Genomic DNA, 127,093 nt, shown 5'->3' with positions numbered 1-127,093 from the left:
TTCGAGAGGCTGGTCATGGCCCACATCAATGCTAGTTGCCCAGCCTGCCTCAATTCCCTACAATTTGCCTATCGACACAACAATTCCATGAATGGATGCCATTTCCCCAGCTCTTCACTCATCACTGGAACATGTGGACAACAAGGACACCTGCGTTAAACTCCTACTTATCGACACAGCTCAGCCTTCGACACCATTATCCATTCCAGACTGATCTCACAACTCTGTGACCTTGGTCTCAGCTCCACCCTCAGCAACTGGATCCTCAGCTTCCTGACCCAGAGACCGCAATCAGTGAAGATAGACAACTGCACTTCCTGCACGATAACACTCAACACTGGAGCCACCCCCCTCCCAAAGGCAGCATCCTTAGCCCCCTACTGTACTCCCTGTACACCCACGACTGTATTACCAAAAGGGTGGAGAGCGTCAAGTTCCAAGGGGTGATGATAACTGACAATCTGTCCTAGACTTCCCACGTAGATGTGTCGGTCAAGAAGGCACAACAACACTTCTTCTTCCTTAGGTGGCTCAGGAAATTTGGCATGTCCATAAAAATCCTCACCAATTTACAGATGTACCATTGAAAGCTTACTGTCCGGGTACATAACAGCCTAGTACAGCAACTGCCCTGCCCGGGAACGTAAAAAACTACAGAAGGTTGTGTGCACAGCCTCACATCATGGAAGCCAACCTTCCATTCACAGACTCCATTTACATGGCATTGCCACAGAAAGGCTGCCAACATCATCAAAGACCCATCGTACCCCAGTAATGCTCTCTTACAACCTCTTGCGGCAGGCAGAAGATATAGAAGCTTGAACAGAAGCACAAGCAGGTTCAGGAAAAGATTCTTCCTGGCCGTTATTAGACTGATGAATGGACTCTCTAACTTCAAATAACACTGAATTTGCCTAGCACATGCCCTGTGCAATGTTACCTGTATGCCTCTGTCTAATTTTATTTTCACCCTATGATCTGTATAACCTTGCTGACTATGATCTGCCTGTACTGCTTGCAAATAAAGTTTTTCACTGTACTTAGGTACACATGACAATAAGTAAATCAAATATAGCCAGAACATTGTCAGGGTCCTAACCTTTGCAGGGCCAGTGCATCAACACACTTCTTAATCTCATGTGGAGTGAATTGAATTGTTTGAAGATTGACATCTGAGAGTCTGGGCCACCTGGATGGCCCCAGATAAATCATCCAGTTGACTCTTCTGGCTGAAGATTGTTGAAAGTGAAGGGTCATGCGACTCGAAACATTAACTCTACTTTCACTCCACAGATATTGCTAGACCTGCTGAGCTTCTCCAGTAATTTGTTTTTGTCTTTTTTCTGTTGGTTCCCTCACTATCTGCTGCAGGCCCAGTCTAGCAGCTACCTCCTTTAGGACCTGACCAGCCCAATGGGCAGTGCTGCTTCAGGGCCATGCTTGGTGGTGGACATTGAAATTCCTCATCCAGACTACATTCTGTGCCCTTGGCACAGTCGCAGCAATGCTGACTGTTGGAGATGCCATCTTCCAATGAATTGTTAACCAAGCCTGTTAACCAAAAACAAAAGCCTCATCTGTTCTTTTAGGTGTCTGTACAATATCTCCTAGAACTATTCAAAGAGGAGTTTTCCTAGTGTCTTGTCTAGTATTTGTCATTGACCAAAGTCACAAATAGATTGGTTATTCCTCTTTCTGCTGGTTGTGGAAACTTGCTGTGTTCAATTGGCTACCATATATTTTCTATTACAAATGTGACCGCACTTCAATAGTACTTAGTTAGCTGTAAAATGTTTTTGGGAAGGTTGAGGTCATGAAAGATACCAATATAAATTAAAAGGCTTTATCTTATGAGACCTATTATTTATATTAATAAACCTTGAAAATCAAATTGTCAATAATATGGAGTTCAAAACACATTAGTGACAGGTTTTGCAGATCCTATTTATCTCAGAAATTAAAAAATTAGATCATAATTCAAGTATTGGAAAAAAAATTACTTTAGTTGACCCTCCAAGAATTGTTAGAAAAAAACAGTCCTATTTAAAAAGCTGACCAGTGTGGAAACTAAGGTTGAGGTCATGAAAGATACCAATATAAATTAAAAGGCTTTATCTTATGAGACCTATTATTTATATTAATAAACCTTGAAAATCAAATTGTCAATAATATGGAGTTCAAAACACATTAGTGACAGGTTTTGCAGATCCTATTTATCTCAGAAATTAAAAAATTAGATCATAATTCAAGTATTGGAAAAAAAATTACTTTAGTTGACCCTCCAAGAATTGTTAGAAAAAAACAGTCCTATTTAAAAAGCTGACCAGCTGATCACACATTTCCACTGCAAAATGCCACTCCACTGAATGCTGGTGAAAACCTTTGATCCTAACTTGTGATATACCATCTATTTAAATTGATGGACAGAAAACCAAGGGTTGGTAATCCAATGCTTGACATGAATGTTACCACTTATTTCCATAACCAATTCAGTGCTTCAACACTTAATGTTACCGAGGAATGAGCCAGTTAGACTACTACTTAGTCCCACAGCACTACTAATGTACTGATTCTCAAATATAGAAACTTGTGATTAGTGGAATGTCACAGGGATTGGTCCTCATCTATTTACAGTGTATATCAATGATTTAGATGAGTGGATCAAATGTATGGTGGCCAAGTTTGCTGATCAAACCAAGCTAGGTTGCAAAGTATGTTATCCAGAGGAGGATAGACTGCAAAGGTTATATAGACAGATGAAATGAGCAGTCCAAAACTTGGCTGGTGGAGTGCTAGTATGAATAAATATCAACGTATTAGTTTTAACGGTAAGAATAGAAAAACTATATTATTTGAATTGAGCGTGGTTACGTGGTCAGTAGTACAGAGAGATCTGGATATCCTGGTACATGAATCACAGCATGTTGGTGCAGCAAGCAATGAAGAAAGCAAATCAAATGTTGTATGTTGCAGTGGAAATGGAATACAAAAGTAAGGAAGTTTTACTGCAGCTTACTAGGCATTTGGTTTTGAAAAGGAAATCCAAATGTTGAAAGTATTTGTTATTCTTGCACTGTATCCGTTCAAGCTGCCTTGCTTCTCCATCAACTGCTTTTGATGCTCTACTTTCCCATTTCTTCACAGGGAGCAGTAATTTTCCTTGCTATCTCAACAAAATTGATTTTACCCAATTTTGCCCACTTCATTGTCAACCTTTTAATCAATTACTTCCTCTTGAAGAACCATCACTTTAACTGTCATCAATTCCACATCTTTTATGAGTAAACACCTATCAAAGCCTGGAATTCTGATGATTCAGAGTTGCCGGTGTTGGACTGGGGTGTACAAAGTTAAAATTCTCACAACACCAGGTTATAGTCCAACAGGTTAATTGGAAGCACACTAGCTTTCGGAGTGACGCTCCTTCATCAGGTGATTGTGGAGGGCTCGATCGCAACACAGAATTTATAGCAAAAATTTGCAGTGTGATGTAACTGAAATTATACATTGAAGAATTGATTGTCTGTTAAGCCTTTCATCTGTTAGAATACAGTGATAGTTTCACTTCTTTCATGTGTAAATCACAAAACCCTTTTTTTAAAGTTGCATTCTCGGGTTAGCTGTTTACAATGGTGATAGCTAGACAATATGTTGAAGGTGGAAGTGAGGTCTGCAGATGCTGGAAATCAGAGCTGAAAATGTGTTGCTGGAACAGCGCAGCAGGTCAGGCAGCATCCAGGGAACAGGAGAGGGGTTTATGCCCGAAACGTCGATTCTCCTGTTCCCTGGATGCTGCCTGACCTGCTGCGCTGTTCCAGCAACAAATTTTCAGCAATATGTTGAAGGTGCCCGGCTCTGAGGACAACTCCATACAACCCTGTCACGGTGGACGCTGCAAGACGTGTCAGATTGTGGACATAGATACCACTATTATGCATGGAAACACCTCCCACCTTGTACATGGCAGGTACTCATGTGACTCAGCCAACGTTGTCTATCTTATACGTTGCAGGCAAGGATGCCCGGAGGCATGGTACATTGGGGAAACCGAGCAAAGGCTACGACAACGGATGAATGGGCACCGCACAACAATCAACAGACAGGAGGGTTCCCTCCCAGTTGGGGAACACTTCAGTGGTCCAGGACATTCAGCCTCAGACCTTCGGGTGACCATCCTCCAAGGTGGACTTTGGGACAGGCAGCAGAGGAAAGTGGCCGAGCACAGGCTGATAGCTAAGTTCGGTACCCATAGGGAGGGCCTCAACCGGGACCTTGGGTTCATGTCACATTACAGGTGATCACCATTGCACTACACACACACACACAGATATTCCTACACACACACTCACATACACACACACACAGGTACACACAGACGCGCACACAGACACCCACACACACCCTTATAGACACACACACTCCCACACATGCACCCCCTCACAGACTTAAGACACTCTGCACTCACCACACACACACACACACACACACTTTCTCACACTCACAACCCCCACCACAGACAGACACACACACATATATTTTGTGTGGTGAATTTTTTTTGTACTTGCAGAGTTACATTGCACTTTGCTCAAAAACTGCATATATTCATGTAGAACTCTGAGCTCAAAAACTGCATGAATTTATGTAAAACTCTGTTATCTCACTTTTTAGATTAGAATCAATCTAAACATCAGGTCATAGACAGAGAACACAGGGGGCTAACACCTTCAACATATTGTCTAGCTATCACCATTGTTAACAGCTAACCCGAGAATGCAACTTTAAAAAAAAGGGTTTTGTGATTTACACATGAAAGAAGTGAAACTATCACGTATTCTAACAGATGAAAGGCTTAACAGACAATCAATTCTTCAATGTATAATTTCAGTTACATCACACTGCAAATTTTTGCTATAAATTCTGTGTTGCGATCGAGCCCTCCACAATCACCTGATGAAGGAATGTCGCTCCGAAAGCTAATGTGCTTCCAATTAAACCTGTTGGACTATAACCTGGTGTTGTGTGATTTTTAACTTTGGAATTCTGATGATTGCCATGTATGTAATTATATTACTACTGCACCCAAGAGCAGGGTTTGTAAGACACAACAAGAATTGAACAGTTCATCTGATGGCTGTCCAAACACCAAGACTCACTTTCCTCAGAGTTCTTTATTTCATTCAACATTTCTTTACATGTTAAAATGATAAATTAGCAGAATTAATTCAAAAATATTAGTACAACTGTTAATTTGCACCAAAAGTTTTCAAAAGCTTATGAATCTTTAAACCACTGAGAACTTTAGAATATTATACTACCAGATTTGAATAAATCAAATTAAAAAGCTTCCTCCTCACAAGGGTAATAAAAATGCCTTTCAGTTTCTACTGAAATGCATTCATTAATAGGTGCTTGCAGCTTTCCAACATCTTTTTCATGCAGAGGGCGGTAGGTATATGGAATGAGCTGCTAGAGGAAATGGTGGAGGCTGGTACAATTGCAACATTTAAGAAGCATTTGGATGGGTATATGAATAGGAAGGGTCTGGAGGGATATGGGCTGGGTGCTGCCAGGTGGGACTAGATTGGGTTGGGATATGTGGTCGGCATGGACGGGTTGAACCGAAGGGTCTGTTTCCATGCTGTACATCTCTATGACTCTATCTTCCTAAAGCAACATTTCTTTATTGCTGATACCAGACACTGTTAACAGGCTGCTCAAACATAGCACATTATAGTCAAGAACATTTGTGTACTCCTCAAATATTCACAGAGAAAAGAACTATGGCTGGATTATATTCTTCCTCATGTTATGTTATATTAGTGAGATTTATTATTATCAATTGATTATCAAGCATTAAGAAGCCAATAATTTCAGTTGATAGAGGTTTAAAAAATCTTACTATGGACTTCTGTGGATTCTCAAGCTTCTTATAGTAGCCATTCACTTGTATTCAAAACTTTCTCCTGCTTCATATTTTTGTACAGAGTCAAGTTTTAACCTGAAGCAGAAGGTGGGTTTGGAAATGAGTAAAGAGGTTAAATACAAAAAAAATACCAGTGTGCCTGGAAGTCAGTTCCAGTTAGCAATCTTCTGTGTTTATGTTAGGCTGTTTGTGCACTTTGAGAGGCTCATTGTCTGTTAACATACGGGGCTGTGGTTTGGTTAGCACAGTTGGCTAGTTTGTGATACAGTGAGAGTTTGATTTCCATACTAGCTGAAGACCCTATCTTTCTACCTCACTCCTCGTCTGAGGAGTGGTGAGCCTCTTGCTAAACTCCCCAACAATCATCAGTCTTGAATGAGAGAGCAGCCTATGGTCTTCTTCTATTACAGCTTCCACTTTCATGCTAAATGGTCAATGCAGCAATATTTGAACTGATATTTAATTTGAAATTGAAATTTAATGCTTTATCTGTTGGTTTCCTGAAACTCACTAGTGAAAGCACGGTAAAAAGAATCAACCTTGTGGAAATAAACCACAATAATGCTCAATACAGGTAGTGATTGGTTAACATACGTTCCAACAGCGCATTTTGTTTATAATGTTGCTAAGGAATCAAGGAATGGTATTTTTGAGAATGCTTACCTCTGTTTGCAATAGTACGATTCTAGCAGTGATCGTTTTGCGCTCTTCGTTCAGAGTACGTGCTGATGTCAGTGCTGGGCTTCATGCCATTCTGCGCATGTGCTGATCTCAGCTGCCGACAGAGCAGCGTTCTGTGAGAGGTACTGTACAGAGAGCAGCTTTTAGAAGAGAGATACATTGTGCAACTTCTTGAGAAAGATACACTATTCCAAGATTATCCCTTTTTTTGAAAAAAAATGGTGGGGCATAGTGACAAGAATGTTAGCAAGAAGTGTCCTGGTGATAAAATTGCGGGTGGCATACACAAATGAAAGGCCATAATTGGAAGAGAAGCTCAATATTATAAAGCATTTTCAGCATTAGGAGAGAATATGTGATATAGCTCGTTTAACAGGAATGAGGGAGTCTACCTTAGGCACCCTCTGTCCCTGCATTAACAATATTTTTAAAATATACTGTGCTAAATTTACTTCTGTTTCATTGATAGACATGATTTATACCTTGTGTTAGACTTTTGGATGATTTTTGAATAATCAAGTGTGGTATGTTTTGCCGGTTTGCCCCAACCCTACTTTTCCCATAGACCCCATTATTTATATTAAGCAATTTTCTGTTAAGTGAGGTCTTGCTGGAACACAACTACAGTGTTATAGGAGAACTACCTGTACTGTCTAATGACTGGATAATGGGAAACGATTTGTTCATAATACATCTGGTGGCTTTCCAGCTTGGAGGAGGCGCTCTCTCAAGTGTAGAGACAGAATTTATTTTAGCACATCTGATCAGCAGTTTCTCAGGATGTTCAGGCTGTTATACCAGAAAGTGGCAATGTCTGGCAGCCCATTGTTCATAGTGGCCATGTGTTACCAGTGACACAAATTGCCCTGCTATCCTTAATTTCATTGTCACTGCATCTGTTCAGGATGCTGTCAGAGCCATATCTAGAATTGCTGATTTAGCAGCTCACAAATGTTGGAGTGATAATTGGCAATTTGGCAATCCAGAGATTAATTAGGAGCATTTGTCAACTTCAATGGCTTCTGTTCCATCAATGTGCAGCTGGCATTTTATCACAAAATATATTTCTGTATGTCAGCATAAGGTTCCAAAGACTTTCCATTCTTTTTTCCCCTTCAGGAGTCTGAGAGCCCTGATGCCTTCGGAACTTAGTTGCTGTCTGTTGGAGATGAGGGATACCTATCTCGAACATGACTGATGAGAAATTAAAAATCCACACAGTGAAACTCAATAGTGTTAGTTATTTTCAAATAAACCTTGTTCAGACCATGTCATTATGCAATTGGGACTTTAGAGTCATAGAGTCATAGAGATGTACAGCATAGAAACAGACCCTTCGGTCCAACCTGTCCATGCCGACCACATATCCCAACCCAATCTAGTCCCACCTGCCAGCACCCGGCCCATAACCCTTCCTATTCATATACCCATCCAAATGCCTCTTAAATGTTGCAATTGTACCAGCCTCCACCACATCCTCTGGTAGCTCATTCCATACATGTACCACCCCTCTGCATGAAAAAGTTGCCCCTTAGGTCTCTTTTATATCTTTCCCCTCTCACCCTAAACTTATGCCCTCTAGTTCTGGACTCCCCGACCCCAGGGAAAAGACATTGTCTATTTATCCTATCCACGCCCCTCATAATTTTGTAAACCTCTATAAGGTCACCACTCAGCATCCGACGCTCCAGGGAAAACTGCCCCAGCCTATTCAGTCTCTCCCTATAACTCAAATCCTTCAACCCTGGCAACATCCCTGTAAATCTTTTCTGAACCCTTTTAAGTTTCACAACGTTGTTCTGATAGGAAGGAGACCAGATTTTCATGCAATATTCCAACAGTAGCCTAACCAACCATGTACAGCCGCAACATGACCTCCCAACTCCTGTACTCAATACTCTGACTAATAAAGGAAAGTATACCAAACGCCTTCTTCACTATCCTATTTACCTGCGACTCCACTTTCAAGGAGCTATGAACCTGCATCCAAGGTTTCTTTGTTCAGCAACACTCCCTAGGACCTTACCATTAAATGTATAAATCCTGCTAAAATTTGTTTTTCCAAAATGAAGCACCTCGCATTTATCTGAATTAAACTCCATCTGCCATCTCTCAGCCCATTGGCCCATCTGATCAAGATCCTGTTGTAATCTGAGGTAACCCACTTAGCTGTCCACTTACACCTCCAGTTTTGGTGTCATCTGCAAACTTACTAACTGTACCTATTATGCTCGCATCCAAATCATTTATGTAAATGAGAAAAAGTAGAGGACCCGGCACTGATCCTTGTGGCACTCCACTGGTCACAGGTCTCCAGTCTGAAAAACAACTCTCCACCACCACCCTCCGTCTTCTACCTTTGAGCCAGTTCTGTACCCAAATGGCTAGTTCTCCCTTTATTCCATGAGATCTACACTTGCTAATCAGTCTCCCATGGGGAACCTTACTGAAGTCCATATAGATCACATCTACTACTCTGCCCTCATCAATTCCCTTCGTTACTTCTTCAAAAAACTCAATTAAGTTTGTGAGACGTGATTTCCCACACACAAAGCCATTGAACCTGGGCTTCCTGACTCAGAGGTAGGGACAATACCTATGCATCATAAGAGTTCTCATCCAACAGTGTTACAAAAATTCCATATGAGCAACAAATATGTAGTTATTGCCCAGTCATCCCAGCTGAACAGAACTTGGTTACAGCGGCACCCTCCAACATGATCTGCTCACTGCTTTCATTATCCAATGTGCTATTGTGTACTTAGAAGATCAGAGTTGAGTTGTGAGATTAACTAAATTATCTTAACTGAAATGTGGCTATCTTTGCTGGTGTATGAATCCTGAGATACCATGTCACCCTCAAGAATTCTAAAGAATCATTATCTGTAACATCCACCAGCTTCTGTTACTTCATGAAAGCCCTATCAGAAATGAAAGACAAGGATTTGTACTGGTCAGATATGAAATTTGAAGTTATTATTGAAATGATTACATTTCATTCACTGTCAAAATCATAACATGGCCAAATGCTGTATGAAACACAGCTCACGGATATTTAAAGTAGTAGGATGCTGAAAATAAAATTTATCTTCAAAATCGTCTCCTCTGCATTTATGAGCTGAGATGGTGTGGAGGACCACCTTCTGTTTTCTCCTTCTTCCAAGTGTTTGGTGCTCTTTTTTTCTGCAAGGATAGGAAGAACATTCTTACAAATGAGTGCAATTAACAGGAATTCACCCAATGGATGGCGTGTATTTGGTTAGTGTGGCTATTAAAGAATTTTCACCAGGTAGAGGGGTAATTAATGGATGAACAGATGTGATTTTGAAAAAATATATAAGTGGCTATGACAGATGCAATAGGTTTGACAAAGTAGATGAGATACACGACAGGTTTATGAGTAACTGCACTCACCTTTCCTATTGGGTTATTAAAGCACTGCCTGTATTGAATCCATGAGTATGGCTGGTTGGACAGCAGAGTATAGGAAGAACTATGTTCCTGTTCACCAACATCTAGGCCACATCTCACCAGGTTCTTCATCCTATTGCTTGAACAGATTATCTCTTTGTCATCAAGCCCCAGCATTACACTATGGGAAATATCACTTAAAAACAAACACTCATCATATTCCCAAATGTTCTACGATGCATCTTGCGTTTCGTCCTTTAAATACTTGCATCGAGATAATTTTCATTCAGATCCTCATCACAGCTGCTACTATTCATTATCCACTGAACTTGGAAGTAAAATCCTAATGATCTGGCTGAATTAAAATGCCACAGATATGTTGAACATTCTGAAATCATACAAGACACCCACTCTCACCCCTGCTTCAGTAACTATCAGGGCTATTATTTCCAAACTCCATCATGTTTACTTAAAATGAATAGCACAAATGCTCATTTGTTTGGGAGATGTTTCTTTAATTGCATTCAAATTAAAACAAAATAAAATATCTTTTTGTAGTGATCATCGAACATTAACGAACAGTTTCAAAACTTGTATCACATTAAACAACTCAAAAACAGCAATTCTGCTAAGTATCCGTCAAATCTTCAGAAAAAACTGCACCGCCACTCTATAAAAGACCCTTTTGCCCCAAATCATAATCTGTTACAATTTATGTGGTAAGCAGGTATATGCCATAAAATGTGCAATCTAATTAATTTCATGACAAAGATTAACAACTACTCATTACAAATAAGATAAAATTTAATATAAGCTAATGTTAACCCCAAAACTACTTATTAATAAGCTATAAAAATGAGGTAGCAATATGGTGGTGATTGACTGGATTCCAGCAAGTTGTGTAATGTAAGCTTGTGCCTACTACAGCTGTCTAATCTTTAGGAGCCACTAATCTACAGATATTTCAAAGCAGTCTTCTGGAGAAAAGTCATTGGTAAAAACCCAAGGGCATCTTTTATCTGCTCTTCCAATTGGATGGAAGAAGGAAATCAAGGAAAATCCTTCTCCCTTACCACAGAATAATTCATGAAGTCAGTTTGAATTTTAAGCAAGTTTCTAGAAATGATGTAGTGCGATGTCATGCAAATTTTAACCCTCAAGTCTCGTTTAAGTGCCATGTGAACTCTCAGAGAACCAGTGTGAAGATTACATTAGATGAGTGACAGCAAACTTGAGTACAATTGTGCCACCATCCAAGTTAGTGGCAAGGAAAAGAAAGGAATGAGGGCAAGAGCAAATGTACCCTTCCTCATGGAGCATTTTGCTCCTGTCCTCCACAAATACCTTCAGACTCAAATAGCTTTTTCTGTATTCGGATTAGCAGTGAACCAACTTCTGCTTCCCAGCCCAGACACTAGTTAAAACTTCACTGTGGCCTTACTTACGCTTGGTGTTACTCGTAAAGCTATCCTTTATTGATTTTTAATTGCCCTAGGAAAAGTAATGGTTGATTATCTTCTTGAACTATTGCAGTCTACGTGGCAAAGATGTTTCTACAATAATGAGATAGGGACATCCAGGATTTAGCCAAAAAAACAGCGAAGGAATGGTCTTAGTTGTACAGGTCATGGCTTGGTTTGTTTAGAATTGTCTGTGATGTTTGCATTCACCTGTTATCTTTGTCCTTCAATGTGGTGGCCATGAATTTGGGAGGTCTTGCTGAAGCACACCTTGTTAAGTGATACAACTGCAACCGAAGTGTACAAATCATGAATGTTTAGTGGTACCAATCAAGCACTCTTTTGTACTGGATGTTGTGATACTTTGCCTTTGAAGGTTGTTCTGGCTGTGCCCATTTGTCCAAGTGAAGAGCATTTTAGACTATTGCCTTTGAAGTGCTGGAATACCTTTGGTAAATTACATATTGAGCTTCAGTATATTTAGCCACTGTTTAGCATTTAGGTAGCAAATCTAGTAGAATTTCTGGTCAATTGTGGCCTCAGAATGATGATGGCAAGGGATGGTAAGTTGACAGTGATTATGGAGTTCTCTTGTTGCAGTCATTTCCAACTCTTGTTTTGCATGAATGCTACTTACCACTTATCAATTGAAGTATGCCATTTAGGTCTTCCTGCATGTGGGTATGGGTTGTTTGATTATATGCAAAGTTTAAAATGCAACTGGAGACTGTAACCAGAACAGCTCTGCATTTGAACTGAAGCAACTAGGAGTTCGTCCTTAAAAATTCGTCGTGATGTTCTGGGGCTGACATGATTGGCATCCAAAACCCACACCATCTTCCTTTGTTCCAGAGATAACTAGTCATTAAAGATACATCCTTTGATCTTTGCTAATTTCAATTCTACTAAGGATTCTTGGTGTCATACACAAATGTTGTCTTAATGTCAAGAACAAGTACACTCACTTCAGCTATACTACTTATCTGATAGAAACAGAATTTGCATACATTTTGAAATGCCTGTGTATTTAAGCAAACATCTTGTGCACCTACCAAATATTGCAGGTTAAATTGAAAAGTCAGAAATGGTACATTTTCAAAACTTCTTGTGCCATTCCAGCATCACAGACATCAAAGCCAGAATTAAGATATCCTGTTACTTTCAGCATACACCACCATTAAATATGTTGTCTTGCTTTGGATGCAGGAATTAGGGACATATTTTGAAAAATTATTACTGCATTCCACTGACAGTTTTTAAAAAAAAAAATCTGTTAAGTATACTTGTACAGAACGTTATGGGTATTTTCTTCTAAAATGAATATAATTAAGACATTTCATTCAGCATTAAAACAGCACCAGAAACAAATTGTTGCTGAAAAATATTTCTTATTTGAAACACAAAAATAGCACCAATTAGGTAATATTTGCAGGAGTGATCAGTTAAGCCTACACTTCATGAAGGACAAAGTAAAATAAGCCTTAAGTTTGCTATTTCAACTACAGCTCAACAGAAATCCTATAGGTGTCCCTGCTCTATATTGGAAATATGCAGGATTTAAAATTGGCAAAATGTACAGATCATATGTTCCAGTGTCAATATCGTCATTATGTCCTGATTTAATGCACAAATAGCAAAGATTGAGTTGTATTGGGATTACTCATGTATAAAAACTATGCTGACTCCAAAAAAAGATGCATAATTAACATTGCTAGCTAAAAATATATATATTCTTCTTCATTATTTTTATAACTTCTCCCATGACAACAGTCCATACTAAACCAAAATAACTTTATAATCTCCAAAATTAATCTTGTAATTTTATTAAATACCAGCTATTACTAAAGCCTGCAGTACAGTTATTTTATATCTGTGCAAAATTTAATTTTATTCATCACAGGTATCACAAAGTAGAATGGAAAGAATGTGTAACTGGAAATTACAAAGTTGAACAGATTTTCTTTTTAGATACAGCAGTAAAATGTGCTTGAGCTTCCATGACAAACATGGAGTCTCAAATATACTATCATTTATGACTGATACCAGCCAGTTTCTTTGTGAAGAAGGGAAAGTAGCTCTAAACTGACAATGATAGCCCATTTACAAAGGTTGATCTGTGACTTGAATTAATAAAACGAGAGTTTAGTCCTGATTTTATAATATTATGCAGAATACAATGGCTCAACCATGTTTTGCAATCTCACAATCACTGCTGTTCGTACAGCACATTATGTTTAGTTTACCACTATCTATTTTTCTGTTCAGGTAACTAAATAGACTGCTTCCTAACTTTGACTGAAGGGACTGCACACTGGTATCAATGCAAATGCTTAAGCATCTGATTCATGGCTACTTGAAGATTCACATACATACAAAGAGCTAGAACCCCGACAAAACAAACATGCATTGTTGAATCACCAACCTACTCTTACATTATTTTTAAAATAAACAACACTAGACACATGTAGAAAAAAAATCTATAATTCAGAGGCAGCTGTTCTAATTCAACTGGATGAATAGAACGAGATGCTTTTAGCAGCCATAACCAGAAGAACAGGTCAGTGATAGACCAATGCATCTGAAATTTTAAATTGCAGATTCTCAATTCAGAAACTTACAGAATTTTTTAGCCAATACAAGAGAAGGAAAACTACTTTAAAAGAGGAGAGATTAGGAGCACGACAAGCTCCTAATGTTTATTCTTACTATTAACATTATTGCCTTTACGCAGTCAAACTTTAGGGTGTCTTCCAATATTTTATTCTTAACACAGATGATTCTGTGACAGGATTACCCTGCACAGTACAACACCCTGTATTCATTCATTCATTCCTATTATGCAACAAAGATTCTGGTACAATCCTGTCTGCATACACACATTTTTGAACTTCACATACAATTGTAGAAACAAATCCTTTTGGCGGATTTATAACATAACAAATTACATTGTATTGTGTAAATAAATCACAAACCAGATTTCCAGTTCTCTCATCTGAAGTATGTCCACAAAATACTGATTGTTCTCCCTTTTATTTTCAAAGGCGACACTGGATTATTCAATAACCAGCTCATGAGATAGTGGTAATGTTATGACTTGACATGTAATGTCTTGACTGGTATTGAAATAGTTAAGAGACTAGAATTTAACTAATGATTTATTTAAACAAGGGCTGTGCAACCCAAAAATGTTTATTGCACATTTAAAATTAAGGGAAAAATCCACCAAATTGCTTTTATTCCTTGAACATCTCTCTGCTTGATGTTACTGCTCAACATCATCTAAAATTGGGAGTGAGTGATTATTCATGTGGCCATCGAGTACAGGGATCTGGAAAACAAAACATGCAGTAAAACATTTGCCAAAAGAGAATATTATTTCCATTAAAATTAAATATATTTATACAAATATACAAAATTAGTTTGACAGGAAATTTATTAGCTACATTTTAAAACTGCGTCCTTGAATTATTTTCCACCTATATTAAATAATTTTACAATAATAAGCATGAATCATTTAAATAGATTTCATAAATATGACAAATACCATGGTGGGATTTTCCTTTAGAGTATTTGTGTGTTTAAATCAACAGAAACAAAGGAAACATTGTGTACAACTCTAATCATATTCAAATAAGAGACAAGTGAATTTAGGTGAAATTTACCAATTGCAGTGTGACATAAATTTTTTTAACTGCAATACGTGTATATGCATAATGCACGTTTTCGATATTTAATTGTATATCAAATGCTGCAAACTGCAATGGAAATACTGCAGTAAATAAAATGTTCCAAACTGTAGCACTATTTGCACTGAATTGTTTAAACATCATAATTAAAAAAAGATGATTAAACCTCTAAACTAAAGAAAACTTAGAGCAAAGTTTTGTTAGATAACAGAGCTCAATGTTTTTTGTTTGTTTGTGAAACCAATTTTTATTTGAACTAGCAACATTAATATTTGAACAGGTCATAAAATTGCAAATGGATGAAGATGACAAATTTATGAACACAAACACAAAGCGACAATGCAGAGGGTCAGAAAGCGGGGGGGGAACAAATAAAAACTAAACTCCATTCAAACTAGTAAAGTGCCTCTTTCTAATTGCAATTGTTTTATAGAAGCATATGTTCCACATTTTGTTTTTGCTAAGGGTTAGTCACATTTCTAACCAACGTAATGCTCAATATCGACATTTAGGAACATTCATAAATACTTTACCAATAAGAGTTCCAATTCAGATTAATAAATTGATTTTTGTTATGTAGGAGTACTAAGGAATGTATGTCCCAAGATGAGTCGAGATATAGTTGAGCTATGTTGAATGACAGATTGGTTCAAGGAGCTTAATAACCTACTTCTGCTTTATTGTTGTGTGATGGGATCCAAATATTGTTGACTACTGATTCCAGTAATTTCACTGTTGATAATTCAGCAATTCTCTATAATGGTTTGGTAAGAGAACCATTAGTTCTCTTAAAATGTGTCTTAAAGTTTTACAAAAAGAAAGGCTGGCTATGTTATTACTTTCTGCTTAGATCCTTCTCTGCCAACATCTTGGGGTAGGTGAATTATCAATATTTCGCCTACTAAAGAGTTCTCCTAAGAGTCACAGATTCAACAGGTGGTAGTGACTTTAGAAGCTAGGTAGACACTAACTCAATTCCAGTCAAACTTGTACAAAAACAGAAATCGGGGAAAAACTCAGTAGGTCTGGCAGCACCTGTGGAGAATCTTTTATTTTTGTTTTATGATCCTTGGACTTGCGGCCAGAGGGCGGCAAATTTTTAATCCCCCATTTCTACTATTCTTCCTCTAATTTTCAGACTAGATAATCACTTTCCACGAAAAGCAATTTTTGGCCATCTGAATAACTATGATTTAAGAGCTTAGAGTTATTTCTATTGACCTTAGAATAATTTCTAAAACCCTAGAATTGTCAACATCCCTTTTAAAAGGGCACAATAGATCTATTCATACTTTAATGTTGTATTTGGCTTGACAAAACATATTCTTATCTTATTGGTCTCTTATATGATGTACTTTCTTTACCTAGCTGTTTGGCTTAGAAATGATCCACTTTGAACTTTGACTTAGTAAACGGGCATTCACCATTTGTATGCCTGGAATTCTTCAAATCATAGCCATAGCATCAGAATTCCCCAGTTTTAAAACAGTTCGATATTGTTTACATTCCAACTACTGGCCCAATTAGTTCGAGCACATCTTTTATATTCAGTTGAACATAATTGATAACATCGAGAGAATTCTGAAAGTGGTATGAAATTTTCTGTAGTGCTGCTTTGTTTGGTCTGCGCTTTGCCTTTGCCAGGCTTGAGAGATAAAAGTGTCCTCTCTTCGGCAGCTATGATGATTCTGAACAAAATAGGATCAAACCAGCTCTTAAATGATAAATCGGGTGCGCAAAAGCACCAAAACTCAGCAATGCTCGATGTCTTAACTCAAAACTCCCAAGGACAGAATGGCCTTGGAAGTGTTTTCATGGGACAGGAATTAAGACGCACAATCCTAGATTTTCCAAATAAATATCCATTTTGCGACTATGATATGGTAGCAGGAATTGTAAAACATCTGGTCCTTTAAAACTCTGCAAACATTAGTACGCCCCTAGTTTTCCTGCTTCATTTGAGTGGTTAAGGAAGTACCTTTCCATTTTAAGGTCAACGAGCATATGAAAATAAGGTGGAAACCCCATCAAATGTTTCACTTGCTGTCATTTCTGCTTTTTCATTCTTTAAGTTTGATAGTTAAGACAAGCATTTGGATTGCTGGACAGAGTAGAAAACAGGAATGAATTTTTTTTTAAAAAAGCGCAACTGTTATGATTGCAGGATTTGAAGAGTTATTTTATTTATTTGATAATTGGCTTTTTTTTAAAAAAGAAGTTATGATACAAATGGCAACCAAACTTAAATTCTACCACAGGTACCTCACTATTGTGATGAAAGATGTGTGATTTATATGCATAAAAATCATGTTTTTAAGACTGGATTTTAAACTAGTAGTATGTGGGTGTTGGTCTATTTTTGTGAATGTGTTTAAGAAATTAACTAGGTTAGTCTTTCTGGAACCATGATTTTAAATCAGTTTTTGCCTCCTGATGTGTTAATGTAAGTTTATTTAACTGGAGGTTAACAACCAGAGAAAGGAGACATCAAGCCATTGGCTTTGCTGAGTCTAGGATGAGCATGTTTATTTCAAAATTTAGTGCAGATCCGACTGGGATCAGACAAAAGGATACTGTGCAGAGCAGTAAAGGAAATAAATTGCATCAGTGAAAGAGTGCAGCTTGAGAAACTTCCAGGCTAGGTGTGTTTTGTTAGAACTATCCTCGGACTTTTCTCTCTGAAGAGAAGAAGGAAGACAGGAGACCTGATCGAGATATACAAGATGTTGAGTGGAATAGATAGAGTCAATAACCAGAGACTTTTCCCCAAGGTAGGACTGACTGGTACAAGGAGTCATAGTTTGAAGATATTAGGAGGAAGATATAAAGGAGACGTCAGAGGTAGGTTCTTTACGCTGAGAGTTGTGAATGCATGGAATGCGTTGCCAGCGGTGGTGGTGGAAGCAAAGTCATTAGGGACATTTAAGCAACTGCTGGACATGCACATGGATAGCAGTGAGTTGAGGGGTGCGTAGGTTAAGTTATTATATTTTACATTACGATTAAACCTCGGTACAACATCGTGGGCGAAAGGGCCTGTACTGTGCTGTACTTTTCTATGTTCTATGCGGACTATTAAAAGATTAATAAAGTCTAAGCTCTCAGATAAGACAGTAGTCAAGAATTAAAAATGTCAGAGCTCATGGGACAAACTATGATGCAGTTTAGTCAAACCTACTGATTTAACAGGGAAGGAATTTCTCTGGAATTGGTTTCAAACAACTGCAAAATGTAATTGGCGTGTTTGGGGTGGGGAGGAGGAGGAGTATCTGGGAACTCGTAATGCTGTGTGTTGAAATCTTTCAAACTATGTTATATTTAGATAGTTTGTTCCATTTTACTTTATTCTTTTGTGCAATAAATGTGTCTTCTAGTTAAGCACAGAAGGCTGTGCATTTGATTTCAGTGAAAGACGAGCATGTCAAACTGGGTAAAAAAAAAAATCAAACATGAGCCATCAGGCCAGATCTCATTCTGGTATCTGACTTGTCCAGTAATAATATCAGCTGGGATCAGAACACTACTTCTAATTTTACACATCGGGATTAATTTGATGATCTTAAGTTGATGGCTTGTTGAATAAACCCAGAGGTTATCAGACTGTGGAGAATGAAGTGAGATTAACTGAGCAGCTAATTATGCTGGGGTGTACTCCTGTCTCCATGTTTGAAATATAAAATAAATTTGACTGTTTGCATAAATTCTCGTCATTTAATATAGAATACTAAAAACGTCAGAAGAATGCTGTTAAAGGATATTACTTGCATCATAATAGTGCAAATAAAATTGAAAATGCACTCAGCAGCGAAACCTTTTCTCATGTCCGTTTAGCATTTTTTGTGACTAGATTTTCATTACAATCCTTATGATTTAGAATTTCATTCCAACTGGTTAGAAAATTTTTAATTCATTTTTAAAAATACATAAAATCTAATTCTGATGATATAAAGATAAACCAATTTTACAATTCATGAAATGGGATACACATCGTAAAAAGGCATTAGTTTCTTTACAAAGCAAAGAACTCATTTCTGATGGTGTAGCACAAAGGTGCCACAAGTGACAGGCATTCTTTGGTCTCAATCCAAACATCTCTAATTCGGTAGCGAGGAGTTTGCTACTAATGCACTCAGCACCAAGTTTAGAGTCAGAGAGATGTACAGTATGGAAACAGACTCTTCGGTCCTACCTGTCCATGCCGACCAGATATTTGTCCCTGTTGCGTAAAAAACAGCTGTTACCACTTGCAAATTTCCAATCCTCTGGGGATTGAAATCTAGGAATCCCTGGAATCTTACTACAAGGACATCCATCATCTCTGTAGCTGTCTTTTAATGCTACCATTAAGCCTGGGGCCTTATTGGTCTTTAGCCAGATTACTCCCTTGCATTTTTTTCCTCCAGTGATACCTTTCGTATTTATTTCCTTCTTGCCTTTTGCCCTTGAATATTTAGTAATTTTGAGATACTAATGCTTTCTACTGTGAAGACTGATCCAAAGTTTTTATACAACTCCTCTGCCAGTTGTTGGTTCACCAATTATTGTTTTGTCCACTACCTCCCCCACCCCCAAACAACGAAAGAAGCTTGTTGTACATCTTGATTTCACTTACAAATTTACCCTCACTTTATTTTCTCACTCTTGTTTTTTTTTAAAAGTCATCTTTTGTTGGATGTTTGCAACTTTTGTAATCCTCTAGCTTACTAATTTTTTGACATATTGTATTTCTTCCAATTTGATCTTATGTTTAAGTTCTCTGGTTAACCACAGTTGGCTTATTCCCTTCCTGGAATCCTACTTTACAGGGATAAATCTTTACTTTCTTAAATGTCTACCATTATTCCTCAAAAGTCTTTACTGCTGAACTGCAATCCCCGGTCCATTTCAGCCAGTTCTACCCTCATTCCTCTGTAATCAGTCTTATTTAAGCTTAGCACCATTGTTTTTTTTAATGTGGGCATGCCTAGCTAAGTTAGCATTTACCCTCCATCCCTAATTGCCTAGAGGGCAGTTAAGAGTCAACCACATTGCTGTCCAGCTGGAGTCACATGGAGATCAGACCAGGTAAAGACAGTACGTCTCCCTCCTTAAAGGGCTGGTAAACCAGATGGGTTTTCTCACAAACAGCAGCAGCTGTTTTAAAAAAACTAAAAAGATTTGTGATGAAATGACAAAACAAATAATGTAAACTTACAGATTTAGGTTTATAAGCTCCAAGTCTGAAACGACAACAGATAATATCAACAAAAAATCCCACAAATCCATGTAGCATGCCTAAGGAAAGAATAGACCAAGGATGTGAGCTGATGTCAAAAATGCTAAGTTGACATATTAAGCAAAATACTGCACATCAACATGTCTAAAGCTTGTCATTAATCTAAAAGAAATATGGAATTATTTCCCAAACAAATAAATACCGTTGCACTTTTTTTGAAACCCACGGCCAATAGTGAATAACAGAAATACAGATTAAAAAAAAATACATGACAATTTTACAGCAGATGGATATATTTGACACATTCAATTCATAGGTGTTGCTGCTAAAAGGAAAGTTGCTTAATAAGTTTGTTAACAGAAATTTGTAAGCAATTATGATCTAAATAATCCATTAAAAAAACACTGGAATCTTAAATTCTATGAAAATAACAAATAACAATTCATCTACAGAAAACATAATAATGCTCTTCACATTGTGATAAATTACAAGATTTGTATTTTTCCAACAAAAAGAAAATTCTGTAGTTGAATGAAGTTTTGAGAATTTTGTAGCTCGGGTTGAGGTTCTGGATATAGGTTTGCTCAGAGCTGGAAGGTACATTTTCAAGGTTACCCAAGGAAACTCAAACATATAAATAGAAAGCAGGAAACACCAGCAGTGCTTTGTTCGGAGGCTCACTGAAGATGTCACCTAGTATGGTTACGAAATATCTGAAAACTAGCAAACCTACATCCAGTTGAATGAAGTCTATAGCAAAAAAAACTACTGCCAACATTTTTAGGGTCCAAGGTTTGGTTATTTTGTTTCATTGCGACATATTGCTACCATGTTGTACACAGTTGACAGCACTCTAGTCAACAAGGTATGCACAATGGCTTGATCTGCATACAAAAGGGTTACAGCCTGTACTGGCTTGAGTTTTTGCCAATTCCACTTCAGGTTTCTGGAGTCATTTCACTTTATACCAAGTTATTTTGAGGTGCCTGGGTAAGTGACCACGATGCATCTTCTAGCCTGTAGTTACAGTACGTTTTGGTGCAGTGTGTGGATGAGCTGCCATCTTATCCATTGCACGGTGCTGAGGAATGAAGATGTTCACAAAATTTATTATCTAATTTGCATTAACTGAAATGAGCTGATTTTATGTCTCCATGTGCCTATACTGCCTCTAGTCTTGACTATTTAAAATGTTTGTTCTACAATTTCATGAGAATATTAAAAGCAACAGACTCCAACTTCAGTCAATATTCCTGGTGTGCATATGTCAAAAGCTACAATACTTGCCTGTTGTTGAGAATATTCCTCCAATAATTCCACACAACCTCACTAAGAATTGTCCTAAAGGCATGTGCTCCTCAGTCACAGTAACCATCAAGGAGCTGATGTCGTATTTTATAAAAATACCTGAAACGCCATGGCTGCCTGCTGCATGGTTTATTACACGTTCCTAGGAAACAGAAAAGCTCACAATGAATTCAGATAATGCAGTGATATACAAAAATACATTTAACCTATCTTTCCTGGTCTGATTCTTTCAGATTGTGGCCCCAAAAACCTTCTACTTAAGTATTCAACCAAGCTATCTTCAGCTTCCTCACAGAATGACGGCTGAATTTATTAGATTAGATTAGATTACTTACAGTGTGGAAACAGGCCCTTCGGCCCAACAAGTCCACACCCACCTGCCGAAGCGCAACCCACCCATACCCCTACACTTACCCCTTACCTAACACTACGGGCAATTTAGCATGGCCAATTCACCTGACCGGCACATCTTTGGACTGTGGGAGGAAACCGGAGCACCCGGAGGAAACCCACGCAGACACGGGGAGAACGTGCAAACTCCACACAGTCAGTCGCCTGAGGTGGGAACTGAACCCGGGTCTCTGGCGCTGTGAGGCAGCAGTGCTAACCACTGTGCACTTATGGTAGAAACAATTAGTTTCCAACTCAATCATAAGGATGAGTAGTTCCCAGGTTTAATCTCTGGTAAACACTGATCTTAACTGATAATTATGTTAGGACACCACAACTAATTGCAAGCAATCAGAGGAAAATCAGCCAGAACTGCCATTCCTAACTTTTATCCAATAATCGGGTCTCAACTGTCATTATGATCATAACAGCAACAGTCACAGTCAAGGCTCTCGAATAAATGCTCACAAAGTGAATGAAGTACCACAGCATTACTGATAACTGGAAATGTACCAGAGGAGAGCCAATATGAATGGGAGGAAAAAGGCAGAGGTGGACAACAACTGATTCTCAGATGAATTCTCGAATTCCAGGCTTTTAGAAACTCATCACTATTTGAAAAACTATGAAGAGGCTAATCTAAATTTTATTTCCACCTTGAGACAAAAAAAAATAACAAATGACTTTTACTTGGTGGGTTATGTCCTAAGATTTTACAAGGATTAGCTATAGTTAGTGAATGCATTGGTCTTATCTCCCAGTACTTTCCTTATGGACTAGAAAGTAGAAAATATAACTCCTCTATTACAGGGAGGAGAAAACAAAGAGCAAAAAGCTAGTTGGCTTGATAGCAATTGTCACAAAATTGCTAGAATGTTAGGAATACAATGATAGGACACTTAGAAAATCATCACATAACTAGGCAGTGTCACAGATTTATGACAGAGAAACAATGTTTGACATCTTAAGATTTATTTTGAGAATGCAGAAAGCAGGTGGATAAGTGTAACCAATTAGTACATTTGAATTTTCAAAAGGTATTAACAAAAGGTATTGCACAAGAGATTATTACACAAAATTAGGGCCCATAAAATTGGGAGAAATATATTAATCGGCTGGTTTTGGATTAAAATAGATGCAAAGAGGTATTTCTGAAATGGTAGGCAATATCTAATGGAGCATTGCAAGGATGTGTTATGCAGCCTCAGCTATTTAAAAATCTATGCCAATGCCTTTGTTGAAGGGATCAAGTATAATAGCACTGATCTTCAGAATGAGCTGACTGATCCACTGTGGGATCTCTCAGAAAACCCAATTCTCTGCCAATGCAGTAATAGTCTAGAAGGTGGTAACTAATGGTTAATGACACACCTGGAATCCTCTTAGAAAAAAAGAGAGTCCCCAAATGTGTTAAGAGACTTCTGGGTTCTGAAAGTCCCCCAGCCCTGGCACAGAACCCAACCCAGACCTGTCCTCTCACCTGCCACTCTCCACCCTCGACCATTTACATTGTACATTGACACTTTTCTCTGTAGCTTGTAGAAGTAATTTGGGACCTTTGAACCAGGGAATATGTCAGTTACTGCTGTAAATAAGGACGCATGATTTGACCTCCGGATCTTGATGTGCTGGAAGACTCCACACTCCTCAAGAGGCCCAAATCAAATGTTCAGGGTAGAAAGCTGAAGCTTTGGAACGGGAATCTTAGGAATGAGATGAGCAAATGGCAATTTGACTAAGGTCACCATTCCTCAGAAAATTTAGCACTATGCATCCAGGTCTGCTGATCATATAAAGTTAGGTGGGAAAATAAGCTGTAAGGAGTGTGCATAGAGAATGCAAAAAGTTTTCGTACAGTTAAGTCACTGGACAAGATGAGATACAAAATATAACAAAGTATAAGGTTATCATTTTGGTAGAAGAAAATAGCAACATCATGGGAATATTGGTATTCAGAGAGTCCAGGGTGTTTTTGTACATGTATCATAGAAAGTCCACACTCATGAACAGCAAACACTTAGGAAAACAAATGGTATGTTAGTTTCTATTACCAAGAGATTATGGTTACAAGTACAAAGAAATCTTACTGTAATTTTATAGAGGTTTGTTGAGACTACGCCTAGAATACTGCCTACAGGTTTGGTCTCTTTACCCAATGTAAAATATATTCGAAACACTGAAGTTAGAAAAGCTGATAACTGGAATAAGTGTTATACGCCAAAAGATAACTAATTCAAGACAAAGCATGTATGTCATACTTTATTTCAATTAGCCACACTTCATAAAACTCACTATTGATTACTAGCTTCCCATAGTTATACAACTGACTCCTACCCCAATTTACTCTTTATCCATCGCTTATTCCCTCATTCAATTAGGTCTCAGTTATTCTTTCAGATCATATAAAATGACAACAACATGGATTATTCTGTGACAAGAGAAAAAGAGATTAGGCCTATAGTCTCTGGAGTTTAGAAGAAGGCGACCACTGAAACATTGAATATTTTTAGGTGGCTTGTGACAGCAGATGCTGGGAGTGGTTTCCCCTTGTTGAGGAGTCTAGAGCTAAGGGTCACAATCTCAAAGGTAAGGGATCAGTCAACTAACAGTGAAAAGAGAATAAACCTCTTTACTCAACAGGTTGTAACTCTTTAGGTTTGCTACCTCAGAGCACTGACAGTGCTCAGTCACTGAGCATTTTCAAGGCGCAGACGGATTGATTTTTGGCTATTAAGGGAAGCACAGCATACAAGTTAGGGTGAAAAGACAGTGTTGAGATAGAAGAATTTCTTTATTCCTTCACGGAATAAAGGCATTGTTGATGCATTTAAGCATTTATTGCCCCAGAGGAGGTGGCAGTGAGCCACCTTCTTGAACTGCTACAGTCCTTTAGCAATATTTCTGAAGAGAGTTTCAGGTTATTACTTCAGTGAAGAAGCAGCCTTAAGGTTCCAAGTTGGGATTGAAGTGTGGCATACAGGGTGCTGCTACCGTCTTTCCATGTGGTAGAGGTCGCAGGTTTTGAAGATGCTGTTGGAGGATCCTTCTGAGGAAGGGTCACTGGACCTGAAGCAACTCTGCTTTCTATCCCTGCGTCTGTCGATGCTGCCAGACTTGCTGAGTTTCTCCAGCAATTTCTGTTTTTGTTTCAGATTTCCAGCATCCACAGTTTAATTTTTAAAAGAGTTTTTTTTTGTTTTACAAAGGAAAGGCATGCTGTTAAAAACATAATGACGAAAAGCAGTGAGAGTCTTAGTTCAGCTAGAAATACACTGTAGAATTCAGTCACTGAGGAGATAGAGAAGAAAACTGAAATATGTGGCAACTGCAGAGAGGGAGCAAACCCTCTCCAGGCTGAAATAAAACAAATGTCCACTTAAAAAGAGAGCCTCAGTAATTCTGCGAGGAGGTGGAGGAGCTTTACAATGCCACCTGTGAGATGACAGGGTACCATAATAAATCAGTGGAGCCACTGACATTAGAATTGTCAAAAAAAAAACCAAGGTTGTAACCAAATGTAACAGGTGATTATTGATTGTCTCAATATTGAAATTTCAATTAAACAATTAACTAGCAGTATGTCTCTTAAAAGGAGCTGTCAAAATCGTATTCCTATTATCTTAAGCTCCATTAAAACACTGCTCTCACATTTGTTCTGTGTAATAATGTTAAGTGCACAATAATATTGAGTATATACCTCAACAAAATGAACTCATTATAAAAACAGGAAAAATAGTGAAAATCCCCACTACAGTGATTGCAAAGTGGTTGAAACATGTATGGTCCAGCTTAAGTGGCATATCTGAATACTGAGACAATCAAACAACTTTATAATCTGACTTACCCTTTCTGTGACTGAATACTGATGAGTGTCTGCTGAGAACTTGTAGGTATTAAGTTTTGTTGGCACAATTGTGATGAAGTATTGAAACATCTGATTATCTAAAATACAAACAATACATCTGAAATAAGTGCGTAAGCAAAAAAAAAATCACATGCCAACAGATAACTATCAGAAAATTGAAGTAAAAATTTACGTAAACAATACGAGAACAAAAGGTGACATATTCATCGTAGCGTACCAATATCAATTCTCACTTTCTTTCAATATCAATCTACATCTGATCAGATAGAGATGCATGATAATGAGTTTGGTTAATTTTTCTTAGAGCTTTTGCTTTCCTTGTGAACAAAGATAGCAGCATCTCAACTACTGTAACGAGTCAAGTTCAGCATACAGCAAATTTTCTCACTACTTTCTGGCATGGTGTGCTGAAACATTCATACTGTTACCAATTTGACATAACTGCAACACGCCTTAATCTGAGTCTTTCATCCTCAAGATTTACAGGATGTGATTTATGCATGAAATTGTGCACTTTGAGCAGTAACATGCTGGGCTTCAGTTGACCACAATAATTTGCATCATACAACCTATATTTCGGGTCATAAATGTATTAAAATAGGTAAAGGCACTTCACTGAAGCATTATAAATCAACATGACACAGTTTCACAACAAGCTCTTCATGCAGAAACCAAAATTTTGATATATAATATGTATATAATCAAACAGGTAGATTTATGTTAAAGGTAGAAACAGGTGTGAAGAGATGAAGACGTTTAAGGAGGGAATCCAGAGTATGGGGCCAAGAAGGCACATCTAACAGTAATAGGCAATTAAAATTAGAGATGCTCAAGAGGCCAGAATTCGAGGAGTTCAAATATTTTAGAAAAGCTCCGAGGCTGAAGAGATTACACAGGTAGGGAGGCCAGACAGATTTCAGAACAAGGATTAGAATTCTAAAACTGAGGCACTGTTGAGTAGGAAGTCAGAATAAGTTCGCAAACGAAGGGGTGATGGGTAAATGGACACAAGTCAGGTCAGAGATAGCAGATATTGGATGACCTCAAGTGTACAGAAGGTAAAATGAGGGAAACTGGCTAGGAATGCAATGCAAGAGTCAAGTGTGGAAGTATGAAAGAGGGTTTCAGGATAAAGGTCAATCCAGGGGCAGAATAAAGCACTGTTATATATGTAGAAACATATTCTTATAGTAATGCACAGACGTATGGTTGAAAGTTCATATCAATATCAAATTAGTTACTGAGGTCACGAGTAGTCTGGTCCAGCCATGACAAAAAGAGTTGGTGGCTAGGGAACAAGGATTATAGTGGAGGACAGAGACTACTGTGTTAGTCATCCCAATGTAGCTGCAGGGTAGGTTTTTCACATCTAAAACTGAATGCCGGTTAAGCAAATAGAAGTGTCAAATGATGATATTGAAGTAGAAGCAAATGTCACGAGGAAGTTGACTTGTGTTTTCAAGCCATGTAACCAAGGAACAATATGTGGGCGATAGATCGGTGGCATTCAAGGAAAGATACGCAGAGTGGGAAAGGAAATATTAATAGTGCTTCTCTGGCAACTATAAGTTAGCAAAATTATGGATCCAGCTAAATGCAGTCCCATCCATTTGGATGACAAAACAGAGGTGTTGAGAGGATGGTGTGATTAACTGTGAGAAAAGCTTCAGAGAGGTGAAGGAGGGCGAGAAAGTTTATCTTTGTCAGTACATGGATTGCCATTTGTGACTTGGTTAAGAATAGTTTTTGTACTGTGGGAAGGGTGGCGTTTTGAAGACAATGGGCATGGATTTAGGAGATGATAAAACATTTGAGGATTTTGCAGGGCAATTGAGTTTGAAGATGGTGTGGTAGTTTGTCAGGGCGGAAGTGTCAAAGGTTGACTTTTTGGAAGGGCTAATGACAGCAGATTTGAGGAAGAGAGATTTGCTAACAATATTAGCTAATATGGGATCCAGGAGAGGAAGTTGGATGTTCAGTAGTTCAATGGGTATGCAGTAGAAGGAACAGGAAATGAGTTTTATTAATAAACAGAACAAAAAGGTCACAAGGGGAAATAGGAGAGAAACTAGAGAAAGATACAAGTATAATGATGGGTCAAAGGGGTCCTTAAAGGACGTATGGCCCAGTGGAAACATTGATGGGAAAGTGACAGAGACAACTGATCAGGTGGTCTTAATTTTGACAACAAAGAAGTTCATGAGCTTCTCACACATCTTGGAGGTAAAGATGAAGGAAACCAGGGAATTGGGATTTAAGGACGACTTGTAATACAACATGCAAACCATAGTTACTCTTCCATTTCAGGATTATCCAGGGACAAAAAATTGTTTTCATGACAGCAGGAACAAATGTCGCTCTGCATGTTCAGCCAGATCCGGTGGTAAAAGGCCAAATTAATTGTCCACCACATCCATTTAAGTCTGCACCATTAGACTTAGGGAAGCATAAATGAGGGTTGTATAAAGGCAAAGACTAAAGTAAAGTGGGGCACTGGTGGTGGTGACAGTGTGGTTGATCAGATTAGTAGCTGCAAAAATAATATGGTGAATGGAAGGCCAAAGACTAGTTGGTTGGGATTTTCAGAGTGTAGTTGAAAGTGAAACAGAGAATTGTTTTCACCATGGTCAGAGGCAGAAGGAAACAGGATTTAAGAGAGTAGGATTTAAGAGAGTAGCAGGAGGTGACTGGAGAGCTCTGCATGGGAAATGTTATTAGAGTCATAGAGCTGTACAGCATGGAAACAGACCCTTTGGTCCAACTCGTCCATGTGACCAGATATCCTACATTCATTTAAATCCATTTGGCCCATATCCCTCTAAACACTTCCTATTCGTATGTCCATCTAGACACCCCTTAAATATTGCAATTGTACATACCTTCACCACTACCTCTGCAGCTCATTCCACACACGCTGGTACCACTCTGTGAAAACGTTGCTCCTTAGGATCTTTTTAAATCTTTCCCTTCTCATCTTAAACCTATGCCCTCTAGTTTTGGAATTGCCCAACCCAGGGAAAAGACCTTGGCTATTCACACTATCCATGCCCCTTGTGGTTTTATAAACCTCTAAGGTCACCCGACAGCTTTCGATGCTCCAGGGGAAATAGCCCCAGCCTATTCAGCCTCTCCATATGGCTTAAACTCTCCAACCCTGGCAACATACTTGTAAATCTTTTCTGAACACTTTCAAGTTTCACAACATCCCTCCTACAGCAGGGAGACCAGAAGTGCATGCAGTGTTCCAAAAGTGGCCTCACCAATATCTGTACAGCTGCAACATAACCTCCCAACTCCTATACTCAATGCACTAACCAATAAAGGCAATATACCAAAAACCTTCTTCACTATCCTGTCTACCGGAGACTCCACTTTCAAGGAACTATGAACCTGCACCCTAAGGTCTCTTTGTTCAGCAACACTCCCCAGGACCTTACCATTAAGTGTATGAGTTATTGCTGAAAACAAAAATCACATTTTATTCAAGATTTGCATCCTGTATTCATCAAGCGGAACAACCTTTTAAACTGAATGAGGAGAAAATGTTGATTGGCTCACAAGTGGACTTTGATTGGTACAAATGTTGCCATACAGAATACACCAATTAGATAAGTAATCCTTTGTGTGCTGAGAGTTATGCTGATAATCAGTTTAAGATAATCAGTTGGGCTCAGTATTGCAGATTTTCATGTACTGGAAGCTACATATAACAATACACATGGCCATCTTTTTGCAGACAGAATAATAGTGATAATGTTAGTGGACTAGTAAACCAGAGGCTCCAAGGCCTAAACTGAAATTCCACAATGGCAGGTGACGGAATTTAAATTGAGTTATTAAATCTGGAATTGAAAGCTGGTTACAATAATGACTATAACAACCATAATTGATTGTCCTAATAAAGCCCATCCGGTTTACTAATGCCCTTTACGAAGGAAATCTGTCATCCTTACTAGTATGGCTCCAGACCCACAACAATATGGTTGATTCTTAACTGGCACCTGAAATGGTCCAGCAAGCCACTCAGTTCAAGGACAACTGAGATTGGGCAACAAATACTGGCCTTGTCAGCAATGCCCACATCCTATGAAAGAATAAACTTAAAAATTGTACACACATTGAAACAGGCACAATGTAACCAAATAATGATAGCAATGTTCTGGAGATCTCCTTGGGGCAGTTCCTTGACCAGTCATCTGCCCAATTTAAATTCAAAAATAGCTTGGCAGGTAGTCGTCAGTCTTTAACTAATGGGTGAGTTCTCCATGGCACCTCTACCAGAGTCCACTTGCAAACCAGCACTCTCTTTTCATATAGTATTCTCATATACTTTATTTTAGTATTCTTGCAGATGCCAAGGAATGCAAGCTAAAAAGTTTTGACAAAGTGGATCTTTTCTCAAGGAAAGATTAATAGAATAGAAGTTCCAGGAAACAGACACACCACAACAGAGGAGCCAGGATCAAGAGCTTTGGGTGATAATGCATCTAACATAGGAATAAAAGCAAAATAGCTATAGAAAATCTCTATGTATTTGAAACTGCCAGATTCTGTTCTGTGCTGAATGCTCGTAAGGAGTACATGATTGGAAATAAGAGAGACAGCAATAAGCATTATCATAGAACTCTGAAGGAAGGAGTTACCCAGGAAACAAAATCAAAGAGGAGACAAGGCATCGTGCAAGAGATTCAATTACTAGATCGATAGACAGCCTTCATCGTTGCTATGAGGTCCATGGCCAAATATTGACATTATGGGGCAACTGGACAAACTTTTGTAAAGGAAAAGACTTAGAGGCCTTTCGTAGGTAATATGAAGAGTTTGGGTCAAGGCTAACATAAAATAGTTAAAGCCAAACAACAACATCTCAAGGACAGTAAACAGAAAATAATTTGTTGTGGCACACCTTGAGCAGCTTAGGCAAAGTCCTATTAAATTTGAGAAATGATGCAGGGAGGGGGGTTTGGAATCTGATTCTGACAACACTGGGACCCATTCTGGGATAAAGGGAAGTTGCACAACAATGACAGATTTCACACAGACCAGTCAAGAAACTATTTAAGTGAAAAATGACCAATAAGGCAGGTGAGCGAATGAAAAATAGTCTAACAAAGTGAGATGGAAATGGTAATCAGAAAAAACATGGTTAACAAAATGAAGAAACTGGGATCCAGAATATTAAACAATAAGATTAATTGTGCTTCTATAAATACAAATATAGGGAATAGTGTTTTTTTCTCATTATGAATAGATCTTGTTGGAATGGCTGAAATTAAATGCTGACTGGAGTTAGCTTAGATTCTAGAAAGATGTGTGGCACTAACTGTTAGTGAATTACAAGTAAGTTGGATAATGGAATTATAAACTAAGTAGAATTAAAGATAAAAAAAAAGGGAAAATGTTTATAGTGCAATACAATTGGATACCAAATATGTTTTAGTTTTGTGGGAAGCTATAAAACAAATGATTGACAAATTATCTGATAATGCCTAGGATTTGAATCATCTTCATACTGACAGAAGTGTACAAGGGATGCAAATAAGATTTGCATGCAAATAAAAAGTTAGCAAAATCGGTAATGAACTCATAATGGGTATTAAAGTATTGATGCTTGATTTAGCAAATGAGATGGAAACAGGAAGCAGCAGTGCAGGTGCATGCATTGCCTAGTGACAATAGCATTCGGACATTCTTGGTAGACATGATGGTAGAAAATAGAACGCCAAATAAAAAGCATAACTTTAAACAAGTTGACTTTATTGATGATATAGGAATGGTAACATTGGAAGAAATGCTACTGGAAATAAAAGATATCAAAAGAAACTTTGGTGCAGATGATAGGTCATAGTCCTTCTCTCTCCACAACGTCTGTCAGAACTGCTAAGCACTCCCAGCATTTTAAACTTGTGTCCAGATTTTAAAAACTTGCAATAATTCTCTTTCTTCTAACATTAATAAATTAAGTCATTTTTAAAGAGTGCAATAAAGATTGCGACACTCAAATGGAGTGAAGGTAGAACTGAAATATCAAAACCTTCAGATTTGAAAATATAACAACAAATTTAAAAAAAAAACTTAAGAAATCTAGCTTGGCATCTTTGAAATAGTTTATAACAATATTTCAAATTTCTTCAGGGTCAAATCAGTTTCACAGCTGGTTATTACTTAGATACCATCAGAAACAGCTCCACCACACTGAACAAAGGGTGACTTTTATGGGCTTTCCAATAAGAAAGCTAAAATATTAAATAAGAGAGCTGAAAAGGAATTTCCAGCCACAGCAATGGAGATAGCTTTTTGCCACCTCTGGGGGGGCTGTGGTAATGTGTTGCAGCCTTATGCAGACCATCATTTCAGAATTTTCACTTTTCTTTCAGGCTTTCACTTAATCCTCAAGTTGTGGGCAGATTCAGACGGACATTGAGAGTGAACGTTGGCCATAAATCTAAATTCTAGGTGCAAATCTTCAGCTAAATAACAGGACGGGAGATTTAAAAGGATATATGAACAAATTAATTAAGTGAAGTAGACCACTTGGCTCAAGTCTGCTTTGTAATTAAGTATGATTATGGCTGATCTGTTTGTTCTTCGAATTCCACATTTCCATTTATGCAAATAAGTTTCTTTTCCTGGTCTAACAAGAATCTAACTCAACCATAAAAATGTTTAACGATCACTCCTTCTGGGGCAAAGTTTCTTAAAGATGCACAACCCCTAAAGAAAATTAAAATTCTTCATTTCGGTCCTAAAGAGTGATGCCTAATGTTAACACATCGCACCTAGTTCTCAACTCACCCAGAGCAGTTAACAGCTTTTTGACATCTATCATGTCAAGACTGTTAAGATCATATATGTGTCATAATCTCTCATTCTTCCAAACCTCAAAGGAAACAAGCCTGGTTTGTCCAACCTACTTACGGCAGGTATCAATCTGTTATCTCTCCAGTGAAATAGCACTAAACTACTTATACTCTTACTTAAATAAGGAGACCATTATCACAGTATTGAGTATAGGAGTTGGGAAGTCACGTTGCGGCTGTATGGGACATTGAGGTAAAAACAATGACTGCAGATGCTGGAAACCAGATTCTGGATCAGTGGTGCTGGAAGAGCACAGCAATTCAGGCAGCAGCCGACGAGCAGCAAAATCGACGTTTCGGGCAAAAGCCCTTCATCAGGAATAAAGGCAGAGAGCCTGAAGCGTGGAGAGATAAGCTAGAGGAGGGTGGGGGTGGGGAGAGAGTAGCATAGAGTACAATAGGTGAGTGGGGGAGGAGATGAAGGTGATAGGTCAGGGAGGAGAGGGTGGAGTGGATAGGTGGAAAAGGAGCTAGGCAGGTCAGACAAGTCCGGACAGGTCAAGGGGACAGTGTGGAGGTGGAGCACTAGGATGAGGTGGGGGAAGGGGAAATGAAGAAGCTGTTAAAGTCCACATTGATGCCCTGGGGTTGAAGTGTTCCGAGGTGGAAGATGAGGCGTTCTTCCTCCAGGCGTCCGGTGGTGAGGGAGCGGCGGTGAAGGAGGCCCAGGAACTCCGTGTCCTCGGCAGAGTGGGAGGGGGAGTTGAAATGTTGGGCCACGGGGCGGTTTGGTTGATTGGTGCGGGTGTCTCGGAGATGTTCCCTAAAGCGCTCTGCTAGGAGGCGCCCAGTCTCCCCAATGTAGAGGAGACCGCATTGGGAGCAAAGGATACAATCAATGATATTAGTGGATGTGCAGGTAAAACTTTGATGGATGTGGAAGGCTCCTTTAGGGCCTTGGATAGAGGTGAGGGAGGAGGTTTGGGCACAGGTTTTACAGTTCCTGCGGTGGCAGGGGAAAGTGCCAGGATGGGAGGGTGGGTCGTAGAGGGGCGTGGACCTGACCAGGTAGTCACGGAGGGCGGAAAGGGATGGGGAGGGAAATATATCCCTGGTGGTGGAGTGTTTTTGGAGGTGGCGGAAATGTTGGCGGATGATTTGGTTTATGCGGAGGTTTGTAGGGTGGAAGGTGAGCACCAGGGGCGTTCTGTCCTTGTTACGGTTGGAGGGGTGGGGTCTGAGGGCGGAGGTGCGGGATGTGGACGAGATGCGTTGGAGGGCATATTTAACCACGTGGGAAGGGAAATTGCCATCTCTAAAGAAGGAGGCCACCTGGTGTGTTCTGTGGTGGAACTGGTCCTCCTGGGAGCAGATACAGCGGAGGCGGAGGAATTGGGAATACGGGATGGCATTTTTGCAAGAGATAGGGTGGGAAGAGGTGTAATCCAGGTAGCTGTGGGAGTCGGTGGGTTTGTAAAAAATGTCAGTGTCAAGTCGGTCGTCACTAATGGAGATGGAGAGGTCCAGGAAGGGGAGGGAGGTGTCAGAGATGGTCCAGGTAAATTTAAGGTCAGGGTGGAATGTGTTGGTGAAGTTGATGAATTGTTCAACCTCCTCGCGGGAGCACGAGGTGGCGCCAATGCAGTCATCAATGTAGCGGAGGAAGAGGTGGGGAGTGGTGCCGGTGTAATTACGGAAGATCAACTGTTCTACGTAGCTAACAAAGAGACAGGCATAGCTGGGGCCCATATGTGTGCCCATGGCTACCCCTTTGGTCTGGAGGAAGTGGGAGGATTCAAAGGAGAAATTGTTAAGGGTGAGGACCAGTTTGGCCAAACGAATGAGTGTGTCGGTGGAAGGGTACTGTTGGGGACGTCTGGAGAGGAAGAAACAGAGGGCTTGGAGGCCCTGGTCATGGTGGATGGAGGTGTAGAGGGATTGGATTTCCATGGTGAAGATGAGGCGTTGGGGGCTGGGGAAACTGAAGTCTTGGAGGAGGGAGGGTGTGGGTGGTGTCTCGAACGTATGTGGGGGGGGGGTTCCTGGACTAGGGGGGGATAGGACAGTGTCGAGGTAGGTAGAGATGAGTTCAGTGGAGCAGGAGCATGCTGAGACAATGGGTCGGCCAGGGTGGTCAGGCTTGTGGATCTTGGGAAGGAGGTAGAACCGGGCAGTGCGGGGTTCCCGGACTATGAGGTTGGAAGCTGTGGGTGGGAGATCTCCTGAGGTGATGAGGTTCTGTATGGTCTGGGAGATGATGGTTTGGTGATGGGGGGTGGGGTCATGGTCGAGGGGGCAGTAGGAAGAGGTGTCCTCGAGTTGGCGTTTGGCTTCAGCGGTGTAGAGGTCAGTGCGCCAGACTACCACTGCGCCCCCTTTATCCGCTGGCTTAATGGTGAGAGCAGAGCGATTGGAGGGCTGCGCGTTGCGAGGGTGAGAGGTTGGAGTGGGGGAGGGGGGTCGACAGGTTGAGGCAGTTAATGTCCCGGCGGCAGTTGGAAATGAAGAGGTCGAGGGCAGGTAATAGGCCAGCGCGGGGTGTCCAGGTGGATGCAGTGTGTTGGAGGTGGGCGAAGGGGTCCTCGGAAGGTGGGCGGGAATCCTGATTGTGAAAGTAAACTCGGAGGCGGAGGCGACGGAAGAATTGTTCGATGTCATGGCGTGTATTAAATTCATTGATGCTTGGACGGAGGGGGACGAAGGTGAGTCCTTTGCTGAGGACTGATCGTTCGTCCTCAGTGAGTGGGAGATCTGGAGGGATGGTGAAAACTCGGCAGGGCTGGGAGCTGGGATCTGGTGTGGGTGTGGAGCTGAGAGTGGGGTCGGAGCCAGTACCTGGAGTGGGTGTGATGGTGGGGGGAATGGGGGTGGAGGCATGAGCAGGGGTAGTGTTCCCCTCGGGGTTCTGGGGGGTGGGGATAGTGACAGTGGGGTCTGTGTGTGGGGTGGGTGTCAGCAGAATGCAGGTGAGTGGCGCTGGTGGGGGCCGAAGTGGTGGTGACCACGGCAGTAGGGGTGGCGGAAGTCACTGAGCGTGTGGCATCAGCGATGATGAGAGGGGCGGAAGTGATGTCACGTGATATGCATGAGGAATTGTGAGGGGCGGAAGTGGTTGTGGGAGGGGCCATGATGGGGGCTGAAGTGACATCATCAATCAGCGTGGGGGTGGCAGCTGCATCAGCCGCATGGCTAATGGCGTTTGAGTAGTTTCTGAGGCCAGGGGAATCTTCTGGAATTTTTGAGGAGCGCTGGTTATGGAGTACTGCAATTCCAGTCTCTCTTTTATCAGAGGAATGTTGTGAAACTTGAAAGGGTTCAGAAAAGATTTAAAAGGGTGTTGCCAGGGCTAGACGTTTGAGCTATAGGGAGAGGCTGAATAAGCTGGAGCTGTTCACTCTGGAGCGTCAGAGGCTGAAAGGTAACCTTATAGAGGTTTATAAAATCATAAGGGGCATGAATAGGGTAAATAGACAAGGAATTTTCCCTGGGGTGGGGGAGTCTCGAGGTTTAGGGTGAGAGGGGAATGAGGGGGACCTAAGGGGCAACTTTTTCACACACATGGTGGTGCTTGTATGGAATGCACTGCCAGAGTAAGTGGTGGTGGCTGGTACAATTACAACATTTAAAAGACATCTGGATGGGTATGTGAATAGGAAGGGTTTAGAAGGATATGAGCCAAATGTTGACAAATCGGACTAGATTAGTTTAGGATATGTGGTTGGCGTGGATGAGTTGGACTGAAGGGTCTATTTCCTGCTGTTCATCTCTATGACTCTATGTGGTCTCACCAATGCCCTATATAACTGAAGCATAACATCCTTATTTTTATGTTCAACTTCTTTCCTGAAGTAAATATAATAATAAAGAATACAGACCATTAGACTTCTAGCTACTCGCTGTAACAGCATAGCAACATTGTGACTCATGAAATAGAACACCCAAATCTCTCTGCATCTGGGAATTGTGTAGTTGTTTTCTTTTTAAGTTATATTTTTGTTTTAAATTATGTGATGAAGAATGTGTGATTTATAGAATTATTTTTAGAGTTTGGTTTTTAAACAAGTGGCATATGGTTGATTTACTTTTGGGAAGGGCTTTAAAAATTAATTAGATCAGTATTTCAGATGCACAATTTTAAACAGTATGTGCCTTCTGAAGTGTTAATGGAAGTTTCTGTAATGAAATTTACAATTAGAGAAAGTGAGAAACCATTAACTTAACAGAAGTTGGAATAGCAAGTTTTTAAAACTTTAATTTCAAACGTTTTGGGGAGTTCAAAGGAGATATGCCTGAAATCAAAAGCAAGTATAGTGTCTCCTTAAAAAAAAAACAGATTGTTCAGAACAGTTAAGGAAATAAGTTGCCTCAATGGAAGTTTATGATTTGCGAAATTTCTGAGACCAGGAGTGTTTGTTTGGAAGTCTGCTGATCATTAAAATATCTAGGAAGTCTCAGCTGTGCGCATTAATATTCAAGGAAAGGTTTCAGAGATCAGAGGCCCAGAGGTGAGAAGAAGCAGTTAAGTCAAACTTACTGATTTGCAATGGAAGGGAAAATTGTCTTTTTTTAAATAAGTGTAAAACGATGGCATTGGGGAATAGATGGGATTCTGTGTGGCTGCGTTTTTTTGAAATCTTTCAAACTGTATTATATTTAGATAAGCTGGTTTGTTTTAATTTAATTTTCTTGTGTAATTGTGTTCAATTGTTAAAACCAAATCTGCAACCTGTGTGCTTATATTTCAGTGAAAACCCAACATTTTAAACTCTAACAAAAATAAAATTTGATCCATCAGACCAGATTTCATTCTGGAATCTGAATTGAGTAGTAATATCAGCTAGGATCATAACAATGCTTCCTGCCAAACTGAATAACTTCACATTTTCCATCTACCAGTTTTCTGCCAACTTACACAACCTATCCACATCCATCTGCATTCTTCTTCACAACATTCTTTCCTGACTATCTATGTGCTCTCTGAAAATTTAGAGACCATTCCTTCACACTCTATATTCGAAGTTGTTGATATAAGTTGTAAAAAAAAAAAAGACCCTAGCGCAGACTCTACTTGTCATATCCTACCAATGCCACAAAGACCCGTATACATATACTGTTTCCTGCTAGTCAGCAAAACTTCTATCCCTGCTAATTTGTTACCTCTACAACAATATCTTCTACCTTTGCACAATAACACTTCATGTGGCATCTAGTCAAATGCCTTCTGAAAATCCAAGTTCAGCAAATTTAACCACAAAACATGTTACTCCTTCAAAGAACTCCAATAAATTGGTTTAATAAGATTTGCTTTTCACAAAACCACATGACTGATTACTTTGGGTGCTTCTAAGTGCACTGTTATAACCTTCTTAATGGTCAATTCTAACATCTTTAGCAAAACAGATGTCAAGCAAACTGGCCTACAAGTTTCCGGTTTTATGCTTACCTCATTTTTTGAATAGGGAAGTTATATTTGTTACTTTCCAGTCTGATTGAACATTTCCAGGAACTAGCCAGCTTTGAAAACTTAACACCAATGCACTTACAACCTTATAACTCATCTCTTTTAAAGAGCCTTGGTTGAAATTCTTCTGGTCCCTCGACACGTCAGCCCGCAGTTCCATTAGTTTGTTCAGTACCATTTCACTAATGATTGTAATTTCAAACAATTTCTCTCTCTCTTCCATTTCCTGATATACAGCTCTAACTGGAATGTTTTTTGTATTCTCTATAGTGAAATCAGCAGCAAAGTCTGCTTGTTTGCTTTTCTATATCATTGACAATGAACTCTCTATACTCTCTAGAAGATCAGAACTCACTTTGCCAGTGCCTGTCAGAACTCTCTGTATCCACTTCTTTTTTTTTAGTATGGCAGAAAGCTAAATAAATGTAACTGAAGAATACACAAAGAAACTAAAAACGCCTACATTGAGGGATCATGAAAGAAAATATTTGGAAACATTAAGCAGAATAACAAAGCATTCTTCAAGCATGTTCACAGTTAACAACGGGTACAAACAGACATTATCCTACTAAAAGGGACAAGTGGATGTGGCATCTGAAGACTGAAGTTGCTGAATTATTTTTGAACGGTGTTCACAAACAGAAGAATGGAGTAAGAAATGCCAGAATGGAGGTCATTTATGGACGAATGGAAAACCACAAGAGGACACACTGTAAAGCAATGCTCAAAACACAGTGGGCAGGTGTCAACTTTGCCACGAAAAATCAATCTTGAGGTAACCAAAGAAAGGTTGCCCTCATACATAGCAGACACTATTTTTGAATGTGTGCTCCTCAAATCATGTCCTACATCGCCGATGCTCATCACTCCAAAATTAAATATGATGTAATTTTCAACTTCAACCTAATTTGTTTTCTTCAAACCCACCTATTGTTAATCAGGTCACACTTGCATTTACTTCATGCAATCCTCATTTCTCTCAATACTGCTGCCAGCAGTGGGGTTCTGAAAAGTCTCATCTTTCTCTTTCCACAGATATTGTCAGATTTGCTGAGTTACCTAGCACTCTGTTTTTATTTCAGATTTCCAGCATTCGCAGTATTTTGCTTTCAAAAGGTCATTTAGCACATGTCAGATTCCATGCTCCTAAATAGCACTGGTGATAACAAATCAACATTGCACACTGATCGACATCCTGATCTGCTGGTGCTACATTCTTCAAGAAGTTCATTACTTTTACAGTTGTACCAAAATGACATTAATGTTTGGTATCAAGTGCAGGAACTTTCTGGGAGTTGGACATTTATATAATGGCAGGTTTTCTGCTGACAGTGATACAAGACAATCTCTTGAAAGAAGGCAAAGTCTTTTCTAACAGAAAATGCCGCTTACTATATAGCTTCAATAATTTTGTGCTGCTTTGTTTTAATGAATTAATTATGTTAAATACCTCATTTGTCTTCAGCTTAGTCAAGCAGCGAACTTAACATTTAAAACAGAATCATAGAACTATGAGATATGTGCCTGTGCTGACTCTCTGCAAAACCAACTCACTCATTCGAGGAGAAAGTGAGGGCTGCAGATGCTGGAGATCAGAGCTGAAAATGTGTTGCTGGAAAAGCGCAGCAGGTCAGGCAGCATCCAAGGAACAGGAGAATCGACGTTTTGGGCATAAGCCCTTCTTCAGGAATGAAGAAGGGCTTATGCCCGAAACGTCGATTCTCCTGTTGCTTGGATGCTGCCTGACCTGCTGCGCTTTTCCAGCAACACATTTTCAGCAACTCACTCATTCCCACCCTATCTTTTTCCCCAAAGCTGTGCAAAATGTTTTATCTTCAAATAATCATATAATTCTCTATTGAATCATTTACTTCAATGTGCCTCCAAATCATGAAGTGCATTCCTAACTGCGTACTGAGATAAAGGTTTTCTAAACCCCAGTTTTGTCAATGCCCTTAAATCATTGCCTCTGGTCTCTCAATTTTCATCAATGGGAACAGTTTCTACTTACCTACTCATCCTCTCATACGTTTGAAATGGCTATCAAATCTTCTCTTCCCCAAGGAGAACAGCCCTACCTCCACAATCGACCACGTAAATGAAGTTCTTCACGCTTGGGAACATTCTCTTAAATTTTATTGTCAGCCTCTCTAATGCTCTCAGATCCATCATAGTGTGATGCCCAGAACAGGACAAAACACTTCAGATGAGGGCAAGAGTTTTATACAAGTTTATGATAATTTCCCGGCTTTTGCATTTTATGCCTTTCATTATGATCCTTCATGCTCGACTTACCACTTTCTCCACCTGCTTATCTATCTTCAAAGACTTACGCCCATTATGTTACATATCTCATATACCAACTTGACCAGTCCCACTTTACTATTGTTTTCAAAACACTTCAGCCCTACTTTCACCTTCAGAATTATACTCTTTAATTTATGTTGCCTGTCGTCAGTTTTCCTATGAGAAGGAATCTCAGTTACTTTGTGGAAAAAAAAGACTCCATGTTTTGTTTTCCACTTTCATTTTCACTTAGTACTGATCAGTTATGATTTAAATGCTGTTGTATAAAATTTGAGCCAATCAAGTGCATGCTGACAAATCTGATAGGCCAAAAGTATGCAGAAGAAACTCCACATACAAGATGAGGTCTGGTGGCATTGCTCATGACACGTTTTGGAAACCTATTCATTCCTCTTCTTTTCATCTTACCATCTTATCAGCCAATACATTCCGAATTTCTCTCTCTTAAACCACCCCCAACTCCCAATCATTTCTGCTTCTCCACTTCTGAAGTCGTGAGAACGCAAGCCAGAGGGCAGCTGGGAAGGTAAATTTCAATATAAAATACTTACCTCATGACTCGGTGGAATGAAGGCTGTGGCCATTCCCCTCAATAGTAAGTATACCACTTTGGATACTGTTTGGGGAGGGGGTGGATGACCTACTAGGGGAAAGTCACAGTGGCCAGGTCTCTGGCACTCAGCCTGGCTCTGTGGCCCAGAAGGGAAGGAGGGAGGAAAGAAGAGAGATAATGATAGAAAATTCAATAGTTAGAGGAATAGACAGGAGATTCTGTGGTTGCAAATAAGACTACCGGATGGTGTCAAGGTCAGGGATGTCTCAGATCGAGTCTACAGGATTCTTAAGAGGGACTGTGAGCAGCCAGAAGTTGTGGTACACATCCGTACCAATGACATAGCTAGGAAAAGGTAAGAGGACCTGAAAAGTGAATTTAGGGAGTTAGGTTGGAAGCTAAAGGGCAGGACGAATAGAGTAGTAATCTCACGATTGCTGCTGGTGCCATGGGCTAGTGAGGCTAGGAACAGAGAGTGAGTGCAGCTGAACACGTGGCTGCAGAGCTGGTATAGGAGGGACGGCTTCAGATATGTGGATCATTGGGATACCTTCTGGGGAAAGTGGGACCTGTACAAGCAGGATGGGTTGCACCTGAACTGGAGGGGCACCAATATCCTGGGCAGGAGGTTTGCTAGAGCTCTTCGGGAGGGTTTAAACTAGTTTGGCAGGGAGATGGGAACTGGAGCAATGGATCAGAGGAGGTGGTAGCTGGGGAACTGGCAGATACAGGACGCAGACAGTTTGTGGGGAAGGATAGACAGTTGATAGGGCAAAGTTTCAGTCAGCGTGATAGGTTGAAATGTGTCTATTTTAATGCATGTTGTGTCAGGAATAAGGGTGAAGAACTTCAAGCATGGATCAGTACTTGGGGCTACGGTGTTCTGGCCATTACGGAAACTTGGATATCACAGGGGCAGGAGGTTTAGATATTTCAAAAGGAATAGCAAAGGAGGTAAAAGAGGTTGGGGAGTGGCATTGTTAATCAGGAATAACAAGGGGGTGGATGACAGCTGCAGAAAGGGAGGTCGTCGAGGAGAGTTTGTCTGAGTCAGTATGGGTGGAAGTCAGAAACAGCAAAGCAGTCGCTTTATTGGGATTTACTAAAGATCCCCCAATAGCAACAGAGATCTATTTTGGGATTTCTGCTCTTTGTGATTTTTACAAATGACTTGGATGAGGAAGTGGAAGGGTGGGTTATTAAGATTGCCGATGACATGAAGGTTGGTGGAATTGTGCATAGTGTGGTGGGCTATTGTAGGTTGCAATGGAACAGGATGCAGAGCTGGGCTGAGAAGTGGCAGATGGAGTTCAACCTGGAAACGTGTGAAATGATTCATTTTGGAAGGTCACGTCCATAGGTCCTTCAAAGTTGTCATCCAAATTTAATTAGATTAGATTACAGTGTAGAAACAGGCCCTTCGGCCCAACAAGTCCACACCGACCCGCCGAAGCGAAACCCACCCATACCCCTACATTTACCCTTTACCTAACACTACGGGCAATTTAGTATGGCCAATTCACCTGACCCTGCACATCTTTGTGATGTGGGAGGAAACCGGAGCACCCGGAGGAAACCCACGCAGACACGGGGAAGACGTGCAGTTGATTGGGTTGTTCAGATGGTATATGGTGCATTGGCCTTCATTAGCAGGAGGACTGAATTTAAGAGCCATAAGGTTATGCTGTAGTTCTATAAAGCCCTGGTTAAACCACATTTGCAATATTGTAAGTAGCACCTCGACATACAAATGACCCCGTTCATTAACAAATCGGTTTATGAACAGGATTGTATGTAAAATTTTGCTTCAACGTACATACGAAATTCAAGGTACGAACGAAGGTATGAACGCAAAAGCTCTCGGGCCCCGCGTGATCTCATTCAGTTCGTCTTTGGCACGTGCGCTGTGAACAGCGTTCATTGCTACGTCCAAGCATTCTTACGCTATCCGAATAATGGGAAAAAAATTATTCAGTTTGCGAACTTTTCGGTTTGCGAACCGGGTCCCGGAACGGATTAAGTTCGTAAGACGAGGCGCTACTGTATTCAGTTCTGGTTGCCTCATTATGGGAAGGATGTGGAAGCTTTAGAGAGAGTGCAGAGGAGATTTACCAGGATGCTACCTGGACTGGAGGGCACGTCTTATGAAGGAAGGTTGAGGGAGCTAGGGCTTTTCTCATTGGAGTGAGGAAGGATGAGAGGTGACCTTATAAAGGTGTGCAAGATGATGAGAGGCACAGATAGAGTGGATAGCCAGAGACTTTTTCCCAGGGTGGAAATGGCTATCACGAGGGGCATAATTTGAAGGTGATTGGAAGAAGGTTTAGGGGAAATGTCAGAGGTAGGTACTTTACACAGGGAATGGTGGGTACATGGAATTCAGTAGAGTCAGATACATTAGGGACATTTCAGAGACTCTTGGATAGGCACACGGATGATAGTAAAGTGAAGGGCATGTAGATTAGTTTGACCTTAGAATCGGATAAAAGGTCAAAGGTTGTCACAACATTGACGGCTGAAGGGCCTGTACTGTTCTATGCTCTATACTCTACATACTACGTTCACACTCTATTTCCCATTTCTCTTACTAAGCTTTCTGGGGGGTGATTCTAGGGAAACGCAATTTTTGTTTTCATTCTTTAGCTTTTGCTTTCATGCCACCCATGTATTTTCATCGCCTTTGCTATTGATTTTCTTTCTATAGTCCCCAGCCACTTCCTTCCCTTCACTGTAGCATGCTAACATTTTCCCTTATGTTGCAACCACCATTTCAGCATCTGCCAATCACCTTTTGTCAGCCACCAGCCATATTGCTTTCCCTATTTCCAACTTTACTTCTCATTAACTTACATTTCCCCCCCACTCCTGCCATATCTCCTCCCAGCCATGGTTTTCTCACCTTATCTCCTTCATTTCTTAGTTGTCCAATTTCCTGCCAGCCTCTTATACACTCAGTCTCCCCACCAGCCAGATGTCAAAATCAACTTTCCAGGAATAAACTGGATCATCATGTTGATGTTTCATCATTAATTTATAGCAATACAATTAGAAGGTAATGCTGGGTTTTATTAAAAGTGCTTAACATGAGAAAATGGACATAAGGTTAAAAAATAGACAAAAAAGCCAGATGATTAAGCAAAGATGTTATATATGGACTGGCTCACAAAAGCTAGTGTCAGGCACTGAGGCCTGAATTAAATAATAAAATAAGAATGGCTTGCAACAGTCTCCAGACACAATTAAATTAAATTACTTATTAGAGGCATAGACTTGCAGGTTATTTATTGAATAAATAACAGGGTCCTAAAAGATAGCAAGGGAACAGTTCAGAGATCCACTTTTAACAATAGAAAATAGTTTGAAGGAAAGAAACAAGAACAGTTAATTCTAGAATATTGAACTTGAGGCGCTGCAGTGACATCTAATCAAATGGTCTGTAAAGCAAGTGTAATGGCAAGAGTATGTACCAGACAATTAAAACCTACCCAATGTATCAAGCTACAACCGATTTGTGACATAGCAAGTAGCAGTATAAAAGTATTAGATAAAGACAGATATATGAACAGAAACAATGCTTCAAAGTCAGGTGTCAGAACTATATTATTTATGATTATATTTGAAATTTAGTTTTAAATTATTGAATTGGGTATTTCAGATTGTTTAAAAGGTAACTGAAGCACCTCGGCGCTCAGACAATTCAACTAACATTTGAATTCTACAAGTTCTACACAATCTTCAATCATCTTTCTATAGTGGAATCTAAATATTTTTCTTGAGGGTTCTGGGGTCTTCTTGAGGGCTACCTTTTTATTTTCAGGGTCTACTCATTTATTGTCAACTCCTTTATTAGATGATGCAGTCACATAATGGCATTATCTTCTATATTCACGTTTTAGTTAAAGATTAGCTTTTTTAGGCAGAAAAGGCAGCACAAATGCAAAAGGCGGTAAGACGGATGACTAGTTAATTATTCCTGATGAAGGGCTTTTGCCTGAAACGTCGATTTCAAAGCTCCTTGGATGCTGCCTGAACTGCTGTGCTCTTCCAGCACCACTAATCCAGAATCTGGAATCCAGCATCTGCAGTCATTGTTTTTACCTAGTTAATTTAATTGTTTTGACTGAAGGATAGATATTGTCCAGGACAGAGAGAGAAATACTTTATTCTTCCTTGAAAACTGTCATTGGGCCAGTTAGATCCACTTGAACATGCTGATCGTGTTCAATGAAAAACTGTTCTTTGAATGCTGAACTCCCTCAGTATTGCAATAAGTTATAAGTCTAGATTGCACATTGAAGACTATGAAATGAAATTTGAACATACACTCCTTCTCACTCAGAAGCACAAATGCACCAAGGAGAAAGTGAGGACTGCAGATGCTGGAGTTCAGAGTCCAGAGTATGGGGCTGGAAAAGCACAGCCGGTCAGGCAGTATCTGAGCAGCAGGAGGGCTTCTGCCCGAAATGTCGACTCCCCTGTTTCTCGGAGGCTGCCTGACCGGCTGTACTTTTCCAGCACCACACTCTCAATACAAGTGTACCACTTGAGTGTTTTCTCTGGAAACATTGTTCAGAATTAAAATTATAATTATAATGCATATGTGTGTAAGCACAAGAAATTTATTGACAGCAGGAAAATGGGAAGAAATGTCAGGCAGAAAAAGATTTAGAGAAGCACTCTGGTGTATTTTGAAAATCAGTCAAGTTTAAATTCAAATAATACTTGAGAAACCCAACAAAGTTCAAAAGCAATATTCATACCTTTCTGCTAGATACCCTTCAACCCTTTGGTCTCGTCACTTTAGACTTTATCAATATTGCCATTCTCAAATCCATTTCAACTCAGATCTGACCCCAGATGTTTTATTGCCTTAACATTGTTATTAATTATTTAATTGAGATTGTCTATTATGTCATTCCATTCCTAACTCAATTCCATCCTTTTTATAAACTATTTGGTTGTATGCTTTAATTACTGCCTTCAACATCCATTCTCTTCTGTTTCTGTTAATGTTTGCTGCTTAATTCTCATCTGCCATGAAAATCTTATTTGTTTTCTCTATATATCCTGACCAGCTTTTCAAAAAAAAAAATTTGTTTCAGCTCTCCCAGAACAATGTTCATGCTGAGTTAAAACATAGCTGCCATACAGAAATAAGGCTATTCAAGAAGACACATTGCATATTTGTTCTCAGACATAATGGGAGTGGTTCAAACTCAAGATTTCAAGCCAGACCTCACTTGCTCTCTGTCTCCCATTATGAAAGTGACCTTTTTTCTCAGTTGGCAACCCCTTCATGGATACTTTTTGTGCAGAAGTTTTGGGACTTAAGGCCAATTCGTCTATCATTTGTGCTTCTATGGTGCAGCAGTAATATCCAGCGTACCCAGAGGTGCAGATTACATATTTTTTCTGTTCCACCAATTACTTCGATGGCCTTTTCTGATTACTTTTGAGCAGTAACAGATCAATATAATTCTGGCAACTTCCTTTTTAATTTTAAAATTAAAAATATCTATCCTCAAATAAGGCATCTTATTAACACAATGAAGAGTCAGATACATTGTATTGAACTTGCTGATTCATGTGTTGCCAAATTATAATTCGAATGAGGATGTATGCATCTATTAGCTTGGCTTTACAAGTGCTGTATTATCTCAGCCTTAAAGTCTGCACACATTAGTAAAAGTCTTCATGCATGATATCAAGACTACCTTCTCTCTCTCTCTCTCTATCTTAACTACTTTTAGGCTACCAGCTTCCCCGATTTTCTTTATCTCTATAAGTAGGTCTCTTTTCCTTCAAAATACAGGAATTCATGAGATATGAAATGTTACATTTAACATTTTCTTGTAGGTTTTATATACAATAACTTGCACTAAATGGACTAAAAGCATAAATGGAGAAAAAGTAGTTTCTTGCATAATAATCAGATTTCACAGCCATCTGATCTGCATGTCAATGAAAACCTCACAGCAGCGATTTTGTTTTACTTCTAATTTAATTTAATCTCAATCTAGTCCTGGTATTTTACTCCATAGACACTGCAATATCAATGTTGAATTAATTCTTGTGCACACGTAACAGAAAACAGATTATATCCTATAGCACTAGAACTGCTGGTGGGGAGGGGGGCATGGGAAGAAGAATTTCAAGAAACCAAGGTAACATGGAGGTCTGATGTGAAAAATCTTTTTCCTTGCACATAAATGAACTGTAAACAACTTTCACTTAGTGATAAGAATTCTTTCTCGGTAAGTTTCAAATGTATACCTTGGGAAAACACTCCATCATAATGATAGAAAAATGCATCTCTGCAAGTAGGTTTTAAGGAATATTTTAGCCTTTCTTTCCAAAATAACAAAAATATTCCGATAAAGAAAACATGAAATCCAGATTACCTGTGCACAAAGTAGCAAATAGAGATATTAAAATGTAACAAGTAATTTATCTTTCTCAACCAACTTGTACAAGCCTGTTCTCCTTTCCAGCAACTAATCCATAAATGGAGTACTAATAAACTTCTCTTTTAATGTAAAAATAATGCTACACAAGTACAGTATTCTCACCAAATCAATACAACTGATGTCACAGAAAGGTATGTTTTACATTCAAACTGAGCTTTCAGTTATTAACATGAACTCCTCAGTTGACATCATGGTAAGGTGAACAGTGAAACAACAACTGAGAAAGAGTCAGGATAGAATAGTGGAGAGTGAACAAACTAACAAATGAATGGTATTTTCTTCCTACATGGAAGATAAAAACAAAAACTGAAAAAAAGCTTACGATCTATGGCAATTTTTTCTGTTCCATCCAGTGGATTGATAAGTCCTGGAATTGGCTCTCCAAATGAGTAATGATCTATTCGATGTGAAAAATTGTACACTAAAAACAAACACAGAAATTTGGCTGTCAGGCTGTACTTTACATCAATAGTAAACTTTTTAGGCATCAATTACTCTTACTTTCCAAACATAGATTGATTTTCAAAAAGACTGAGCAATAACACAGATCAAGAAAGCAAATATTTAATGCATCAAGAGGACAATTAAAGCTTATTATACTTCAAAGTAAGTACAGCATTTGCTATTTTTCTTCCACAGCCCAACATGTCAGCTCAGGATTTTGTATTTTCAAATCTAGTCAAAATTAACAAAAATAATTTTGGTATGGAGCAAGTTTAATTGCAACTATAAACTCTAAAAAAATGTTGGTGGGCCAGGGTATTTGTAAAGCACATGCAGGACTTAGGCTAAAGAGCACCTCCATGTGGTTAAAAACAGTATATTAGTAACACTTTCCTTTCTTTTATATATTTACAGTTACCAACAAAGAAATTTTAAATCCTGTATATCATTAAAATAAAGAAAAGCTAAATAATGATTCAGATCAATGAAATTATAATACTGTAGTATATAAAAAGAAGCCTTCAACATACAAAATGAGTATCCCAACACATGCTCAGAGCTCACATTCCTAAGACTAAACCTTCAGTTAAAAAAAGGTCCACTTTTACAGAAATAACATTTCAGAGTGCCTGCCGTCCACTCTCTCCCATTGACTTGCTAACAGAGCTGCCAGGTCTAGTCCAGTTCTCCCAACCATTCACCCTCAAATGTAGTGTAAAAAGCAGCAACATCTTTATCAATAAGTTTTTTGTTTTACATAAATAATCTCAATGGAGACAAATTCTGTACACTGATTTTATCAAAATTATAAGAATAAAAGCCTTTACATAAGGCTTTGACAGCGTGTGTTAATATGCAGATAGATACCAAAAGCTAAACAGCTGCCTTCAATTCTGAGCTGTCAAGCAGATTTGCACCAGAGTGAATCTGACTTCATTGGCAAGCAATTTGTAAGTATAGAGTCTTTGGATTTCATATGGAAGTTTTACATTGGATTGACCATTACTTGAGTATATACAGTGGCTCTCATTTTCATTCAAACATTTGCTACAAAATGAACCAGACAGAGCAGCAAAGACTGTCCCCAGGCTTGATTATGGAATTAGCTAGTCTCAGTGGGTAAATGATAGAGTGGACAATGGTCTTGGTGCTTTTCTACTGTGCAAAGGGAAGAGAAAAGGAAATCAAAAGTTCCCATTTGAGATAGTTATTCAATAATTGCATGGATTCCACTGGTTTAGCTGTGTTGTACTCCGTGATGAATAAAGCAGCAATGCATAATTTCTAGGCACATACAGCCTAGCTTTGAGGGACAGTCTGTTGCAGTTCAACCACACGCAGACGGATCGTGCTTTTGAGAAGGTAGATTTTAATTTAAAGTGTCTTTCATGATCTCATGTAATCCCAAAGCACTTTACAACCAAGAACAACTATTTTAAGTGCAGTGGCATTATCAGAAGTACAGCAGCTAATTTATGCACAGAAAAGTCCCAGAACCAGTAGTAGTATAAGGACTAGGTTTTAGTGATGTTATTGAAGTGATTCGATCCTGTTCAAAGGTTAATCTAAGGCAGCAGGGGAAGCCTCAGTTAATAATCCATTTTAAAAGTGGTGACCCAAGTGATGCAACACTCATTGTCTTGCAACTAGACCGGAGCTTAGATCTTATATTCAAGTCTCTCAAAGAACATAGAACATTGATTATGAAATGTCAGAGTTAATAACTCAACCAAAGTTGAAAGGGACAAAAAAAAATCCCAGTATCTAGCAGGCCAATATTTCCTTAATAAACAGTAAGCATTTTGTCAAATTTATCTGAACTGCATAAATTTATCCACGACTTTATTAATAATAATGTTAACACTTACCATCATGACTAATGAGAGCAGCCATATGTGCATGACCCCGAGGGTGAGGAATCGCCCTAATAGCATCAAGAAAATATCTAAAATAAGTTATGAAACTTTTAAGATAACCTGCACATAAAGTAACATTGGTGAAGATCCAGTTCCTTTACTATTATAAAACATCTATCAAGATATCAACAATAATTGGTAGAACCAGAAGCCAAGTCAATATGAAAAAGGGCTCACGTTACATTTCCCATTCACACTAATGAATTTACGTAGATTGTCAGGGCAAACCTGATACTGGATTGCAAGGGTTTGTGGGATACTGGATTGCAAAGGAGTGTGGCATGTAGAGGTAACAACTGATCACTGTTTAGGACATGGGAGGGAACAAAAATACGAAGACTGGATTGAGAGTGGGTGCTGGTGGGTGAGAGGATTTGGTCAGTAATACAATAAGTCAAGCCCTCGCTTCAAATGAAGTGAATCACATTCTCCCATTAAAACCAGGGTAAAAAATGTAGGACCCTTCTCAACAGACAAAACTAAGACATTACATTCCATAATTTTAAATACTTTATATTATTAACTTTGTTGCTATTTACTCAGCCTCTCCCCAACTCCCATGCTTACTGTTTCCCTTTACTAAAACTTTGCTGAAAGCAACTGAAAAACTGGCTCACTTTTCTCTTCAGTGCTCCCACAGCAAGGATTTGGGGAGAGTGAAGTGGTGAATGGGGAAACAAAAAGATTAGAACAATGTTATATCAATACCTCTGCATTGTCAGGACCCACACGCCCACAACTCTGGAACTCTGGTTGTGGATCAGATCTGGATCTTAAAACTGGAACACAGGTTCAGATGAAGGAAGTGGCACGTGGACAAGTTGGGAAGTGGAACGTTTGGCAAAACTAAGGATCAGTGACAGGGTAAGTCAGGAAACAACAGAAACCACCAGTCATTAACTCCATCAACTTACCAACCAGATGTGAAGGAGGAGGAGGAGGAGGAGCGCCTCATCTTCCGCCTAGGAACCCTCCAACCACAAGGGATGAACTCGGATTTCACCAGTTTCCTCATTTCCCCTCCCCCCACCTTGTCTCAGTCAAATCTATCGAACTCAGCATCGCATTCCTAACCTGCAATCTTCTTCCTGACCTCTCCGCCCCCACCCCAGTCTGACCTATCACCCTCACCTTGACCTCTTTCCACCTATCGCATTTCCAACGCCCCTCCCCCAAGTCCCTCTTCCCTACCTTTTATCTTAGCCTGCTGGACACACTTTCTTCATTCCTGAAGAAGGGCTTATGCCCGAAACGTCGATTCTCCTGTTCCCTGGATGCTGCCTGACCTGCTGCGCTGTTCCAGCAACACATTTTCAACCAGATGTGAAGACAAACCACGTAAATTAAACTGTTAACCACATTGCCCTTAACTCAAAACCATTCCAACCTCAACCCTAGAATCATACAACACAGGAGAGGCCCTATATTACAGAAGAACCTCGATTATGCGAAGGCCACAGTGGGGAGTATTTCGCTCGGTTAATCGAATGCTGGATAACAGTTTATCCAAGCATTGGGACCTTGCGATCTTGCCAGATAATCTGATATTTGGATAATTGAATGCAGGATAATCGAGGTTCCTCTGTAACCCCATTTTCCAGCCCTCGGCCCATAACCCTGAATATTATGACGTTTCAGAGTGAGTGTGCAGGAGACGCTTGAGCACTTTCACTTCAACTCAGCATCAGGATATTGCAAACTCCTTCTCTGAAGCATGAAAGTAAATGGGCCTTCCACTAACCATCTGGAAAACTAAGGTCCTCTTCCAACCAGCTCCCACTGCATGACAATTCCTTATCAATTAAGATCAATATCAATATCATGGGAAAAAAAATGGATCATTTCTCATATCTTCTGGAAGATGCAAGATAAAGTGGCACAATTCATCTTCTCTTTCAATATGTCAACTCAGCCTTCAGACTGTGGGGCAAAGGATTTCTGAGGACCAGGATATCAAACCCAAGACCGAGACAACAGAAATGCATTTGTCCTCAAAACAACCCTAAAGAAATCAAGCATATCTGCCAACTAATGGGAGACCTCGTCAGTGACCAACCAAAATTTTGATACTTCACTGGGAACAATCAGAGAGATAATGTCACAGTGGCAAAAGGATCGCTCAAACTCCCAAACAACTCCTTTTATTGCAAAGGGATTGGCATCCAAAAATAAAGAGGTCTTGCTACAACTACATACAGATTTGTGAGAATCTACAGAGTACTTTGTGCAATTCTAGTCTCAATAATTCAGAAAGGAAATATTTGCAACAAAGGTGGTTCACTTGGATAGTTTCCTGAATGAGAGGATAGTCTTGCAATGAGAAAGAGTTAACTGGTTTATACTTGGTGGTGTTTAGAAGAATGAGAAGTGATCTAATTGAAAGATACACAATCCTAAATAGGGCAAAGAGTGAGAAGTTATTTCACCAGCTAAGAAATCTGGAAATTGGGGGACAGTCAGGATGACGAATCAAACACTTAGGACTGATTTAAGAAAATATCTTCACACAAACAGGTGCAAATCTTCAGAATTCTCCATCCAAGGGGTTATGACTACTCAAATATTGAAACCATTTAACATTTCCCCTGTGTCTGCGTGGGTTTCTGCCGGGTGCTCCAGTTTCCTCCCACAGTCCAAAGATGCGCAGGTTAAGTGGATTGGCCATGCTAAACTGTCCATCGTGTCTAAGGATTGCAGGCCAGGTGGATTAACTATGGTAAATGTGGGGTTACGAAGATAGGGATGGGGTCTGGGGGGTATGCGTTTCAGACGGTTGGTGCAGACTTGATTGCCGAATGGCCTCTTTCTGCATGTAGGAATTCTATGACTTAAGGTTAAGATAAACCAGATTTTTGGTCTGTTGGGAATAGAGGGAAATAGGGAGTGGTTCGCAAACTGAGACTGAGGCAAAAGATTAGCTATAATTCATACTGAATAACAGAGCAGATGCGAGTCTAATACTCCTTTGAGTTTCAATGAGTGCGTGTGTTACCAACCAAGTCAAAACTCAACCATTATTTTTCATTAATAGGGCTGGTAATATGATGAATGCACATACTTGCCCACAGTTATGTGAAAATTTCCTGCTACTTTGTTGACATACAAGTGTCCATGTATCCTGCAGGCATCAAGTGGATAAGATGATTTGTCTTCCCTGAAAAAAAGCAAGAATTAATCAATTTGTCTTGAACCTGCTTAATAATTGGGGTACAGGATTTCAAAGATTCACTATTCTGTGTAAAGAAATTCCTCTTCTCAGTCTTAAATGGTGTGCTCCAAATCCTGCAATTATGGCCTTTGCCTCCAGGATCTCCAGCCAAGGAAAGCATCCTACCTGTATTCATCCTGTCATACCTTCTAAGTTTCAATGAGTTTCTTTCTTTGAAACTCCAGAGCTAGCTAGATAGCTGATGTTTGATTTTAATTTTCCAAAACTTAAGTTTGTGGAAGGTTCCTTTAGATGAAAAATAGCTAATCTTAACTCATTTATTCAAAAATGGAGGGAAGCAGAAAGCAGGAAACTACAGGCTAGTTCATTTAACATCTGTCATAGGGAAAATATTTGAAGTTATCATTAAAAACATTTTAGCAGGGCACTTGGATAAGTTCAAGGTAATTAGGCAGAGCCAAAATGATTTTGTCAAAGCGAAATTACGTGGAACTAAATATTGGAGTTCTTCGAAGAAATAACTAAAGGGGGAGCAGTGGATGTATCCTTAGTTTTCCAAAAGGCACTTGATAAGGTGTCACATCAAAGGTTATAGTGTAAATTAAAAACTCTTACGAAAGGAGGTCAAGTATCGGCATGAATAAAGATTGGCTGGCTGGAGCTAACAGGGATTTGGATGTGACGTCAACTCTTTATAATTTATATACATGACTTAGATGAAGGGATTGAAAGTACAGTCGCTAATTTTTCTGATGACAAAAATGGGGAGCAAAGGCAGTTGTGAAGACAGCATTACAATACCAAGTAATCAGGAAAGCGAATAAAATATTATGTTTTATTGTGATGGGAATTAAAAGTAAGTGTAGAGAGGTTATGCTTCAATATACAGTGCATTGGTGAGACTGCACCTGGAGTGCTGTGTAAAAATGGTCACCATACTTACAGAAAGATGAAAGTCCTGAGGGGACTTGACCAGGTGATGTTGAAAGGATATTTCTTCTTGTGGGAGAATCTAGAACTAGGGGCCATGGTTTAAAAATAAAGTGTCAACCATTTAAGACAGGCAAGAGGAAACAATTTTTTTTCTCTCAGACGACTGAGTATTTTTGGAACTCCCTTTTCAAAAGGCAATGGATGCAGAACCATTAAACATTTTTACCATAGAGGGGATACATTCTTGATTACCAAGGAAATGATATTTATCAGAATAGAGTTGGGGCTAAAATTAAGTCAGCTATGATTGTATTGAATGGCAGTGCAGGCTCAAAGGGCTGAGTGGCCGCCTAATCTTGTCTGTTCTTCATAGGTTCGCATGTTAAAAAGTTGGGATTTGCTCTTTGAAATATGATTCTACAGGCTAATGTATATTGTTATGGACTGAATACTCAACAGAAAGATGTTCAATATTTTGAGCAGGGTTTTTGAATGTTTAGTTGTATGGTCTACAATGGAGTTAGGGGCTCAAGTTATCCTTGACATCTACAAATTGGGTCAGGACTGATCCAAGCAGCAGCAGTATTATTTCAGGTGGATTTGAGACATTCCCTAACCCACTTCCTGGTCTCAGAAGAGGTTACCAGAAGTTACCAAAGAGATCAATCTCCTATAGATATCTGTTTATGTAAACAGCCAAATTAAAGGGAGTCAATAAAGTTATAATTTGGCAGATTACATTCTCATTGCTACATTGACATCTCATATTTCAACAGGTTAGAATCGATAAAAGACTCATTCAATAGGAGATGCTACAGAGTTCATGACACAATTATTTTAGATTTTGTCAGATTAGATACCTGGGTGGCAATACAGTAGGGGAACCTTTAAAAGCACTTTTGAATAAAAGATCTTGAAGAGAATGTTCCTCTTGCACCTTTTTGCGAATCTTTTGAAGTGTTCTAAAGAAACAACAGGGAAAACAATGCATTCAAATTATTTCCAGACCTATTGATGACAAGGCACTTTTTATTTTAATCAAGACATCAATGAAGAACCAACTAAATTGATGATAATAGTTTCACAGTTTACTAATTAATTAAATTAGATTAGCTTCTAATTCTGAAAATAGAGGGAATACCCCAGAATAAAATTCACTGATATAAATGACATCAGTTATGAACTAACACAATAATGCAACCCTTCCCACTTGATGAACTATCAATCTGAAGACCTTTTGAAAACACTTCCACGAAGGCAGAAAACAAAATGACAAAGCAATGGAAGTTGCTTTGTGCAACCTCATACCTACTCAGTTATAAACATTTCAAAGAGCTTGACTTCTTACAAAGTGGAGCAAAAACTTCTGGAGAGATTTAAGTTAGAATCACACCTCACCAATTTACGGCAAGACAAAAGCGGGCAGCTTTGATTACGTTTACAACAAGCTTGAAGGTACATCTTGGGCTGGGGTTGGAGGGGTTGGATGGAGTAATGAAAGGGAGTCTAGCACATATTCTAATGTTATTCTTGTGGCGAACAGAATTTTAATGACCATCTTAACGGCAAGCAGCTCCATATCATACATACGAATATAAATGGGGGTAAAAATGATTTTAATTTTAAAATTTAATTGGAAATTTCCAGACATTTCACTCAAAAACTGCCAAGTACCAAAATCAGGTTATGACTCCCAACAGAAATCTAGTTTACATTTTACGTTTTAAAGTTATAAGTAGTTTTAGGAATTAATATTTCAACTATAGAAAATTAAGAACATTTGATAAATTTAAAAAAAACTAAGAAATTGATAAGAAACCCTGAAGCAAATAAAATTCAAAACAAGCATGGAAAAAGTAGTGATCAGTTATATTCAATTATTATTCCTTTGGGTAACAGAATCAAAGAGTTGTGTTGAAGGGAAAATAATTAATTTAAATTTCTGCTTGCAACATGCCACATTACCACTGAGATACCGATTCAAAGTGAAGCCTGTGCTAGAATATTCTTTTATCCAAGTTATCGCTGTGTTTGTTGACGGAAGCAACCAGCAGGCAAATAAAGTTGAAGATTTAGCTATTCGTAGGCGGTGTCTGAATTCGGAATGGGAGAGCCAACTTAAATAATTGTCAAGTTAGTTAGGTCTGAACTTCACACAAAGAAAATATAACTTGATGATTTAGAATCCGAAATGCCAGTGCAGATTTGTCTCAATTTGGGTTTCATGAGAAAAAAAAAAGCAGCTGAAGAATCTTTTTCGAGCTTAAAGCCAGTGGAAGATATATACAGTGGTCCTCACAGAGTCTTGTTGAAGAAAGCAGAGTTAGTTTGGAAAGTTATGGGAAGACAGTTGAGTATCTGTCAGCAATGAGGACAAGTTGAGGGATCTAGTCATGAGATCTGTAAATAGAATTTGGAGGGTTGTGTAGCCAAAAGTCTAATTAGATTAGATTCCCTACAGCATGGAAACAGGCCTTTTGGCCCAACAAGTCCACACCGACTCTTCGAAGAGTAACCCGCCCAGACACATTCCTCTACCTTATATTTACCCCTGACTAATGCACCTAACACTATGGGCAATTTAGCATAACCAATTCACCTGACCTACACATCTTTGGATTGTGGGAGGAAACCAGAGCACCAAGAGGAAACGTACGCAGACACAGGGAGATTGTCTGTGGAGTTTGCACAGTCATTCGAGGCGGGAACTGAACCCGGGTCCCTGGTGCTGTGAGGCAGCAGTGCTAATCACCGTGCTGCCGTTAACTGAGTAACCAGAGAGGAGAAATCAAAGTGACTTCTGACACACCTTTGGATTGGACGCAAAAAAAATGAATGAATTCTCAGGTTTTGTTTGACAAGGGAATTACTTGCAGGGCTGTGGATATGTGTGGGGGCAGTTGGTGATGGGAGATGTCAAATATAATATATATGCAGCAGTTCCTTTACTACAAACTGAACATGATGAATGGATACAGTGAAAGCCTGTTATAATGCAGATGTTGAGATGGAAGTGTGTTGCTGGAAAAGCGTAGCAGGTCAGGCAGCATCTAGGGAACAGGAGAATCGACGTTTCGGGCATTAGCCCTTCTTCATGATGCAGATGTTGTTGTCTAAAAAAAATGTGAGCGCATATTAGCTGGAACAATTGAATAAGAAAACTCCTGTTTTCAAATATTTTTAATTAGTAAAATAAAGGTATTTAAATAGATTCAATTATTTTGGGAGCCAAGCCACAGTGCATGGAGAAGCAGAACTAAGGTCGTAGCACAAGTCTTCATAAAATAGTTGTGCTTGCTGTTTGATTTCTTTCTTTATAAAATAAAGTTTGTGTGTTTAAAAAAATGTGAAATCTTGAGGTACAGTTTGTCAGTTAATATCGTCTTAGGGTGTTCAGACTTCTTTAAATGTTAACAATCTCTCACAAGTTTGTTAAAAAGTGCGCAACTTGGAACAGCAACAATAGAGCAAGGGCTCCCAATCATATATTGGGATCACTAGCTCTGATGAAAAGGAGATTTTAAGATATCATTTGCTATTTATTGAAAAGTAACAATAAATACAACCTAGGTAGGTCTACTGGGCTCAATATTCAATAAAAACGTACAAAAACCCTAATTATAGCATCAAACTGCCTGTTAAATATCTTCAGCGGTTTTGCCTCCACTAGCCTCATTGCAAATATTACCAGTTGTTGTGGTTCTGTTCGCCGAGCTGGGAATTTGTCTTGCAAATGTTTCGTCCCCTGTCTAGGTGACATCCACAGTGCTTGGGAGCCTCCTGTGAAGCGCTTCTGTGATGTTTCCTCCAGCATTTATAGTGGCCTGTCTCTGCCGCTTCCGGTTGTCAGTTCCAGCTGTCCGCTGTAGTGGCCGGTATATTGGGTCCAGGTCGATGTGTTTGTTGATAGAATCTGTGGATGAGTGCCATGCCTCTAGGAATTCCCTGGCTGTTCTCTGTTTCGCTTGCCCTATAATGGTAGTGTTGTCCCAGTCGAATTCATGTTGCTTGTCATCTGCGTGCGTGGCTATTAAGGATAGCTGGTCGTGTCATTTCGTGGCTGGTTGGTGTTCATGGATACGGATCATTAGCTGTCTTCCTGTTTGTCCTATATAGTGTTTTGTGCAGTCCCTGCATGGGATTTTGTACACTACATTGGTTTTGCTCATGTTGGGTATCGGGTCCTTCGTTTTGGTGAGTTATTGTCTGAGAGTGGCTGTTGGTTTGTGTGCTGTTATGAGTCCTAGTGGTCGCAGTAGTCTGGCTGTCAGTTTGGAAATGCTCCTGATGTATGGTAGTGTGGTTAGTCCTTTGGTTGCGGCATTTGTGGTGAATGGTACAGAGAACACCGAACGGAGAATTCACCACAAAGGTTTACAGGAAAGCCACTCACAGACCAAGTCCTAAACTATGAAAGCAACCACCCCAACACACACAAACGAAGTTGCATCAAGACACTATTCAAAAGGGCCACAACACACTGCAGCACACCAGAACTGCAAAAAGAGGAAGAGGAACACCTATACAAGGTATTCGCCAAAAACGGATACCCCCGCAATTTCATCAATAGATGCCTAAGGGAAAGACAACGGAACGAGGACATGCCGCAACCCAAAGGACTAGCCGCACTACCATACATCAGGAGCATTTCCGAACTGACAGCCAGACTACTGCGACCACTAGGACTCATAACAGCACACAAACCAACAGCCACTCTCAGACAATAACTCACCAGAACGAAGGACCCGATACCCAACATGAGCAAAACCAATGTAGTGTACAAAATCCCATGCAAGGACTGCACAGAATACTACATAGGACAAACAGGAAGACAGCTAACGATCCGTATCCATGAACACCAACCAGCCACGAAATGACACGACCAGCTATCCTTAATAGCCACGCACGCAGATGACAAGCAACATGAATTCGACTGGGACAACACTACCATTATAGGGCAAGCAAAACAGAGAACAGCCAGGGAATTCCTAGAGGCATGGCACTCATCCACAGATTCTATCAACAAACACATCGACCTGGACCCAATATACCGGCCACTACAGCGGACAGCTGGAACTGACAACCGGAAGCGGCAGAGACAGGCCACTATAAATGCTGGAGGAAACATCACAGAAGCGCTTCACAGGAGGCTCCCAAGCACTGAGGATGTCACCTAGACAGGGGACGAAATGTTTGCAAGACAAATTCCCAGCTCGGCGAACAGAACCACAACGACGAGCACCCGAGCTACAAATCTTCTCCCAAACTTTAAAATATTACCAGTCTCTACCAATGTCTGCTTTTGATCTGTAGTTGTGATTTAATCCTAGCTATTTCAACTTTTATAATGCTCTAAGATGGTTTTTTTAATTGTCTTTCAAAGACAAAAGGATTAAGATTTTCTTGCTTTTCCTTATAATTAAGTCTCAACATTCCCAGTAAGCTGTACGTGGCCACCCACTGGGAAAGCAAAACCCATGCACGTCTCAAAATCATTCGCATGCTGGATGGTCACAAGCAAATGGCCAATAAAGGATTGCTTCTCAGACCCCCATGCAGGATATTCCCAACAGTTATGTACAGATGGCCCACGAATCCCAGGGTTCTCTTTGTGCCAAAACAAAGTCCATGCCTTTGGAATTCAATATTCAGCCATGCAACCATTTCCAGTTCCAGACCACTTGTAAAACTTGCGGCTGTTGAAGCAGGCTCTCTAAAGGTTAAGACGACAGGTCACATCACTTTCAGTTGGGGAGTCAATTGAAAGCTTTAAGTATAGGATTGGAGTCCTGGGGAATTTAGTCTTTTCAGCAGTGAGCACGATAATCAGTCATCAGGTTCAGGAAGCAGTTTGCTAGTCCAGACAGAATCAACACATCAGCAGCAAAATTACATTGTGCTTTCACATTTTGAAGTTTTATTTTCTTGATAAGTTTAAAACATGTTCTAAAGAAAAACAAATAAAAGAAATTCTTTGCACACTGCAGAAGGGAATTGTTTTCTGAGGTCATTGAAATATATCGTGAAATGGATGATCCTAATATAGTCAAAGTTCTCACTGATAATGTCATATGCAGTAAAGATGAATGCATCTATGAATTATGTGCAAAACATTAATGATCATGTGATGATGTACACACAAATTACTGAGGAGGCGCTGCAAGAATTATGCTTTCAAATGTGTAAAGTGCATTGGCTTTGTCACAAAGAAGATAGTTTCTGGATGAACTGTGCACACTGAGTTTTCATAAGTTAATAGTGAATTAAAGTACAAACGTTCAGTGAAAACAATGTTGATTTTGTATATCAAATTTTAACCAGAATCTGAACTTGCTGACAAGACTGGCTTTGCAGGAATCTTGAAGCTAACTGCATGCAACAGTGCCTCAATTGTGACGGCAATCAAGCAATTTCAAGCCAAGTGACTTTGATTTCCAGAAGGTGGTAACGTTTACATCAGATGGAGCTTCTGTAGGCTGAGAAAGAAAACTGGAGTAGCCATAATTTTGTGACGTGAAATCAAAATTTGTCAGAACAGCACTGTGTTGCTCAAAGATATCTGGGAACAGATGGATGATTGGATGCAGGTGTCCATTGTGTAAGATATTGAAATGCCTCTAAGTATAGTGTATACAATATCCAGCAGATCAATTCTAAAGGAAGGCTTTCCAAAGTCAGTTTGAGATACAGTGGTATTTCGACTTTTGAATGAAGTGAGATGGCTGTCAAGATACTTCAAGTATTGCACACAGCAAGTGAATAAATGCAATAATCCAATAAACAAATACTGCCTGAAAATACACACAAATATCGCGGGACATTGAGAGCTCTGCATGATGTTCTCGAACTGCATCACTGCACAAATTCTTCCAGAGATGTTTATCAACAATTAAAGCTATGCAATTTGCAATGACCAAGATCAATAAACTGAAGTCTCAGCATTTAGGGGAGTATGTTTCTGGAGTGAAGAATGTTCTCCACAGTGACAGAGCTGCAATTCTTCAATTTATTCGACTGCTACGTGACCAGTTGGAAAGCAGATTTCCAGGGAAGAAATTAGGAGAGTGGCATGTGTTTGATCAAGATGCAATAGTCAAGACAACAGATTGTGAATTTGGAAAAACCACTATTGTGCGACTGATATTGAAATATTCCACTTTTATACAAAACAACGAACTGAGTTTGGCCGTAAAGTTAGAAATACTCTAGTTTCAAATTTACAGTTGTGGAAAAAGTCAATTTACGTTCCATTCGGACAGTCAATGATTTGGAGAAATATGCTCTAAAAAGATGACTAGTTTCAAGCAACATTCAATCTTCTGGATATTTGTGCAACATTTCAGACATCAACTGCTGTCAGAGTATGGATTTAGCCTCATGAACTTGATTAGGTGTAAATCCAAAAACAGATCAGAAATAAATAGTCATCAAGCATGGATCTCCTTTGGTCCAACTCATTCGTGCTGATCAAACATCCAAAAGTGACCTACATGTCACCCATATTCCTCTAAACCCTTTGTATTCATAATCAATATCTGGATGGGTAATTGTACCCATCGCTTCTTCTGGCAGCTTATTCCATCCACGCACCACTCTCTTCATGAGAACGTTACTCCTCAGGTCCTTTGAAAATTTTTTCCCCCTCACCTTCAAACTACGTGCTGTAGTTTTGCACTCACCCACCTTAGCAAAAGGACCTTGGCTATTCACCCTATCTAATGCCCCTCATAATTTTATAAGCCTCTATAAAGGTCATCGTCTGCCTCTGACACTCGAGAGAACTGCCCCAGCCTATTCAGCCTCCCCAATAACTCAAACCCTCCAGTCCTGGCAACATCTTTGTAAATCTTTTCTACACCCCTCAAGTTTAACAACAGCTTTCCTATACAAGGGTGACCAGAATTGAACATATTATTCCAAAAGTGGCCTCACCAATGTCCTGTACAGCCACAACATAACATCCCAATGTCTACAATATTCTGACCAATGGAGGAAAGTGTGCCCACTGTCTTCGCCACATTTCCACATGTGACTCTACTTTCAAGGAACCAAGCAGCTGCACCCCTAGATCAAATCGGACAACTTGATGTGAATTAAGTTGTACATTTCAACTGAACGCAGTATCCAATCATTGGACACCAGGCAAAGATAGGAGTGAAAAGCTGCCAAAGAAGTGAATAAGTTACTAATGCTCTCTTTTGGTCATACAGTATTGGTGTACGTAATGCGCTTATCAAATACGACCCCAGAAATCTGAACTGAGGTACACTATTTTGTTTATTTCAGCTGGTAAAATACCCTGCAGTTGTATGATGATATCAATTCACACCTTTAATTGTGAACACTCTGAAAAAATGGCTGTGTGGAGGTAGAATGCCTGTAACTGTGAAATAATGTTTGGGAGAAGATTTGTAGCTCGGGTGCTCGTTGTTGTGATTCTGTTCGCCGAGCTGGGAATTTTTGTTGCAGACGTTTCGTCCCCTGTCTAGGTGACATCCTCAGTGCTTGGGAGCCTCCTGTGAAACACTTCTGTGATGTTTTCTCCGGCATTTATAGTGATTTGTATCTGCCGCTTCCAGTTGTCCGCTGCAGTGGACGGTATATTGGGTCCAGGTCGATGTGCTTGTTGATTGAATCTGTGGCTGAGTGCCATGCCTCTAGGAATTCCCTGACTGTTCTCTGTTTGGCTTGTCCTATAATAGTAGTGTTGTCCCAGTCAAGCTCATGTTGCTTGTCATCGGAGTGTGTGGCTACTAAGGATAGCTGGTCATGTCGTTTCGTGGCTAGTTGGTGTTCATGGATTTGGATCATTAGCGGTCTTCCTGTTTGTCCTATGTAGTGTTTTGTGCAGTCTTTGCATGGGATTTTGTACACTACATTGGTTTTGCTCATGCTGGGTACCGATACTGATTCAAATCAACAAGCACATTGACCTGGACCCAATATACCGACCACTGCAGCGGACAGCCGAAACTGACAACCGGAAGCGGCAGATACAAATCACTATAAATGCCGGAGGAAACATCACAGAAGCGCTCCACAGGAGGCTCCCAAGCACTGAGGATGTCACCTAGACAGGGGATGAAACGTCTGCAACAAAAATTCCCAGCTCAGCTAACAGAACCACAACAACTGTGAAATAATATAAATGTGTACTTTCAATACATGAAACTGTGAAAAAAAATGCATTATTTCTGTTCAATGGATGTTGAATGCCACTCAAACTACTCTGGGTTCTGCATCAGCCTGAGGAAAATTAGAGGAGCACTGATGGGGACAGGATTAAAGATGGTAAAATAATCTACTGACATTCATTAGCCAGATCTTTGCACTTGAGGAACTATACTTGAGCATTTCTCCAATTATTTTGATGCAAATAAAAAAAGGAAATATTGATTTTCATGGTAAAGCTTTTCTTACACTAACTTAAATTTAGCCTTTATTAAAAGTGCAGAGAATCCCAAATTATATGAAGTACAAGACTTTGGTTTGCTTGTTACTGACTATTACTATTTACTGAATTGGAGCTATTTAAAATGAATAGAAAATCTTTTAAAGAATCTGAACCATTTGCTGGTGTTATAACTATGAAAAAAGCTGCTCTAAATCGCATCTCTTATATTGCTAATGCTACTAGAAATATTACTTTCAAGTACAACAATGTCAAAGAAGGAGATGTTTAAAATCTGTACATCTTACCTTTGCCACATTCTTTGACGTGAAGATAATTCAAAAACAGTCTGCAAGTTTTTGTTAAAAGGAAAACACAAAACTGTCAATTATTTAGGATTTCATAGAAGACTATAAAGTCTGAAATTCATAGCCATAAAGAATTTTTTGAAAGGCATTCCTTTAAGATTGCACAAAATTATTTTGATAATTGAGCTAGGATGAAATGAAAATGATGCCACAAGGAGTGAAAGCCCCTGTACTTGGATATACATGACAACAGACATTCTCCCAACAAAAAGAGTTGAAGACTGTAAGGTATGTAGCCTTCTGTCAAACAGCTTGACTGCAGTTTTGCCAAAACCTTAGGTGAAAGTCAAATCTTCAAATTCTCAACTAAGGAACAGTGTGCATCATTGTTTCCTCAGGCTGCCTCCAAAGAGCTTACAGGAGTATATGGACACCAGGCTAGATTAGATTCCCTACAGTGTGGAAACAGGCCCTTTGGCCCAACAAGCCCACCCGGACCCTCCAAAGAGTAACCCACCCAGACCCATTTCCCTCTGACTAATGCACCTGACACTATGGACAATTTAGTATGGTCAATTCACCTGACCTATACCTCTTTGGACTGTGGGAGGAAACCGCAGCACCCGGAGGAAACCCACGCAGACACAGAGAACATGCAGACTCCACACAGACAGTCACCCGAGGCTGGAATTGAACCTGAGTCCCTAGCACTGTGAGGCAGCAGTGCTAACCACTGAGCCACCATGCCACCCTTAATAGCTACGGTGCTATTCTTGCACAGCTAGGATAGTTAAGCTGTTGTGTAGTACGGACACACAACTGAATGAAAAAAACGTACATTGTCTACAAGAATATTATTACAACTATATCCACGAGAAAATCTAAGGCAAAAGCCTTAACAGCAAAGTGGCCATTACACCTCAATTCCATAACTATCAGAAGAGCAACTTTAAACAACTATACATACTGGTTCATATTTTAGCCCTTCTGAAGCTGCCACCATAGTTTCAGCTAAGTCTAGGACATCTGCACCAATATCTGTTTAAAAATAAAAGGATTATTTCAGTTATTGTTAATATAAGGCCATATTCAATCAAATATAATTAACAAGCTTCATAGTTACAGCTAGAGCAGGACGTTTCAATGTATCTGATGTTCTGAATACTGCAGCTTTGTCTGTACATTGTTAAAATGCTCTAGTACTCACTTTAGGAAAATTAAAGTTTAGAACTAGGAGTTGGCTTTTACATTTTTGTTTAGGACCCCAATATTGGGGTCAAATATTGTTCTTGTCCCCAGTGTTGGGAGGAAACATTGACATAGATTTTGCTTGCAGTGGCCAATGTGGCATGCTAAAACCCCCCCCAATTAAAGATAGTGGGTGGACTCTAGAAACTGGCCAGCCCCACAGAAGCTGCTGCAACCTGCCATTACAGGTGACAGGGAGAGAGGACAGGGTATTTCCATCTTAAGGCACCCTTTCAGTATTTACAAATCATGAAAAATTGACACACCCTCCATAAAGGAGGCCTGACAGTTACAGCTCTGGCTAGAAAAATGGGAAAGGATGTGGAGGAAGGGGGAGAGTAATCGTGAAGGCTTTCTGGAACACTAACTTCCTCCAGTCAACTACTACGCTATTCTTGCTGCAGAGGCTTGCAAATTATAGTTTGCCTCTGATCACTGAACTTAATTTACTTGTCGACCTGTTAAGTTACCACAAATGGTTATTCATTACTTGCAGGTGGATTGCCAAACCAGACTTCCCTAAAGCAGCTTTAGCACAGGAAGACATTAGCAAACCAGCCTCCAGTCAATCACTGATGTACACTAACAAGAGCAGTGACCTTCTTTCTGAGTCCTGGGGAAAATCAATGTAAATATTCTTCCAGTCTGAAAAAGAACCATTTCCCAAAATTCTTTTCTAACTCAGAATCAATTCTGTTTCAATTGTTCCACAGGCCCAATATGTTGTACTTCATTAAATGACTTTTGAAAGTCTATATGCACATCATCAACTGCACTGCCCCAATTGCAACCTTACCTCATGAAGAAACTTAAAGCATGATTTGCCTTCAACAAATTTGTGCTAGATTTTTCTTATTAGGTTAATCCAAGTCGAAATTTATGTCAATTTTCTTCAGGATACTCGGTTCCAAATGCATCCCCATCACCGACATTACACCGACTGCCCCATAATTGGAAATTTCAGCTTCATACCCTTTTTTGCAGCAAGGCTGCAACATTTCTAATTCTTCAGCTCTCTGGACACCACCTTTGTAACCTACGGAGAACTGGAACTTTGTGGTCAGCACCCCTGCAAACTCTACTCATTTTAATTAGTCCTTGCTGAGGAAATTAACTTTTTTTTACATTGCATTACTTATTTACATGAAGTGCTGCCAGTTTTCTACATTATTTCTATTACACACAATATACTGACAACTTCCTCATGTATTGGAATTTTCTGAAGTCCTCTTTCTTAGTTAACACTGCTAAGTACTCTTTTACTCCTGCAACTATGGTCTTTTGCCGACACCAATTTATCTCCATTTGATCCATAACTGGTAAATGAAGTAGCAGTTTGATTACACTATTCAGCCACTTGGAGCCTACGCCACCATGTGATAAAATCATAGCTAATCTGAATGTGGCTTCAACTCCACTTTTCTAGCTGTCCCTTATTACTTGACTCCCTTGTCAATCAAGCAACATTCTACTCTGCTTCAATTTATTCAATGATCTAGCATTCTCTGCTGTTTGAGGTAGTGAATTTCACAGACTAACAACACTTAAAGACACTCTCAACTTCATCTTAAGTGGGAAAGTTCTTATTTGCAAACTGTGTCCTATTTCTAGCCTTGCCTATAAGTGAACGCTCCCATGCATTATCTTGACATGTCGCTTTAGGAACCTCCAAGTTTCAAAGTTTTGCCAAAGTCCAATAGATACTGATACAAACTGTTCAATACTTCCTCATAATGTTTAATTCCAGAAATCAGTCGAGTGACTATTATCCCCCTCCTCATTACTATTAATACTTCTACAGAAGGCCTTTTTAACATTAACTAGATACGTGTTAGGTGGGTTTTCAATCATGTGGGCTGCTTTATCCTGGATGGTGTCAAGTTTCTTGAATATTGTTGCAGTTGCACTCATCCAGGCCCTTGACAACCTCTGTGCTTCCCCAAATAGTGTTCAACATGGTGAGAACTGATTCATTAGCTGAATGAGAGGCAATAGGCTGTAATCAAGTAGAACATGGGCAATAGGCCCATGTTTGACCTGATGCCATAAGACTTCATGAAATCCAGAGTCAATGTTAAGGATTCCCAGCACAACTCCCATCTTAGGGGGCTTAACAGACTCAGGGATGGTAATGGTAGTATATGCAAGGAATGTTTCTGAGAGAATGGCTGTGTCACTCTGTTGCTTGATTAGTCAGTGGGACAATACAGCAATACAATACAATACAATAGATCCTAGTGAGGAGGACTTTGCAGGGTCCACAGAGCTGCGTGCTATTGAAAAATGCCAGGTGGCCCGTCCAGTTTCATTCCTTTAATCATTCCTTTAGCAGTTAAATACAGCTGACTGGTTTGTTAGGCTACTTCAGAGGGCACTTAAAAGACAACCACATTGCTGTGGATCTCAAGTGTAGGCTAGATGAGGGTAGTTAATCTTCTTTCCCTAAAACAAATTAGTCCACCATTTTTAAATAAATGTCAACAACATTTTCATGGACATCCTTAGATCTGCTTTTTCTTTCAATTCCAGTTTGTTTTATCAATTTAATTCAAATTCCATCATTTCTCATGCCCCAGGTCTCTGGATAACTAGTAATAAAATACCATTGCTCCATTGCCTCTCCCCATTTTCTTTTACTTCATACCATCCAGGAGGCTCTGGCTTTGAGGGCCCCTACTTTCCCATGTTTAGATTGCACACAAACTGTCTCCTCTTTAAGGATCAACCAATTCTCTATTACATTTCTGCATCACAGCTTTTCATTGCAAATTACCAGATCTGTCAATTTGCTAATATTGGGCCCTCTCTACAAATAAATACTTTTATTCTTCTTTGCTTCTTGGCTTTTCTGCATTACTAATCTATATCCTCATATTAAGATCACAATTTTGGAGATGCTGTTCCAATTGATCCAAGGCAGGGAGAGTTGATGCATGAAAAAGAGATGGCAGTTTCTTAAACTTTTTGTCTTTTCATTCTTCCTCAGATCAGTGCATACTATATGTAAGATACACTGCAAGACCTGCCATGTGTTCTTCAACAGCAGCATAATACACTTACATTTTGCTACCGAGAAGGAAAATAACACCAAGCACATGGGAACATCATATAATAAGGATGAAACCAAGGGATGTAAGCCAAGAAAATATTGACAATGGTAAATACTTACAATGACATTTCATTGAAACTGTTATATCTAAATTGATTCGCAGTTTGCTGCAAGATAAAAGAAGAATTTAGAATTATTGCTTCAATAAAATTGAAGTAATTTCCAAAAATCATCAACTTTTGGGGACATTTTCTCTTAAAGCTTGAGCAATGCAACAGAAGTATAAATTAATAATTTTGCAATTCTAAGAGTGTAACGATTGCAATTTCCAAAAATACTTATTAATATAACAACCACAACATATTGGATTGGCCATATAGTCAGCAGAGATCATACTTCAGAAAGGAAAAACAGAATCCAGCATTGTAAACATTCAATTCACATCTGGTCTCTTAGTCTGCCCCAGACGCTTGTTTTAGAAAAGACTGATTCCAAATATCAGTTCTGTCCATATTTTCCATAGTCCCAGCCACTCAACTCCAATGCCACCATCCTCTTGTCTCCTTACTCATTTTGGACTTGGTCTGCCTCTCACACAAATTCTCAAACCCACCTCCTCTCTTTCAAGACCTGCAGAATATTCAACACGTTCAGCTTGATGTTACTCTACTGGAGGATTGAAAACCTAAAATGCATGCATAAGGTCATCATTAGTAGCAACTGATTTTCCAAAAGCAGATTTTTTCTAAAAACCAAATGTCACAATTATTTTTTGTAGGTTTTGTAGTTTTACAGATCTTTTGATTTGTTAATCGATCTCCACCCTCAGTCATCAGTGTGGTCATTTAAAACTTGCAAATGCCCAATATTGGGGCTGCAAAAGACACCATAGAAAATCCCAGATATGTATCCGGTGGAGTCACTGAACTGTGAAACTGAACACACAAAAGCTCTCAAAAATAAACAAATCAAATAATCACCTGGCAAAATCTTTGTCTACTTCATAATCATACTTCATCCATGTGTCACAATACACAAAAAACTCCATAATAGACAATAGAGCAATGGTGGTAAAGGCAATTAAAGAAACTGTAAAGAAATAATTATCACAGTTAATATGTTAAGAAATAAAATGCAACTATGTCCAATTAAAAATTAAATATGCTAGTTAGTCAGGACGCTAAACTGAAAGCACCTGTTCCACCGCTTGCGGAAGTTTCAATATAACTTTCAGGAATCTTGGGGAAGGCATCAAGCTCCTTCACTAAATTCAATGCTCTCTTCTTATTTAATCGCCTCATCTTCAGATATACATTGAGGAGCTTTCACTTTCAGCTTCATAAATTCAATCTGCAAACATGTTAAATTCCATTAGCACATGCTGAAAATAAGGAAATAATGTCAAAAATGTTATACAAAGCTGCAAAATAAAAGCTATACTTTAATAGAATAAAAAGTGAGCTTCTCTGCACAAAAACATTGCATGGCATTTTTAAATTTATACAGTGTATGATTTAGTAGTTTGGATATTGCAATAGCTTCCTGGTCACTGCTGTCAGCTTTCACGGTCGTTGCTTTGAAACTGAAAGCAACTTATGATGGCTGCGGATGTTTAGAAATCCAGAAGCTATCTGTTAATTTATGGATCCCATTGAGTGCACTACTGATGAAGGCAGTTAAGTAGAAAACATTACACATTGTTGATTGAAGTGTAACTGGACTTTTATGGCATACTAAGTTCATCATTTTGAACAGCATCACTGCTCTGAAAAACAAATTTTCAATTTGTAAAATAGCAAACTTCTCCAGGATAAAAAAAACCCGAAATAAATTGGAAATTTAAGTAGTTCAACTTTTACTCTATTTTTATGTGCATGTCTCAAACATTTATTTTGCCCTCTTGTAAAATCTATTAAAAAATGAATAATCATCAGTGCATTTTATTGCCTGGTTTGTTGTCTATGTGAATACTTCAATGTGACTGGCTCTGTTACTATCATGTTCAGAGGGATGAATAAATTCCTCTCTTTTCTCTCCAGAACTTCGAATAATAGTTCGAATTTTTAAACAGATATGCTTTTCCCCAATTCACTGTGTAGTTAGACAATTATTAGAGTTATTAAGAGACAGGTGAGACAGATCTAATTATGTAACCAAATGCAAATGCAAACTCACTCAGTTATAAATATAAACATTACAATAAGGTAAAACCCGTCCCGAGTTTCACAACATACACATAGTAGCATGCAAGTAATCAGAGAAGTGGTTTGCAGATGATGGAGAATCAGAGTCGAAAAGTGGGGTGTTGGTAAAGCAGGTCAGGCAGCATCCGAGAAGCAGGAGAGTCAATGTTTTGGGCATAAGTCCTTCATCAGGAAATTCCTGAAGGGCGTATACCCAAAACGTCCACTCTCCTGAGCCTTGGATGCTGCCTGACCTGCTGTTCTTTTCTGGCACCACACTTTTCGACTGCAAGTAAATAGAACAAGGTATAAGGTGAGAGGAGGTGGAATTGAAAAACAATTAAAGTTCTCACATAAAGGAATCATATGTTCCACTTGATCTTGAGTTTCTGATCAGATAGTCAAGTGGAAATGTTCAGTTGTTCTTAATGTAGTTGTACAGGAGCAGATTTCTATGTTTTAAAAACTCTCTTTGCAGTCGGTTTTCAGTTGCTTTTGTTGAACCAGGCATACCACTTCCAAAGACTGAGTCTTCCTTCTTGATGTTACACCTTCAGTAGCAAAAAATACAAGCTTATAATCATGACTTCTCACAGGGGGAAGGCTTTGAGATGTGAACTCTGGCTGTTGGCCCACATTTGGCATCAATTAATTTTTAACAGAGTTTTGAGGGTTCATTGTCAGATTTTTCCTGCTACCATTTGATATATATGGGGTGATTTCAATTGTCTTTGCATAATGTGTTTCAGTTTTGAGTCTTTGTTCCAGCATTACCTGTAGTCGAAAAGTTTCATTCGCCCAGAGTCATTTGAAGGTCTCATTCCCGATATTGAATTTTATTAATTACCTTGGGTTGCATTTTCAGGGGATGATAGACAGTTTCAACAATGTTATTCCTTTGTAAACTTTTGTTAAGCTTGACTACATTCAGGAAAGCTATCTTTTGTGTCCCAGCTGATGTTTAATTGTTTCTTTTCAATCCAAAGTACAAAGCTTTTCAGTTAGTCACTAACATTTAAAGATCAATAGTCCATATTTCATATTAGCTTGATAGTTTTTTCAATGCTTGATGGCACCACTGTCTGGAAATCAGAGAATCAAGCCAGCAGAGAGGGGAAATTGCCGTGACAAAGATAACTAGATTTTTGCAAGAAGGTTTCTTTGAGATAAGTGGTGATTACAGCCACTCCGCTGACGGTGAAATCTGGGCCAATGTTTTATACTGAACACTTACTAGCCATATTCCTCCACTAACATAAAAGGACATGTTACCATTATCTCAAAATGGATAATAATACTTACATTTCAAATTCTATGGCTTAAGTGCACAGGTATGATTGAAAAACATTGATCTCAGCTAATAAAGTAAACCAAAACCCGTGTGACCATGAACATGATTCAAACTTAAACAATTTACCTGCAATCCAATTTATAATTATATAATGGACAAAATCTACTTCTAAAACACATCTGAAATGAAAATGGTTGGAATTATACAAGGAGTAATGTGTTCCCTGTAACCTTCAAGAATGAAGGTATATTCTATTGACATAGCCCAGTTTCACACCAATGAAGAAAAATATTAGTCTACCAGCTTACGCAACAAAAACTATTCACAATGATTGCTTGACAAATCAGAGAATCTTACAGGCAAAATTCCTCCATAATGCAGCAAAAATAATTAAACATTCATTCTAAATAAAATCCTGACTCATAACTGTGTCAACTGCATTCTAAAATCCTTCAAATAGGTTACCTCCAGTGTGGTCTATTGTTGATTTTGCAGCAGGATGTTGATCAGCTGGGGAAGTGAGCCGAGAAGTGGCAAATGGAGTTTAATATAGATAAGTAGGAGGTCTTGCACTTTGGAAAGTCAAATTAAGATAGGAGTTTCATTGTGAATGGAAGGGCCTTAAGGAGTGTGATGGAACAGAGGGACCTTGGAGTTCAGGTGCGCGGTTCTCTCAAAGTGGAGTCACTCAATTATCTTTGTCACTTCCTCAAAAAACTCAATCAAGTTTGTGAAACACAAAGCCACACTGCCTATTGTTATTAAGCCCATATTTTTTCCAAATGTGAGTACATCCTATCCTCAAGAATGTCTCCAATAATTTCCTTACCACTGACGTAAGGCACACTGGCCTGCTATTTCGTGCCTTTCGTAAGCAAAGGAACAACTTTAGCTATTCTCCAGTCCTCTGAGACCTTTCCTGTGACTAACGAAGATACAACGATTCATATAAGGCTCCAGCAATTTCCTTACTTGCCTTCCTTCACATCCTGGGATAGATTCCATCAGGTCCTGGGGACTTGTCTACCTTAGTGCTTTTTAAAAACACCCAGCACCTTTTTAACATTGACATGCCCCAGAATATCAACATATGACTCACCACAGCCTTCTCATTTGTGAAAACTGATGCAAAGTATTTATTAAGGATCTCATCCACTTCTTCTGGCTCCACAACGCAAATTCCCTCCATTGTCCTTGAGAGGACCTTACTTTTTCTGAGCTACCCTCTTGTTCTTTATGTATAACATACCTTAGGACTTTCCTTAATCCTGTTTGCAGAGGACATTTCATGGCTCCTTCTTGCTCTCCTAATTCACTGTTTTGAGTTCTTTCTTGGTATCTTGGTATCCTTTGAGGGCTCTGTCTATCTTCAATTTCCTAATATATGCTTTTTCTCGTTTCAACCAAAGTCTCAATTTCTCATCATTCGAGGTTTCTAAATCTTGCCATCCTTATTCTTTATTTTCACAGGAACATGCTGGCCCTGAACTCTAGTCTTTATGGGATTCCTTCATGCCAGATGAGGATTTACTTTCAAACAACCACTTCCAAACTACATTTCCTAGATCCTGTCCAATATTGTGGTAGTTAGCCTTCCCTCAATTTAATATTTTCACCCAAGGACTACTCTTATCCTTATCCGTAAGTAACTTCAAACTTACAGAATTATGGACACATGGTTCCACAAAAAGCTCCCTCACTGAAAAAGTAAACACCTGGCTGGCTCATTCCCCAATACCAGTATGGCCCATTCTCTAGTTCAACAATTTACATATGGTTTCAAAACACCTTCCTGGTTACACCTACCAAATTCTCCCCCAGCCAAATCCCTGACAGTAAGTGAGACCCAGTCAATACAGAGGAAGTTAAAATCATTCATCAAAAAGTGTTCCTCTTACCTGCTGGCTGTTGGGAGGCCTGTAGTACAATCTCAAAGTGATTGCATCCTTCCTATTCCTAAACTCTACCCATATGGCCTCGCTGTTTGTGTGATCCCAGGTGTCCTCCCCCAGAACAGGTGTGACATTCTCCCTGATCAGTAATGCAACTCCTCCACCTCTTTTACATCCCTCTCTATCACACCTGAAACATATAAATCCTGGAATGCTAAGCTGCAAGTCTTGTCTCTTTCTCAACCAAGTCTCTTTAATAGCTATACCATAATTACATGGATTAATCTAAGCTCTAGGATCATCTGTATTATATGCCACAATACTCACGTTAAGACAAATACACCACGGATTGTATTGTATTCAATAACCTCTCCCTGTTTATTCTTCATCTTTGTCTTACTGTCCTCGGTCTGACTGCCCCTTGGTCATTTTACTTGCTGACCTATTGCTCTGTTTCCCGCCCCTGCCGCTACACTAGTTCAAACCCTCCTGAATGGCACTAGGATATTGGTGCCCGTCCAGTTTAAGTGCAACGTTCCTTCTTATACAGGTCCCACCTGCCCTGGAAGACATCGTGATGATCAATGTAAGAGATGCCCTCCCTCCTACACCAGCTCTTCAGCCAGATATTTAAACGTACTACCTTCCTATTCACAGCTTCACTGATATGTGGCACAGGAAGTAATCACGAAAGTACCACCCTAGAGGCCTTCGCCCTGTTGCTGCTGCTTGCACTGAGCGGTCATCGGATTGGGGTGTTAGAACCCTGCACTGGGTGGAAAACTGCCACTCAATGCGATTTTCCTTAGAATGGAAAATTAATGACAGGGAATAGGTTTGTCTCAAAGTTCTCAATGCCTTCCAATTTGAAAGCAATAGCGGGATGTTATGGCATACAAATGAAGAAAGGGGCTATTTTGCACCTGCTTATCTACCTCAATTTCTGCCTGGGACTGTCAAGTACCAGGTTTTTTTAATAAAAACAGCTCCCAAATTGTTATTCATTGCTTTCCTTATGGTTGTGGTTACTGTCTCTGCTTTCTTCCTGCAGCAGTAGTTCTACTACATTGTCCCATAGTTTTTGTAAAAGTGCATAACCTCCACTGTGGCAAAGAGGACACAAATACATTGATTACAACTACAGATAGACAATTTCTGGTATTTTACAAAAACATAACAGACATTTTTAAAAATGAGTAAAAGCAAAAACCAACATAAGCTACATTTACACTACACTTAAATCATTTGTGTAAGATTTAATTTACAGACATAAATGCTTTTATCTAAATGTGGAATCAGAGTTAACATAACAGACATTCATAAAGAGAATTACATAGTGGGGAAGTGAAAAACATCAAACTTATTCTGGTTCAGTGAGCACTGTCACAGGAAATCAACTAATTATAACAAAATGTACAGTAAATACCAGCTGACATTAGTAGCCAAATCACTCTGATCAAAGTCAAGTTCTCCCTTTTCAGCTGAGATCTGGTTAGTTTAACTTACAATGTTCCCTCACCATCTTTTTGCTCTGTCCTGGTTCACAGTTGAAGCAGGATTTCAGGTAAATCTCAACAGTTAACTGGCAAGTTAGCTGAAAAGATATGCATCTGGAGAAATTTCATAAATATTGATGCCACCAATAATACGAACAACCACCATGCTAAACATTTTTTTAAAATGGTACAAGGAATTAGTGGGAATTATTTCCTACATTTCCTATCAGGTTTGCCAATCGATAACAGCTTTAAGAAGTCTGATGAAACTATGATAAATATAGTTTGGAGTAGCACCAAAAAGAAATTGGCAAATCTATTGAGCTGAGGTAGACGATGTTAACAAATTTGACGTATAAAATAACAAAGCTACATGAGCACCATCCATATGCAGAAAATAGAGTTATCAACATAAAAGTTCAAACGCAAAAGATGAAACAAATCAGAACTGTCAACATGGTTCAGTAAAAAGAATTTGTACTTTGCACAATCCTGACTTATGCCAACTTCAGAACAGCAATACTTGCTTGAATGACAACTCTTTTTTTTATACCAAACATCAATATTAATTCTTTAAAGCTAGTTTAAATTTCTTAGTCATGTGATTTAAGAAAAAGAGAAGTCTGTCACAAAGGGACAGAGTGTATAGGATAACTTTGAATAGAATAAAGTTCGGTCCAACAATGAGACTTATACATGAAATCTCCATCGTACATTTTTGGACTTGTAGGTACACAATCAATCCTTTAATTGTCCCAGTGTTTCAATACTTTAACCAATATTATTAGCACGATTTTTGATTGGTTTAGTGTTTTGCTATTTCTCAATTAGTGCCAAAGGTCTGTAAACACGTTTTCACATTTGAGGGGTACAAAAAGCCCTTTTTACAATAATAGCAGTTGCATATTCGACAGGGTCAAGTGAGATTAACTCATCTAACAATCCACTTCCTTTAACGAAACTTGCTTTATCACCTCCAGCTTCCATTCTAGGTTCTTCAAATGTTACAGATAAAGAATTATAGGTGCAGTGAGGAAACCATTGGAATAATCAAATTTAAAAGGTGACAAAAGTATGGTGGTTCAAACAGTTGCAGTTTGGTTGAAGCAGAGGTCGATGCAGAGAGTATTACAAGGCTGGAAACTTAGTAAGGTTTTAATAAAATCTGGGCAGAAACTGGAAACCACCAATCTGGTTCAGCCTGCAACTGAATCAGAAAGAGGGATGAAATTGGTGCTAAGAGTAACTAAATTGTGCAGGAATCAAAGGCAATGATAAACTGGAGAAAATAACATCTTATTCAAACAAATTAGTGCCAAGCAATGCATAGGAATGCAGCACTGGCCAGCAACAAGTAGCTAAATATTCCACAGACCAGTGACCAGATATCGACGAAAAAGGCCTTCTTTGCCTCCAAATAACTTGTGATTGGCTCCCGGGTGGATGAACAGCGTGTAGATGTGAATGTTTGGATCAGAAGTCACTGCATTTCTGCAAGAGCAGAACTGTCTCTCTTCTCTGCAGTAAAAACCTTAAACCTGAAGAAAGCCAGTTTACTTTTTTCCCCTCAGCAGTTGCTGCAAGCTGTGGCTCTTAACCAATAAGTCAGAGACTGTGTGAGAACCAGCCAATCTGTACCTTCTGGAAGCAAATGAGAGTATCTGGACTAAGAACGAAAGAGTAAGGTGTATTAATGAGCCAAAAGGTCCATCTCAATGATTCCTGTGAACAGGGACCACTGAATATCCTTCCCAGCCTTCTCTCCGCCTATATTTGTATCTTCCTATCTGCAATGTTTGTGGATGCCTGTGTGTTGGATGGAGGGATGTAATTTAGAAGTAAGTTAGAGTTCTAGAGTTTTGATTAGTTGAGTTATACAATGGTTAATAATTGTTAGCTGTAGCTGGAATTTATTTATTTGTAACAAACAGCCATTCCTCTGCCTTCAAGCTTGGGCTGATAAATGGCAAGTGATATCCATGATACACAAGTGCCAGGCAATGGTCATTTCTAACAAGAGAATCTAAGCATCATCACTAGACATTTAATGGCTTTATCATCACTGAATCCTCCACTATCGTAGAGGTGACAATTGACAAGAAACTGAATGAACTAGTCACATTATTTCTGAGGCTAAATGAGCAGGTTAGAACTAGGAATCCTGCAAGTAACTTATCTCCTGATTTCCCAAAGCTTGCCCACCAGCCACAAGGCATAAGTCAGAAATGTAATCGAATACCTTCCACAGGCTTGGATGAAAGCAGCTCCAACAACACTCAAGAAACTTGACATAATCCAGGACAAAGCAGTCCAGTTAATTGTTTATGAATATTTTGCCATTCATTCTTTTCACCAATGACACACAGTAATAGCAGTGTTTACCATCTATAAAATGCACTCCAGTGGTTCACCAAGGCTCCTCAGACAGCGCTTTCTAAAACCATGAACACTACCATCGAGGCAGCAGGTACATGAGAACACTATCACCAGCAAGTTCCTTTCCACACCACTCACCATCCTGACTTCAAAATATATTGTCGTTCTTTCACTGTTGCTGGATCAAGATCCTAGAATTCCCTTGTTAACAGTATTTCAAATCTACCTGATCTGCAGCGGTTGCAGAAGACAGCTTTCCACTGTTTTCTCAAAAGGTAATTAGAGATGGGCAATCAGTGCTAGCTCAGGCAGGCAAGCCCATATCCCCTGAATTAAGAAAACAAAATTACCTTGGTCAGAGAAATTACTTGCAAAGGTCTACCACACATTATGTGCATTGGTCTGAGAGTGCACAAAGACTGACTGGGGAACTCTAAAGCATTTTCATTTTTAACCTATGCTTAGACAACAGAATGGATTGAAGGGGAAAGCAGAACTGGGATTCGGCAAAGCCTTGTTGAGTTTCAAGCTGAAATGGGTGAAGCCTGAAGCTGCTGGTTTCCTGCCTCATATAGCCAGACATTTGTTGATCTGAACTACCTGTACTTGTTATTTTCATATTTTGTGTCCCAGGATAGCTCCAGCTGGTCAACTTCTGAAGAGCCTTTTACTTTGAAACTTTATTAATGGCCCTCAACAGATATCCTAATCTGTTGCTCCTTTGTTGCACTGTTTAAGTTCCCTTGGCTCTAGCAGTGTCTATCATTTTAGTCTAGTGTAATAGCAAGTGAAGCAATTAAATGCTGAATCTGTCAATCAGTTACTGGTTCTACAAGTTTAGTTACAATTTGATTCCTACTTACAGTTTCACATTCCAAGGCTAAAGTACATCTCCCTACATCTTATGGTGATCAAGAGGTTTGTCATTGCTTTTGTTCATTGCTCTGTCACTGGTGTACACACCTATTGGATCCTCATTCATGTGAAAACATGTTCATTAATAAGTTTCTCAATAATCTATCCTTCAAACTGCTACTGCACTTAATTCACCTTCTATAATGCCTTCCAGCTTGGCACATGATTCAAAGCTCCATGACTCCACAAAACCAATCCAACCAACATGTTACCTATAGAAGCTACTCTATCATCTCTCCTCTATTCCAGGTTTACAACCAGAATATTGTTACAATCCCAGACTAAACTCCTAACTTTATGCTAGAATCTGGTTAGTAAACTTTATTATTAAAGTACAAAAAGGTGAGATCTAGAGGATTAAACAATAGAATAAAGCTGCAAGATACTACAGTTTTGAACAATAAACTCTACTTTCCAAACTAGAACAGTAAGACAATTTACAATACGTGTCCAGTTTACTTTTAATTAATGTGGTAAACATGGTTAATATTCTGTGACTGAACACTGCACAACAAATAGAAAATGTGATCAAGACAGATTCCATAGATTTCCAAGTTAATAATACAATGAGTTATCAAATCTCATTCAACTTCACATGTATTAGATCCTACACTTTGCTGATCTGGCCTTGAAATCCACTTTCACAAGTGGTTCTGTTATGGACTGCCTGAAAGACTGTCTCGAGAAGGGTGGCACTGGAAAAGCATAGCAGGTCAGGTAGCATTCTGTTCCTGTTCCAGTCAATTATTCTTCTGCCCTGTATTCACATTCCTCAACTCATGAACTGTTTTCCAGTACTTAAATCACTGGCACAAATCCAGCTTTTCACCAACAGCTGGCCTCACCAAGTGCCAGGGCTTTTTCCTTCGCTGTAATCTTGCTAAATTGTATGAAGCAAATAATGCTTCTGGACATTTTAAAACCTCAATCTCTCAGCTGCACTGAATTATTGACCACGTAATTTTCCCAAGTGCCTCCTGACTTCCCCCAACATTGTGGCAAAGTCTCTGCCTCTTTCTCATCCTCCAGGACTTCCAAATCCTGACTCCAACTCTCAGCCAGATACTATTTCCTAGAATGTCTTCCAGACAGTTTTGAGTTTGTTGAGTAAGCGTTTAAACAGGTGGTGTTGAAGGTCTCTTGGTCAAATCGAGTTCACAATTTAAGCAGCTTTCATTACATGAGAAAAGTTTATAACTTTATTTGCTAATGCTTGCTGGTGGATTATATAGTGGTAATTGACAAAAGGAGGAAGTCAGGATCATTAGTGCAAAATGCAACAAAGCTTGCATTAATGCTAAGCATGGCTAGTGCATCCTCAGCTGTGACATTCCTGATGAAGGCCTAATGCCTGAAACTTTGATTCTCCTGCTCCTCGGATGCTACTGACCTGCTGTGCTTTTCCAGTGCCACACTTTTTGACTTTGACAGAAATCAGTTTATTGAATGGAATGTTATTCTCAAGGAGGTACCTTTTGACCGTTGTTATTCTCACTTCTTGCTGTCTCATTAAGAGGGCAAACAGGTGACAAGATCCTTTTCAGTTAAGTCTTGAAAAACCATACACACAAGGCACAGTGGTTAGCACTGCTGCCTCACAGCGCCAGAGACCCGGGTTCAATTCCCGACTCAGGCGATTGACTGTGTGGAGTTTGCACATTCTCCCCGTGTCTGCGTGGGTTTCCTCCGGGTGCTCCGGTTTCCTCCCACAGTCACAAAGATGTGCGGGTTAGGTGAATTGGCCATGCTAAATTGCCCGTAGTGTTAGGTTAAAAGGGATAAATGTAGGGGTATGGGTGGGTTGCGCTTCGCCGGGTCGGTGTGGACTTGTTGGGCCGAAGGGCCTGTTTCCACACTGTAAGTAATCTAATCTAAAAAAAAACTATCAGCTGGCTGTGTTGGTCATGTCGATATATTAGCAACCTAAAATAAGAAGCATTCAGCCCTTTAGATCCTGCTTCAGTTGCTGAAAGATGTCTTCAGATAAAGAGTCCACCTTGTCTTGCTGCTGTGGAAACACCAAGTGACATCCTCTGGGTTGCTGTTATTATGTCATCTTTGTTCTTAAAGTCTTTGAATAGTCAGCAGCCGCTGACTATTCCATGTGCAAGCCATTCATTTTTGGATTCTTTTTAGACGGTCCAGGTTTATCGTGCATCATTTACTGTTTCATCTTGTAGTTTATGATGTCACTCCACCAGTGATCATGCTGCACCCTCTATGCATCTAGAACATCCAGAATGTTCCTGGGCTGCTTTCAAGTATCACAATGTGGAGGTCACATCTGTAGTTACTCTGTTTCCGGGCCTCTGGTCAGCTTGCACTGGTCAGGTACGGGATGTGGGGCATGGCAGCGTTTCCTGTAACTTTCCTCCATCTTGGAGTGATTGGCTAGATTAGCAGCTGAAGAAAAAAAAACTGCAGGTCTACAGAAAACAAGCAGAGAAGCAGAGCTACTAAGCTGTTCTTGCAGAGTTCGCACAAACGTCTTGGACAGAATAGTGTCTGTAATATACTGGCTTCACACACCAGTTCCTAGTTTATTTCTTATTTGTTTGCATTTCAACCACAAAAATTATTTTACCCTACAATGGTCATCCATCTGGGCTAAACTGAACCATGATGCAACAAGCTGACAAAGCCTTTTCTCAATCTGTGAGACTTCATGGAATTCATGCGGAAGCATGGCGATCGACGTGTGTGGTGTGGAAATGCGGGCAGGCAGAGAGATCAACTGAGAGATTCTGAGATTAACCAGTCGATTATGATTGACATATTGAAGAGCATGGTTATAAAAGCACACACTGCTTCCACTGAGTCAGTGATGCTTATGATTTGAAGATGCTAGTGTTGGGACTCGGGTGTACAAAGTTAAAAATCACAACACCAGATTATAGTCCAACAGGTTTATTTGGAAGCCCTAGCTTTAGGAGCGCTGGTCCTTCATCAGGTGGTATACTTCATAACCACCTGAAGACGCAGCGCTCCAAACGCTGGTGCTTCCAAATAAACCAGTTGGACTATAACCTGGTGCTGTGAGATTTTTAATTATGCTTATGGTGGTGCATAGAGTGCTTAACAAGCTGGTTGCTTTGTGCTTGACGGCATTGAGCTTCTTGAATACAGACAGAGCTGCAGTCATATAGCCAAATGGTCAGTCTTGCATCACACTCCTGATTTGTATCTTGTGGATAGTGGAGTATCAGGAGATGAGTTACTCAGCACAGGATTTGTTGCCTCTAACTTGCTCTCATAGCCCCAATACTATATGACTGCTACAATTCAGTTTCAGGTCAATGGTAACCCATAGGATGTTAAGAATGGAGAAATATAGCCATTGAATGTCATGGGGGATGGTTAGATTCTGTCTTGTTGGAAATGGTCATTGCTTGGAATTTGTGTGGCATAAATGTCACTTACTATCAGTGAAGTAGCTCAAAACCTTTGGACGTATGATGCTACACTGAGGAACACCCAGAGACTGTGTCAACTGCCCTTGCACAATCATAGCAATCTTTCTTCATGTCAGATATGACTCCAAACTTTGAGAAATTCTCCATTCCTCACCTGTCTGCAGTTATAATCTGCTCATTGTTGTCAAACAAGGTCAAATACTATTTTGATGTCAAGTGCAATCACTGTTGTAGAGTAATAAAGTAGAGGTGTAATACAGTGAAGCAGTTACATGCACAATTAAGTAAAATATTCTGAGAAGGAATAGCCTGCACAAGAGCACAGTGTACTTCCCTAAACATGTAGAATGTGTTACAATGTAATATAAGGGGTTTTGAGAAAACTTAATGGAGTCAGACCTTCACCACTTAATAGTTTGAGGGGAACTGTACCACACATAGGCCACAGATTATTTAAAGTGATTTCCAAATATTATTCAGAATGGAATTAAGCTAAAATTCAATTCTCATCTGACTTCAAGTTCAGCCTTTGCCCACATTTGGACTAATGTAATACTTAGTTCAGGAGCTAAGTGGCTGTGGCAGCAGAGAAACTAATAATTAGTATGCAGGTTATTGTCCAGTAAGTGCCATTTGATACTACCGATGGCACTTTCCTGCTCCTTGAAGACACGCCTTAAAACCTCTGACCAACCATCTGACAAAATATCTCCATAAGATGATAAAATAAAGGAGTAGATGTAGCCATTTGGACCATTAAGTCCATTCAATGAGATCATTCTGATAATCCGCAAATCTCCTTACATGGCTTGTTGTCAAATTTTGTATAAGACTTATGTGAAACATTGAAATTCTATTACAGTAAAGATGCCACATTGTTTTATGCTCTAGATCAATGTAATGAATTATTTAATTTATAAAACAAATTTTCTGTACATTGACATTGCCCGTGATTTGGGCACACCACAAAGCAAATATATACCACAACATTCTATTTTGCTACCAAATCTTACTATACTCTGAACACTCACGTCTGAATAGCTCTAAAACAGTTTTGTCCATTGATTCATCAAGACAGCAAAATGACCACCTTTCCACAATGTTTTCATTTAGTGAAAGATCAGGTGGGCGAAAGGCTTCAAAGAGAGACCATAGCGACATGACTCGTACCCAATATTACTTGTGAGGGCTACGTACGATTTTAACACCAAGTTATTCAACATATTCAAGGAAGCACCAAATGCAATAAAATGATTATATATCTCGGCAATCACTTCTCCGAATTGTTCACATATTGTCATGGGTTGACACTGGAAAGACGAATGGAGGAAAGTATTTGGAATGAATGTGTCCAGTGAAGAAAACCGAGATATTTCATTTTAACACTAAAGTACGAGAGACAACGAATGGCTTGGGGAACTATTTTCATCAGTGTATATTAAGATGGGAAAAAGACTTTTAAAAAGACCCTGGTGGCGGCATGCAACATTTGCTTTTCCCCTTTTACCGTCAACATTTATGAAGGAAATTTAAGAGGAAAGAATTACGTGATCACATTCTGGTTTCAGGGAACGTAAGAAATGGGTGCTCAAACTGCAGAAGCAAAGACCCCCACATGGAAACGAAAGCGCTGTCAAGACTCAGCACCATCGGGGAAATGCCAGAACAAGGATTAAAAACTAGCGATGGCAACTGGAAGTCGACTTAAACGTTATGTCTTGGCTATTAAATGCTCCGACCTCACCACTACCCTGCCCTAGGATAACCTGAGACTAGGCTGGATTTTAACTGAGCATCACAGCTCACTCCGGGTAAGTGGGCATTCGCAAAGTGAGTGTGAGCGGGGGAGTACTCGGTGCTTTCGGTTCACAAAGCCGGCGGTAAGTGCGGATAAAGCGGTGCTTGGTACCTGTGCCGGTTGCTGCCTCCCCTGGACTCTCTCACGAGCGGAGCCTATCAGTCGTCGCCATGTGTGCCGTTCCTCAGCCTCCGGCTCCGAGAGCGCGTTCACATCCTGACCTCTCACCTCTGACCTCCATGACCCATGGAGCGCGGCGGCTGCTTCCGGGAAAGGCAACTTCCGGCTGTGAGCGTTCCTGTTTCCATGGAGTCGGGGCCGTCTCTTGTTCAGACAGGGAGAGGAAATCATCAGCAGTAAAAAAAACACATCCATTCTATACATATATAGAAATTAGATTGGTGCTTTGTCAGAGTAAGTCAGGAGGAAAGAGTGCGTTTCAGCAACTGGTGAGCGGAGACTATTAATGGATTATGGAGCTGGACTCCAGCAAGAGATCAGGAGGTGTTAGTGATGAAGAAACTATGGGCTAAGAAACCTGGGACGGGTAAAGCCTTTGGCACTGTCAAGCTCCTGCGTGTGATGCCCCAGATTTTGTGGTCAGTATCAAAGCAACATTAAAAATACATTTCAATATAAATTATGGTAATACTTAACATACGTTATAAAATTTATATGGCAGCCGTCATCAAAGAATGTCCTAAAACATTTGACACCCATTAAAATGTTTTTAAACTGTAGTAATTTGTTAGGTAATTAAGCAGCCAGTTTGCATCCAGTAAATCACAGTGGAGGTATGATAATGTGGTGATCTGGTGATCTAGAAGCACTTTTGAACGGTCAGGGACATAGATTCCAGTTCCATCGTGGCAAATGGTGAAATTTGAATCAGGGATTCTTGTGGTGAGTGGGAATCTCCCTACGATTCTGGTTCAAGTCTCATCTGCTTCAGAGTTATATCATAATATGCCTGACCAGGTTGTTTAAAAATATCTACAGCAAGCTCTCACACCTTTTGTATTCATTGCCATGACAGTCCAGAAATTTTTTTGTTGACTTTTGAGTAGGGACTTGTCATGGGACATTGACCAGTGGTATGTGTGAGCAGGGAAAGGAACAGCCAATGAGATTGATGACTCCTCATTGACACTGACACAGAATAAACCACCAAGTATAAATAAGATTTAAATAATGCACAGAACTCAAAGTAAAGATTGGGAACGAAATATGGGATGCAAAGAAAAAGTTGAAAGAGCAACACAAAAACATGAAATTTACACCAGGAATTAAATTCTGAAGAAACAAGAACTCCACACTTTTAAAATTAAATTTTCAATGCCAAAGATATTTTTAAGTATTTATGAATGATTGATTATGCCATAAAACACTGAACTGAAACATGAATTCAGCAGCCCTAGCTTTCTCTCCATTGTTTATTGGGCAACTAATAGGTAAGTACAGAAAGTACTGGAGAAACTCACACATCATGGGTCTCCTCATGGGACTTGAAACATTGACTCTGTTCTTCTCCACAGATGATGCCAGACCTGCTGAATTTATCCAGCAATTTGTTTTTATTTCAGATCTCTCAGTTGTGCAGTATTTTACTTTTCATTGTTAAGTACTGCAACTTTTGTGCTACACGAATTTCAATATTGAGTGTTTCAGCAAAATACTACTACAGCCCAATCTGTGGAGAAGCAGAGTAACTCAGATCTCAACGTCTGAATTTCCAAGTATATGTGCATACCCTTGGTTGCTGTCCACTTTACTCCATGAAAACAATGCATCTTACACAGAAAGGTGGATAAATCCCTTCGACCTGATCAGGTATACCCTAGAATTCTGTAGGAAACTAGGGAAGTGATTGCTGGGCCCATCGCTGAGATATTTGTATCATCAATAGCCACAGGTGAGGTGCTGGAACAGTAAAGGTCGGCTAACATTGTGCCACTGTTTAAGAAAGGTGGTAAGGAAAGCCAGGAATGATAGACGAGTGAGCCTGACATCGGTGGTGGACAAGTTGTTGGAGGGAATCCTGAGGGACAGGATTTATACATATTTGGAAAGGCAAGGACTGATTAGGGATAGTCAGCATGGCTTCGTGCGTGGGAAATCGTGTCTCACTAACTATATTGAGTTTTTTGAAGAAGTAACTAAGAGGATTGATGGAGGCAGAGCAGTGGATGTGATCTATGTGGACTTCAGTAAGGTGTTGGACAAGGTTCGTCATGGAAGACTGTTTACCAAGGTTAGATCTCATGGAATACAGGGAGAACTAGCCATTTAGCTACATAACTGGTTCAAAGGTAGAAGACAGAAGGTGGTGGCAGAGGGTTGTTTTTCAGACTGGAGGCCTGTGCCCGGTGGAGTGCCACAAAGATTGTGCTACTTTTCGTCATTTATATAAATGATTTGGAAGTGAGCATAAGAGATATAGTTAGTTATTATGCAGATGACACCAAAATTGGAGGTGTAGTGGACAGCGAAGAAGGTTACCTCAGATTACAATGGGATCTTGATCAGATGGGGAAATGGACTGAGAAGTGTCAATGGAGTTTAATTTAGATAAATGGGAGGTGCTGCATTTTGGGAAAGCAAATCTTAGCAGGACTTACACACTTAATGATAATGTCCGAGGGAGTGTTGCTGAACAAAGAGACCTTGGAGTGCAGGCTCAAAGCTCCTTGAAAGTGAAGTCGCAGGTAGATAGAATAGTGAAGAAGGCGTTTGGTATGCTTTCCTTTATTGGTCAGAGTATTGAATACTAGAGTTGGGAGGTCATGTTGCAGTTGTACAGGACATTGGTTTGGCCAGTGTCGGAATATTGCGTGCAATTCTGGTCTCCTTCCTATCGAAAAGATGTTGTGAAACTTGAAAGGCTTCAGAAAAGATTTACAAGGATTTTTCCATGGTTGGAGGATTTGAGCTGTAGGAAGATGTTGAATAGGCTAGGGCTGTTTTCCCTGGAGCGTCAGAGGCTGAGGGGTGACTTTATAGAGGTTTATAAAATCATGAGGGGCATGGATAGGATAAATAGACAAAGTCTTTTCCCTGGGGTGGGTGAGTCCAGAACTAGAAGGCATAAGTTTAGGGTGAGAGGGGAAAGATATAAAAGAGACCTATGGGACAACCTTTTCACACAGAGGGTGGTACGTGTATGGAATGAGCTGCCAGAGGAAGTGGTGGAGGCTAGTACAATTGCAACATTTAAAAGGCATTTGGATGGGTATATGAATAGGGAGGGTTTGGAGGGAGATGGGTCAGGTTCTGGCAGGTGGGACTAGATTGGGTTGGTATATCTGGTCGGCATGGACAAATTGGACTGAAGGGTCTGTTTCCGTGCTGTACATCTCTATGACTCTTATGTGTGGTTTGTAGAAGACCATTTCAAAAGCCTTTGTGTGTATAAGTGTTTCCTTGCATCCCCCGAAAATATTAATATACAAATTAGGTGTGGGAGTTGGCCATTCAAACCCATTGCTATTTAATAAGTTCATAGCGGAGATTCAAGATGGCAGCGGTCTGAGTTGTCTGCTGTGCTGGGCTCTGTGCCATACCCCTGGCAAGGTGGACCTTTACCCCCCCCACCCCCGCCTCATCAACCATCCCGAGGAGAAAAAAAATTGCTAATATAAAATTATTGAATATCTGGAGCTGTTAAAATTGTGGTTTAATAGCTTTAAGACCAGGATGGAAGCAAAACGGAAAGGGGCCTAAAGGAGTGCAGCAGGCAGGGCACTCCCCTACTGCATTGGGGGTGTCTGCAGCTATTGCTCAAACTCCTGGGGCGGCCCCATTGGATTTAATGGGGTAGCAGCAGTTACTCTCGGAGTTTGGCAAACTCCAAGAAAAGATTGAAGCAGCATGGAACCACTATCTGCCACGCTGAAAAAGCATGAGCAGGAAATTCAAATGTTGGACCGAAGAGAATAGGCAGCAGAGGAGAGGACCGCGGCATCGGAGACTGTGGCAGAGGTCGGGGGAAGAAGGATCCGAACGCTGGAAGACTGGGTTCGGGTCCTTCAGGAGCAAGTGGACGACCTGGAAAATAAAGATAGAAGAAAAAACTCACGCTTATGAGTCTTCTGGAACGCGAGGAAGGCAAAGACCTTGTTGGTTTCATGCAGAAGTGGCTCCCGAAGTTCCTGGGGCTGGTATTGGAGTTGGGCCTGTTGGGTGTGGACCGGGCCCACTGGATCGCAATGCGCATTCCGGGTCAGATCCACACCCCCATACGGTCCTAGTGTGACATCTGCATTATGAAGAAAAACAGTTAGTGATTGAAACAGCAAGAAGGCTGGGAAGAGATTCACAGGCTTTAATGTAAGAAGGCTCAAGAATAATTTTTTTCAGGATTTCTCAGGAGCCCTAATTAAGAAGAGAAGGGTGTTTAGTGAAGTTCAGACAAAATGACAATCAATATTCCTTGAGGTACCCAGCCGTGTTGCATTTCATTCATGGAGGGATGGTATATAATTTTGATTCTGCAGAAAAGGCGAAGGACTTTGTGAATTCTCTGAATTAAAGGACTCGGGTCGGGATGTGGGGGAAGGGGACATCGTTACAGACAATGGTACGGGATTTTATTTATATTTTATTGCCCCTTTGTTTCTCCTTTCTCCCCTTTTTTTGTGGTTATTGGCTTTATACATGCTGCCTTGCTGTAAAACCAGAATTATTTTGTATATCCGTTGGTTGGGTATTGCCTGGGGTTTTTTCTTACTGCTGTCCTTTTATTTTTGGATTGGGGTTGGCTATACCTGTGGTTAAGATGTGTGTGGGGGGAAATGGGCATCCATTGTTAACTCACAATGTAAATTACAGGTTTTCTTCATTTGTGAATTGCCTGGGGCTAGGGCATGGCCTCAGGAGAGGGAGTTGGGATGGTTGCAAGGATTGGGAGGAGTGCCCTCTATGACCAAGGGGGGAGACTTCTAGTGAATTGGGGGTTATTTGGGTGTTTGCTCAAGTTATATGTAGTGATTCATTTTTTAGTTGTAGTTTTTATAGAAGTCATTTTTAGACTTAATAGAGGTAATATCTTTGTCGCTCGCCGCATCTCAGATAATCTTCCTCCTCTTCGGAAACCACGGGCTGCCCTGGACGACCATGGCTGATGATCTGTTCTGGTGATGCACCTGAAATGTAAAAGGGAGCCATTCCCCTATTAAAAGAAAGAAGGTGCTGTCAAGCCTTAGGAAGGAAACGGTGGACATCGCCTGGCTGCAAGAGATGCATTTAACTGATAAGGAACAATTGAAACTGCAGCAGGGGGATTATGACAGGATATTCTTCCCCTCCTTTAGCTCTAAGAGTAGAGGAGTGGCTATACTGGTAAGAAGGAACCTCCCTTTCCAGGTAATTGAGCAAATTAAGGATGAACATGGACGGTTTATCATTCTTAAAGCTTTAATACTTGGAGAAGAGTATGGCATTCTGAATGAGTATTGTCCCCTGGCGCACCCTCTTAAATTTCTAATTGATGCAGTTGCTAAATTAGTGAGTCTTGGGGTGCGCCGCACGATCATCAGAGGGGATTTTAATTGCCTAATAGATCCCGAGGTTGACAGGGTGCCAAGGCTCAGCAGGTATGCCCACGCAATCTAAGCAGTTGATGGACTTGAGTGAAGAGTTGGGATTAGTGGATGTGTGGAGGCACCTCTGCCCTAATGGAAGAGACTTTACTTCCTATTCCAGTGTAAGAGATCAATCATTTAAAATGTGGTGAAGACCTGGAGGATAATGAGGCAAGACGAGGGCAATTGGCACGGTGGCTCAGTGGTTAGCACTGCGGCCTCACAGCGCCAGAGACCCGGGTTCAATTCCCACCTCAGGCGACTGACTGTGTGGTGTTTGCACATTCTCCCCTCTTGTGGGTTTCCTCCAGGCGCTCCGGTTTCCTCCCACAATCCAAAGATGTGCAGGTCAGGTGAATTACCCATGCTAAATTGCCCATAGTGTTAGGTGTGTTAGTCAGGGGTAAATATAGGATAGGGGAATGGGTCTGGGTGGGTTACTCTTCGGAGGGTCGGTGTTGACTTGTTGGGCTGAAGGATCTGTTTCCATACTGTAGGGAATCTAATATAAAAGATCTTGCCATTTACCCTGTTGGTGGGAGCCCAAGAATTTAAACCTGGGGCAATGGACTCCAGCTTTAAGTTATGGGAGAATAAGGGAATCTCCTTTCTGGGAGATTTATTCGAGGGGGAGGTCTTGATGTCATTTAGCCAGCTAAGTTGGAAATATGGATTATCTAAAGGACCATTTCTGGTACTTTCAGATAAGACCATGCTTCTGGATCAGTTTTACAAGTCAGAAGTGGAGAAAAGAATGCTCCGGTGTACGGATGCTCTTTCAGTTAGTACTTTGTATCATTTACAGAAAGGACGTGCCTTAGGGGGCGTGGAGGGACTCTGTAGAATGTGGAATCAAGACCTAGGAGAGGATGTCTCATTGGGGTTATGGAAGATATATGGGAAAATGTGAGGAAAATTTCAGTATGTAACCGAGCGCAGGCCATGCAATTGAAGATTTTACACAGGGCTCATATGGCACCAGAGAGACTAGCTAAGCTCAAGAGAGGAACATCATCAGGGTGTCACAAATGTAAAATTAGTCTAGGCACTCTTACAGACTGTTGCTGGTCATGTTGTAAGATTCAGAGATACAGGAATTCTATAATAAGGGAGTTGAAGGACATCCTGGAGATCGAAGTTAAAGTGGATTTGGTATTTCTTTTTCTGGAGTTGCCAAATATACCCTCTCTGGGGGATTATGGGAAGAGATTGTGTAACATTCTTACCCACTGTGCAAGGAAGAACATTTTAATGAGTTGGAAAAACCCCCAGATCTTATGTGGTGGCTGGTGATCGAGCATCTCCCCCAAACTACCTCACAAATATGGTGCACCACAAATGGAGCGGTTTTACAAGACGTGACCCTTTTTACTTTATATTGACGCAGACTTATCAGCAATATTAATTAGAGCTGTGGTATAGCCTTGGGAATCAGTATGGGTGCCCATGGGGCCCTAGGAGGGGGAGGCTGGGGGAAAGGAATATGGGTAAAATGACCGGTGCTCCCAGGGATAGGAGCTTCAGTGGAGGTGTGATGAGTGAAATAGAATAAAGTAGTGAGATATAATTTAATTTAATTTAACTGAACTCAGTTTAATTTAATTTGTTTGTATTAGTTTTAGTAGATAAGTCTGTTGTGGTTCTGTTCGCCGAGCTGGGAATTTGTCTTGCAAACGTTTCATCCCCTGTCTAGGTGATATCCTCAGTGCTTGGGAGCCTCCTGTGAAGCGCTTCTGTGATGTTTCCTCCGGCATTTATAGCGGCCTGTCTCTGCCGCTTCCAATTGTCAGTTCCTTTGGGTTGACAACGGAACAAGGACATGCCACAACCCAAAGGACTAGCCACAGTACCATACATCAGGAGCATTTCCGAACTGACAGCCAGACTACTGCGACCACTAGGACTCATAACAGCACACAAACCAACAGCCACTCTCAGACAACAACTCACCAGAACGAAGGACCCGATACCCAACATGAGCAAAACCACAACAACGAGCACCCGAGCTACAAATCTTCTCCCAAACTTTGAGTAGATAAGTCTGTTCTGGTAGAATAGTAGGTAGTTCATTATTAATAGTATCATGATATGACATTGTTGTACTGCCTCTATCTTTCTGTATTTTGATTGACTTTTTATGTATATAGATGTTTTTAAAAAGATTTTAAAATGTTTTCTAATAAATATATTTATTAAAAAAGAGTTCATAGCTCATCTGATAACTCCACATGCTCACATGCACTTGCTAACCTTTCATCCCATTGTTTGTTAAGAATTTATCTACTTCATGTATCATTCTCGTAAATCTGTGGTGCACTCTTTTCAGTACCAATATGCTATTCCCAAGGTGTGCTAGAATATTCTCCTTATAATGTTCTGGATCAGCTAATCAGGATTTTGCATTGCTGAAGCATGACTTCTATTCACTTCTATTCTAGTCCATAAGAGTATAAAAGTTGTAATTCCATTTGTCTTTTTGATTATTTCCAGGACTTGCATTTACCTACATTGAAATCCATTTGCCTCAGTTTTATTCATTCAGTTAATGTATTAAAATTTCTTGGTAATATTCTGCTTCCATCTACACTGCTTTCGGTGCCAACTAGTTTTACCAGTTAGTTTTTCTGCAATCCTAATGCCCTCAGGTGCTACAAAGGTACAACTTGAAGGTGCAAGATCAAAAATTGGAATGTTTTTCTACAACATCTGTCCACAGGAAACCTTGAAAAATATGTAAATTCAAACGTTTCATTATTTTGTACTTGGCAAGAGATAGAAACAGTAGAACCTGATATTAAAATTGCTGTTCAGAATCTTTATTGAAAAGTATTCCTTGCACTTTATTTCCCCTTATGTTATATTTTTCACGTCTACTTTGATAATTTTAAGGTCAGCGTCTCTGATTTCCTGTTTCCAGATGTGACATAAATGTTACAACTAAGTTACACTTCTGAACTATAAGATATCAGTGGAAAAATATTTAAATTTCTCCTTGAGGACTTTCCTGAGTATAGTCATCTAGACAATTATAATACAGATAATAAAAATGGAATGTAATCTGTCTCAGGCATTGATGTTGTCAGGGGACCTTTGATAAAAACAGGTTTCTCAAATGTACGTGTCACAAAAGGCAGCTTTTCATTACAGAACATTGTTTCTTTTCTGAATCAAAACCTGAATAAACATTCAAATCCTCACAGCAATAACTTTGAAGTTGTCAAAATGAAATGATACTGATGCTAAATTATTAATTTTTTGACAATTTATTTTGTCACCTTTTTGTTTCTTTTTAATTCATGCACAAATACAAACATGTCAAGTATTTCTGTGGTTCCATCCTAACTGTGTACCAATTAAGATTACACTGTTGTAAGTATATAATTTTATATGTGTGTATATATTGGTCTGCTGCACTTGATAGAATTCTTTCTGTAGACTGTTTCAAGACTTTTGTTTACAACTTATTGTTGTACGTTGTTCTGTATTTGATACTGTTGCCTTGTCTAAAAATAAACACTGTACTTTAAACCTGCAATAAATACCAACTAACTTCATTTAAATGACAAATAATATTGCTTTACATTCTTTTGTGGTTACAATGTGATATTGCAAGGCTGTAGAGAAACACCCTGTCTGTTATTAATGGTTGGTTAGCTTGGATGGCTAGTGTACAGTTCAGAATGACACTAACAAAATGGATTAAATTCCCATTCCAGCTGAAGTACTCTTGGGACCCATCTCCCCACCCTGCCATTGAGTGTAGAAGGCAATAATAAACCAGTACTGACAAAAACTGCCAAGAAAACAGCAAAGTATGAAGCATCAGTAGATAATGAGCTAAGGACCTAACCTCGGGCAGAGAACTCATATTTATTAAAGGTATGTGCCTTTTTGGTTCGATTGTTCATTCAAAAAATGTTTTTTTTGGTGGATTTTTAAAAAATGATTTATTTCACCTGATATAACAGGATATATCACCAGTGTTATTTTAATATGGTAGATTTTTCTCCATCTGTCCTTGCTACAATTCACATATTTACTTTCTTATGGATTTAAGATTCCAAGGATGACTTTTAGTACTTCACCTGTTTGTTGTATAGCAGCTCTGTTTTATTTCCTTTGTTGAACCAGATTCACTTTTGTCAAATGTTGCATGAGCATCCAGTTTGAAATGAACTTATTCAGGCTGGACTAGGAGTCAAACCCGAAGCCTTCCGATATTGAAATAAAACAGGAGATGCTGGTTACACATTAGATAAATCAAAAACTGTAAAAAGAAAGAAGAGTTACAGACATTCAGATGTGTGACCAGTCATCAATATTCATCATAGTATGCACTTTATGGAGAGCAAATAACCTCATGTCAATTCTGTGAAAACGTTAGAGTTGAATGGCAAAGTTTAAATAGTCATAAGCTTTGAAAATCTCTTAGTGTCTGCAGCAGCAACAATCAAAGCAGACACTGATTTACAATTTTCCCTGTAGTTAGTAATTGGTATACATAGTCAAATTGTAGGAAATGTAAGAGATTATCAGATCTGCCATGTAATGTATAATACAATATGCAACACCATTTCTTGGGCAGTTGAAGTTTCACAGATTTTTTTTGTGGCATCAACAATCAAGAATTTGTTTTGGACATTAACGTACAAAGAAAGCAAAGGGTAGGAATAAATGGAACATTTTCATGTTGGCAGATTGCAATCAATGGCTGCAAAGATCAATACTGAGTGTCTCAGTTATTTAAAATCTATATTAATGACTGAAGTCAGCCATGATGTAGACATGCTAGTGTTAGACTATGTGTACAAGTCAAATCACACAACATCAGGTTATAGTCTTAACAAATTTATTTAAAATCACAAGCTTTCAGAGCACTGCTCCTTCGTCAGATGAAGTGGAGGGAGGCTCACAGGCACAGAATATATAGGTGGAGAGATAATGCAGGATAATTCCAGGTAGCTACTAATATTAACAGATAAGTCCAAATAGTATGAGGAGACTGTAGAAATTTTACTAATCTGTCGATATTCTTAACCACCTGGAATTATCTTGCCATTATCTCTCTGCCTATATATTCTGTACATCTCCCTCCACTTCACCTGACAAAGGAGCAACACTCTGAAAGCTAGTGATTTTAAATAAATCCTTTCAACTATAACCTGGTGTCATGTGATTGTTGACTTCATTGAAGTTAGCTGACGATCCATAGTATTACAGCAATGTAAACTGAGTAGGATACAACATGACTAGAAAAGTCTATAAACAGGCTAAATGTGTGCACAACAGTTGGCAGCTAAAGTATAGTGTGTGAGGTTATCCAATTTGTTAATAGACTTTTTAAAGGCTTTTTTTTAAAAAAGTGAAACATTTAAACTTTGATGTAAATAAGGTCTTGTTTGTTAGTGTGGTTATTAGACACTAATAAGTGTGCTTGTTTAGCAAGTGCTGCCAATTACAAATCACATTCAACACTACACTAACACCAAATTTATGATAATCAGATCAAATAATCTGTTCATGTAGCATTGGCTGAGGATTAGCCTCAAAGAGCACTGGAAAAAATTCACTAACCTCTTTGTCCAAAGAATTTTGAACTAAAGTCATTTCTTTATTTTGGAATTTTTGGATTATACAATGATGTTGCAATGTCTAATCACAAGTGCGTAAACTGGAAAATACTGTTGATCTGTTTTAAATATTTAAAATTAAGAGTAACACATTATAAAGCAGCAATAAAATAGGTTTTCTTGTACAATTATTGCATACTCCATGTTTCTGCTTCTAAAATACTATACTAAAATGATGATTATGTCATGCACTGGTTCATTTCACCAATAGTTGGAAGAGACATAGAAAAAAATGGTTGATATCAACACCAACCAAGCGCATCTAATTCTGGATTCGTATTTCATTTTGTATGTGTTTGATAAAGTTGGGCTCATTAATGGTGATGGGGCATGCATATTGAACTTTCCAACTTTGCCAAACCTATATTGCAATGTCATTTGTTTCCTGTGTTTTGGCTGTTCCTTTGTTAATTTACTTTGAATCCTGTGAACATATATTGTGCCTTACAAAATGCTGTTGGTCTAGAAAATAATTGAAACAAAAGGGAAGATTTATCCCCATCTCTGTGGTAATCTGCTCCTCAGGAAAATTATCACCATCTTAACTTTGTTACTATTCACAAAATTGATCTGTTAAACCACATCAGTTATCTCTGAATAAGCTACATGTTAGAAAACTGAAGCATCATCATAACAATTCAGGCATGTCACAATGTCTTCCTCATCTAATCAATATCTACATCACTTTGGATTCACATGACATAACACAAGAGAAGATCACAACTTACACAATGCATAGTTCTCTGACTGATGGAGTTCCATGCATTTACAAAACATCAAATAGCATCTTTGATGCCAAAGTTGTTCCTATATTGACTTTTCATTGTTTTGTTAGTACCCTGTCCATTGGCTGAATTAAAAATATGCACCTTAAGGTAGATACGTAGAGAAGACTGTGTCAGCATATAATTGTTTTACAAGAAGGTGAGCTGAAAAATTGACAAAAAGGAAGTACAGTCTTGCAGTCAACAACCAACCCAACCTTTTGATAGTATGCAAAATCCTTGGAGACAAAACGATTATGGAACCAGTTATTCATGACCGTTTGAGTGATTCATGCATGTCTGGGGGCGTTGTAAAGCACAGGCATAATTTTCATCCCTTTAGCAGCATTAGGCTTAAGACTTCTACCAACAACCAAGAGATTATGCTTCCTTTAAATTTTTTGCAACTGTGTACCACCTTCTCCACGACAAATCCATACCATATCAAACACCTCTAGAAAACACCCATACAGTCTGCATTATATAGTTGTTCAAGACTAGATTCCTCATCATTACTGAACTTTGAACATTTGGTTACGTAACATTTGACAACCTCTTAGCCAAAGTTTGTTCATCAGTAGCAGGCAGGGGGTCAGGCAGAAGTGTTTGGTTCTGAAAGACTAAGGGACTTGCAACAGCAATACAAGATGACAAAAGATATATATGCGAATGCGTACTCTGAAAAGGAGGCAGAACATATTCTTTATTATATGAAAGATAAAAAGGTTATTATCTGAAAGATTGAATCCTAAGGCGGAAATGGAGACCATGGCAGGTTAGTGCAGAGGAGAACTGGGCCAAAGTGCACCAGATTGTGTTGCTGGTAGCATACAGACTGGAGGTGGTTAGCACATGAACTACCTGTAGGAGGTCACCTAGGGGTACAAAAGACTCAGGCTAAGGTACAAAAACATTTTTATTGGCCTGGAATACACAACAATGTGGTTACCTTTTGCCATACATGTTATACATGTCAAATGGTAGGTAAGTCACAGGTGGTAATAAAACCAGCACCTTTGTTGCCAATTCCCACATTTGAAGGACCTTTCATGTGTATTATAATCGATTGTGTAGGTCCCCTCCCGAGAACTAAAAGTGAAAACCAGTATTTGTTAAACATAATGGATGTGTCCACTGGATTTCGGGAGGCAATTCCATTACGGAGTATCAAAGCAAAAAAGGTGGTAGAGGAGTTAGTAGCTTTCTTCACATGGTGTGGACTACCCAGAGAGATTCAGTTGGACCAAGGGTCAAATTTTATTGCTCGGCTGTTTAGGGAGGTTACGGATAGCTTAGGTATACAGCACTTTCTAAAGCTCCCAGGGTGTATCATCCTGAATCCTAGGGAGCTTTAGAAAGGTGGCATCAGACCTTGAAGACCATGTTGAGAGCATACTGTCAGGATTACCGAAAAGATTGGGATCAAGGTAGCCCATTCGTATTGTTTGCCATTAGAGATGCCCCAAACAAATCTACTCAGTTCATTCCCTTTGAGTTAATATTCAGTCATGAAGTGAGAGGCCCTTTGAAATTAATTTCAGAAAAATTGACAGAACCAAAGTCAGAGATCTCACACTTAGATTATGTATCGGAGGTGAGGGAGAGACTAAATCGAGTAGATCAGTTAGCTAAACAGCACCTAAAGAGGGCACAGTGTAGAATGAAGCAGGTGGTAGATAAAAGCTCTGAGACTCTGACATTTTCCCGAGGGGATGATGTGTTAGTACTGTTACCAGTGATAGGAGATCCCTTCAAAGCCAGGTTTATGTGGTCCCCATCAAATTAAGAAGAATTTGAGTCAGGTGAACTACTTAGTAAAGATGCCAGATAGGAAAAAAAAGGCATTGAGTCTGTCATGTTGAAACTGTATTATGCTAGAGAGAAAGAACTGGAGAAACAGGTGTTAGTTACTGCCCCGCAGAATGAGGAATCAAATCCAGATGATATGGATATTGAAGTGCCTCAAAATAGATTAAAAAATGAAGAAGCCCCTGAGGAGTAGGATAGGTTAGTAAGCTAGGCAGAGGTGGGTACTGCAGATGCTGGAGATTAGGTTAGTAAGCTGTCTGTCTCAGGAGCGTAGAACGCAGTTGAATGATTTGTTACTGCAGTATAAGGACATATGTAAGACTCAGGTGGGGAGGACTAATGCTATTGTACATGAAATAGACATAGGGAATACTGCTCTAATAAAACACCACACCTATTGGCTTAATCCTTTCAAAGCCGGACAGGTCCAGGTGGAGGTGGAGGCTGTGCTTAATGAGACATCATCAAACCAAGCCAGAGCGAGTGGAGTTCGCCAACCATCTTAGTTCCCAAACCGGACAGGTCTCAACTATTCTGCGTGGATTATCGGGAGGTCAACGCCGTTACAAAATCGGATTCATATCCAATTCCTAGATTGGAGGACTGAATTGAGAAAGTCGGACAAGCCAGTTACGTCACCAAATTGGACTTAATGTGTGGTTACTGGCAGGTACCTTTATCAGAGATGGCGAAAGAATTTCTGCGTTTGTAACCCCAAATGGGCTATATCAGTTTAAAGTGGTGCCCTTTGGAATGAAGAACACACCCACCACATTCCAAAGACTCATGAACAGAATTATGGCTGGGTTAACAAACTGTGCAGTCTATTTGGACGATGTAGTGATCTTTAGTAAGTCCTGGAGAGATCACATGGTACCGTTGGCAGAGCTCTTGGAATGACTACGAGAAGCAAAACTGGTGATAAACTTAAATAAAATGGAATTCATGAAAGCAGAGGTGACGTTCTTGGGACATAACATTGGTCACGGAAGGTTGACCCTATGGAACGCAAAGACAAAGGCCATTGAGGAATTTCCACAACCAACTTCGAAGAAAGAGGTGCTTTGATTCTTAGGACTCAGCGGATTCTATTGGAAGTTTGTTCCAAACTTCAGCAGTGTCGTGGCACCGTTAACTGATTTGCTGAAGAAGAACACAAAAGTTTCGGTGGACAAAACAATACCAGGAGGCATTCGACCATTTGAAAGCCATATTAACCGCTAAACTAGTTTGAGCTATACCAAGCTTTTCAAAACCATTTAAAGTCGCCATTGATGCTAGTGACATAGGAGTTGGAGCTGTACTCCTACAGGAAGATGAGGATGGGATTGAACTGCCAGTTGGTTACTTTTCAAAGAAGATCAACATCCACCAGAGGAAATACTCCACAATCGAAAAGGAACTAATGAGTTTGGTACTGGCCTTACAACATTTTAATGTGTATGTCATGAACAATGTGTTGGAGACGGTTGTATGGATCACAATCTACTTGCATTCTTAGAACACTTTAAAGACAAGAACATGAGACTATTTCTTGGAGTCTTATGTTACAGACTTTTAACTTAAAAATCATACATGTTGCAGGTCAGAAGAATGTAATTGCAGATGTGTTATCGCAGATTTAACTGATAGATTTTCGTGAAATTTGTCTTTATTTAATGTTCTACACACAGGTATATGGAAAGAAGTTAAGGTGAACTTATATTCAAGTTAACTGTATGTTAGGGTAATGTGTTTAAAAAGTAGAGAAATAAAAAATGAAGCCATCTTTTCATTGTGATGGTACTTTTTTTCAGGGGAGGTGTTATGAAGACGTGGGGTGTACTGTACCTTTAAGAATGTTAAAAGCAACAGAACTACCTGTCAAAACCAAGTGTTATGAAAAAAGATACAATGTAACATGTGCTCCAGCTACTGGGGTCGCTAAGGTAGTTGGTTGCCTGGAAATGACAAAACAGATTCAAATTAAGCCCATCAGTTTAAATTATCCCCCCAAAAATACCAAACTCCAATTCAGTTTGAATTTAGTATATTGACAATCTTAAAAGCCAATGACCCAATCTGATGCTTTGGGGGTATAAGACTGGGGAAAAATGAACAGTTGAGAGGAGAACTGCCAAGCCAGCATCTGCACACTGCGCAGAAAAACAGCTCTCTTAAAAGGTACCTTTATTGATAAGTAACCTGGAAGCAGTATCCCCAAGGAGAAGGAAAGAAGACTGAAATACAGAGAAGAACGAAATCTGCCCGGTTTTGAGATAAGAAGTTTTTTTCTATAAATCTTAATTGGGAAGTTTTCTAGAACTAGTATCATAGAGGGGAAAGTAAAAGATAGGTTAGAGCAAGGAATTGTAAATAGTTGTTAGTTAATTATTCTCTCTTATACTTTAAGAAATAAAGTTGTTAATTTTTACTTGATATAGTCCTTGGCCTCTTGAACTTTTACAGATTACTGCATGGGATAAATCTTTTCTGTGTTGCAGAAGAGTTTACCCCGTGTTGTAACATAAGGGAGGTGGTTAGCTCTGATATTCAAGGACGGCATCAGGGCAGTGCTGAGAGATGATATAGGTTCTATAGAGAATAAGGTTGAATCCGTTTGGGTGGAAATTAGAAATTCTAAGAAGAAAAAGACACTGATAGGCCACCAAATAATATCACATTGGGGCAGGCAATAAACAAAGAAATAACTAATGCCTGTAAAAATGGTATGGCAATTATCATGCGGGATTTTAATCTACATGTAGATTGGTCGAACCAGCTTGATCAGGGTAGCCTTGAGGAGGGGTTAGTTGAGTGTATCTGTGATAGTTTTCTTGAACAGTATGTAATGGAACCGACAAGGGAACAAGCTATCTTAGATCTGGTCCTGTGTAATGTGACAGGAATAATTAATGACCTCATTGTTAGAGATCCTCTTGAAAGGAGCAATCACAGTATGGTTGAATTTGGAATACAGATGGAGAGTGTGAAAATAAAATCCCATACCAGGGTCATACAAGGGAGACTATGATTGAATGAGGGAGGACTTGGCTAATGTAACTGGAAACAAAGATTTTATGGTGGGACAGTTGATGAGCAGTGGAGGACTTTCAAAGCAATTTTTCAAAGTGCTCAGCAAAAGTATATCCATGGAAAAAGAACGACTGTAAGTTCAGGGGTAATCTGCCATGGATGTCTAAGGAAATAAAGGAGGCTATCAAAATGAAAGAGAAAGCATACTCAGTGGCCAAAAACAGCAAGAAACTAGAAGATTGGGAAAACTTTAAAGGTCAACAGAAAGCCACAAAAAAGAGCTATAAAGAAAAGTAAGAAAGAACTTGAGAAAAAAAAACTAGCACAGAATATAAAGACAGATAGCAAAGGTTTCTATAAATATATAAAACAAAAAAGAGTGGCTAAAGTAAACATTGGTCCTTTAGAGGATGAGAAGGGACATTTAGTTATGGGATATGATGGAATGGCCGAGGCATTGAACAGGTATTTTGCATTGGTCTTCACAGTGGAGGATAGTAATAACTTGCCAGAAATTGACAAAGGCAGGTGAGGACCTGGAAACAATCCTTATTATGTAAGAAGCAGTGTTGGGCAAGCTAATGGAGCTAAGGATAGACAGGTCTCCTGGCCCTAATGGAATGCATCCCAGGGTACTAAAAGAGATGGTGGGGGAAATAGCAAGTGCACTGGTGGTAATTTTCCAAACTTCACTGGACTCTGGGGCAGTTCCTGCAGATTGGAAAATAGCAAATGTGACGCCATTGTTTAAAAAGGGAAGTAGACAAAAGATGGAAAATTATAGACTGGTTAGCTAGTGGGGAAGATGGTTGAGTCTGTTATCAAGGAAAAAAATAACAAGGCATCTAGACAGAAATTGTCCCGTTGGGCAAACGCAGCATGGGTTCATGAAGGACAGGTCATACTTAACAAATCTTTTGGAATTCTATGAAGACATTACAAGCAAGGTGGACAATAGGGACCCAGTGGATGTGGTGAACCTAGATTTCCAAAGGCTTTCAACAAATAAAGTATTAGCATGAATAGAAGATTGGTTGACTGACAGAAAGCAAAGAGTGGTGATAAATGAGTGCTATTCTGGTTGGCAATCAGTAACTAACACTGTGCTTCAGGGATGTGTTGGGACCACAATTATTCACAATGTATATAGATGATTTGGAGTTGGAGACCTTGTGTAATGTGTCAAAGTTTGCAGATGACACTAAGATGAGTGGCACAGCAAAGTGTGCAGAGGACTGTGAAACTTTGCAGGCAAACATAGATACTTGAAGCGAGTGGACAAAAGTCTGGCAGATGGAATATAATGTTCATAAGTGTGAGGTCATCCATTTTGATAAGAGTAACAGTAAAAAGGATTATTACTTGAATGGAAAAAAGTTGCAGCATGCTGCTTTGCAGAAGGACCTGGGGTCCTTGTGAATGAATCACAGATGGTTGGTCTGCAGGTATAACAAGTAATTAGGAAGGCAAATAGAACTTTGTCCTTCATTGCTGAAGAGATTGAGTTTAAAAGCAGGAAGGTTATGTTGCAGCTGTACAAGGTGCTGGCGAGGCCACACCTGGAGTACTGCGTGCAGTTTTGGTGTCTTTACTTGATAAATGATGTACTGGCACTAGAGAGGGTGCAGAGGTGGTTCACTAGGTTGATTCTGGAGTTGAGAGGGTTGGCTTATGAGGAGAGGCTGAGTAGACTGGGATTTTAGTCATTGGAATTTATAAGAATGAGGGGGGATTCTTATAGAAACATATAAAATTATGAAGGGAATAGATAAAATAGAAGTACAGAGGATGTTTCCACTGGCAGGTGAAACTAGGACAAGAGGGCATAACCTGAAAATTAGGGAGAGTACATTTAGGAGTGAATTGAGAAGGAACTTCTTCACCCAGAGGGTTGTAAATCTCTGAAATTCCCTGCCCAGTGAAGTACAGACGTTACTTCAGTAAATCTTTTTAAAGCTAAGATAGTTTTTTTTAACAATAAAGGAAATAAGCGATATGGTGAGAGGGCGGGTAAGTGGAGCTGAGTCCACGAAAAGATCAGCCATGATCTTATTGAATGGCAGAGCAGGCTCGAAGGGCCAGATGGCCTACTCTTGCTCCTAATTCTTATGTATGTGGGGTGATCTTATGCCCCTTTAGAACTGAGATAAGGAGGAATGTCTTCAGCCAGAGAGTGGTGAATTTCTGGAACCCTTTGCCACAGAAGGCTCCGGATGCCAAGTCACTAAGTGTATTTAAAACAGAGATGGATATGTTCTTGATTCGTAAAAGGATAAAAAATTACAGGTTGAAAGCAGGAGAATGGGGTTGAGAAACATATCAGCCATGATTGAATGGTGGAGCAGACCTCAATGGGCTGAATGGCTTAATTCTGCTTTTATATCTTATGGCATTATGGTTTTGAATTGCACCATGGCAGATGAAATATTAATTTGAATTCAAGTTTTAAAAAAAACTATGGAATCATCAAGCAAGCCCAATGGCAAACATGTAACTATTCTCAATTGTCAAAAAAAAAAGAAAATCTGGTTCACTAACATCCAATAAGCAAGAAAATCTGCCATCTTTACTTGATCTGGCCTATATGTGACTCCAGACCTTTGACTCAACTTGCTCTCTGGGAAATTAGGAATGGGCAATAAATGCTGCCCTAACCACTGCCACCCACATGCCATGAGAGAATAATCGCCTGTCAGAATGAAAGGATGAGGGTCATAAAACAACAGGAGATCTTACTTGAAGTCACACGACACCAGATTATAATCCAACAGGTTTATTTGAAGTCATGAGCTTTCTGAGTACTGCTCCTTCATCAGATGAAGTGGCTTCACCTGATGACAGAGCAGCGCTCCAAAAGCTTATGATTTCAAATAAACCTGTTGGACTATAATGTACTGTCAAAACGTGTGGTACTGGGAAAGCACAGCCGGTCAGGCAGCATCCGAGGAGCCAGAGAATCGATGATTCAGGCATAAGCTCTTCATCATGAGTGTGTTATGCTTGAAGCTTTGAGCTGATGCTCAAAACACCAACTCTCCTGCTCCTCAGATGTTGCCTGTCCAGCTGTGCTTTTCCAGCACCACATTTTGGCTCTGATCTCCAGCATCTGCAGTCCTCACTTTCTCCTATAATCTAGTGTCATGTGACTTTTGACTTTGTCCACTCCAGTCCAACACTGGCACCGCCACATCATGGCGTACTTAGCTTGATCACTGGGGACATGATGTCTGCAGTTATTCCAATAAGGATTCAAGTTATTCATGTTTCCTTTAGATTGAACAAATAGTTAATGTACACTTCTACCTTGGAATATGCTGTGCACACTACATTGCCATGAAGATGAAACGAGCTGGATGGATGCAATTTTTTCTAGAAGCATGGCATTCTAACTAAACTATATCAACAAACACATCAACTTGGACCCCCCCCCCGAGAAAAAGAACAGTAAATGACATCACCAACCCAAGGAAACCTAAATACATAATAGCAAGCGGATCATTGATGATGTTAATTTAGTATAGTAGTGAAACATCTGAAAACGAACCTTCCAGCCCAGCGAGCTAACTTACATCCAGAACCTCGACATGAGCTACAGATTTTCTCCAAACTTGATATCACATTACATTAGTAGTGTTTACTTTGTTTAATTCTTTTAGATAAGCAATCAAGTTTATTTTTGCTTAAAAAAAGAAATCTGTGGTTAATTGCTGGGCATTCACATTTCTCCTTTAAACTTTAATCGTCACTAATAGGATCATAACAAGATCGAGAAGGACTTCATAATGGTTACCTTAACATTTTGTTAGCATTATATTAGTTACTGGTCATCCTTAAAAGCTTTGAATATTCAAATCAATTTCCTTAATGAATAAATTAACAGCAAGACCCAGAAATATTTTGAAGACTGTGAAAGGTATACATTTTTAAGATAGGTTTTAAGAAGGACGGATTGCATCTAAATTGGAAGGGGACTAATATACTGGCAGGGAAATTTGCTAGAACTGCTTGGGAGGATTTAAACTAGCAAGGTGGGGGGGTGGGACCCAGGGAGATAGTGAGGAAAGAGATCAATCTGAGACAGGTACAGCTGAGAACAGTAGTGAGTCAAACAGTCAGGGCAGGCAGGGACAAGGTAGGACTAATAAATTAAACTGCATTTATTTCAATGCAAGGGGCCTAACAGGGAAGGCAGATGAACTCCGGGCATGGTTAGGAACATGGGACTGGGATATCATAGCAATTACGGAAACATGGCTCAGGGATGGGCAGGACTGGCAGCTGAATGTTCCAGGATACAAATGCTACAGGAAGGGTAGAAAGGGAGGCAAAAGAGGAGGGGGAGTGGCATTTTTGATAAGGGATAGCATTACAGCTGTGCTAAGGGAGGATATTCCCGGAAATAGATCCAGGAAAGTTATTTGGGTGGAACTAAGAAATAAGAAAGGGATGATCACCTTATAGGGATTGTATTACAGACCCCCCAATAGTCAGAGGGAAATTGAGAAACAAACTTGTCAGGAGATCTCAGCTATCTGTAAGAATAATAGGGTGGTTATGGTAGGGGATTTTAACTTTCCAAATATCAACTCGGACTGCCATAGTGTTAAAGATTTAGATGGAGAGGAATTTCTTAAGTGTGTACAAGACAATTTTCTGATTCAGTATGTAGCTGTACCTACTAGAGAAGGTGCAAAACTTGACCTACTCTTGGGAAATAAGGCAGGGCAGGTGGCTGAGGTGTCAGTGGGGGAGCACTTTGGGACCAGTGACCATAATTCTATTCGTTTTAAAATAGTGATGGAAGAGGACAGACCAGATCTAAAAGTTGAAATTCTAAATTGGAGAAAGACCAATTTTGACGGTATTAGGCAAGAACTCTCAAAATCTGATTGGAGGCAGATGTTCGCAGGTAAAGGGACGGCTGGAAAATGGGAAGCCTTCAGAAATGAGATAGCAAGAATCCAGAGAAAGTATATTCCTGTCAGAGTGAAAGGGAAGGCTGGTAACTATAGGGAATGCTGGATCACTAAAGAAATTGAGGGTTTGGTTCAGAAAAAGAAGGAAGCATATGTCAGGTACAGACAGGATAGATCGAGTGAATCCTTAGAAGAGTATAAAGAAAGTAGGAGTATACTTAAGAGGGAAATCAGGAGTGCAAAATGGGGACATGAGATAGCTTTGGCAAATAGAATTAAGGAAAATCCAAAGGGGTTTTACAAATATATTAAGGACAAAAGGGTAACTAGGGAGATAATAGGGCCCCTCAAAGATCAGCAAGGTGGCCTTGTGTGGAGCCACAGAAAATAGGGGAGATACTAAATGAATATTTTGCATCAGTATTTACTGTGGAAAAGGATATGGAAGATATCGACTGTAGGGAAATAGATGGTGACATCTTGCAAAATGTCCAGATGACAGAGGAGGAAGTGCTGGATGTCTTGAAGCGGTTAAAGGTGGATAAATCCCCAGGACCTGATCGGGAAGCTAGAGGAGTGATTGCTGGGCCTCTTGCTGAGATATTTGTATCATCGATAGTCACATGTGAGGTGCCGGAAGACTGGAGGTTGACAAACGTGGTGCCACTGTTTAAGGAGGGTGGTAAGGACAAGCCAGGGAACTATAGACCAGTGAGCCTGACCTCAGTGGTGGGCAAGTTGTTGGAGGGAATCCTGAGGGACAGGATGTACATGTATTTGGAAAGGCAAGGACTGATTAGGGATAGTCAACATGGCTTTGTGCGTGGGAAATCATATCTCACAAACTTAATTGAGTTTTTTGATGAAGTAACAAAGAAGATTGATGAGGGCAGAGCAGTAGATGTGATCTATATGGACTTCAGTAAGGCGTTCACAAGGTTCCCCATGGGAGACTGATTAGCAAGGTTAGATCTCATGGAATACAGGGAGAACTAGCCATTTGGAAAAAGAACTGGCTCAAAGGTAGAAGACAGAGGGTGGTGGTGGAGGGTTGTTTTTCAGACTGGAGGCCTGTGACCAGTGGAATGCCACAAGGATCGGTGCTGGGCCCTCTACTTTTTGTCATTTACATAAATGATTTGGATGCAAGCATAAGAGGTACAGTTAGTAAGTTTGCAGATGACACCAAAATTGGAGGTGTAGTGGACAGCGAAGAGGGTTACCTCAGATTACAACAGGATCTTGACCAGATGGGCCAATGGGCTGAGAAGTGGCAGATGGAATTTAATTCAGATAAATGCGAGGTGCTGCATTTTGGGAAAGCAAATCTTAGCAGGACTTATACACTTAATGGTAAGGTCCTAGGGAGTGTTGCTGCACAAAGAGACCTTGGAGTGCAGGTTCATAGCTCCTTGAAAGTGGAGTCGCAGGTAGATAGGATAGTGAAGAAGGCGTTTAGTATGCTTTCCTTTATTGGTCAGAGTATTGAGTACAGGAGTTGGGAGGTCATGTTGCAGCTGTTGGTTAGGCCACTGTTGGAATACTGCGTGCAATTCTGGTCTCCTTCCTATCGGAAAGATGTTGTGAAAATTGAAAGGGTTCAGAAAAGATTTACAAGGATGTTGCCAGGGTTGGAGGATCTGAGCTACAGGGAGAGGCTGAACAAGCTGGGGCTGTTTTCCCTGGAGCGTCGGAGGCTGAGGGGTGACCTTATAGAGGTTTACAAAATTATGAGGGGCATGGATAGGATAAATAGGCAAAGTCTTTTCCCTGGGGTTGGGGAGTCCAGAACTAGAGGGCATAGGTTTAGGGTGAGAGGGGAAAGATATAAAAGAGACTTAAGGGGCAACTGTTTCACGCAGAGGGTGGTACGTGTATGGAATGAGCTGCCAGAGGATGTGGTGGAGGCTGGTACAATTGCAACATTGAAGAGGCATTTGGATGGCTATATGAATAGGAAGGGTTTGGAGGGATATGGGCTGGGTGCTGGCAGGTGGAACTAGATTGGGTTGGGATATCTGGTCGGCATGGACGAGTTGGACCGAAGGGTCTGTTTCCATGCTGTACATCTCTATGACTCTATAATCACAAATGATATTTATTGTAACACAGTTAACTCAAATGTTGTCAAACAGTTTTCCATAACCTTCATTTTTTCTTCAGAAGTAAGATCTTCTTTTCTCAGATGCTCAATGAGTTGTTCCATTTTTTTAAGTTTTGCTGCAGTCCTCTGTTCTTGTTGCTGAAGTTTTTTTATCTTTTTCTGTAATCTGAAAATCTTTTCCCAGAGCTGGGCCTTGCCAGTACCATGTCTACAATATGAATGCTCAACTTGTAGAACGTTTTCAGTGACAAAGGGTTGCTGATCATTGAACAGTTGGTTTGTTTCGAGCTCTTTTATTGTTATGAAGGATTCAGCTAATGTGGTGTCAAAAGATTGTTCTGGATTTCCAAGTGACTCAGATGCAGTGTTAAGTTCTGAATTCCTTTGGGACTGCTCATCACACTCTGCATTAGGAACTGATGATTCTAGTCTTTCTTTAGTTGTTACTTCATTTGTTGCAGCAGGTCCAAAGTTTTGGGGATTTGTTTCTGATTGTTCTTTTGGAAAATTATTTTTCCTACGAATATATCGAGAACACAGTTTCTTCTTCTGAAAGATAAAGTTTTGGGGTCTTGAATTGATAACATGGTCATTTATTGCATTATAATGTCCCCAAACCCACTTCAAAGTCAGAGTTAATCTTACCTGCTGATGACTTGAAAATGGGAAAACAGTTGGTACAGCCTGTGGTTTCAAATAACGGATACCCCAGCGCCATTCAAATGAATCTGCAGTAAAATGTTCACTACATATGCATTGATGCTTTGTGGGGAACCAGTTGTCATGTTTCATGTTTTTGATCCATTTGTTAAGTCTTTCTTTGTTTTGCAGTGGAAACCTTTTTTAAAGAGAAAACAAAATGTTTGTTACATTAAAGGTTTATACATTATTATGAAGTTTATTATTGAGCTGCTCCTCATACCGAAGTTAATCTTAATATTAAGTGATATTTAGTTAGATATTCCTAAACCTGCTCATTAAACTCTTTCCTCCATACTCTGATCCAGCATTAGGATGGTAAATATTTAATTAATACATTTATATTTGTAAAAGATTAACTTTCTAAATTAGTATAACTGAAATACAAATTCTATCTTAATGTGTATGAGTTCAAGACTAGTTAAATATGTTAGCATTATTGTTGGTTGTAACGTATTCCTGTGAATCAAAATATGAGGGGCTAAATAATAGGAATATGCTTTTGGAAATGTTTAATAAATCAATTGGATTATATCCTCATGCAAAATGAAGCCCACTTAAATAATACTTCTTAAAACTTGTCATCATAAATGCATACATTTCCTAATAAAATGTTTTACTTTTGTGATGCAAGTTGCAGATTCTTTATTTTCCAAATGGGAACTTTTTTACATTCCTGTCGATGTGGATTGACTTATCGTATGCCCTGGTGCTTGAATATGACATGGATCAACTTAGGCAGTACGCCACTCTGTGCTTGTGCTGTTCTAATGTTATGCCCTGTTGACCATCACAGTGAAATCTAATGTTAGTATTATATTTTCCATATCATTTACTGTCCAGTTTCAATCTTCAAAGTAATGATAGTCTGGTGATGGTTGTACATGTGCATGAAGGTCAGAATAAGACCACTTGCTTTTCTTTCTGCTCCAGCGGGAAGAAAGCTTGGTAAGCCAGTGTATTACAAAAAAGCTGCCAACATCTGTATAACATTACTCCAGTTTGAGCTACTACTTTCTGTGAATTGGGACAGAGATTAAAATGATGTGACGTACAAGTGGAATATTATAGCGTCATTGTCATAGAGATGTACAGCATGTAAACAGACCCTTCGGTCCAACTTGTCCACGCCGACCAGAAATCTTTAAATTAAACGAGTGCAATTTGCCTGCATTTGGCCCATATCCCTCTAAACCCTTCCTATTCATATACTAGTTTAAATGTCTTTTAAATGTTATGATTGTACCAACCTCCACCACTTCCTCTGGCAGCTCATTCCATACACGTACCACTCTCTGTGTGAATAAATTGCCCCTTAGATCCCTTTTAAATCTCTCCCTGCTCACCTGAAATCTATGCCCTCTAATTTTGACCTTCCCTACCCTGGGGAAAAGACTTTGGCTGTTCACCCTACCCAAGCCCCTCATGATTTTATAAAGTTCTATAAGCCTCTGACACTCCAGGGAAAATAGCCCCAGCTTATTCAGCCTCTCCCTGTGGCTCAAACTCTCCAACTTTGGCAACATCCATGTAAATCTTTTCTGAACCCTTTCAAGTTTCACAATGTCTTTTCCTCTTGTTATCCAAGAGGAGGATGGGACTAAATTGTAACTGTAGGAGCCGCTCCTTTTTTTAAAGGTTTTTTTTCCTGTGTTGGAGATGATTTCCTCAAATTCTTGAAGCAGCAATTACTGTTTTATAAGCTGTTGCGTTGTTTTGGAACTTTGGTAAAAAAAATCAAAACAAAGTTACTTTTAAAATGGGATGAAGTGAAAGAGCAGATACCACATGGTAGGTGAAGAAAGGAGCAGTAAACCTGTACAACTGACTGATCAGGCAGTGAACCTTCATAGCTGCCTGTGCTGTTAGTTACAAGTATCTTCGGAAAATTAGAGTTTGGTCAAAGAAAAAAATTAGCTTCTATCACAAAATGTGCAGTTTTAGTTTTAATTACAATGAATCCTGGCAATAAAATCCTAATTCTTTGCACCCATTTTCTATTAGAATATATGTTTTTTTGACATTGAAGATTAAGGTCTGCTTCAATACTGTACAGTGACCAAACAGCAACAGTCAGAATAAATAATAAATGCAGAGAATTGATAACTAAAATTTGGACAAGGTTGTTTTCTGTTTCCAGAATTTCCCAGTCTTTACATTGAAATTGTGAACAATATCAATCCCATTACTTGAGAAGAGATGTATTTGCATTGAAGGCAATTCAGAGGAGATTCATGAAATTGAATCCAGAGGTAAGGGGTTTGTCTTATTAAGAGAGATTGTGCAGTTCAGGCCTATATTTTGTGGAGTTTAGAAGAATGAGAAGAGATCTAATTGAGGGATATAAGAGGCTAAAGGGGATTTACAAAGTGGACATAGAAAGGATGTTTCTTCATGTGAGCAATCTAGAATAAGAGATCATACTTTTAGAATAACGGGTAGTTGATTTAAAACAGATGAGGAAAAATTACTTCTCTAAGGGTCATAGATTTATGGACTCTAGAGTGTGACTGGGACATTGAGTAAATTTAAGGAGAACACACCAGATTTTTAATCAGTAATGGGTTGAAGGGTGATGGAGAGTGGGCAACAAAGTGGAGTTGAGGCCAAGATGAGATCAGCCATGATTGTATGAAGGCTCAAGGGGCTGAATTGCCTACTTCTGCTCCTAGTTCTTAAAGTCTTATGAAATGACGACAGAGCATGTATAGGAGTTTTTTAAAATTCATTTATGGAAAGTCTCTGGCTGGGCCAGCATTTATCGCCAATCATTAATCGCCGTTGTAAGATCAGTGGTGAGCTGTCTTCTTAAATACTACAGTCCTTTTGGTGTACGTAAACCAACAATGCCATCAAGGAGGGAATTCCAAGATTTTGACCCAGGGTATTGTTAGGAATTTCAATAGTTGGAAAGAATATAAATAATCTGAGATAGACAGATTACACAATAATTGTAGCAGATATGAAGTAAAGTCTATAGACTTCTAGATAAAACTGTCATAATAACAGATATGGATTATCATTAAACTACAAAAAAAGGAGTATATCCAGATGCAAAATATTAGTGAAATCAAAATAAACAAAACAAGTTGAATTTTTTTATCTGGGTGCTGAATAATTTTGATGGAAAAAGAGATAAAGACATCAGAAAACATGTAACATTTGCAAATCAAACATTTAAACGTGAGGCCTTTTAGAATATGAACACCTCCATAGAAAAATGAGATGACCAAGATGCTACATCTTCTCAACATTTCTATATGGATGTGAAAGTTGAAATATAAACAAGATAATAGTGGTTTCTGAGACATTTAACAAGAATCACGGACCACACACAGGTAATGAGGAATCTTTGAGGAAAAGCAGGCACATAAGAAGAACTTCTGTAAATGATCACCAAAGAACAACAATAATTGTTTGGGTACTTATTTAGGAGAGAGAAATTGTAACATCTGGGAGTAGAGTCCTTATAAGTAACAGAATTAATATTCCATCATTCTGTTGTGCTGCTCTATCAGATTTCATATGGCAGAATGGGTTTCACTGTATGAATCGGTTGTGCAGAGGAGTCAATGGCTCATGGATAGCTCTTATCATCTAGCAGTCACCTTTTGGTTTTAGATGTTGGCTCAATGCAGCTTACACAGCAAACTCATACAGAATAAAGACCTCATAGGTACTGCCAGATGATAAAATGTTGACCTGAATGTTACATTGCCTATGTATGGTCACATGCTTGATGGACACTGAGGTTGTGGAATTCATTTTTGTTCTAGTTTAGGGCAAAGTTGACAAGCAGTGTCCACAGTGTTGTGCTGTCAGTAAGTGACACCCTGCATCATGGGGAAGCTTATAATCCTAACAAATCATGTCGCTTATCTTTGGCAAGAGGGAATTAAATATATATTTATTTAGCTATCATTAAGTTGACAGTCTCAGTGACTTCTCTTACGCAAACTGTAAGATGCTTTTTCTTTACCATTAGCCCAAAAGGAGTCAGATGCATTGAAGCTTCTCACAAAGGTCACCTTCACTGCCACTGACAATGTATTCTTTATCCTGCTCTGACATTACAGTTGTGAACGCAGCATGTGGCAAATTTCAGAGAGGACATTCTTCCTGTTGCTGGTCAAATGTTGAGTTGCATGAAGTTGACTGGGGCAATAATCTTCAAATTGTTGCATGGTGTTTGACATCATTATTTCTCTGACCTGCATAATTATAGCTAATTTTTACACCAATACAGTATCTGTCATAATGCTGTGGAGGCCATAGTGGAGTGCTAAGAGCACACAGAACATGCACAAAAAATGAACCTAATTTTTCAGTTTCATTTTTCAATTTGTTGTAGTTGACTATGAAGTGAATGACGATCTAAGTGACATTGGTTGTGAATTAGGATTTTCACAATGTGATATCGTTAGTACGTCTTGCAGAGGCTTATCTTACACCGTTGGCTCTTTTCTTGTTATGTTAACACTGCAGCCAGCAGAAACAGCTTCAGAACATAGTTCTAAAACTACCTCTTTGTATTCCTATGATTTCTATGATCTATCCTCTGAATCTACTATTTCTTTGTACAGCCACTTTGTTTGGGATTTCACACCTTATTCTGATTATGACACAATTATTTCCTCATGTTTGTCCATCACTGCTCCATTAGCAGTGAATCTTTGAGCTGTCTTTTTTGCAATTATTGTTGGCTATGTGATCTCTTCCATGACAATTCCTACAGTTTCTCATCCCACTGGATCTTGAGTGCCAGTCAGGCAATCAACTAGGTCATGTGTTTCCCATGTTTCTTTCATGACTATTCTACCACTTTTTTCCCATTCCTGACATGCATAACTGTACATGTTGTATAATTTTGCTCATGCCTCAGGTGTTGAAATCTTTATCTGTGCTATTGTTACTTCTAGAATCTACTAAAGCAATGCAAATTTGGGCAGCCTCCTGTATTCTATCCAGCTTAAACTTGACATGATCCAAAATTTTCCTGTCTGTGCTCTGATTCTTATTAAATCCCATGCACCCATCAACCCTTTATTACTCGATCTACATTGATACCTGTTGAAGCATTGCCTTGATTTTAAAACAACAGGCTTATTTAGAAGTACAAGCTTTTGGAGCACTGCTTCTTTGTCAGGTAATTAGTGGGGCAGGTTCACAGGACACAAAATTTATAGTAAAAGAGCAAAGTGTCACACAACTGATGCAATGTATTGAACAAACCTAGATTGTTGTCAAGTCTTTAATCACTTAAAATGGGAATGCAAGCTTTCATTAATATGTAAATCCCAGAACTTCTTTCAAATCAGTCCCAAGATAACTTAAAAGATTTTATAAAAGTTGACAGCAATCTAGCTTTGTTCAATATATCGCATCAGTTGTATGACACTTTGATCTTTTACTATAAATTCTGTGTCCTATGATCCTGCTCCACTCGCCACCTAATGAAGCAGCAGCGCTCTTGTACTCTCAACAAAGCTGTTGGACTATATCCTGGTGTTGTGTGATTTTTAACTTTGTGCACCCCAGTCCAACACCGGCACCTCCACATCTTGATTTTAAATGTCTAATACCTCTTTTTCAAAAGCCTCCATGACTTCACTCATACTTTTCCTCGAACAAGTTCTAACCTCCTTAGATGTTTGTCTTTCTCCAATTCCGCCCTCTTCAGCGTTCCTAATTTTTGTGGCTATGTCTTCAGCTGCCATGGCCTTAAACTCTGGAAGTCCTCTATAAACCTTTCTATCGTCCTTCAAGATATATGTTACAACCTATCTCTTTGATTAGACTTTGTGTTATCTATCTGACATATGGCTTGGTGTGAAATTTTATTCATGTGCCTTGAGATATATCACATCTTTGACATGAAGAATCAGTACAAGTTACAGTTATATATTGGGAGCATTAGCTGGAATGGAGCTTGAGTTCTGTTCCCACATGAAATACTTTTTTCTGCTTCCTCCTTTGTCTGCTCTCTTGCTGTTCCCTACACCTGCAACCTCACTTCTTTTGTGCTTGTAATTCACTGTGTTCTACAATCTTTTTTGCTCTTCCTACCTCCAACACTTGTTCTTTTATATTTTGCTATTTGACTAACTTCCCTGCCCTGAATGCCCATTCCTCCTCATATAAATATGTACATGTAGATCTCCAGCTCCCAAATCCCACCAATACTCAATAATTAAAAAATGACATATCAATAACCTGAATTACATATTATTCATTATAAAGCATGGGGCAATGACTCTGACTGGCTTGTCAGCAATGCCACTGATTATCTGCTAGTGCATAGATTAGTTTGGATTGACTGCACATCTGGAATTGAGACTTACCCTGTAATTTCTACCTTTTCAGTGCATGCAAAACTCGAAAAGTGTTAGCTATCTTTCCATCTAGACTTTAATAAAGCAAAGTTGTTGTATCCTAATTAGTATTTCCTAATTATATTCTTCTGAAACTTGGTATTGTATGTACGTTGGACCTCAGGATTCTCGATTTTCAGTGGCATCATGGGCGGTGATGTTTCAGCCTGTTTCTACTTACGGGTAGAAGCCCAACTTCTGATTATCAGATGACAACTGGCCACTTCGATTAGAGCAGCAAGCAACCGCGCAATACCTAGGCATTTCGTTGTGACACAACCAAGGCTGTGGCAAAGACCGGAACGCGCAGGAGCCCTGAATGCGGAAGTGAAATCACAAAGAACACGGTATCGAGCTAGATTAGTGACGCAGGGTGCAGATAGCCAATGAGCGAGTGATTCGTGGTGGAAGGGGTTCTAGAACGCGATGTAACAGTGCAGGGTGGTTCCTGCAGTCCTGTGCGGAGTGGGCAGAGCTGCTCCCGGTGAGTGCTTCTAACAAATAGACTAGGCCTCTCAGATTGTTCCTTAAATTAATCATATCGGTTTCGCTTTCTTTGTACTTCCCTTCAGGTTTTTATTTAACTAAATTTTACTGCTTTCTTATTTGTGAATCGTACAAGTGTTTACTTTCGTGTGCTCTCCCTCCTCAGCGTAAGACTGCTATAAGAAAGGTGGTGGAGGGATAAAGGTTGGTGGCAAATTTGCACGGCCGGCGTCAGGCTTGTAGTCAGGTTGAGTGTTTCAAAGCCGTCGCATCAACTGAGCAATAAAGCGGGTTCGTGGCATCATCAAGTTGTGTTGCTGAAAATTGCAGCTTCCTGTGCCACTCATTTTCACGACACCACGACGTAAAAGTGAGGAAAATCGTTAACTATAAAAGCACTTTCTGTCTCCTAATTTTGGTTAAAATCTTACTTTCTGAAGGTAATGGGAATGGTTGGAATTTGTTTGCAGAAGTATAGTGTGAAATTTGGCAAAGAAACGGATCCACCTTCACCCAACCAAACGTGTGGAGCGCCCACTGACTGACCTTTGGTTCTCTGGTTGAAATGTGATTTTTTTTTGCACTTTATGGATGTCATATTGTATTCGACGGCCTTTGTTTTGACAATCGAGTTTGTTACAAGCAATGATCAGTTGCAAAACAGGTTGAGATTTTTAGCACGACACGAAAGATGTATTTGTTTTAAGTTGTGCCCTTTGTATTGGCAAAATGTTATCAAAGTCTCCGTTCTTGTTTTTAAACTAACGCAGACTACTGAAAACAATTAGATTGAGTTGCTAGTGATTATTCAGGATGTAAGTGAACGTCTTGAGAGGTTTGAACGTCTTGAATGTTTTGAGAGGTAGATGTGTAACTGACAGATTACCGGGACAAATGAACAGTCTCTTTTTAAATTGTATTCCGTCTGGGAGCTTTTTACTGTCCAATGATGTAAAAGAATCGTCAGGCCTTGCAGAGAGCCTTTTTGGAATAAGTAGGTTAGGCAATAACGTCACCTTATCAGTATTCTTGAAGTCAGTTGGAAAATGCAAAGCAGAAAAATCAATGATAACTATGCTTTCCCCTCCATTGAGGAGAGACACCCCATTGTTATTCAGTAGAACTGTGTATGTCTCTCTCTCGCTGAGAAGTGTTTCATTTGAATTATACTAATAAGCACCAACCCCAGCAAAAAATACTGTTGTACCAGAGGTTGCTACAAATTGAAATAAAAAAAGTCTTCTGGGACAAGTGGTAAAGCACACATTCTTTCAGGGATGATTCACTTGGCACTAATTTTTTTTCTGTCATTGGGCTAGTGATTTTTGCAATTCTGCAGGTTAATGATGAATGTGGCTTACTGTAAAGTAGTACTGAATTCAACATAGTTAATCTTGGAGTCAAGATCATTCAGACTTTCTAACACAAATTAATGTGTACAAGGAAATGTAAGTGTGTGTATTGTATTCCTATGACATTTTGGAATTTCTTGAAAATTGGTGGTGTGCGTGACATCTTTAGAAGGGAACTTGCAAGTAACTGATAACAGCTGAAATATTAATGCTTGTGAATTTCCTTGATTGATTTGAGAACTTCCAATGTGCATTCTGTCAAATCCCTCAAGTAATTATTTACACAGCTTCATCTGTCCCTTGCACAAGTGTACTATGTAATAAACCAGAAGAACTGTGAATTAAAATAAAAACATAAATTGCTGGGGAAACTCAGCAGGTCTGGTATCATCTTCTGAAGAATGGTCACTGGACCTGAAATGTTAACTCTGATTTCTCTATGCATATCGACAAATGCTGGGTTGACATAAACTTAGGCTTAAAAATGTAGGGGCAAGGCCACCTGATTTTTGCAGTTTTGAGAGTTTGATAGCGATTATCATTTTTTTTACTGGCAAAACCTGTACTACGTGGACAGATGGTGCTGTGTACTTCCCCTCCCACTGTTACCTTGCTTCATGCTTTGTTTAATTTTCCAAATGCAAATGAGTCTCCCAAGAAAATGAACATTTATATTGCCTTCCATGCCAATCTGAATGAGATTTTTGGAAATTTCAAGCCTTACTGAAGGGGATCTTTGCTGTAGTGAAGTTTGTAACATTGAAATACATATATTTACACTAATATTAATGTACGTCTTTATATTTTCTAGGAAGTATTGACAATGGCAGCAGCGCACTCTGTTTTTGCCTTTGCTGTCTGTTTTCTAATGATATCTGAATTCATACTGGCAAAGAAGGATTATTATGAAATTTTGGGGGTGCCAAAAAATTCATCTGACCGTCAGATTAAGAAAGCTTTTCACAAGCTTGCAATGAAATACCATCCAGATAAAAATAAAAGTCCGGATGCAGAGACGAAGTTCAGAGAAATTGCTGAAGGTAAGTGTGTTAGACGTCTTTGTGATTATTTTAATTTATCTGTCTATGTTTCTGTAGTTTCAGGTCATTAGAAAGACGACAGCTATTTTCTTTAGCTCTTACTAAAATTGTTATCTTTGCCAATTAGACTGTTCTCCTTTTTCAGCCACCATCTCAAGGTGCACCAGCCTTTTCATGATTTTGGCATCTTACTTAATAGTGAATTAAGCATCTGACTTTGACAGGAAAGAAAGCTTATATGCACCATTGTAACTATACCACCTTATCTGCCTCATCTCCAAGTATGAAACCTTTAGAGATCCTAACCTGTTCTACCATTGTAAGCTATAGTTAATATCCTGCTGTATTTGTCCCATTCTAGGACCCGTATGCTTTTCACTTCTTGTATTTATTGATATGTTAACTACTAGTCCCACGATGCATCCATTTAAAAATGATCGTCCTTGTATCTGAGTTTGAATCCTTTAGTAGCCTTTTTCACATGTTATTTCTCACCTCTATCAGCTAACCTTCACCTCCCTGACACGTCTGTGTTATTTCTTCTAGTCACTTCACCTCACTGTTCTTGGCTGTCCCTTTGGCAGCTTAATGTCATGCTATGAAATTCTGTTGCTTAGTGATTTTTGTTTTGCTCTCTTCCCTTTTAACACCTCGCTTCAAATCTACGTCTTTCTGTAATAATTTGGTCAGCTTTTTAAGATTGCTTTCTTTGGTACATTGCTGTTTATTATTGCAACTTGTCTGCTTTCGATGAGATTAGCATTTTGTTTTGCAGCATATGAAGTCCTTTCGGATGAGAAGAAGAGGAAAGAATATGATCACATGGGTCATCAGTTTTTTAATGCAGGCAATGGTGGCCATCGTGCCCATTCTTTCAATTTCAACTTTGATGACTTCCTTAAAGATTTTGACTTTGACTTGGGCCACAGAACACATCACAAAAAACATTTTGATAGTCACTTTAGGGCACACCAGGAGGGACACAATGCACACAAATTTGCCTTTGGAGATAGACAATTTCCTTTTGGAGGTGGATTGTTCGATGATGTATTTGAAGACATGGAAAAGATGTTCTCATTCAGCAGTTTTGGCAGCACTCACAAACACACAGTGAGAACTGAGAAGTTCCAAAACTCCGGCAAGCAGCACTGCAAGACTGTTACACAGCGCAGAGGAAACATGGTGACCACGTACACAGACTGTTCAGTGCCATAAACTTGCTAATTGTATACGAATATGTCAGCATGGTTTACTTGGCATCTTTGTCATGGCCTGTTCCCAGGCAGAAGTGTCAAGAAAGGCAAAATGAGTTGAGTTGCACAAAAAAATAATGCTTTCCTGTCAGTCTTTGTAAACCTTCCAGACTTCTTGGGTGCAATGGGCTAATTTCAGCTAGAAACTGTATTTAGCCTTTACAGTCACCATTTTCTAGCTTAGTAATTTCAAGCATATATTTAATAAATACAAAACAATAGTAATGATCTATGAGCTAGCACAGGAGGTAAAGCAACAGGTTTGAATGGAAAAATGGTGAAACAGGTTATTCTGTAACATGTTATGCTTTACGCAATTTATGCAATTGTTTAGTCCTAATGTTCAAAATTGTTTAATTTTATTTGAAGACAGATCTTGCATCTTGTCATGGCTAGTGAAGGCAGAGTGCTGTACTCAGCTAATCTTACTTGATTATATATCAATTTCCTTAATACAATTTCTACACGGCATCCTACAATCCTTTATAATTCCGTTTTAACAGTCTCAGTAATAAACCCATGCCTTATTTATTGCTTTGGTTTCTCTGTTTAGCTGTCTTTATGGTTGAATAAGATTTTAGCTTGTGTTATTCTGATATTTTGAACTTTGGTTTAAAAGAAGGTTGTGAAAAGCAGTTTGAGGATTGGCTCTAAATTTGAACCTGAATTGTAACATTGTATATTTTGTGTTGGTATGGAGATTCTCGAAACTTAATTAAAGTTTTTTAACTTCAGTGTAGATATTGAGATATATAGTTGAAGGTAAACATTTAAGAGCTTAATTCCTGCAAAATTTATCAAAATGCAGTGTGCATAATTCTATTTGGTGCTAAATAAGTTTGCTTTTTTAAATTTAGTTCGAACTAAATTCAAAGTACTATCTCTTATAATTACAAAAGAATTTAAGTTTTTTTTTAAATACATTTGAAATATGATAAATGAGAAGCACCAGACCTTTGTTCTTTTTGGACTTCTGTAACACTCAGCAGCTAACATTGAAAGGCTAACAGAGTTAAATGCTTTCTAAATGATAATGATTAATTATTCTCCACTTACCTATACCCTAGGTATTCCACAAACTTGTATCTTTCAATATTCCACACGATTCGTTTTCCGTTATATTCTGATCACTTGTTTATCTTGCCGTATGTGTCTCTACTATCTTTTGATTATTGTAGAGTTTGTAAGATCTAATTACCTCATTTCATTGTCTTCAAATTGCAGGTAAAGCACTGCGTACTGTCATGTGTGCAATATTATTATACAGACTTGTTTTTGCATTGCGGATGTGTAGACTCCGTTAGTTTATTAAAATTTGTGAAACCTGTGTCCAGAATGTCTTGCACTTTTCCAAAAAGCATTTGTTAAATAAATTCAGTTGCTAAAACCTCATTTGTTTCAAATGAACACTTTTCCCTTAGTCAGTTATTCTTTTGAATTAATTTAAATGTGAAGAGGGGACTTGGCTATTTTAATAGCTACCTCTACACTATTCGGTTATAGATCATTGAATAGGTAAAGGACAAGAACGTTTTGCACATGTGCCAGCTTTTTGCAAGAACAGTTCTGAGTTTCTTTCTTTATAGCTGAAAATGTGTTGCTGGAAAAGCGCAGCAGGTCAGGCAGCATCCAGGGAACAGGAGAATCGACGTTTCGGGCATAAGCCCTTCTTCAGGAATGCCCGAAACGTCGATTCTCCTGTTCCCTGGATGCTGCCTGACCTGCTGCGCTTTTCCAGCAACACATTTTCAGCTCTGATCTCCAGCATCTGCAGACCTCACTTTCTCCTCAAAGATTTCTTTCTTTATACCCTTACAATGTTTTATGTTTTAGATCATTATTTACTTCCCTTTTGAAAGCCACAATCGAATTTGGATCCTCCATTTTCAGGCATTTAAATTTGAAATCCTCAACTCTTGGTGCATAGTTGTGTGGAGGTGGGGGGAAAGAAAACCTGTTGTCATTACTTTTGACACTGTAAACCTTAAATTGATGACCGGTTGTCATGATGCTTTCACGCCATCCATCTATATTGCTTACGATTTGAAATCAATATAATCTCTTAACCTCGTCGTGAAAAAGAACAAACACAGTATCTCCAATTTGCTTATATAACTAGATTCTTCTCTCTAACAGTTTTTCTGAATCTCATTTGTATTCTGTTCAAGGCCTTCATATCCTCCCTCAAAGTGGAGTGCCTAAAATTGGAGGCCAAAAGAAAAATGTCTTATAAAGATGCTTTGTAACTTTGTTTCTTATGAACTCAATACTTTGTCTTTTTGCATATCTACAGTGATTTTTTTCCACATTATCCCAGATCTATTCTTAGATAGCTTTAAAATTTGTACCTACTTTTGTTGTCTGTCCTTTGTTCTTCCCACCAAAATGTATTACTTCTTTGCATGAAGTTTCATTTGTCACCGATTCACCAATTTCACCAGACTCCCTTCTTGTAGATAATCATTATCCTTGCAGTTTACAAAACTTGGAAGTATTGTACCTATTGTAAATTTTGTACACAACTTTGGTTATTATAAAATCAGTAGTGGAACTCATACTGACCCTTGAAAAACCCCACTGTGTAATCACCACCTGATCTAGCTAAACAACTAATCATTCACTTGACATTCAGCCAACTTTTTATCTATGCTCCTTTTATCCCATGTTCTTCTTTATCAGACCCTTTTCTTTTGAAGTTTGTGTACACTACATCAACTGCATTATCCTTTTCAATCCTGTTTACTTGTTTCTTTTAATAAAAGATCAATCTAGTTAAGCAGATTTATTAAAGGCAAATCTTTTTTGATTTCACAAGTCAATGTAAATTCGTTTTATCCTGCATTATTATTTCTAAAAGCCTTCCCACAGTTGCAATCAGTGATTAATTTGTAGTTGCTGAGTTTATCCTTGCACTATTTCTTGAACAAGAATGTAATATTTGCAATTTCCCAGTCCTCTGGTATGGCCTCTGTATCGAAAGAGGGTTGGAAGATTATTGGTTAATAGTTTTGCAAGTTCCTTACCTCTGAGTTTCTTTCATTGCAAGCTATGTCATCCTGATGACATATCAACTTTAAATTGTGACTTGTTTCTCTAGTATTCTCTATTGATCTTTAGATCATTCAATATCTCAACTACCTTTTCTTTCAATATGACTGACAGATCTGTGGTAAAAATGGATGTAAATATTAATTTAGTCATTTGGCTAGCGATGTTCTGCCTTGATATGTACATCTTCCATTTGGTCTACCCACTGTTTGTTTATAAGCTTACGGAAAACTGTTGTTAGAATCATACAGTACAGAAGAGGCCCTTCAAACCTATGAAGTTTGTACTGCACGATATATACTACTACCTACATTTGACCCACTTTCACATACTAGGCCCATTGCCTTAAATCTTATGACACTTCCCAGTGCTCACTCAAGTAATTTTTGAAAGTTGAGATTTTTCCACCACAACTACCTCCCAGGCAATGCATTCCAGACTCCCACCACCTTCTGGATGAAAAGCTTTTCCTCAAAGCTGATCTCAACCTCCTGCCTTTTTGAAATTGTGTCCCTTTGATACTGACCCTTGAGCTAAGGGGAACAAATGCTTTCTATTCACTATATGTCCATGCCCCTCAGTCTTTTATATCTCTATTAGGTTCCTCCCTCAACCTTCTCTGTTCCAAAGACAGAGAATATACAGCCTCTCTTCATATCTGAAATGTTCCATCCCAGGCAACGTCCTGGTGAATCTCCTTTGCACCCCCTCCAGTGCAATCACATCCGCCCTACGGTATGTTGAGCAGAACTGTACACAGCACTACAGCTGTTGCCTAGCCGAAGTTCTGTACAGCCCAACATGACCTTCCTGCTCCTATAATCTATGCCATCACTGATAAATACAAGCACTCTATATGCTTTGTTTACTATCCTATTAACCTATCATGCTACCTTCAAAGATCTGTGGTCAAGCAACCCAAGACACTAAGATGTAGGAGCAGAATTCGGCCATTTGACTCAGTCTGGTCTGTGATTTGATCATGGTTGGTATGTTTCTCAACCTATTCTCCTGCTTTCTCCCCATAACCCTTGCTCCTCTTACCAATGGGGAACATATCAATCTGTGTCGTAAATACATGTAGTGACTTGGTCACCACAGCTCTGTATGGCCAGGAGTTGCATAGATTAACCACCCTCTGACTGAAACAATTACTCATCATCTCTGTTCTAAAGGGTCATCCCTTCACTCTGAGACTATACCCTCAGGTCCTCGTATTTCCTACTGTGTCCACTCTATCCAAGCCTCTCAGTATTCCATAGGTTTCAACCCCAAGATCTCTCTGTTCCTCTGAGCTTGCCATTCACTCTGTACTTCTCTGCCTTGTTCCATCATCATAAGTGCATCACCTAACATTTTGCAGGGTTACATTTCATCTGCCACTGATTTGTCAATCTGATCAATTCATTTATCTCCTCCTGTAACCTAATCACTTCATCCTCATTAGCTGGTTGATTGGATTGGCACATGCGGATGATACGAAAGTCGGAGGAGTTGTTGACAGTGAGGAAGGATGTGGCAGGTTACAGCAGGATATAGAGAAGCTGCAGAGCTGGGCAGAAAGGTGGCAAATGGAATTCAATGTAGCTAAGTGTGAGGTGATTCACTTTGGGAAGAATAACAAAAAGATGGGGTACTGGGCTAATGGTCGGATACTTGGTAGTGTGGATGAGCAGAGGGATCTTGGTGTCCATGTACACAGATCTCTGAAAGTTGCCACCCAGGTAAATAGTGCGGTGAGGAAGGTATATGGCGTACTGGCTTTTATTGGTAGAGGAATTGAGTTCCGGAGTCCTGAGGTCATGATGCAGTTGTATAAGACTCTGGTGCGGCCGCATCTGGAATATTGTGTGCAGTTTTGGTCGCCATACTATAGGAAGGATGTGGAGGCACTGGAACGGGTGCAGAGGAGGTTTACCAGGATGTTGCCTGGTATGGAAGGAAGATCGTATGAGGAAAGACTGAGACACTTGGGGCTGTTTTCATTAGAGAAAAGAAGGTTTAGGGGTGACTTGATTGAGGTGTACAAGATGATTAGGGGGTTAGATAGGGTTGACAGTGTGAACCTTTTCCCACGTATGGAGTCGGGTATTACAAGGGGGCATAGCTTTAAATTAAGGGGGGGTAGATATAGGACTGAAGTTAGGGGTAGGTTCTTCACTCAGCGAGTCGTAAGTTCATGGAATGCCCTGCCAGTAGCAGTGGTGGACTCTCCCTCTTTATGGGCATTTAAGCGGGCATTGGATAGGTATATGGAGGATAGTGGGTTAGTATAGGTTTCGTGGGCTTGGATCGGTGCAACATCGAGGGCCAAAGGGCCTGTACTGCGCTGTATTCTTCTATGTTCTATGCTGACTCATGGTGCATGGTTTGATTCCAATCTTGGTGACTGTCAGTGTGGATTTCTGACAGGTGCTTAAGTTTCCTCCACAGGTGCAGGCTTGGATTGGCTGTGATAAATGCCCTGTAGCGTCCAGAGATATGCAGGCTAGGTGGATTAACCATGATATGTAGGCTTATGGGGATAGAGTGGCAGATTGTGTCTGGTGAGATGGCCTTTGGAGCGTCAATGCAGACTTGATGGACTGAATGGCTTCTTTCTCGACTAGGGATTTTACACCATGATTCAATCTTCGCGTCATCTGCAAACTTCATTTCAAACAAGTATGCTGTTTCGGAAAATATGAAGGTGATGGATTCTTAGGGGAGTGTAGCACGAACAGCCAAGTTGCTGGTATCGAGACTGGCTCTAATGTAATGAGGGGTATGTCGAATCCCAAGCGATCGATTATGTTAGGACATTCTCTAGTCTGAGGCACAGACAGAAATTTCCATGGCTAGCAGCAAAAAAAATCAGACTGGTGTGTTGCTTCCCTGGTGCCAGGATCAAGGATGTCTCGGAGAGGGTGCAGAATGTTCTCAAGGGGGAGAGGGACCAGCAGGAGGACTTTATGCACATTGGAACCAATGACATAGGAAGGGAAAAGGATGAGATTCTGAAGGGACAGGAATTTAAAAAGGTGATCCTCGAGAGTAGTAATATCTGGATTATTCCCGGTGTTGCGAACTAGTGAGGGTTGGAATAGGAGGATAGAGCCGATGAATACATAGCTGAGGAGCTGCTGTATGAGAGAACGATTCACATTTGTGCATCATTGAAATCTTTTCTGGGGGAGAAGTGACCTGTACAAGAAGGATGGATTGCACCTGAATTGGAAGGGCACTAATATACTGGCAGGGAGATTTACTAGAGCTGCTCAGGAGGATTTAAACTAGTAAGGGGGAGGGGTGTGGGGGTGGGACCCAGAGAAATAGTGAGGGAAGAGATCAATCTGAGACTGGTACAATTGAGAAAAGAAGCGAGCCAAACAGGGCAGGCAGGGACAAAGCAGAGAATAAGGTAGGACTGAGAAATTAAACTGCATTCATTTCAATGCAAGAGGCCTAACAGGGAAGGTACATGAACTCAGGGCATGGTTAGGAACATGGGACTGGGATATAAAGCAATTACGGGAACATGGCTCAGGGATGGACAGGACTGGCAGCTTAATGTTCCATGATACAAATGCTACAAGAAGGACAGAAAGGGAGTCGAGAGGAGGGGGAGTGATAAGGGATAGCATTACAGCTATACTGAGGAAGGATGTTCCCAGAAATACATCCAAGGAAGTTATTTGGGTTGACCTGAGAAATAAGAAAGGGATGATCACCTTGTTGGGATTGTATTATAGACCCCCTAATTGTCAGCCCCTATTAGTGAGAAACAGATTTGTAAGAGGATTTCAGTTACCTGTAAGAATAATTGAGTGGTTATGGTAGGGGATTTTAACTTTCCAAACATAGACTGGGACTGCCATAATGTTAAGAGTTTAGATGGAGTGGAATTTGTTAAGAGTGTACAAGAAAATTATCTGATTCAGTATGTGGATGAACCTACTAGAGAAGATGCAAATCTCAATCTACTCTTGGGAAATAAGGCAGGGCAGGTGATTGAGGTGTCAGTGGGGGAGCACTTTGGGGCCAGTGACTATAATTCTATGAGTTTTAAAATAGTGATGGAAAAGGATAGATCAGATCTTAAAGTTTAAGTTCTAAATTGGAGGAGGGCTAATTTTGATGGTATTCGGCAAGAATTTTCAAAAGCTGATTGGGAGAAGATGTTTGCAGGTAAAGGGACGACTAGAAAATGGGAAGCCTTCGGAAATGAGATAACAAGAGTCCAGAGACAGTATATTCCTCTTAGGGTGAAAGGAAAGGCTGGTAGGTGTAGGGAATGCTGGTGACTAAAGAAATTGAGGGTTTGGTTAATAAAAAGAAGGATAGATTGAGTGAATCCTTAGAAGAGTATAAAGGCAGTAGGAGTATACTTGAGCAAAATCAAGAGGGCAAGAAGGGGACATGAGATAGCTTTGGCAAATAGAGTTAAGAAGAATCCAAAGGGTTTTTATAAATACATTAAGGACAAAAGGGTAACTAGGGAGAGAATAGGCCCCCCTCAAAGATCAGCAAGGCGGTCTTTGTATGGAGCCGCAGGAGATGGGGTAGCTACTAAACAAGTATTTTGCATCTGTGTTTACTGTAGAGAAGGACATGGAAGATATAGAAAGTAGGGAGATAGATGGTGGCATCTTGAAAAATGTCCATATTCCAGAGGAGCAAGTGCTGATGTCTTGAAACACTAAAAGTGGACAAATCCCCAGAACGTGATCAGGTGTACCCTCGAACTCCGTGGGAAGCTAGGAAAGTGATTGCTGGGCCCCTTGCTGAGATATTTGTATCCTTAATAGTCGCAGGTGAGGTGCTGGAAGACTGGAGATTGGTTAACGTAGTGCCAATGTTTAAGAAGAGTGGTAAGGACAAGCCAGTCTCAGGAGGTAAGGACAAGAGACGTTGCAGTGCAGGTTCATAGCTCCTTGAAAGTAGAGTCGCAGGTAGGATGTTTGGAAGGATGTTGCCGATGTTGGAGGATTTGAGGTATGGGGAGTGATTGAATAGGTTGGGGCTGTTTTCTCTGGAGCGTTGGAGGCTGAGGGGTGACCTTATAGAGGTTTATAAAATCATGAGGGGCATGGATATGATAAATAGACAAAGTGTTTTCCCTGGGGTGGGAGTGCAGAACTAGAGGGCATAGATTTAGGGTGAGAGGGGAAAGATATAAAAGAGACCTAAGGAACAACTTTTTATGCAGAGGGTGGTACGTGGAATGAGCTGCCAGAGGATGTGGTGGAGGCTAGTACAATTGCAACATTTAAAAGGCATCTGGATGGGTAAATGAATAGGAAGGACTTGGAGGGGTATGTGCCAGGTGCTGGCAGGTGGGACTAGATTGGGTTTGGATATCTATTGTCATAAACGAGTTGGACCGAAGGGCCTGTTTCTGTGCTGTACATTTCCATGATTCTGTGACTAACTCCTTCACATTTTCATCTATGTTGTTTATGAAGATCACAATAAGAGACCCTGTAGTACTGACCCCTGTATTAGGTCTAGTTAATTGTTTTTACTTTGGTTGCTCATGGACTGCATTCTATAATTATAAATGTAGATACTTTCCTGATGCAATAACCGTCTGACTGTTTGGTTATGGTTATTGACTCACTTCATGCCCCAGAGACAGATTAAGCAATACTTCTTTGCTCATTGTGTTGGAACTTACTGATCAAGATCAAGAAACAGTA

The 127,093-nt window shown here is 39.6% G+C and overlaps 3 protein-coding genes across 7 annotated transcripts; 1 reads left to right on the top strand and 2 right to left on the bottom strand.

Annotated features, from left to right (window-relative positions):
- Nucleotides 1–13,275: 13,275 nt before the first annotated feature.
- On the bottom strand, nt 13,276–83,616 carry LOC122559659 (endoplasmic reticulum-Golgi intermediate compartment protein 2). Of its 2 annotated transcripts, XM_043709503.2 has the most exons (15): nt 83,461–83,616; nt 70,522–70,719; nt 69,181–69,335; nt 68,966–69,074; nt 68,106–68,152; nt 64,656–64,726; nt 63,689–63,729; nt 54,850–54,951; nt 52,946–53,041; nt 49,840–49,895; nt 47,850–47,948; nt 25,919–26,016; nt 21,664–21,826; nt 20,356–20,435; nt 13,276–14,803 (listed from the first exon to the last, which is right to left on the bottom strand). In XM_043709503.2, the coding sequence occupies exons 3-15, from the start codon at nt 69,284–69,286 to the stop codon at nt 14,738–14,740; spliced, it is 1,134 nt and encodes a 377-aa protein (XP_043565438.1). In that variant the 5' UTR covers nt 69,287–69,335; nt 70,522–70,719; nt 83,461–83,616; the 3' UTR covers nt 13,276–14,737. The 2 variants fall into 2 exon arrangements, with proteins under 2 accessions (XP_043565438.1, XP_043565441.1); XM_043709506.2 differs by lacking the exons at nt 13,276–14,803; nt 20,356–20,435 and adding an exon at nt 20,442–21,457.
- Nucleotides 83,617–83,737: 121 nt separating this feature from the next.
- On the top strand, nt 83,738–119,774 carry dnajb9a (DnaJ heat shock protein family (Hsp40) member B9a). 2 transcript variants are annotated; one of them, XM_087997230.1, is made up of 4 exons: nt 83,738–83,948; nt 92,645–92,807; nt 116,886–117,114; nt 117,890–119,774. In XM_087997230.1, the coding sequence occupies exons 3-4, from the start codon at nt 116,898–116,900 to the stop codon at nt 118,327–118,329; spliced, it is 657 nt and encodes a 218-aa protein (XP_087853356.1). In that variant the 5' UTR covers nt 83,738–83,948; nt 92,645–92,807; nt 116,886–116,897; the 3' UTR covers nt 118,330–119,774. The 2 variants fall into 2 exon arrangements, with proteins under 2 accessions (XP_087853356.1, XP_043565444.1); XM_043709509.2 differs by lacking the exons at nt 83,738–83,948; nt 92,645–92,807 and adding an exon at nt 114,627–114,720.
- Nucleotides 90,848–114,563, bottom strand: LOC122559660 (THAP domain-containing protein 5-like). Of its 3 annotated transcripts, none has more exons than XR_015760440.1 (5): nt 114,207–114,398; nt 107,812–108,004; nt 107,209–107,715; nt 93,014–93,195; nt 90,848–90,969 (listed from the first exon to the last, which is right to left on the bottom strand). XR_015760440.1 is itself a non-coding variant. In XM_043709508.2 (3 exons), the coding sequence occupies exons 1-3, from the start codon at nt 114,498–114,500 to the stop codon at nt 107,161–107,163; spliced, it is 831 nt and encodes a 276-aa protein (XP_043565443.1). In that variant the 5' UTR covers nt 114,501–114,563; the 3' UTR covers nt 103,195–107,160. The 3 variants fall into 3 exon arrangements, 1 of the variants encoding a protein (XP_043565443.1); XR_006314494.2 differs by lacking the exon at nt 114,207–114,398 and adding an exon at nt 114,418–114,563 and having other exon boundaries at nt 90,850–90,969; XM_043709508.2 differs by lacking the exons at nt 90,848–90,969; nt 93,014–93,195; nt 114,207–114,398 and adding an exon at nt 114,418–114,563 and having other exon boundaries at nt 103,195–107,715.
- Nucleotides 119,775–127,093: the final 7,319 nt, after the last annotated feature.

This window comes from Chiloscyllium plagiosum, unplaced genomic scaffold, assembly GCF_037043375.1.
Source record: "Chiloscyllium plagiosum isolate Xiang-an unplaced genomic scaffold, Cpla_swu_hap1 HiC_scaffold_19, whole genome shotgun sequence".
In the NCBI taxonomy this organism is placed as follows: domain Eukaryota; kingdom Metazoa; phylum Chordata; class Chondrichthyes; order Orectolobiformes; family Hemiscylliidae; genus Chiloscyllium; species Chiloscyllium plagiosum.
The sequence above is the reverse complement of the archived record's forward strand: the minus strand, read 5'-3'. Positions and strand labels throughout refer to the sequence as shown.

What these genes read in the sequence shown, in the direction of transcription:
- LOC122559659 (XM_043709503.2), bottom strand. Translation starts at nt 69,286, where the DNA reads ATGAGGCGATTAAATAAGAAGAGAGCATTGAATTTAGTGAAGGAGCTT. An exon ending in TTCCGCAAGCGGTGGAACAG is followed by an intron (nt 69,075 to 69,180) that starts GTGCTTTCAGTT and finishes ATTTCTTTACAG; the next exon opens with TTTCTTTAATTGCCTTTACC. An exon ending in AGTATTCAGTCACAGAAAGG is followed by an intron (nt 21,827 to 25,918) that starts GTAAGTCAGATT and finishes TCTGTTTCCTAG; the next exon opens with GAACGTGTAATAAACCATGC.
- LOC122559660 (XM_043709508.2), bottom strand. Translation starts at nt 114,500, where the DNA reads ATGCCTAGGTATTGCGCGGTTGCTTGCTGCTCTAATCGAAGTGGCCAG. An exon ending in CAGAAGTTGGGCTTCTACCC is followed by an intron (nt 108,005 to 114,417) that starts GTAAGTAGAAAC and finishes TCTTTAAAAAAG; the next exon opens with GTTTCCACTGCAAAACAAAG. An exon ending in CATTTTCAAGTCATCAGCAG is followed by an intron (nt 107,716 to 107,811) that starts GTAAGATTAACT and finishes TTTATCTTTCAG; the next exon opens with AAGAAGAAACTGTGTTCTCG.
- dnajb9a (XM_087997230.1), top strand. Translation starts at nt 116,898, where the DNA reads ATGGCAGCAGCGCACTCTGTTTTTGCCTTTGCTGTCTGTTTTCTAATG. An exon ending in GTTCAGAGAAATTGCTGAAG is followed by an intron (nt 117,115 to 117,889) that starts GTAAGTGTGTTA and finishes TTTGTTTTGCAG; the next exon opens with CATATGAAGTCCTTTCGGAT.